The sequence below is a fragment of the Oryctolagus cuniculus genome, chromosome 16 (genome assembly GCF_051225735.1).
Source record: "Oryctolagus cuniculus isolate XC-2025 breed Fujian yellow rabbit chromosome 16, ASM5122573v1, whole genome shotgun sequence".
Lineage (NCBI taxonomy): Eukaryota > Metazoa > Chordata > Mammalia > Lagomorpha > Leporidae > Oryctolagus > Oryctolagus cuniculus.
The window spans coordinates 12,733,106-12,877,284 of record NC_142882.1 but is presented as its reverse complement, the minus strand read 5'-3'; the positions used below and the strand labels follow the sequence as shown (position 1 = coordinate 12,877,284).

General features: G+C 44.4%; 3 protein-coding genes across 3 annotated transcripts in view; 1 reads left to right on the top strand and 2 right to left on the bottom strand.

Moving 5' to 3' along the window:
* Positions 1-39,581: 39,581 nt before the first annotated feature.
* Positions 39,582-40,304, bottom strand: LOC138847810 (methyl-CpG-binding domain protein 3-like 3). The gene has a single exon (XM_070067624.2). The coding sequence runs from the start codon at positions 40,302-40,304 to the stop codon at positions 39,582-39,584; it is 723 nt and encodes a 240-aa protein (XP_069923725.2).
* Positions 40,305-44,316: 4,012 nt separating this feature from the next.
* Positions 44,317-127,051, bottom strand: LOC100351314 (vomeronasal type-2 receptor 116-like). Its single transcript, XM_089315539.1, has 8 exons — positions 126,982-127,051; positions 126,720-126,873; positions 55,310-55,478; positions 53,337-53,544; positions 52,738-52,901; positions 48,416-48,643; positions 47,986-48,109; positions 44,317-45,221 (listed from the first exon to the last, which is right to left on the bottom strand). Exons 1-8 carry the CDS (start codon positions 127,049-127,051, stop codon positions 44,317-44,319), a joined length of 2,022 nt encoding a protein of 673 aa, XP_089171665.1.
* A 16,127-nt stretch (positions 127,052-143,178) lies between these two features.
* The window catches only part of LOC149121492 (vomeronasal type-2 receptor 116-like), a 10,106-nt gene continuing 9,105 nt past the window's right edge, over positions 143,179-144,179 (top strand). Inside the window, exon 1 of the mRNA XM_089315538.1 lies at positions 143,179-143,304. Coding sequence (XP_089171664.1) covers positions 143,179-143,304 — 126 coding nt within the window. The remainder of the gene's footprint in view (positions 143,305-144,179) is intronic.

The window sequence follows — 144,179 nt, the reverse complement described above, 5'->3', positions numbered from 1 at the left end:
AGGTCTCGCCGGTCTCAGCTGACTGAGTCCCATTCTACTGCAGGGTGTGTTGCAGGGTTTGCTTTTCTTGGAGAGCAGAGTAACAGAGAGTGAAGGAGAGAAGGGGAGGTAGAAAATGGTGTCACATTTGCTCTTCCGATTGCTCTCAGTAACTCTTTCTTTGAAATCAATTAAGAAATGTTTCAGAACAGTGTGGTCTATGACCCCAAGAAAGTTCACATGACAAAAAGTAGATGACATTGCCTGTCCCTCGACACCATGGAGTGAAGACCCATGAGATAATACTGTTTGAGGTTGTGGCCATGTTTGGAGTGAACCAGCAGGGGGAGGGCTTCTCCCCAGCCCTCCCCCCTCCCCATCTGTAACCCAGCCTTCCAAATAGATCACTGAATCTGAAGGAAAACATCCTGTGAGTTATTGAGTGAAATGTGAGTGAAGGCAGAAGTATACCAGTGGACACTGGGGAGTCACAATCATTCTCTACTCACCAGGGAGGGCTGGCTTGCAGAATGGAAGGACACAGGTTCTCCCATGGTCACAAGGTTTGCCTGGCTGCCCTCAGTGCGGGATGCGCACACAGCCTGTGGATCCTCGGACAATGCTGCTGGAGCTCTGCCGTCTGGCTCATCTTTCGAGAGGAAGACAGTACACAACCAACTCATCAGGAACTCCACAGCTCCTGGGATAAATGCAGTCACTTTCCCCGGTCACAACCCCATCAGCGGTTAAGTCACAGGCCAAGGGAAAAATCTGGGTGGGAAACATATTTTCTCTATGTACAACAATAGCAGGTATGCAGACACACCAATTTGCATAGGGCATCGGTTTTAATAGGCTACAGGAGAAACTGTGCTGCTGTTGTGGCCCAGGGGAGGGAGCCACCTGTGGAAATGCCCACATCCCATAGAGGCACAGGTTGGAGTCCTGGCTGCTGCCCTTGCAATCCTGCTCCCTGATGCGCCTGGAAAAGCAGTGGGAAGAGCCAGTGGATGCAAGATGGCTCTTTGGGTCTCCCTTTCACACTGTCCCTCCGCCTTTCTCAATCAATACGGAAGGAAGGAAACCAGTAGAAAAGATGGGAAAAGATTGATCTCAACCATTCCATCCTGGGGCCGGGGCTGTGGTGTAGCAGGTCAAGCCACCGCCTGCCGTGTCAGCATCCCAGGGGGATGCTGGTTTGAGTCCTGGCTGCTCCACTGCTGATCCAGCTCTTTGTTAGAGCCTGGGAAGGCCAGAGAGCCTGGCCCAAGTCCTAGGGCCTGTGTACCCATGGGGGAGACCCAGTCGAAGTTCTTGGCTACTGCCTTCGGATCGGCGCAGCTATGGCTTTGCAATTCACTGGGGAGCGAACCGGTGCATGGAAGACTTTTCTCCGTCTCTGCCTCTCCAGCTCCCTCTGTGGAACTCCGACTTTCAAAAACATCAATACAATAAAAATAAAGAAAAGTGTTCTTTTAAAAAATCCATTCCTGTAAAATCACACAAGCCTCATGGGAAAAGATAACCACATCAAGGAGTGAGAGGACCTGTTGACCAGAACTGCATCCCATAGGCAGTTCTTCCTGGATGGGATTTTCATCAGGGAGGGTTCTATTGGATTTTGACTGTCCTGGATAGACAGACTGCCAGCCTATCATTATCCCAATTGACTGGGTTCCGCTCAGCAAGCCCCGCCCCTCACCAGCCCAGCAGGCTTGAAATACCAGGAGGAAGCCAAGGCTACCATTCCTCCCTGGCTCCACCTCTGCCTACCACACCTGGAAGGGTTCCCAGGAGCTCCCTCTGTGCGAGCTCACTCTGCCCATATGAGGCCCCAGGAACATCTCCCTAGCACTCAAGTTGCCTGGGGTACCAGCTGGGGGCTCATCCCTCTGCCTCAGGTGAAGAGAAAGAGCAGGAGCCAACGGGAGATCTGCAGGAAGCAGACATCGCCTGCGGTTGGCACAGACAGACCAGAGAATCTGTACCATGAGCGGCTCCCGGTGCCCAAGGAGTCCCAGTGACTCCTGCCAGGAAGGGACCAGCAGCCCTGTTGCAGACAGCAGGTATGTTGGAGGAGAGTGTCTAGGTGACAGATTGAGTGTGTGTGTGTGGGGGGGGGAGTGAGAGAGAGAGAGAGTGAGAGATAGAGAGAGAGAGAGAGATGCCTTGTAGGTTCCTGTCCCATGTCAGTGTGTGCTGAGGTGAGCACAGTTTCAGGGGTGGGAACATCAGCCCCCTGGGTCCAGTGATGCTCTTTTGTTCAGCCTGTGCTAAAGGATCTGCAGGTGGGAGCCTGATTGCAGAACAGCAGAGCAGACTCCTTTTGAAGCTGAGTGGTTGGTATGGCCCCCACTTGATGTTGTAATATCCACATGGGCCTCGGCAGATCAGAAGTCCCCACCCTCAGGGGAGAAGAGGGATTCGGGCAGCCCCAGCATTGGGCGTTGAATGTGGGGGACTGGGATGGGCTCAGGGCTGCAGGGCTGCAAGGAGTTAGGGGCTTTGTGTAACAGGTCTCGCCAGTCTCAGCTGACTGAGTCCCATTCTCCTGCAGGCCACAAGGGACACAAGGCAACCTCCCCAAACGGCAGAGACTGCAGCAGGGTCCCAGGCCAGGTAAGGCATTTTCTATGCTCTCACCTGACTGCCCCCACTAGGAAAGGCTCCCCCTTCCAAGGCTGACTGGAACGGGGCAGGGACTTTCTCTAGGATGCACAGGGCTGCAGCCACCTCTGCGGTGGGAACAACTATGCCCCTCCACTGGGACTCCTGCAGGACAGCTGCCTCCCCTCAACACACTCCGTGTTCCCCTAGGTGCAGAAGCTGCCCAGGAATGGCAGCCGTGTCCATGCCATGCTGCAGTGGTGCTCAGTGGAAGCTCGAGGGTAAGTTTTGGGGTCCACGTGACTTGTTGGGGTCCAAGGTGTAGGGAAAGTCCATTGGTTGAGCTTGCTGAGGGTGTCAGGACGGTGAGGTTTCTGGGTGGCCATGCAGGGCTGGATTGGGGGCTGGGTTTGCAGTTGGGGCTGTGCCCTGCCCTTTGACCGGCCAGCCACTGCACGACAAGCCCTAACTGCTGGCTTTTCCTCCCCAGGGCCCGTAGAGTGCCAGCGCCCAGATGATCGTGGTGGTCTTGGAAGTGGGAACAGAGCTGCAGCTTTGCCTGGGAGCTGAGGGCCTGGTGCTGGCCCCACAGACAGCCCTGCAGCTCACGCTGGGCCATGTGGTGGTCGTGGTGGTCCCTGAGCATGTCATGACAGCAGAGAGGCTGTGGTTCCCTGGCCAGGCCCGCTGGCTCCTGCTCACAGGTGCTGACTCCACCTGGAAATCAGCATGGAATACGGGTCTGCCATTCCTCAGGGTGCAGACAGGGCAGCTGGTGCTCCCCACGGCCCCCAGCCACCGTCGGCACGCCCAGCCAATGCAGCGCCAGGAGCCTGCTCCTCTGGCCACCCAAACACCCTCTTCCTCACCCCTCGCTACAGCTACAGAGCCGCCGCCCCTCGGGGCTCCTCCCACATGCCCAAGCCTCACCTTGAGAGGCATCCTTGCCAGCTGAGTTCCAGTTGAGTCTCCATGGCCTGGAACCCCTGGCCTGCTCTGCCCTCAGACCTCTGCCTCACTCTCCCTCTCCCAGCCCAGGGCCCGGAGCCCCTCCATTCAAGGCCCGCCCCAGGCCAGGCTGCAAGGTGTGCAGAGGTCTCTTCCATCACTGATGCCCCACACCCCTGGGAGCCCTCAGGCCCCACACAAACTGCAGACAAGCTGATAGCATGACCATGGACACATGCCCCTTCCGGGATTGCCACCTCCCTGACCTCACGCCCCGCTGAATGAGGGGGACACTGTGGGTGTGGGGGGCTGTGGAGAAATGCCGTGGGCTCTCGCCAGACTGTCACCAGCTGGAGATGCTTGGAGGAGAAGTGGAGCTCCGGATTCGCTGGAGTGGGGGTGGGGGAGAGGGTGGGGGTGGAATGCTGCCAGTGACCCTCCCGTTGTGCTGGCTGGGGAAGATGGTGGAAAGGCTCCTAGCACTTGCCTTGTTAGTGGCTGAAAGAAGAGACTCCAAGTTCACTCCACAGTGAGAGAACTCACCAACTGTGACCCGCTGGGAGGATTGTCTCCTCTGCTGTATCTGGATGAGAATTTTGTGCGCTGCCATTGTCTCTGTGGAAAAGCCACCATCAAGAACTGAGACTTACGCAGTCCTTGGACCATGTTCCGCTCCATGAGACAGTTTGCCCATAGACAATCATTCTCCTGTTTATAACTCTTGTGAATCCTATCAACACATTTTGGTATGCAAATGTTCTATGGAGATGTGCTCTCTTTGTGATCTACACCCTGGGTTGAGCATTCAGAAAAAGGGGAGAGAGTCACAACGTGTGATGCCTTAGTTTCTCATGATGCTACTTGGATACTTTGGCTGGAATACAACAGAAAAAATGAGTTGTGTGTGTGTTCTATTTCTTTTCTATCCCAAGCATACATTTCAAAAGGCACCTTGCAGATGACCACAAAAGGATACCTATTGTTTGTAAAGAGTGATTTTATTTCTTTGACAGACATAGAGAGAGGTAGGTGCAGAGAGAGAAAGAGAGTGAGGGGGAGGGAGAGAGGGTGAGAGAGGGTGAGAGGGACAGAGAGAGAGAGATAGAAAATCTTCCATCTGCTGGTCTACTCCCCAATGGCAGGAGCCTTCCTGGGTCTCGCACAGGGATGCCAGGGCCCAAGCATTTGGGCCATCCTGTACTGCATTCCCTGCCCTGGCCATGGCAGAGAGCTGCATCAGAATGGAGCTGCCAGGACTCAAACCGGCGCCCATATGGGAGCCGGCACTGCAGGCAGCGGCTTTGCATGCTATGCCACAGCACCGGCCCCTGGAGGAGTTTGTTTATTTATTTGACAGATAGATTTATAGACACACACACACACACACACACAGAGAGAGAGAGAGAGAGAGTAGACAGACAGAGACAGAGAGAGACAAATAGAAAAGTCCTCCCTCCTTTGGTTCGCTTCCCCAGATGGCTGCTAGGGCTTTAAATGTGCTGAACCGAAGCCAGGAGCCAGGTGGGACGCCTTTTGTTTTTTTTTTTAAAGGTTTATTTCTTTTATCTTAAATGTAGAGTTCCAAAGTGGTAGGTCTTCCATCTGCTGGTTCACTCGCCAGATTGCTGCAATGGTGGGCAAAGCAGAGCGAGGTGAGGTGGAAGACGCAGCCCGCCAGCGGTGGATGGGGTCCCAGCTGCCTCCACCTCCCCTTCTCCTGGGTGAGGCTGCCTCCCACTGGCAACCACTGTCATCCAGAAGGTTGGAGCCAGGTGCACGGGGACCACGGGCAGTTTGTGGGGATGAGAAAGCAAAGCTGTGTGTTGCAGGGTTTGCTTTTCTTGGAGAGCAGAGTAACAGAGAGTGAAGGAGAGAAGGGGAGGTGGAAGATGGTGTCACGCTTGCTCTTCCAATTGCTCTCAGTACCTCTTTCTTTGAAATCAATTAAGAAATGTGTCAGCACAATCTGGTCTATGACCCCAAGAAAGTTCACATGACAAAGAGTAGATGACATTGCCTGTCCCTTGACACCATGGAGTGAAGACCCATGAGATAATACTGTTTGAGGTTGTGGCCATGTTTGGAGTGAACCAGCAGGGGGAGGGCTTCTCCCCAGCCCTCCCCCCACCCCATCTGTAACCCAGCCTTCCAAATAGATCACTGAATCTGAAGGAAAACATCCTGTCAGTTATGGAGAGAAATGTGAGTGAAGGCAGAAGTATACCAGTGGACACTGGGGAGTCACAATCATTCTCTACTCACCAGGGAGGGCTGGCTTGCAGAATGGAAGGACACAGGTTTTCTCTCCCATGGTCACAAGGTTTGCCTGGCTGCCCTCAGTGCGGGATGCACACACAGCCTGTGGATCCTTGGACAATGCTGCTGGAGCTCTGCCGTCTGGCTCATCTTTCGAGAGGAAGACAGTACACAACCAACTCATCAGGAACTCCACAGCTCCCGGGATAAATGCAGTCACTTTCCCCGGTCACAATCCCATCAGCAGTGAAGCCACAGGCCAAGGGAAAAATCTGGGTGGGAAACATATTTTCTCTTTGGAAAACAATAGCAAGTTTGCAGACACACCAATTTGCATAGGGCATCGGTTTTCATAGGCTATAGGAGAAACTGTGCTGCTGTTGTGGCCCAGGGGAGGAAGCCACCTGTGGAAATGCCCACATCCCATAGAGGCACAGGTTGGAGTCCTGGCTGCTGCCCTTGCAATCCTGCTCCCTGATGCGCCTGGAAAAGCAGTGGGAAGAGCCAGTGGATGCAAGATGGCTCTTTGGGTCTCCCTTTCACACTGTCCCTCCGCCTTTCTCAATCAATACAGAAGGAAGGAAACCAGTAGTAAAGATGGGAAAAGACTGATCTCAACCATTCCATCCTGGGGCCGGGGCTGTGGTGTAGCAGGTCAAGCCACCGCCTGCCGTGTCAGCATCCCAGGGGGAAGCTGGTTTGAGTCCTGGCTGCTCCACTGCTGATCCAGCTCTTTGCTAGAGCCTGGGAAGGCCAGAGAGCCTGGCTCAAGTCCTAGGGCCTGTGTACCCATGGGGGAGACCCAGTCGAAGTTCTTGGCTACTGGCTTCAGATCGGCACATCTATGGCTTTGCAATTCACTGGGGAGCGAACCAGTGCATGGAAGACTTTTCTCCGTCTCTGCCTCTCCAGCTCCCTCTGTGGAACTCCGACTTTCAAAAACATCAATACAATAAAAATAAAGAAAAGTGTTCTTTTAAAAAATCCATTCCTGTAAAATCACACAAGCCTCATGGGAAAAGATAACCACATCAAGGAGTGAGAGGACCTGTTGACCAGAACTGCATCCCATAGGCAGTTCTTCCTGGATGGGATTTTCATCAGGGAGGGTTCTATTGGATTTTGACTGTCCTGGATAGACAGACTGCTAGCCTATCATTATCCCGATTGACTGGGTTCCGCTCAGCAAGCCCCGCCCCTCACCAGCCCAGCAGGCTTGAAATACCAGGAGGAAGCCAAGGCTACCATTCCTCCCTGGCTCCACCTCTGCCTCCCACACCTGGATGCGTTCCCAGGAGCTCCCTCTGTCCAAGCTCACTCTGCCCTGCCCGTGTGAGGCCGCAGGAACATCTCCCTAGCACTCAAGTTGCCTGGGGTACCAGCTGGGGGGCTGATCCCTCTGCCTCAGGTGAAGAGAAAGAGCAGAAGCCAACGGGAGATCTGCAGGAAGCAGACATCGCCTGCGGTTGGCACAGACAGACCAGAGAATCTGTACCATGAGCGGCTGCCGGCGCCCAAGGAGTCCCAGTGACTCCTGCCAGGAAGGGACCAGCGGCCCTGTTGGAGACAGCAGGTATGTTGGAGGAGAGTGTCTAGGTGACAGATTGAGTGTGTGTGTGTGTGTGTGTGTGTGTGAGAGAGAGAGAGAGAGAGAGAGAGAGAGTGAGATAGAGAGAGATGCCTCGTAGGTTCCTGTCCCATGTCGGTGTGTGCTGAGGTGAGCACAGTTTCAGGGGTGGGAACATCAGCCCCCTGGGTCCAGTGATGCTCTTTTGTTCAGCCTGTGCTAAAGGATCTGCAGGTGGGAGCCTGATTGCAGAACAGCAGAGCAGACTCCTTTTGAAGCTGAGTGGTTGGTATGGCCCCCAATTGATGTTGTAATATCCACATGGGCCTCGGCAGATCAGAAGTCCCCACCCTCAGGGGAGAAGAGGGATTCGGGCAGCCCCAGCGTTGGGCATTGAATGTGGGGGACTGGGATGGGCTCAGGGCTGCAGGGCTGCAATGAGTTAGGGGCTTTGTGTAACAGGTCTCGCTGGTCTCAGCTGACCGAGTCCCATTCTCCTGCAGGCCACACGGGACACAAGGCAACCTCCCCAAATGGCAGAGACTGCAGCAGGGTCCCAGGCCAGGTAAGGCATTTTCTATGCTCTCACCTGACTGCCCCCACTAGGAAAGGCTCCCCCTTCCAAGGCTGACTGGAACGGGGGAGGGACTTTCTCTAGGATGCCCAGGCCTGCAGCCACCTCCACGCTGGGAGCAACTATGCCCCTCCACTGGGACTCCTGCGGGACAGCCGCCTCCCCTCAACACACTCCGTGTTCCCCTAGGTGCAGAAGCTGCCCAGGAATGGCGGCCGTGTCCATGCCATGCTGTAGCGGTGCCCCGTGGAAGCTCGAGGGTAATTTTGGGGTCCACGTGACTTGTTGGGGTCCAAGGTGTAGGGAAAGTCCATTGGTTGAGCTCGCTGAGGGTGTCAGGACGGTGAGGTTTCTGGGTGGCCATGCAGGGCTGGATTGGGGGCTGGGTTTGCAGTTGGGGCTGTGCCCTGCCCTGTGCCCTGCCAGCCACTGCACGACAAGCCCTAACTGCTGGCTTTTCCTCCCCAGGGCCCGCAGAGTGCCAGCGCCCAGATGATCGTGGTGGTCTTGGAAGCGGGAACAGAGCTGCAGCTTCGCCTGGGAGCTGAGGGCCTGGTGCTGGCCCCACAGACAGCCCTGCAGCTCACGCTGGGCCATGTGGTGGTCGTGGTGGTCCCTGAGCACGTCCTGACAGCAGCAGAGGGGCTCTGGTTCCCTGCCCAGGCCCGCTGGCTCCTGCTCACAGGTGCTGACCCCACCTGGGAGATCAGCATGGAAGACGGGTCTGCCGTTCCCCAGGGAGCAGACAGGGCGGCTGGTGCTCCCCACGGCCCCCAGCCACCGTCGGCACGCCCAGCCAATGCAGCGCCAGGAGCCTGCTCCTCTGGCCACCCAAACACCCTCTTCCTCACCCCTCGCTAGAGCTACAGAGCCGCCGCCCCTCGGGGCTCCTCCCACATGCCCAAGCCTCACCCGGAGAGGCATCCTCTGCCAGCTGAGTTCCAGTTGAGTCTCCATGGCCTGGAACCCCTGGCCTGCTCTGCCCTCAGACCTCTGCCTCCCTCTCCCTCTCCCAGCCCAGGGCCCAGAGCCCCTCCCATCAAGGCCCGCCCCAGGCCAGGCTGCAAGGCGCGCAGAGGTCTCTTCCAACACTGATGCCCCCCACCCCCGGGAGCCCTCAGGCCCCACACAAACTGCAGACAAGCTGACAGCAAGACCATGGACACCTGCCCCTTCTGGGATTGCCGCCTCCCTGACCTCACGCCCCGCTGAACGAGGGGGACACTGTGGGTGTGGGGGGCTGTGGAGAAATGCCGTGGGCTCTCGCCAGACTGTCACCAGCTGGAGATGCTTGGAGGAGAAGTGGAGCTCCGGATTCGCTGGAGCGGGGGTGGTGGAGAGGGTGGGGGTGGGGGAGAGGGTGGGGGTGGAATGCTGCCAGTGACCCTCCCATTGTGCTGGCTGGGGAAGATGGTGGAAAGGCTCCTAGCACTTGCCTTGTTAGTGGCTGAAAGAAGAGACTCCAAGTTCACTCCACAGTGAGAGAACTCACCAACTGTGACCCGCTGGGAGGATTGTCTCCTCTGCTGTATCTGGATGAGAATTTTGTGCGCTGCCATTGTCTCTGTGGAAAAGCCACAATCAAGAACTGAGACTTACGCAGTCCTTGGAACATGTTCCGCTCCATGAGACAGTTTGCCCATAGACAATCATTCTCCTGTTTGTAACTCTTGTGAATCCTATCAACACATTTTGGTATGCAAATGTTCTATGGAGATGTGCTCTCTTTGTGATCTACACCCTGGGTTGAGCATTCAGAAAAAGGGGAGAGAGTCACAACGTGTGATGTCTTAGTTTCTCATGATGCTACTTGGATACTTTGGTTGGAATACAACAGAAAAATGAGTTGTGTGTGTGTTCTATTTCTTTTCTATCCCAAGCATACATTTCAAAAGGCACCTTGCAGATGACCACAAAAGGATACCTGTTGTTTGTAAAGAGTGATTTTATTTCTTTGACAGACATAGAGAGAGGTAGGTGCAGAGAGAGAAAGAGAGTGAGGGGGAGGGAGAGAGGGTGAGAGGGACAGAGAGAGATAGAAAATCTTCCATCTGCTGGTCTACTCCCCAATGGCAGGAGCCTTCCTGGGTCTCGCACAGGGATGCCAGGGCACAAGCATTTGGGCCATCCTGTACTGCATGCCCTGCCCTGGCCATGGCAGAGAGCTGCATCAGAATGGAGCTGCCAGGACTCAAACCGGCGCCCATATGGGAGCCGGCACTGCAGGCGGTGGCTTTGCACGCTATGCCACAGCACCGGCCCCCGGAGGAGTTTGTTTATTTATTTGACAGATAGATTTATAGACACACACACACACACACACACAGAGAGAGAGAGTAGACAGACAGAGACAGAGAGAGACAAATAGAAAAGTCCTCCCTCCTTTGGTTCGCTTCCCCAGATGGCTGCTAGGGCTTTAAATGTGCTGAACCGAAGCCAGGAGCCAGGTGGGACGCCTTTTGTTTTTTTTTTTTAAAGGTTTATTTCTTTTATCTTAAATGTAGAGTTCCAAAGTGGTAGGTCTTCCATCTGCTGGTTCACTCGCCAGATTGCTGCAATGGTGGGCAAAGCAGAGCGAGGTGAGGTGGAAGACGCAGCCCGCCAGCGGTGGATGGGGTCCCAGCTGCCTCCACCTCCCCTTCTCCTGGGTGAGGCTGCCTCCCACTGGGCACCACTGTCATCCAGAAGGTTGGAGCCAGGTGCACGGGGACCATGGGCAGTTTGTGGGGATGAGAAAGCAAAGCTGTGTGTTGCAGGGTTTGCTTTTCTTGGAGAGCAGAGTAACAGAGAGTGAAGGAGAGAAGGGGAGGTGGAAGATGGTGTCACGCTTGCTCTTCCAATTGCTCTCAGTACCTCTTTCTTTGAAATCAATTAAGAAATGTGTCAGCACAATCTGGTCTATGACCCCAAGAAAGTTCACATGACAAAGAGTAGATGACATTGCCTGTCCCTTGACACCATGGAGTGAAGACCCATGAGATAATACTGTTTGAGGTTGTGGCCATGTTTGGAGTGAACCAGCAGGGGGAGGGCTTCTCCCCAGCCCTCCCCCCACCCCATCTGTAACCCAGCCTTCCAAATAGATCACTGAATCTGAAGGAAAACATCCTGTCAGTTATGGAGAGAAATGTGAGTGAAGGCAGAAGTATACCAGTGGACACTGGGGAGTCACAATCATTCTCTACTCACCAGGGAGGGCTGGCTTGCAGAATGGAAGGACACAGGTTTTCTCTCCCATGGTCACAAGGTTTGCCTGGCTGCCCTCAGTGCGGGATGCACACACAGCCTGTGGATCCTTGGACAATGCTGCTGCAGCTCTGCCGTCTGGCTCATCTTTCGAGAGGAAGACAGTACACAACCAACTCATCAGGAACTCCACAGCTCCCGGGATAAATGCAGTCACTTTCCCCGGTCACAATCCCATCAGCAGTGAAGCCACAGGCCAAGGGAAAAATCTGGGTGGGAAACATATTTTCTCTATGGAAAACAATAGCAAGTTTGCAGACACACCAATTTGCATAGGGCATCGGTTTTCATAGGCTACAGGAGAAACTGTGCTGCTGTTGTGGCCCAGGGGAGGAAGCCACCTGTGGAAATGCCCACATCCCATAGAGGCACAGGTTGGAGTCCTGGCTGCTGCCCTTGCAATCCTGCTCCCTGATGCGCCTGGAAAAGCAGTGGGAAGAGCCAGTGGATGCAAGATGGCTCTTTGGGTCTCCCTTTCACACTGTCCCTCCGCCTTTCTCAATCAATACAGAAGGAAGGAAACCAGTAGTAAAGATGGGAAAAGACTGATCTCAACCATTCCATCCTGGGGCCGGGGCTGTGGTGTAGCAGGTCAAGCCACCGCCTGCCGTGTCAGCATCCCAGGGGGAAGCTGGTTTGAGTCCTGGCTGCTCCACTGCTGATCCAGCTCTTTGCTAGAGCCTGGGAAGGCCAGAGAGCCTGGCTCAAGTCCTAGGGCCTGTGTACCCATGGGGGAGACCCAGTCGAAGTTCTTGGCTACTGGCTTCGGATCGGCGCAGCTATGGCTTTGCAATTCACTGGGGAGCGAACCGGTGCATGGAAGACTTTTCTCCGTCTCTGCCTCTCCAGCTCCCTCTGTGGAACTCCGACTTTCAAAAACATCAATACAATAAAAATAAAGAAAAGTGTTCTTTTAAAAAATCCATTCCTGTAAAATCACACAAGCCTCATGGGAAAAGATAACCACATCAAGGAGTGAGAGGACCTGTTGACCAGAACTGCATCCCATAGGCAGTTCTTCCTGGATGGGATTTTCATCAGGGAGGGTTCTATTGGATTTTGACTGTCCTGGATAGACAGACTGCCAGCCTATCATTATCCCGATTGACTGGGTTCCGCTCAGCAAGCCCCGCCCCTCACCAGCCCAGCAGGCTTGAAATACCAGGAGGAAGCCAAGGCTACCATTCCTCCCTGGCTCCACCTCTGCCTCCCACACCTGGATGCGTTCCCAGGAGCTCCCTCTGTCCAAGCTCACTCTGCCCTGCCCGTGTGAGGCCGCAGGAACATCTCCCTAGCACTCAAGTTGCCTGGGGTACCAGCTGGGGGGCTGATCCCTCTGCCTCAGGTGAAGAGAAAGAGCAGAAGCCAACGGGAGATCTGCAGGAAGCAGACATCGCCTGCGGTTGGCACAGACAGACCAGAGAATCTGTACCATGAGCGGCTGCCGGCGCCCAAGGAGTCCCAGTGACTCCTGCCAGGAAGGGACCAGCGGCCCTGTTGGAGACAGCAGGTATGTTGGAGGAGAGTGTCTAGGTGACAGATTGAGTGTGTGTGTGTGTGTGTGTGTGTGTGAGAGAGAGAGAGAGAGAGAGAGAGTGAGATAGAGAGAGATGCCTCGTAGGTTCCTGTCCCATGTCGGTGTGTGCTGAGGTGAGCACAGTTTCAGGGGTGGGAACATCAGCCCCCTGGGTCCAGTGATGCTCTTTTGTTCAGCCTGTGCTAAAGGATCTGCAGGTGGGAGCCTGATTGCAGAACAGCAGAGCAGACTCCTTTTGAAGCTGAGTGGTTGGTATGGCCCCCAATTGATGTTGTAATATCCACATGGACCTCGGCAGATCAGAAGTCCCCACCCTCAGGGGAGAAGAGGGATTCGGGCAGCCCCAGCGTTGGGCATTGAATGTGGGGGACTGGGATGGGCTCAGGGCTGCAGGGCTGCAATGAGTTAGGGGCTTTGTGTAACAGGTCTCGCTGGTCTCAGCTGACCGAGTCCCATTCTCCTGCAGGCCACACGGGACACAAGGCAACCTCCCCAAACGGCAGAGACTGCAGCAGGGTCCCAGGCCAGGTAAGGCATTTTCTATGCTCTCACCTGACTGCCCCCACTAGGAAAGGCTCCCCCTTCCAAGGCTGACTGGAACGGGGGAGGGACTTTCTCTAGGATGCCCAGGCCTGCAGCCACCTCCACGCTGGGAGCAACTATGCCCCTCCACTGGGACTCCTGCGGGACAGCCGCCTCCCCTCAACACACTCCGTGTTCCCCTAGGTGCAGAAGCTGCCCAGGAATGGCGGCCGTGTCCATGCCATGCTGTAGCGGTGCCCCGTGGAAGCTCGAGGGTAAGTTTTGGGGTCCACGTGACTTGTTGGGATCCAAGGTGTAGGGAAAGTCCATTGGTTGAGCTCGCTGAGGGTGTCAGGACGGTGAGGTTTCTGGGTGGCCATGCAGGGCTGGATTGGGGGCTGGGTTTGCAGTTGGGGCTGTGCCCTGCCCTGTGCCCTGCCAGCCACTGCACGACAAGCCCTAACTGCTGGCTTTTCCTCCCCAGGGCCCGCACAGTGCCAGCACCCAGATGATCGTGGTGGTCTTGGAAGTGGGAACAGAGCTGCAGCTTCGCCTGGGAGCTGAGGGCCTGGTGCTGGCCCCACAGACAGCCCTGCAGCTCACGCTGGGCCATGTGGTGGTCGTGGTGGTCCCTGAGCACGTCCTGACAGCAGCAGAGGGGCTCTGGTTCCCTGCCCAGGCCCGCTGGCTCCTGCTCACAGGTGCTGACCCCACCTGGGAGATCAGCATGGAAGACGGGTCTGCCGTTCCCCAGGGAGCAGACAGGGCGGCTGGTGCTCCCCACGGCCCCCAGCCACCGTCGGCACGCCCAGCCAATGCAGCGCCAGGAGCCCGCTCCTCTGGCCACCCAAACACCCTCTTCCTCACCCCTCGCTAGAGCTACAGAGCCGCCGCCCCTCGGGGCTCCTCCCACATGCCCAAGCCTCACCCGGAGAGGCATCCTCTGCCAGCTGAGTTCCAGTTGAGTCTCCATGGCCTGGAACCCCTGGCCTGCTCTGCCCTCAGACCTCTGCCTCCCTCTCCCTCTCCCAGCCCAGGGCCCAGAGCCCCTCCCATCAAGGCCCGCCCCAGGCCAGGCTGCAAGGCGCGCAGACGTCTCTTCCAACACTGATGCCCCCCACCCCCGGGAGCCCTCAGGCCCCACACAAACTGCAGACAAGCTGACAGCAAGACCATGGACACCTGCCCCTTCTGGGATTGCCACCTCCCTGACCTCACGCCCCGCTGAACGAGGGGGACACTGTGGGTGTGGGGGGCTGTGGAGAAATGCCGTGGGCTCTCGCCAGACTGTCACCAGCTGGAGATGCTTGGAGGAGAAGTGGAGCTCCGGATTCGCTGGAGTGGGGGTGGGGGAGAGGGTGGGGGTGGAATGCTGCCAGTGACCCTCCCGTTGTGCTGGCTGGGGAAGATGGTGGAAAGGCTCCTAGCACTTGCCTTGTTAGTGGCTGAAAGAAGAGACTCCAAGTTCACTCCACAGTGAGAGAACTCACCAACTGTGACCCGCTGGGAGGATTGTCTCCTCTGCTGTATCTGGATGAGAATTTTGTGCGCTGCCATTGTCTCTGTGGAAAAGCCACCATCAAGAACTGAGGCTTACGCAGTCCTTGGACCATGTTCCGCTCCATGAGACAGTTTGCCCATAGACAATCATTCTCCTGTTTGTAACTCTTGTGAATCCTATCAACACATTTTGGTATGCAAATGTTCTATGGAGATGTGCTCTCTTTGTGATCTACACCCTGGGTTGAGCATTCAGAAAAAGGGGAGAGAGTCACAACGTGTGATGTCTTAGTTTCTCATGATGCTACTTGGATACTTTGGCTGGAATACAACAGAAAAATGAGTTGTGTGTGTGTTCTATTTCTTTTCTATCCCAAGCATACATTTCAAAAGGCACCTTGCAGATGACCACAGAAGGATACCTATTGTTTGTAAAGAGTGATTTTATTTCTTTGACAGACATAGAGAGAGGTAGGTGCAGAGAGAGAAAGAGAGTGAGGGGGAGGGAGAGAGGGTGAGAGAGGGTGAGAGGGACAGAGAGAGAGAGATAGAAAATCTTCCATCTGCTGGTCTACTCCCCAATGGCAGGAGCCTTCCTGGGTCTCGCACAGGGATGCCAGGGCCCAAGCATTTGGGCCATCCTGTACTGCATTCCCTGCCCTGGCCATGGCAGAGAGCTGCATCAGAATGGAGCTGCCAGGACTCAAACCGGCGCCCATATGGGAGCCGGCACTGCAGGCGGCGGCTTTGCACGCTATGCCACAGCACCGGCCCCCGGAGGAGTTTATTTATTTGACAGATAGATTTATAGACACACACACACACACACACAGAGAGAGAGAGAGAGAGAGAGAGTAGACAGAGACAGAGAGAGACAAATAGAAAAGTCCTCCCTCCTTTGGTTTCTTTCCCCAGATGGCTGCTAGGCCTGGTAATGTGCCGAACCGAAGCCAGGAGCCAGGTGGGATGCCTTTTTTTTTTTTTAAAGATTTAAAAATGAGTTGTGTGTGTTCTATTTATTTTCTTTCCCAAGCATACATTTCAAAAGGCGCTTTGCAGATGACCAAAAAATGATACCTATTGTTTGTAAAGAGTGATTTTATTTTTTTGACAGACATAGAGAAAGGTAGGTGCAGAGAGAGAGAGTGGGGGGAGGAGAAGGAGATAGAGTAGGGAGAGAGAGAGAGTGTGTGATCTTCCATCTGCTGCTCCACTTTCCAATGGCAGGAAATGTTCGGCTACATGAGACAGTTTGCCCATATACAATCATTCTCTTGTTTGTAACTCACGAAATGTATCCATACTCCTTGGTATTCAAATGGTATATGGAGATTTATACTCTTTGTGGTATACACTCTGCCTTTAGATTTCAGAAAAAGGAGAGGCCAGCACTCCGTTCTTAGGCTAATCCTCTGCCTGTGTCACTGGCACCTCGGGTTCTCATCCTGGTTGCTCCTCTTCGTGTCATGCTCTCTGCTGTGTCTCAGAAAGGCAGTGGAGAATGGCCCAAGTCCTTGGGCCCTGCACTCGAATGGTAGACCAGGACAAGCATGTGGCTCCTGTCTTCAGATCAGCCAGACGCACCGGTCGCAGCGTGCCTGCTGCAGAAGCCATTGAAGGGTGAAGCAATGGAAAAAGGTACACCTTTCTCTCTGTCTCTTTCTCTGTCTCTCCTCTCTGCCTGTGAAAAAAAGGACAAATTTATTCACATATTCACTACATGATTTCTTTGTTTCTAATCATGCTACTTGGATTCTTTAGCTTGAATTAAGCAGAAAAATGAGTTGTGTGTGTGTTGTATTTATTTTCTTTCCCAAGCAGACATTTGAAAAGGCAAATTTTTGGCTGGAAGATGTCACCTTTTGACAAAGTCACAGTGAACACACAGGGAGGGACATTCTCAAGGTAGTGGTATCCACCTCCATGAGTTAGAAGTTCGTGGATGGAATTTTGGTGCAACAGATGATGTTGCTGGCTGTGGTGCAGGCATTCCATATAGGCACCGGTTTTAGTCCCGGCTGTTCCACCTCTTGTGCAGCTCCCTGCTACTGTGCCTCAGAAAACAGCACAGGATAGCCCAAGTCCTTGGGCCCCTGCACCCATGAAGGAGACCCAGATGGACTTCCTGGTTTCTGGCTTCAGCCTGGGCCATTTCATCTCTTTGGACATGATCCTGCAGATGGTTGATCTCTTTTTCTCTCTTTGTCTCCATTTCTCTGTAATTAGATTGATGTATTTATTTGTGAGGTTACATCCAGCGTGTGGGAGAGATAGAGAGAAAGATTTTTCCTCTTTCCGGTGGCACACTCTCCAAATTGCCTCAACATATGGAGCTGGGCTGATCTGAAACTAAGAGCCAGAAGCCTCTTCTTGGCCTCCCGCATGAGCAGAGACCCAAGTACTTGGGCCATCTTCCTGTAATTTCCCAGACCATAGCAGAGAGCTGGATCAGAATAGGAGCAGCCGGGACTCGAACCGGCACCCATATGGGATGCCAACCTTGCAGGTGGAGGCTTAGCACGCTACCCTACAGTGTCAGCCCCAATAGTTAAATCTTGAAACAAACAAACAAAAAAGACAGAGAAGCTCACACCCACCCTTCTACCATCTGGCCCACACACTCAGGTACCTAATCCCAAAAAGATGTCCACAACTCCCACATAAGTTCACTTAAGGTCATCTTCATACTCCCTCAGGATTTCTCAATGGCATGAATTTGCCCTTTTACAGTCTTTTCTGGGCTGGATGTTGTGGAGCATGCTTAATATGCACACTCCAATACTGGAGTAACTGAGTTCAAGTTCAGGCTCTACTCCCTGTCCTTGTACCTTGGGAAGCAGCAGGTGTCGGCTCAAGTAGGTGGGTCCCTGCCACCTAGGCAGTAGACCAGGCCTGAGTTCACAGCGCTTGATCTGGCCTAGCCCAACCCCATGATGGCATGCATTTGGGGGATGAAACAGCAAGTGGGATCTTGATCTCTCTCAAATAAATAAAAAATGAATAAGGAAAGCTTTTTTTCCCCAAAAAAACTCTTTCCTTTAAGGACAACCCAAGGAGGTCTGTTTGGACAATTAGGTAGGAGTTCTAATCAGAAACTCACATAATGTGATGTATTTATCTCTACTTCTCTGAGGAGTTCCTACAAATTATGAGTAACATTTTTTGCAGGATCCTTTTTGAAAATCAACTTTTTAGCAGTGTAAACATTCCTAAGCAATTATTTCATGGAAGGAATAATATGGTATAGCTGAAAGTGAATATCACTACTATGAAATATTTTCTGGATAAGAGAGCAAGTCTTCCAACTCACCAGGAAGCACCGAGATTAGCGGATCAAGTGGTCAACATATTCCTTCTGGGGCTGGTGTTTGGGTGTAGCAGTTTAAGCCTCTGCCTGAGACACTGGCAGTCCATATGGGCACTGATTCAAGAACCGGCTGATCCACTTCTTCTAGATTCCCTGCTAATGCACATGGGAAAACAGCAGAAGACAGCCCAAGTGCTGGGGGAGTGAACCAGTAGATGGAAGACCTTTAAATCTGTCAGTCTCTCTCTCTGTAATACTGTCTCTCAGCTGGATAAATCTTTATAAAAAAAAAGCAGGGTTCCTTTTATTTGCACACATGTGGGAAACCCAGGTGAAACTCCTAGCTCTTGGCTTCAGCCTTGCCCAGCCCCAGCTGTTGTGGCCTCTTTGGGAGTGAACCAATGGATGGGAGACCTCTCGTTCTCTATCTCTCTCATTCCCTCTCCTCCTTCCTCATTCTTTCCCTCTATATTCCTCCTACACCTCTCTGTATTATTCTGCCTTTAAAAAAATTAAAAAATAAATCTTCTTAAAGAAACCCAGATAAACATGTCCCTCCTTTCTGGAATTATTAAATCACTCCCGGGAATGTGCCAATATCATCTGCTAGAACATCCAGTTCTGCAAACAAGAAAATTGTCAAAAGAAACTAATGCATGAGATTTCAACATGACCCATGCTTTCCACAAAACTTGGGAACAAATCAGAACCTAAAAGGAGGAAGCTGCATAAACAGGAAGTCTAGAGTCCAACTAGAAATAGTTGCGTGCAGCTGGAGTCTGGCATGGGCCATGACCAAATAAGATGGGGGCGCACTTTTCCATGAGTGTGCATAAAATGTCAGCCTCTTCTTCCTCCTAAGCATCGGGCTCATGTACTCAGTGATTCAGAGAACAGTCACATATCAGAGAAATTGACTATGGAATTGTGGCATGATACAATCCAGACGCTGGGTCAAGAGTAGGGTTCCTGGGGACAGCATGGTGGCATAGTTGGCTAAGCCTCCACCTGTGGTGCCGGCATCCCACATGGGTGCCAGTTCATGTCCTGGCTGCTCCACTTCCAATCTAGCTCTCTGCTCATCACATGGGAAAACAGTGGAAGATGGCCCTAGTGCTCGGGCTCCTGCATCTCCATGGAAGACCTGGAAGAATCTTCTGGCTTCGGATTGGCTCAGCTCTGGCTGTTGTGGCTACCTGGCGAGTTGTCCAGCAGATGGAAGACCTTTAAGTCTGTCTATCTCTCTCTCTCTCTCTGTCTGCAATTCTACCTCTCAGATGAATAAATCTGTAAAAAAAAAAAAAAAGTAGGGTTCCTTTTATTTGGAATGTAAAGACAAGGCCAGCATTGTGACCCTGCACACTAAACTGCAACTTGTGACACTGAAACTATCTATTGGAGTGTTGGCTCAAATGCTAGCTACTCTACTTCCCATCTAGGTTTCTGCTAATGGCTCTGGAAGGTAGTGACATAATGTGATGCGTTTATCTCTACTTCTATGAGGAGTTCCTACAAAGTATGAGTAACATTCTTTGCAAGATTCTTTTTGAAAATCAACTTTTTAGCAGTCTGTCTGTCTTTCTGTGTCTGCAATTCTATCTCTCAGATGAATAAAAATTAAAAAGAAAAGTATGGTTCATTTTATTTGGAATGAAAAGACAAGGCCAGCAATGTGGCCCTGTGCACTAAGCTGCAACTTGTGAAACTGCAACTCTCTATTGGAGTGCTGGCTTGAGTCCCAGCTACTCTACTTTCCATCTAGGTTTCTGCTACTGGCCCTGGAAGGCAGCAAGTAATGTCCCAAGTACCTGAGCCTACACCTTCCCTGTGGGAGACCAGGATGGAGTTTGAGGCTTCTGACATCAGCCTGGCCAAGCCCCGGCCATTGAGGCCATTGGAGGATTGAACCAGCAGATGGAAGACTGTGCTTGCTCTCTCTGTCTCTCCCTGTAAATATGATTTTTTTCAATTAATAAGTAAATAAATAAGGCTCCTAAAGACATCATCTCTGTACATTGTTCAACCCCCCACTACCCATCATATAAGGATTGAATAATATGATGTTTCCTTTTCTTGAGACTTTGCGTATTCATTCATGAAGGATTAACTTTGTGAATATTTTGTATTTTTATAACCATGATGAAATTGTAATTGTAAAAATATAGATGTGGTTATGTTTGCATTTTATTCTTATTTCCTGTATGTATATTTCTACTCATGTTTTGAAGATTTATTTATGTATTTAAAGTCATAGTTACAGAGAGTGGAGAGGCAGAGAGAGAGAGAGAGGTCTTCCCTCAGATGTTTCACTCCCCAATAGGCCACAATTTCCAGAGCTGCGCCGATCCGAAGCCAGGAGCCAGGAGCTTCCTTTGGGTCTCCCATGTGGTTGCAGGGCCCCAAGGACTTGGGCCATCTTCTACTGCTTTCCCAGGCCATAGCAGAGAGCTGGATTGGAAGCACAGCAGCTGGGACTCGAACCAGAGCTCATATGGGATGCCGTGGCTTGAAGCCAGGGTGTTAACCCTTCTGCGCCACAGTGCTGGCCCCTCATTATTTTTAAAAATGTATTTGAAAGAGAAATGATGAGAGGGATGGGGGGGAGCAACAGGAAGAGAGATGGCCACAACAAGCATACCAGGGTGTGGAACAACTCCAAAGCCTGTAACCCAATGCAGCTCTCACACAGGCATGGCATGCACCTAACCATGCAGCTACCACTTTCATCTCTGAAGGTCGCATCAGCAGGAAGCTGGAATTGGGAGTGGAGCTGGTACCAGACCTCAGGCCTTCTATATTGGATACAGACATTCAAAGTGGCTTATTTAAAAAAAAATATTTATTTAGGGGCTGGTGCTGTGGCACAGTGGGTTAACACCCTGGCCTGAAACACCAGCATCCTATATAGGTGCCAGTTCTAATCCCAGCTGCTCCACTTCTGATCCAGCTCTCTGCTATGGCCTGGGATAGCAGTAGAAGATGGCCCAAGTCCTTGGGCCCCTGCACCCACATGGGAAGCCTGGAAGAAGCTCCTGGCTCCTGGCTTCGCATCGGCACAGTTCCGGCCATTGTGGCTAACTGGGGAGTGAACCATCGGATGGAAGACCTCTCTCTCTCTCTCTCTCTCTCTCTCTCTCTGCCTCTCCTCTCTCTGTGTAACTCTGACTTTCAAGTAAAAATAAAGAAATCTTAAAAAATATTTATTTATTTTATTTATAGACACAGTAACAGAGAGGCAGAGAGAGAGAGAGAGATCTTCCTTCTGTCGGTTCCCTCCACAAATGGCTGCAATGGCAGGTGCTGGGCAGATCTGAAGCCAGGAGCCTGAAGATTCTTCCAGGTCTCCTACATGGGTGCAAGGGCCCAAGGGCTTGGGTCATCTTCTACTGCTTTTCCAGGCCATAGCAGAGAGTTGGATCAGAAATGGAGCAGCCAGGACTTGAACCAGTGCCCGTTTGGGATGCCAGCACTGTAGGTGGTGTCTTTACCGGCTACACCACAGCACTGGCACCATCACAGTGGCTTCTAAACTACAGCACCAAAGACTTGTCCTTATTTCTAAAGTTAATGACAATTACTGTGCCAAGGTCCTTAAAAACGTGTGTGAAGAATGGATTGAAAAATCCATGATTTGGGTAAAAATGTTGAAAGGATAGTTTTTTCTTGTTTTCCATGAACATTTTGAATACATCTCATACATTTTTGGGATAAGATGACCAAAAGATGATACCTATTGTTTTAAAGGTTTATTTTATTTATTTGACAGACAGAATTAAATAGAGAGGTAGACACACATAGTTTGCCACAGAGAGAGAGAAAGAGAGAGAGAGAGAGATCATCCATCTGCTGGTCCACTCCTCAATGGCATGTGCTTCCTCCAGGTCTCTCACAGGAGTTTATAGGCTCAAGAACTGAGGCCACCATCTGCTGCATTCCCAGGCCATAGCAGACAGCTGCACCAGAGGGTTAGCCTCCAGGACTTGAACTGGTACCCATATGTGATGCCAGCAGTGCAGGCAGTGAATTTACCCACTATGCCACAGCACTGTCCATGTCACAGTGGCTTCTTAACTGCAGCACCAAAGACTTGTCCCTATTTGTTATTTTTAATTCACAATTTCTCTGCAAAGGTCTTTAAAATGTGAGTGAAGAATGGATTTAAAATACGATGGGTAAAAATGTTGAAAGGCTGGTTTTCTTTATAAATCATATTTTCCATGAACATCTTTAAAACATCTCATACGTTTGTGGGTTAAAATGACCAAAAATATACCTATTGTTTTTAAGGATTTATTTTATTTAATTTAAGAGAGTTACAGAGAGAGGGAGACACAGACACAGAAAGGTCTACCATCTGCTGGTTCATTCCCCAAATGGCCACCTTGGCCAGAGTTGAGCTAATCCAAAGCCAGGAGCCAGGAGCTGCCTCCAGGTCACTCAATGGGTGCAAGGGCAAAAGGAGTTGGGCCATTCTCCACTGCTTTCTTAGGCCATAGCAGAGAGCTGGAGTGAAGTGGAGCAGCTGGGACTTAAATTGGCACCCAATGGGGTGCAGTGCTGCAGTCCAGGGATTTAACACACTGCACCACAGTGCCAGCCCCATAATGGATAAATATTTTTGGTGGTGGATATACTTGTTAGCAGGTTTGGGTCATTGTGTACTGCTCACATGTATGAAAATACTACACATTTGTAGCCAGCATCATGTCAGAGCTTGTTAAACAGCCCTTGTGCAATGCCAGCATCACACATTGGAGCAGGGGTTTGGATTCTGAATGCTCCATTTCCCATCCAGCTTCCTGCTAATGCACCTGGGAAAGCAACGAAAGATGGCCCCAGTGCTTGGACCCTTGCATCCAGGTTGAGGCCCTCTAAGTCCTTTCAATGTAGAGATGGCATCCTGCAGACTTGCTCATTGGCACTGCTAAAATATGCCTTGAAAATTGTGTGTGACAGTGAACACAAGAACCAAAATCCATGAGGGCCAGTGTGGTAGCCCAGCGTACATTGCCACCCACATGGCTGCAGCATTCCAGCTGAGTGTCCTCAGAGCACAGGTTGCTGCACTTCTGATCTAGCTTCCTGCAAACACTCCTGGGAAGGCAGTGGAAGATCACCCAGGTGCTTGTGTCCCCGCCACCTCTGTGGGAGATCCAAATGAAACTCCAGGTTCCTGGCTTCAGTCTGGTCCAGCCTCTAAATATTGCAGCCATTTAGGAAGTGATTCATGTATGTGAAATCTCCCTCTTTCTCTGTCTCTCCTTCTCTCTCGGTGATCTGCATTTCTAAGAGAGAAAAAATAAATACAAAACACATGGACATGATTATTTGCAGTTTTATTCAATCCAAGAAATCCAAGGATTGAGCCCCATAATCCAGATCAAACATAATCCAGATCAAAGTCCTTCCTTCTGAATTCTAAATCCAGGGTGTGTTTCACACATGCAGAAGGACTCCACAAGAAACTTCAGTTCATCATGACTGGAGCATAGGGAGATTACTGATACCATAAACAGGAGAGTCAATTTGTAAAGTCAACAACAGGAGTCACTGTGCACTTACTCCTCATGTAGGATCTCTGTGCTTAATGTGCTGTACATTGAGATTTAATGCTTTAACGAGTACTCAAACAGTATATTTAACTTTGTGTTTCTATGTGGGTGTGAACTGTTGAAATCTTTACTTAATGTATACTAAACTGATCTTCTGTATATATAGAAAAATGAAAATGAATCTTGATATGAATGGAAGGGGAGAGAGAGCGGGAAAGGGGAGGGTTGCTGGTGGGAAGGAAGTTATTGGGGGTGGGGGGTGTGGGATGCCAATGTAGTCCATAAGCTGTACTTTGGAAATCTATATTCATTAAATAAAAGTTAAAAAAATAAAAAATAAAAAATAAAAAAAAAGAAACTTCAGTTCATGTAACACACCAGGTATGAACACAGGTTTCACAAGAGTTACAGGCCCCAGATTAACCTGACAATCCCAAACTGTCCAAATTTACCTTCAATAAATGCAAGATGTGTAAGAACTGACAGTGCTGCTATTTTGATTGTCATCACAGTGACCTGGTATTTACAATTGGAATTGGGTATTACAATGGTGTCACCAAAACTCTCATCCCATTGACAGCTGAGGACACCGGAAATCATTGACACCTGAAATTCATCATTGCCTCTATTTCTCCAGTGCATGAGGCAGATGTGAAAGCACATGGCATTTTTCCACAGCCCACCAAACCCAGAAGGTCCCCCTCATCAACAGGGGGTGAGGTCAGGAAGGGGGCAATCCTGGAAGGGGCAGATATCCATGGTCTTGCTGTCAGCTTGTCTGCAGTTTGTGTGGGGCCTGAGGGCTCCCAGGGCATCAGTGTTGGAAGACATGTCTGTGCCCCTTACAGCCTGGCCTGTGGCAGGCCTTGATGGGAGGGCCTCTGGGCCCTGGGCTGGGAGAGGGAGAGGGAGGCAGAGGTCTGAGGGCAGAGCAGGCCAGGGGTTCCAGGCCATGGAGACTCAACTGGAACTCAGCTGGCAGAGGATGCCTCTCCGGGTGAGGCTTGGGCATGTGGGAGGAGCCCCGAGGGGCGGCAGCTCTGTAGCAAGGGGTGAGGAAGAGGGTGTTTGGGTGGCCAGAGGAGCGGGCTCCTGGGGCTGTATTGGCTGGGAATTTCAAAGATGGCTGTGGGCTGTGGGGAGCACCAGCCACCCTGTCTTCCTGAGGGACACACACAGCGGCTACTCCCTGGGGAACAGCAGACCCGTCTTCCACGCTGATCTCCCAGGTGGGTTCAGCACCTGTGAGCAGGAGCCAGCGGGCCTGGGCAGGGAACCAGAGCCCCTCTGCTGCTGTCAGGACATGCTCAGGGACCACCACGACCACCACATGGCCCAGCGTGAGCTGCAGTGGTCTCTGTGGGGCCAGCACCAGGCCCTCAGCTCCCAGGCAAACCTGCAGCTCTGTTCCTGCTTCCAAGACATAAATGATCATAGAGGGGCTGGCACTCTGTTGGCCCTGGGGAGGAAAATCCAGCAGGTAGGGCTAGTCAAGGAGAGGCTCTCAGGGCACAGGGCAGAGGACAGCCCAAACTGCAACCCTAGCCCGAAACCGAATCTGCATGGCCGCACAGAAACCTCACCATCTTGAAACCCTCAGCAAGCTCAACCTATGGACATTCCCTGGGTGCTTGACCCCAAACAGCTGGGTGGGACCCCAGGACTTACATTCAGTGTTACTTGAGGCAACACTTCACTGTGGACTGAACATGGCCACACCTGTGTAGCTTCTATACCTCTGGGTACACAGAGTATGTTGAGGAGAGGCAGCTGTCCTGCAGGAGACCCAGTGGAGGGGCTGATCTGGGGACTCCTAAACCCAGGACAGCATAGCTGCTCCCAGAGCTGAGGCGGCTCCAGCCCTGGGCATCCTAGAGAAAGTCCCTCTCCTGTTCCAGACAGGCTTGGAAGGGGGAACTTTTCCTAGAGGAGGGATTCAGGAGAGGGCATAGAAAATGCCTTACCTGGCCTGGGACCCTGCTGTAGTCTCTGCCGTTTGGGGAGGTTGCCTTGTGTCCCGTGTGGCCTGCAGGAGAATGGGACTCAGTCAGCTGAGACCAGCGAGACCTGTTATACAAAGCCCCTAACTCATTGCAGCCCTGCAGCCCTGAGCCCATCCCAGTCCCCCACATTCAATGCCCAACGCTGGGGCTGCCCGAATCCCTATTCTCCCCTGAGGGTGGGGACTTCTGATCTGCCGAGGCCCATGTGGATATTACATCAATTGGGGGCCATACCAACCACTCAGCTTCAAAAGGAGTCTGCTCTGCTGTTCTGCAATCTGGGTCCCACCTACAGATCCTTTAGCACAGGCTGAACAAAAGAGCATCACTGGACCCAGGGGGCTGATGTTCCCACCCCTGAAACTGTGCTCACCTCAGCACACAGTGACATGGGACAGGAACCTATGAGGCATCTCTCTCTCTCTCTGCTTATCCACCCCCCAATCACACTCAATCTGTCACATAGACACTCTTCTCCAACATGCCTGCTGTCTCCAACAGGGCTGCTGGTCCCTTCTGGACTGGAGTCACTGGGGCTCCTTGGGCACCAGCAACCACTCATGGTACAGATTGTCTGGTCTGTCTGTGCCAACCCCAGGTATTGTCTGCTTCCTGCAGATGTCCCATTGGCTCCTGCTCCTTCTCTTCACCTGAGTCAGAGGGTTCACTCCATAGCTGGTACCCCAGACAACTTGAGCACTGGGGAGGTTTCCTGTGGCCTTTCACTGGCAGAGTGAGCTCAAAGAGGGTGAGCTCCTGGGAACGCCTCCAGGTGTGGTAGGCAGAGGTAGAACCAGCCGATTTGCCAGGGAGGAATGGTAGCCTTGGCTTCATTCTGGTATTTAAAGCCTGATGGGCTGATGAGAGGTGGGGTTTGCTGAGCAGAACTCAGTCAATTGGGATAATGATAGTCTGGCAGTCTGTCTATCCATGATAGTCAATCAAATATAGCCAGCCCCAGCCCCAGCCCTATGAGAAAATTTCTACTTGGAAAGCTAAGACACTTTAGCAAAAAAAAGAAAAAAAAAAGAAAAACACGCGCGCACACACACACACACACAAAACAAACATCTAAATAAAAGATCTCTGTGAGTGAGATCCCTATTGAAAGAACAGGCCATTAATGAAGGAGATACCTTTCTCTGAAGGGAGGAGAGAACTTCCACTTTGACTATGGCCTTGTGTAAATAAGATTGGAGTTGGTGAAATAAAAAAGCTTCCATATCATTGGCAACTCATGACAAGAGCCTAGGGTGATTACTGATGCCATAAATGGGAGTGTCAATTGTTAAGTCAACAACAGGAGTCACTGTGCACTTACTCTCTATTTAGTATCTCTGTCCTTAATGTGCTGTACATTGTGATTTAATGCCATAACTAGTACTCATACAGTACTTTACACTTTGTGTTTCTGTGTAGGTGCAAACTGTTGAAATCTTCACTTCATATATACTAAATTGATCTTCTGCATATAAAGATAATTGAAAATGAATTTCGGTGAATGGAATGGGAGAATATTTGGGAGATAAGAGGGTTGTGGGTAGGAGAGAAGTTATGGGGAGGGAAAAGCCACTGTAATCCAAAAGCTATACTTTGGAAATTTATATTTATTCAATAAAAGTAAAAGAAAAATCCAATCCAGTAAGAACTCCCTATGGTATGCAATTCTGTTAAACAAGTGCCCTCACTCCTTGATATGATTATATTTTCCATAGCCTTGTCCAATTTTAGAGGAATTTTTTAAAGAGTTATTTATTTATTTGAAAGTCAGGGCTACACAGAGGGAACAGGAGAGGAAGAGATAAATAAAGTTCTTCCATCCATTGGCTCACTCCCATTTGATTGCAAAGGTTGGAGCTGATACGATCTGAATCCAGGAGTCAGGAGCTTATTCAGGATCTCCCACATGGGTGCAGGGGCCCAAGGACTTGGGCAATCCTCCATTTTCTTTTTTAAAAAAATAGTTTATGTATTTATTTAATTTTGACGTAGAGTTACTGACAGTAAGAGGGAGAGACAGAGAGAAAGGTCTTCCATTGCTGGTTCATTCCCCAAATCGCTGCAGTGGCTGAAGCTGTGCTGATCAGAAGTCAGGAGCCAGGAGCTTTTTCTGGGTCTCCCACTTTGGTGTAGGGGCCCAAGCACTTCATCTATATTCTACTACTTTCCCTGGCCTTTTCAGAGAGCTGGAATGGAAGAGGAGCAGCTGGGACACCAACCAGCACCCATATTGGATGCTGGCACCACAGGTGGAGAATTAACCTACCATGCCACAGGGTCAGCCTCTGAAGTATTTTCAAGTGAAGAGATCAGTGACAATTCGTACATTTGAAAGCTGGGTCAAGTTTCACCTCTGTCATTTTGATTGATGCCATTGTTTACAATTCTTCTAGCTCAAGCAGCTGAAGAATAAAATCTTTTTAAGGAATATGTGTTGTGGGGCAGCTAAGGGGAAGTATTCTCTCCTGTCTGATGGGTTCAGAGGTAGGCTGTCCATTGAGGCCCAAGACCAGTTTTTGGGTCTCCTGCCAGGTGCAATCTCTCCTCTGAGGTGAAAAGTGTCTGAAGAAACTGCTGGCAGTTATCCCAATCTCTCAAGAGGAGAGATTAGAACCTGTGGTTTTTCTGAGAAAGAAGGGTTTTGCTGTTGCCAATTATAGAGATCACTAGTGAATAAGGGAATATAGATCATTCAGGGGGTCCTGTCCTCCCTGAATGGGGAGGTAACGACATAAAGGGAAGACTGGAACCTCTGGCAGCTCTGGGTAAAGATAATACCTCATCCCACTCTGTGTGTGCAGAGGACTAATGAGGCCAGTCGTCTCCAGACCCTGTCAACAGAGGACTCACTGAGGTCCTCAGAGTTACTGGTGTTGACAGGCCCTCAGGGGACATTGGAGTGGAAGAGTCAGGGGCACTTATGGTCATAGGCACAATTCCAAACTGGGGAGTGTCTAGGACATCTGAATCCTCTGGCAGACTTGGAATGACTGAAGGGGTGACTTATCCTTCCCTTGGGCCACCAAAACACTCTTTCCTTTTGATGACCTTATCTGTTTCTTTAGGCTGGCTTTTAGCCATGTTGGGGGGGTCTATGAGAAAATCCATCCAGACCCCAATATATGGGGCCTGGGCAGGATGATCTGGCTTCCCCAAAATCACCCATTGAAACTGTAAAACTATAAAGAGATAAGTGGTTCTTCCCAGTGGCCACCCAACATTAAAGATTGGCCACTCCTGCTCACAAAAAAAGGTGGACATTAAGAGCATTTATTTCATATCCAAAAGAGATACAATCGCACACTTTTTGACTTCCTCAAAGTCTTTCAGGAAGAAACCCAATGAGGGGTCAGCTGGAAGAGAAGACCCCTGTCCCATCTCCTAAATGAGTAAAACACTGAGCACACAAGGCACAACAGTGAATGAACAGATAAAGATGACTCCTATACAAATTAGGTTGAACCAAAACCAGAAAACCAAAACCAGAGGTCTGAGATAACGTCTAAAACTCAGACCTGGTTCTGGAAGTAGTGCTGTGTCCAGCCTTCCAACAATCCCTGACAGGTCAACTCACACACCAGAAACCAGAAGAAATCAATAATGATTTCTACTCACCAGGGAGATACCAGACAACTCCTTTGATTTAAATTTAGTGAAGACTCTGAGAAACTGTGCTGAAGTGTCAGAAGTCAGCCCAGGGCTGAGGAACATCTCTCAGGGGCCAAACCTGAACTTTCTCATTGGGCTATGGAAGTACAGGGGAGAAATGTATGTTATTGCTTTTTCAAGCTTTCCTTAGGTATAGTATACAAATTTAGCACATTTCATGCATATATTTTGATGACTTTGGACATTGAACACATCATAATATCAGTACCATAATCAAAGAAGTAGGCATCCATAGGAACCAAAAGTCCCCATAGGCTGGGTGGTAAAAATACCACCTTAAGTGTGAAAATGATCATTTGGATAGAATTAAGTGTTAAAGTGATCATATAAATAGGATCAAGTGTCTGTTAATAATAATAGAATTTAAAAGTAGAGACTGTTCCAACATGGGAAGCAGTCCACACAGCAGACTCATAGAATGATAATCACATTAAGTAGCATTCTGACCTCAGAATCAGCCCTCAAGGCATTCTGGTCTGGCTAAAAAGTCCACAAGAACATATCTGTCATGGAAAGCCAAGACACTTAGAAAAAAAATGTTCTACATGAAGCACCTCGGTGGGTGAAACCCCAGGGGAAAAAAGGGGTCTTCAAAAAATAAGGTACTTTTCTCTGAAGGGAAGAAAGAAATTTTGCTTATGGTCTTCAAAAGTATTCCATAGGGGCTGGCACTGTGGCATAGTGTGCAAAGCCACCACCTGTAGTCCTGGCATCAATATGGGCACCAATTCAAGTCCTGGCTTCTCCATGTCCTATCCAGCTCTCTGTGCACTGAATTTATATCCTGCTACTTTGCCACACTCTTCTATGAGTTCTAAGAGTCTCTTAGTAGAGTTCTTTGGATCCCCTAAATAATCATATCATCTGCAAAGAGGGATAGTTTGACTTCTTTCTTCCCAAGTTGTATCCCTTTAACTTTTTTTCTTGCCTAATAGCTCTGGATAAAACTTCCATTACTATATTGAATAGCAATGGTGAGAGCCGGCATCGCTGTCTGGTGCCAGATCTCAGTGGAAAGGCTTCCAACTTTTCCCCATTCAATATGGTGCTGGCTGGGGGTTTTTCACAAGTTGCCCTGATTGTGTTGAGGAATGCTCCTAATATACCCAATTTGCTTCTAAGATCAATCCCATTCACAATAGATACAAAGACAAACCAATACCTTGGAATAAACTTAACCCAGGATGTCAAAGATCTCTATGATAATTACCTTCAAGAAAGAAATAGAAGAGGATACCAAAAAAATGGAAAAATCTTCCATGCTCATGGATTGGAAGATTCAGTATCATCAAAATGTCCATTCTCCCAAAAGCAATTTATACATTCAACGTGATACCAATCAAAATACAAAGACATTCTTCTCAGATCTGGAAAAAGTGATGCTGAAATTCATATGGAGGCACTGAAGACCTCGAATAGCTAAAGCAATCTTGTGCAAGAAAAACAAAGCTAGAGGCTTCACAATACCAGATTTCAGGACATACTACAGGGCAGTTATAATCAAAACAGCATGGTACTGGTACAGAAACAGATGGATAGACCAATGGAACAGAATTGAAACACCAGAAATCAATCCAAACACCTAGAGCCAACTCATATTTGATCAAGGATCTAAAACCAATTCCTGGAGCAAGGACAGTCTATTCAATAAATGGTGCTGGGAAAACTGGATTTCCACGTGCAGAAGCATGAAGCACGACCCCAAAATTACACCTTACACAAAAATCCACTCAACATGGATTAAAGACCTAAATCTATGACATGACACCATCAAATTTTTAGAGAACATCAGAGAAATCCTCCAAGATACAGGCACAGGCAAAAATTTCTTGGAAAGGACCCCAGAGGCACAGGAAGTCAAAACCAGAATTAACATTTGGGATTGCATCAAATTGAGAAGTTTCTGTACTGCAAAAGAAACAGTCAGGAAAGTGAAGAGGCAGCCAACATAATGGGAAAAATATTTGCAAATTATGCAACTGATAAAGGATTAATAACCAGAATCCACAAAGAGATCAAGAAACTCCACAACAACAAAACAAACAACCCACTTAAGAGATGGACCAAGGACCTCAATAGACATTTTTCAAAAGAGGAAATCCAGGCTGGTGCCGTGGCTCAATAGGCTAATCCTCCACCTGTGGCACCAGCACCCAGGGTTCTAGTCCCAGTCAGGGCACTGGAATCTGTCCCGGTTGCTCCTCTTCCAGTCCAGCTCTCTGCTGTTGCCCGGGAGTGAAGTAGAGTACGGCCCAGCTATTTGGGCCCTGCACCCGCATGGGAGACCAGGAGGAAGCACCTGGATCTTGGCTTCAGGTCAGTGCAGTTCGGCAGACACAGCACACCGGCCACAGTAGCCATTGGGGGTGAACCAATGGAAAAAGGAAGACCTTTCTCTCTGTCTCTCTCTCTCACTGTCCATTCTGCCTGTAAAAAAAAAAAAAAAAAAAAAAAAAAGAGGAAATCCAAATGGCCAACAGACAAACAGACACATGAAAATATGTTCAGGATCACTGGCCATCAGGGAAATGCGAATCAAAACTGCAGTGAGGTTTCACCTCACCCCTGTTACAATAACTTACATACAGAAATCAACTAACAGCAGATGCTAGCAAGGATGTGGGATAAAGGGGCACTAACTCACTGTTGGTGGGAATACAAACTGGTAAAGCCACTATGGAAGTCAATCTGGAGATTCTTCAGAAACCTGAATATAGCCCTACCATATGACCCAGCCATCCCTCTCCTTGGAATTTACCCAAAGTAAAATAAATTGGCAAATAAAGGAGCTGTATGCACCTCAATGTTTATTGCAGCTCAATTCACAATAGCTAAGACATGGAATCAACCTAAATGCCCATCAACAGAAGACTGGAAAATGAAATTATGGGATATGTACCCTATAGAATACTATATAGCAATAAAAAATGAAATCCAGTCATTTGCAACAAAATGGAGAAATCTGGAAAACATCATGCTAAGTGAATAAGTCAGTCCCAAAGGGACAAATATGATATGTTCTCCCTGATTGGTGACAATTAACTGAGCATCTAAAAGGTAAACTGTTGAAGTGAAATGGACACCATGAGAAACAATGACTTTATTAGCCCTTGTCCTGACTGTCGAGGAACAACCTACAATTTTATTCCTTTTAGTATTTTTTTTGTTCTACCTAATACCATTGGTTGAACTCTTTAATTAATACAAAATTATTCTTAGGTGTTTAATTTCACTGAAAAGAGACTCCTATTAAATATAAGAATGTGAATAAGAGAGGTAGGAGATGTACAGTTAGACACATGCTCACTCGGACTTACCCCTAATGGTAAAGCTGAAACATGTCAGGGGATTCCAAGTCAATCCCATCAAGGTGGCATGTTCCAATGCCATGTTACTCATCAAAGTGATCAAAGTTCATAATTGATCATAATGATAGGATTAAGTGTCAAATGGATCACATAATCAAGACTAGTGTCTGCTAATAATAACTGAAAGAATTAAAAAGGAGAGAAAGATCCAACATGGAAAGCAGGATACACAGTAGACTCATAGAATGGCAGATGTCCTAAATGTCATAAATAAGAGTGTCAATTGTTAAATCAACAACAGGGGCCACTGTGTACTTACTCCCCATGTAGGATCTCTGTCCTTAATGTTTTTCCTATGTAAATTTATGGTAAAACTGGTATTAAAATAGTACTTTATACTTTGTATGTCTGTTTCGGTACAATCTGTTGAAATCTTTGCTTAGTGTATATTAAGTTGATCTTCTGTATATAAAGATTGAAAATGAATCTTAATGAAGAATGGGGGGCAGGTGCTGTGGCACAGAGGGTAAACACCCTAGCCTGAAGCACTGGTGTCTCATATGGGCACCTGTTTGAGACCCAGCTGCTCCACTTATGATCCAGCTCTCTGCTAAGGCCTGTGAAAGAAGTAAAAGATGGCCTAAGTCCATAAGCCCCTGCACCTGCATGAGACCTTGAGGAAGCTCCTGCCTCCTGGCTTTGGATTGGCATAGCTCTGGCTGTTGTGGACATTGGAGCATGAACCATCAGATGGAAGACCTCTCTCTCTCTCTCTGCCTCTCCTCTCTCTGTTGTGTAACTCTGACTCACAAATAAGTAAGTCTTTCAAAAAATGAAGAATGAAATGGGAAAAAGATTAGGAGATGGAATGGTTTGCAGGTGGGAGGGTGGTTATGGAGGGAAAATTGCTATAATCCAAAAGTTGTTCTTTTGAAGTTTATATTTATTAAATAAAAGTTTTCCAAAAAAGCTAATGAATAGAGATGGAAGTCGTACAGAAAGAGGCAGTGACCCAAATGCATCTATATAAATACCAAAAGTGTTCCTTCATATATTCTAAAACCTTAGGTATATATGATTTGAATAATTATCATACTATGTTATGCCCTAATTCAAGAGATTATGATTGACACAGTCATCCTTTGTAGATACCATACATATTTGCCTTTGTCACTTTTATTCCATTCAACCCCTCTCTGTGGAGGATCTCAGGTAAGGCCATTATTTCATGCTGTGTTGTCAGAGGGGGCAATCCTAGGGAATTTTTCAAGTGTTTTCCATAACAACAGGGGTTGAATTCCTAATGCATAATTAGTTCCTAAGTAGTGGAACCCTCATACCCCAGATTCAGAATCTTAGTCACCTAGGCCCCCAGAGGTGTCAGTCCAGGGTGAAGGGAATCTAGAATGGGGTAGTAGAGGAGAGTAGTGATGATATCAATTGCAGATTTGAGACTGGTTTGTTAGGGGTGGAGGGAGCTAATTTGTTCCATTGACCTTGTAAGTTTCTCAAGACCATCCTAAAGCAGGCACTTTATGTATACACACATGCACACACACATACATATGTAGAATATCAAGTTATATATATAATGATATATTATTTACATCAAGTATTATATATATAAAATTTAAATGTGAAAGGCAGGGGAGGTAGAGATATGGCTCTTTCATTTGCTGATTCACACCCTAAATACTCAGCCAGGTGTAAGCCAGTCAAGCCAGGTCTCCCTCCATCCTGGTCTCCCACATGGGTGGCAGGAATCCCAGCACTAGGACCACCTGCTTCTGTCTTTCCAGGTACATTAGCAGGAAGCGGGGTCAGAATCAGAGCAGCCGGAACTAAGTATGGGATGCTGTGCCATAACACCAGCCCCTGGGTGCAGGCACTTTAAGAAGCAAGTATGGGGCCAGCGTGGTGCCATAGCAGTTTAAGCCTATCTGTGATGCCAATATCCCATGCAGGTGCCAGTTCAAGACCCAGCTGCCCTACTTCCAATCCAGTTCTCTGCTAGTGCACCTGGGAAGACAGCAGAGGAGGATCCAAGTGCTTGGGACCCTGTACCTGTGTGGGAGAGCCAGAAAAAGCTCCCAGATCCTGGCTTCAGCCTGGCTCAGCCCCAGCTGTTACAGCCATTTGAAGAGTGACCCAGTAGACAGAAGATCTGCCCTGTCTCTGTAACTCTGCCTTTCAAGTAAATGAAAACATTAATCTTAAAAAAATAAAAGCAAGTGCATGTGAATGCCATAAATTGTGGACCATAGTGGATATAGCAGTTTGTTTTCTAGATCCTGCAAGACTAAGCTATTCCTTCAGCTGTTGGAAGTATTATTTGCTAATGGCTTATGTTGCTATCCTCTCTGAGAATTCTTTTAGGCAAAAGGAAAGTTCCTCATCTGAGAATGTGGCCCCTACTCCACTTCCTCTGACTGGTTAATTTGGAGAGGGGAGGATCATCAGATTATGGCTCAGTTCCCTTGTCTCAATTTAGAACCTCCCTGAAGGGCCACCCCACTTCCAGAATTCCCCATAGAATCAACTGTCTTCTATTTTAGTTTATCACAATTCAAGCTTGATTCAATCCTTTATAGAGATTGTGTTCCCAAGAGTTAGTAAGAAAACACTCTACCTCACCTGAGAAGAGATCACAGTATCAGGTGAAGAACCTCAATCAAATGAGAATCTTGCATACATGAAGGAGGACATGCAAGGAGTTGTGGAAGAAGGCTAGCAGAGTTGGCAGGGAGTATTGAAAGCTGAAGAGTTGTGCAGAACTTTCAGAGGTCACAAATGCTGGGAGTTGAAGTTTGGACTCATCCAAAGCGGAATGACCTAGAGGGGAACCTCAATTATAATAAAAATCCTAGAAATGTCCCACTGTGGGACTAAGTAGCATACACTAAGAATAAGGACTATATCTTAGGAGTAAATGCAAAACTGAAAGGGTATTTCCCTAAAAGGTACAAAACCTAAATTTCGTAGTCTGAGGGTGATCTGTTAGTATTAAACTGCCTGTCATAACAAAATTCAGTATTTAGTGGCAGATGACATAGTTAAGACCCTCTGTAACTATTACTACATCCAGCGCACAGACAACAGCTAGACAGGCAAAGCCGCAAGAAGATGTTCTCAATTACAAATATAAAAATCAATAAAAATAGGCCCAGAGAAATTTCAGGTGCTAGAGTTAGACAAGGATAGTGGTTAGAAGTAATGATGAATTTGAAATGACTATGATTAAAATACTAAGGAAAATTGAGAAAATATGGACAAACCATAGAAAATCAAAGACAACCTGAAAGTCCTCAAAGCAACCAAAGAAAAAAGGCAATTTCTATTAAAGGAGCAACAATATTGATGACTTTCAAAAGGACCTATGGAAGTAAGACGACATTGGATGATGATTATGATATTTGACTTTTCAAGGGTTAACGTAGGACAAGGAGACACTGTGACTTCCTAAAAATTTAGAACTGATGAAAATATTCCTCAAAAATGAAGACAAAATGGGTCCCAGTCCCAGGCCTGGCTGTCCCGCCTCTGATCCAGTTGTCTGCTTTGGCCTGGGAAAGCAATAGAAGATGACCCAAGTCCTTGGGCCCCTGCACCCATGTGGGAGACACAGAAGAATCTCCTGGCTGCTGGCTTCAGATTGGCCCAGCTCCGGCCATTGCGGCCATTTGTGGAGTGAACCAGTGGATGGAAGAGCTGTCTTTCTCTTTTTTGAAAAGCTGGAAACACAGAAAAGTGTAACTTCACTAGAAGAAACACTACAGAGATTTCTTCAGGCTGCTGCAGGAAGATGATTTAATGTGGAGATATATAACTCCAGGAATTTAGATAATCAAGACATAAAATGCAAATAAATATAAATGAATACTGACTTTATAAACCCTGTATAGTTTTACAACTTTTATGTACATCTACTTTTTCAAAATAAAATGCTCTTGTAAACCACATTAAACTTCCCCCAAAACCAGAGATGGCAGAAGGCACTTCAGGAGATCCCCAGTCCTTCCCACAAGACTAGAGATTATAATCATCCCAGCAAGTGGCTCATGGTCTAGCCAACAGTGGAGCTGACAGGTTTTTCCATGGGACTACTGAGCTCCTTAAAATTACAGGCCACTAGGCCGGCGCCACGGCTCACTAGGCTAATCCTCTGCCTTGTGGCACTGGCACACTGGGTTCTAGTCCTGGTCGGGGTGCCGGATTCTGTCCCGGTTGTCCAGGCCAGCTTTCTGCTGTGGCCATGGAGTGCAGTGGAGGATGGGCTGAGTACTTGGGTCCTGCACCCCATGGGAGACCAGGAGAAGTACCTGGCTCCTGCCATCGGATCAGCGTGGTGTGGTGGCTGCAGCACGCCAGCCGCAGTGGCCATTGGAGGGTGAACCAACAGCAAAAGGAAGACCTTTCTCTCTCTGTCTCTCTCTCACTGTCCACTCTGCCTGTCAAAAAATAAATCAAAAAAATAAATAAATAACAAAAAAAATTACAGGCCACAGGAGCTCAGATAGCAACTGTCATCCTCATACAAAACAGTGGGTCCAAGCAAAACTTTCATCCTTACAAAACGAGAGTTGATGAGGATCTGAGCCAACACTGTAGTCATATGCAATACTAGAAAGGGGGTAGCATCACAAGAGACTTCCTCAGCTGCCCCTCAACTTTAGAGAATGGAGAGCCCATATCCAGTGGACGACCAAGTCCAGACCAGGTAAGTAGACAAGACCCAGAATGACTGCTGGTCCCCCACAACAAGAGAAAGAATAGAAGCTATTAGAGATCCTTCTGCTTCCATTGGCTAGAGGTAAATGAGGCCCCATGCAATAACTGCCCCTGCCACCTGCCATCTCCCTGAACTGGAGATGATGGGACCTCTGTCATCCCAAGATTTGAAAAATGGAAGGGACCAACATTGTCATAGTGAGTCGAGCTGCTGCCTGTGACATCGGCATCCAACTTGGATGCCAGTTTGAGACCTGGCTGCTCAGCTTCAGATCTGCTCCCTGGTAAGGAGCCTGGGGAAACAGCAGGATATAACTCAGGTGCTTGGGCCCCTGCACTCACATAGGAGACCTGAGAGAAAACAGGATCCAAAGCTTTAGGTCCCCTAATTAACCCCTTATGTCATGGGGGTTTGTTCACATGTTGGAGGTTTCAAGTCATACCCTGTATCACAACTTGATGGAAATCCTGAAAAAGCAACTCCCAATTCCCTACCCAGTAAATGCCACACCACTGTCCCTCAGTGCAGGTCCCAGCTTGCCTCCCTTTGTCCAAGACTAGGTATTAATGTTTCCAGCAGTGACACCTTAGACACCTTTGAGACAATCGAGAGTCTCCACAGGTAGCTCGCCATGGTCTACAACATTTCATATGTTGGGAAACTACCTCTCATGCCATTGTTAAAGTTGGAGCTGATAGAAGCATCTGCCAGCAGCATTCATCACAGATGAGGGGATCCCAGAATGCAAATTCCGCAGGTCTCCCTCAGCATAAGATGACTGCACCCACGGTGAGACTTCCCTTATCCCAAACACAAGGAATAATCAGTCTCAGCAGGCAGCCTCTCCTTGCAGTACAAGTATCCTACATCACTTTCCCCACATTGTAGTGGATGAACAGAGCCCCAATGAACCAAGTATCTCCTTCCCCAGGGGATGTTGTCTCAGAACATGAAAGACGAGAGTGGTTCTCACAAGCCAACAGATAATGCCAAATTTCCCATTATAGGAATGTCAGGAGCCCAGCAACAAATCTCCCCCCAAAACTGAATCATTGAATTGCCTGGACCCAACACAATCCTTTTATCTGCTGTATTCCCCGCTGAATAGCCCCAGAGGAAAGGGTGAGGGGTGCTAGGGAAAGGACTGAAAGTGAAAGAGATGTAAGAGGGGAGTGGAAAAAATAAGTGGGAAAGGAATAATTATGCACAGACACAAAATCTGGGATCTGAGCAAGCAAAATTATTCTCCCAAAATGCATGGAAGCGAATTTGAGCAAGTACTCCCAGTCATATCTAATAGTAGGAACTGCAACAACAAAAGTGATTCCCTGAATGGCCCGTTCCAGATCCTTGCAAAGCTAGCCATGAATAGTAGGGCCCTAAACACATACAGTCAAACCATGTTATCTAGGCCTACTCTACATTGTATAATAATATTTGGTCATTTTTGATTAGCTTGTTTCAGCATGAAACAATCATGTTATAACCTATGTCCTTAATACATTTTTTTTTGCAAAAAAATTCTTGAGGACCTTTATTCTGTAAGTTCTTTTAAGAACTTTTAAGAAGATCCATTGAATGCCACTCGTGTCAACAACTGTGATAATACCAGTTAAAATAGTTTACATTGAGGTTGCTACAGTTACAAAGATTGCATTGAATAGGGCAAAGTTGAGCTTTATGGCTGCTGCCTGTTCTCACCTCTAATTGTTTAAAAAGTCATATATATATATATATATATATATATATAATTTAATTGGAGAGGGGGAGAGAGGGAGATCTTCCATATGCTGACTCACTCTCGAAATGGCCCCCAAGCCCAAGTAGGGCAAGGCTGAACCCAGGAACCAGGAAAGTAATCAGGGTTTTAATCTGACTCAAATGGCCATAACATGAAGAAAATCTCATAGGAGCAGATATCTTACCCTTGAACATTATGTATTGTAAGAAAAAAAATTGTATCAAATACTATATAATCCCTCATGCTATATTATCCATGTAGACTTTGATATTAAAATAAAGAAAAGGCACTGTAAAGAAAAACTGAACTATTGAAAGAGTTCCTTTCTCATGGGAAACCTATCCTGTCATCCATAAAAAGAGGTGCACTCCACAGTTTCAGTCTAAAGAGTTTCATAAAGAACAGTTGGGGATTACAGGATCAGCGAAGAGGGTGGGACTGGCATTACATGGAAAGCTCTTTCTTGGGGGGGGGGGTTCCTTGCCCCCACAGTGCCTGCACCACGTGGCTGCTCCTTCTCTCCAGCTTCTGCCCCGTCAGTCTCCCCTCCCCGCCTTCTCTCCCTCTCTGATGATCTTGTCTGCATTCAGGGCCTCAGCCAGTCTCCTACTCAGCTTCTTCACTTTCCTTGTCTTCCTTTGGATGTCCGTAGGAGTTACCTGCCGGCTGTAGAAAGACCAGGAAACCCCTGGATCTGCGGGTGGAACCATCAAAGTCATCTCCGAGGCTGGCCCAGGGGTGGGCATGGGCGTGGGCCTGGACTGCAGACCCACAGCACCAGCCGGTCCTGGGGCTCTGCTTGGGATTGCCGGTGCTGTCATCTTCCAGGCATTTGCAAAATTCAAACTGGGTAAAGGCTCTCGCTCGCTGCTGCTGGCCCAGAGCCCTGCAGCCACCTGAGTGCACAGACCTGCTGGGGCTTTTCCAGGTTCCCCTCGGCCGGCGGCCCTGGAATGCATTGCCCGAGAGGGCAGTAACTCGAGTAACCGGGCTCTGGAAGGCGCAGCTGGTCTGAGCGGCATTGCGGAGCCTATGCCGGGTCTCGGCTTGGTCTTCATCACATACGCTTCTTGCTTCCTTCGAAAGGTCTCAGGAATCATCGTTCTTCTCAGCCTCCTCTTGAAAAACAAAACCAAACTTGAGCAGAGTGGAAGACACAGACCGCCATCCATGGATGGGGTCCCAGCTGCCTCCACCTCCCCTTCTGGGCGAAACTGCCTTACACTGTACACCGCTGACATCCAGAAGGCTTGGGGCATGAGCGGTTTGTGAGGATGAGAAGGAAAAGCTGTGTGTTTTAGAGTTCGTTTTTATTTGATAGCAGAGTGACAGAGAGTGAATGAGAGAAGGGGAGGACAGAAGAACGTCTCTCACTTGCTCTTACAATTGCTCTCAGTAACTCTTTCTTTGAAATAAATTAAGAAACGTTTCAGAACAATCTGGTCTCTGATCCCAAGAAAGTTCACATAACAAAGAGTAGATGACATTGACTGTCACTCAAAACCATGGAGATAATACTGTTTGAAGTTGTGGCCATGTTTGGAGTGAACCAGCAGATGGAGGGCTTCTCTACCCTCCCACCACCCAGTAACTCAGCTTTCCAAATAAATTAGTAAATCTTAAGAAAAAATTCTGTGAGTTACTCAGAGAAATTTCAGTGAAGGAAAAAGTACACCAGTGTACACTCTGCGTTCACAATACTTCTCTACTCACTAGGGAGGGCTGGCTTGGAGATGAGAACAATACAGGTTTTCCCATGGTCACAAGGTTTGCCTGGCTGCCCTCAGTGTGGGATGTGCACAGCCTGTGGATCCTTGGAAAATGCTGGAACTTTGCCCTCTGGCTCGTCCTTTATAGAGAAAGACAGTGGACAACCAACTCATTGGGAAATCCACGGATCCTGGGAAAAATGCAATGACTTCCACCAGTAGACAATCCCATCAGTGGATAAGCCACAGGCCAAGGGAAAATATATGCGGGAAGCATTTTCTGTATGTAAAAATTAGAAAGTTTCCATATATATAATTTTGCATATGACATTGGTTTTAATAGGCTAAAGTAGAAACTGTGTTGGTACTGTGGCCCAGTGAATTAAGCCACCTCTGGAAATGCCCACATCCCATAGAGGGCCAGGTTGGAGTTCCAACTGGTAGACTTTGAATCCTGCTCCCTGATGGGTCTGAGAAAGCAGTGGAAAGAACCAGCTGATGCAAGATGGCTCTTTGGGTCTGTCTCTCTTGTTCGCGGCCCCTATGCCTTTCTAAATAAATAAGTAAGCAAGTAAATCAGTAAATATGTGAAAAGATTGATTTCAAAAATCAAATCCTGAGGTCGGCATGGTGGTGTAGCTGATAAAGCTGCCACCTGCAGTGTCGGCATCCCACTTGGGCACTAGTTTGACTCCTGGCTGCTCCACTTCCGATCCAGCTCTCTGCTATGGCCTGGGAAAGCAGTGGAAGATGGCCCAAGTCCTTGGGCCCTGCACCCATGTGGGAGACCCAGAAGAAGCTCCTGGCTCATGGCTTTGGATCCATGCAGCTCTGGCCATTGCAGCCAACTGGTGAGTGAACCAGTAGATGGAAGACCTTTCTCTCTCTCTGCCTCTCCTCTCTCTGTGTAATCTGACTTTCAAATACAAGAAATGCTGGTGAGGATGTGGGGAAAAACATACCCCAATGCACTGTTGGTGGGAATGTAAGCTGATAAAGCCGCTATGGAAGACTTTATGGAGGACCAGTTTATACCTGTAACAAGGTGTAAAAAAATGAATGTCCTGCTGTGGGCTGTTGGATAAAATAAATATGGTAGACAGAAAGACAAATAACACAGATTCTCCCTTAAATGTGGTAGCTAGCATTTTTAAAATAGTCACAAGATGAAAATTTAAAATAGCAATTTGATATCCGATAACTTTGGACAGCCCTTGTGTCAATTGTTGAGGAACAGTTTGTTTTTTCATACTATTTGTTGAACTCTTACTTAATATAGAATTAATTTTAGGTGTATAAAGTTAATTGAAAATAAATCTTAGTGTAAATTAAGAATGGGAATAGGAGAGGAAGGAGGAAGAAGAGTAGAAGTGTAGGTGCAAGGACAGGTAGCGTGGGAAAAATCATAACATTCCTAAAGTTGTTTTTATGAAATGTGTCAAGTTTAGATACCTTAAATAAAAGGGGTCTGGGGAAATCTAAGAAAAAATTCATTTTGGTTGTGAAGAAAAATAAAGGAAAGAAATATGTCTGTTTATATCATTTTGGCTGCAAATATAGTATTTTGCCTTACTTTGTTTTAAAACTTTGCTGAACAAATTATTAATAACTACACACTACTACACTATGAATGTTCTATGGCTATTTTAAAATTTGCTGTATGTGAGGGAAGTTGAACATTTTTCATTGGATTATTGTTTATAGCCCCTGCCTATATTCCTGCAGAACTATGGTCTTCTTGCTTGGTACTTGTTGAACGCTTTATTTAGTGGAGCTTTAAGCTTTTGAGTCAAATGCAAACTAAAACTATGCTATCTCAAAAATAACAAAATATTAGGTTGAGCAGAAAAATGAAACAATAAAATTGCAAAAAAGAATGGTAAAAATCTGTGAGATGGAAAATTATACAGTTTGAAAAAGGAATAAGTGATGATGGTGCAATGTGTATGGGTTTGAACCAAGACTCCTAAGCCACATATTGACTGTTGCCACTTGTCAGAATTATTCATAAAATGTGAATTCATAGAAACATATGGAGATGATTGGTTGCATGATATGAGTTTGAAAGTGACTTCTTATTACATAAAGAAATTTTTATAGGGTGATGAAAACCCTTCAATCCACTTAGAGAAGACTACTGCCTGAATGTGTGAACATACTGTGCATAATCTGAATGTTCAATATGAATATGCATGCACTTAAATGCTTTTGACTTGTCCAGTTTAAAATTGGTTCATCTTAGCCGGCGCCGTGGCTCAATAGGCTAATCCTCCACCTTGCGGCGCCGGCACACCGGGTTCTAGTCCCGGTTGGGGCGCCGGATTCTGTCCCGGTTGCCCCTCTTCCAGGCCAGCTCTCTGCTATGGCCAGGGAGTGCAGTGGAGGATGGCCCAGGTGCTTGGGCCCTGCACCCCATGGGAGACCAGGAAAAGCACCTGGCTCCTGGCTCCTGCCAGGATCAGCGCGGTGCGCCGGCTGCAGCGGCGGCCATTGGAGGGTGAACCAACGGCAAAGGAAGACCTTTCTCTCTGTCTCTCTCTCTCACTGTCCACTCTGCCTGTCAAAAAAAAAAAAAAAAAAAATTGGTTCATCTTAGCTATGAGAATTTCACGTTAATCCAAACAGCATTGTGTCCCATATGCAATTGGAAAAAGAAAATTTAAAGCAAAGACAAAAATAAAAAAACAATATATTGGCGGAAGAACATACAGTTACTGATTCAGTGCCATGTGTAAGTGGATATTCCATATATGTGTTATAAAAGCACCACTTCAAAATAGTTCAACAATGAGTATTTATTAAGATATTTTTGGACAACACAGTATCTCAACAGAGGAACACTGCATGACCAATCACCTCCCGTATCTGGGAAAGAAATCTCACTTAAATCACAATGTCAACAAAGAAATGACAAGCACTCAGTAGCCAGGGCAAACAGAATGCAAAGCATGTTTAATTAGATGTCCTCACATATATGAGCACTTACATTGTCTATACACTGATAAATAAATAGAAATTAATTCATCTCAACTATTTCAGTGATAGCCTTTTAATATAAAATAGCATTGTTGTTGTAGCCTTGATGGGCATTTACACCATAATTTATTTTTACTCGATATAAAAATTTTCTCTAAACTCCCATTACTAACTCTGAGAGGGAGAGAAACAGAAGGTTAGTGACAGAGACAGAGAGACCTCCCATTCAATGCCTCACATCTCTACACCCCCTATGCCTGTGCCTGGGATGAGGCTACAACCAACAACAGTCAGTCAGACCCTAGATTTTCATATGGTTGGACAGGACCAAGTTACGTGAAGATTCACCACTGCCTTCCAGGGTCCCCAGGAATCAGAAGTCCAGGTCAGGAGCCAAAGCCAGAGCCAGAAATTGATGCCATGCACTCAGACTGCTAGGCTGTATGTCCAATACATAAATAGTTTTTAAAGGAAAAAAACCAACTTTAGTTCCTTCATTATTTCTGGATTGCTACTTCAGTCTGGATTCATGGTTCTAAACTCTGAATATGTGATAGCAAAACAAGTGGAAAAATTTTAGAATCCTTTAGAACTTGCTTTTATTCTTTAAGCCTTTCAAAGAGTTCATCTCAGGTCTTATGAGAATAACATAGCACTTGGGGACAAAGATGCAGCCCAGGAGCCCCGCACTGGAGGCCAAGATGGAGAAGACCTCCACAGCCACCATGACCTTCCCCTTGGTGCTGTGGTAGACAGGAAGGAAGGTCACCCAGACACTACAGAACACCAGCATGCTGAATGTAAGGAACTTAGCTTCATTGAAAGTGTCAGGCAGATTTCTGGCTAGAAAAGCCACAGTGAAGCTGGCCAGTGCCATGGAACCCAGGTAGCCCAGGACACAGTAGAAGGCAGTGACCGAACCCTTATTGCACACCAGGATGATGTGGCCAGGCTCAGAGTGTGTATCTAACTCAATGAAGGGAGGAGAGATTCCCAGCCAGATGCTACAGAGAATCAGTTGGAGGAGGAAGCAGATGGGAATGACAGAGTTAGAAACTCCTGATATCAACAATCGCCTGACAGTTCTGCCAGGTTTTGTAACCTTGAAGGCCAGAATCACAGTGATGGTCTTGGTCAGCACAGTGGAAACAGCCACTGTGAACACAAGGCCAAATGCTATTTGCTGGAGGAGGCAGGTGGCTGTGTTGGGACGGCCAATGAAGAGTAAGGAGCAGAGGAAGCACAGGAAGAGAGTGATGAGCAGGATGTAGCTGAGGGTCCTGTTATTGGCCTTGACTATGGGAGTGTCTTGGTGCTTCACAAAGACCCAGAGGACCGCAGCTGTGAGGACAGAGAAGCACAGAGCCATGCAGGCCAGAGCCATCCCCAGAGATTCCTCAAAGGCCAAGAACGTCATCAACTTAGGGAGGCAGCGACTTCTATCCTGGTTTGGGTATTCGTGATCTTCACATGGGATGCACTGCTTTGCATCTGAGGAAGGAGAAAAACTGAAGGTTTACTTTGTAGAAATTCTGGATTTCTTCCTGTTGTGGAAAATGGTCAACTGCAATGCTGCTGAGAGCTTGTGATATATAGCAGGGTACACCTGATCAAGTTTCTGCATTGCTGTCCAGGGAGGATGCCCATCTGCAGATTGGAACAAACTCATTCAAACAACACCTTCAGCATATGGGGACTAGGTTGACTTATCCTGTGACACAGTCCTGTTCCCATGGGCATGGATGCTTCCCAGCCTTTCTCTGTTCTATCCCCTAAGTCAGCCTCATGCCACACCCTGTATCTCTGTAGCTCAGACACAGAAATAAACAACCCCAAACTCCTAAGATAACCTTACAGCCATCAGTACTACAGTTATTAGCTTGATATCTGGCAGAACAATCTTTCCTCATTTTATATTTTCATTTCCTTGGGAATCCTTTTGTCAATTTTTAATGGAATCTTAAGGTGCATTTTATTGAATAAACAACATTTGGATTTGAATAGAGGTGTTCTGAAAATAAAGAAATTTGGATGTAATTGATATTTTACCCAGTTATTGATGGAGAAATTAGATATTTTTCAAGTTAGTATATAATATAAATTTCAAAATGAATTAATACATTGCATTCTCAGGGTCATAGCAAGTGCATGATAATTAGTATAATACAATTCTCATCAATTCTCATGTTAATGTGATATTAATAGAAGCAGAAGAGATTCCATTCCATTCACTGGTACAATTTTAAGATGATTTATTCCTCCATTCCACCTCCCTTCCTTTCTTTTTTCTCTTTTCCCTTCTTCTTTCCTTCCTTTTTCTTCCTTCCTTCATTCCTTCCTTTTTTAATTTTTGAAATAGCATATTTTTAATTTACATTAAGTCAAAGTCTTAAAACTCCACTGAATCAAGAGTTCAAAAAGTAAAAAGTAATAAGACTATAGATCAGTGGGAATTGTAGGAAATGGATATAAAAATTACCCAAATAAAAGTGCCTGTTTCACTTATACATGCTAAATGTAAAGAAATCACAGATCATTTATAGCAGTATATCATTCTGAAACTCTGAGAAATTTTTTATTTTGTATTGGAACTTTTCACTCATTCTATGAAATCATAACTTGTTACCCCATTGTTCTTGTGGAAGGTGGGGAACAAATTCAGCTCTGGATACCATGTTTTCTCTATTTATTGAAATAACATTTTCTTGCCAATGCAGCAAGAAATAAGTCATAGAGACAAGTCAATGAATGGGTATATCTCTGTTTCAGTTAAATACAGAAGATGGTATTGGGGTCTAGCTACACTTGTTATGAGGGTTTGATTTAGCTTTTTAGATGACACTTCTTCAACCATACAAGATCCTAATGTAATTTAGAGTCAATCTTCCTGGCATTCTTATCTTGAAGTACCCATTTCTCTTCTTGGGGACACCAGGTGCTCTGGCTTCAATCTTAGATACTTTCTACAGTGTTTGTACATACAAGAAAGTATTGTTGTACAACATGCTTCCAGCATATGTTTTTAAATTCTTTTTATTTGTTATTGAATTTTTGCAAAACCTTTGTGCACAGATTAGCTCTTTGTTCTGTTATCTTCTTCATGGCCAAAACTATTTATTTCCTCTAGGAAATGATTAAAACCAAATGGTTGCTAATGCTAACACAATAGGAATTGAGAAGCCTTTTTGGAGGAAATCAAATCATTACAAGGTCTATTTCCCATATTTTAAAAAAATGGAAGTATTTCTCAGTGAGATATAGCACATTTTTTACATTCTTGGTACATTTTTTTTTTTTTGCAGGCAGAGTGGAGAGTGTGTGAGAGAGAGAGAGATAGAGAGAAAGGTCTTCCTTTTGCCGTTGGTTCACCCTCCAATGGCCGCCACAGCTGGTGCACTGTGGCCGGTGCACCATGCTGATCCAAAGGTAGGAGCCAGGTGCTTCTCCTGGTCTCCCATGGTGTGCAGGGCCCAAGCACTTGGGCCATCCTCCACTGCACTTTTGGGCCATAGCAGAGAGCTGGCCTGGAAGAGGGGCAACCGGGACAGAATATGGCACCCCGACCGGGACTAGAACCCGGTGTGCCGGTGCCGCTAGGTGGAGGATTAGCCTATTGAGCCATGGCACCGACCTGGTACATGTATTTTGATAGGTAATTATTTTTATGTTTGTCTTGTTCAAAAGTTTTTATGAGCATACCAAACTGTATATTTTAGTAGGATGTGATATTCATACTTCACCTTGACTCTTTCCTTTAATAAATTCTATAAATCTAAATGTACCTGTGGTACTAGACATCCTTAATTCCATGGAAAATATTAAAGACAGTGCAGGGAGGAATACAGTATTTCCATGATGACATACAAGCACTAGCTCTGTGCTTATCATGTGTTTGTAAGATGAATTGGTTTCAAGATTTACAGGCACCAATAGAAAGCCTTGATGATTATACATCCTACATTTCTCAGTTGGAAATATAGCAAGTTCCACCTGCAAATCTCAGATGATGACTTATCTAACATGGTGTGATATCTTTTAGAATCAGTGCTACAGTTGACGTTACTAGAATGAGCATCACCAGAGAAGAACTTAAACATAAAGTATCTTTAGTGAGCATAAATGGATATATTGAATGAATGAGTAAATGTGTGCATAGAGAACAATGATGCACTAGGAACTAACTGCAAATCTCTTTGGTTTCTCTTTTGTGGAGAAATAACTAGAACAGTAAAGATATGGATTGGAAATTTTCTACCTGTCTGATTGGCAATTTCTTTCTCTGGACACAAAACACAAGTATAGCAGCAGATAGGTCTTCCTTCCTGTGACATTTTCCTGAATCCTGGACCACAGCTCTGGCTACACACAGATTGAGGGGTCTGAAGAAAAAAGAGAAGCACTGGTCATGGTTTGGTATGTTATCAGCCACCGTGAAGGGTGTCAGTAGATCCCTCCTCACTACATAACACCTTGGCCTTCAATTGAAGGTCACGACTGTATCCCCTCCTCCTGTACCTGTGACTAATACCTAGACATCCATTTCAGCATTCCTACGATTGCCATTTCTGTTTCCCCAACCTATTTCCCATGTATTACAAAAGAACCTGATCACTTCACACTTAACCTCTTCACAATATTATTGGCAGATCTCTCTGTGGGTATCTCGTATCAAAAGAGAATCATACCACTTTGAATGCAACAGGCCATTCTATCATCTCTTCATTGACAAGTAAGCTTTGTTCATGTGGACTCTTGGAGGAAAACTCTCCAATTTTAATAAGCAAGCGAAGACCACTAGGAAAATTCACAACGTTCTGGATATCATAATGTGCCATGTGGTTTCTTGTTTCATGGAAGGATACTTTATCTCCAGCGCTGTTTGTAAATTGGATTTTCCTCAGAAATTGATGGAGCTGGAGGACAGGCATAATTGGAAATAGACAGCACATCCAAATTAGTTGCGGGAAGTCAGATGCTCTAAACAAGCCCTCTTTGTTGTCTTTTGCATTCAGCTTTTCCATTTGGTAGAACATTAATTTTCTTTGGATGCTTAAACATCTCCCGGGTTAAGGTATTCCTCTGCTCCCTCAACAAAACATCAAAGAGTGATTGTCCCCAATCAGAAAAGTTAGTGGTCCAGAGGTTTACTGGAGCACAGACTCTATTGAAGCTTTGGCCATGAAAGATTGGTTGGGGCTTTATGGAAGCTAACTCTACTGTTACCAGTTGGGCAGCACATGGATGGCTACTGAAATAACTTGATAGCTGTTATGAATATTATAGGTGTGTATCTACATAAGTTCTTCATAAGGTTCAAAATATAGTTGATGATTAGTGTATTTTGGTTGGGGAAAAATTAGAGATTAATGCATGATTGTTTCATAAGATATATTTTCCATCAAGAGACTCAAAGCCACTGTAATACCTCAGAAGTCCATATCTATAAGATATGTATATTATGTATATCAGCAATATACATTATACCTTTTAAGGTATACTTATACCTTAACACTGGTTGAACATGACACAACATGGTGTTCTTTCTCTCCTTGGCTTTGGGTCACTTATTGTGATGACTGTGACTATCTTTGACATATCAGATAGTATGGTATGACCAAAGACAAAATTTCAAATCTATGAAAGCTTATTATGCTTTTATAGTATGTGTTAACCTTGAACCTTCTAGATCACAACACATCTGTACTGGGATACAACTAAGTTGTTATTTTTAAACAACTATCACTTAATTGTGTTTTTAATTTTTTAATTTTTATTTAATGAATACATTTTTTTGACAAGCAGAGTAGACAGTGAGAGAGAGAGAGAGAAAGTCTTCCTATCCGTTAATTCACCCCCCAATTGACCGCTATGGCCAGCATGCTGTGCCCCTCCAAAGCCAGGACACCCAGGTGCTTTCTCCTGGTCTCCTATGTGGGTGCAGGGCCCAAGCACTTGGGCCATCCTCCACTGCCTTCCCAGTCCACAGCAGAGAGCTGGACTGGAAGAGGAGCAACTGGGTTAGATCCGGCGCCCCAACTGGGACTAGAACCCAGAGTGCCGGTGTCGCAGGCGGAGGATTAGTCTAGTGAGCCACAGCACCGGCTAATGAGTGCATTTTTACATAGATACGACTTTATGAATATAGTGGTTCTTTCCCCCATAGCCCCCCTCCCCCCCAGCTACCATCCCACCTCCCTTTCCCTCTCCTATCTCCTTCTTCATTATGGTTCATTTTTAGTATGACTTTATAAACAGAGGACCAACACCATGCTAAGCATAGACTTTAACAATTTGCACCCAGGCACACACACAACATATAGAGTACAGTTTAGGGAGAGAATTTGCAGTCAATTCTCATATTAACATTCATTAGGGACAGAGGTCCTACATGGGGAGCAAGTCACAGTGAATACTGTTGTTCCTTTAATAATTAACACTCTTTTTATGATATCAGCGATCATCTGAGGCTCTTACCATGGGTTCCCAAGGTTATGGAAGACTTTTTTTTGACCATAGATTCCATCGGTATTTGGACATGGCCATAAGCAAAGTGGATGTTCTTTCCTCCCTTCAGAGAAAAGTGTCTCCTTCTTTGATGACTCTTTCTGTCCTCTGAGGTCTCACAGAGATCCTCTGTGTAGGATATTTTTTTGTCACAATGTCTTGGCTTTCCATGCCTGAAATGATCTCGCAGGCCTTTTAGCCCAACAAGGAAGCCTTAGGGTTGATTCTGAGGTTAGAGTGTTATTTATAGCAAATGTTATTCTAGGAGTCTGCTGTGTGGACTGCTTCCCATGTTGGTCTTTCCTTCCTTTTTTAATTATATTATTTTCCCAGGTACTTGATGTTACTTATATCATTATATCATCCTTTTTAAACTTAGACTGATCTATCTGTTGCCTTTAACTTTTAATATGACCATTTTAACAGTGAAGATGGCATTTGTACCACCAATTCTTATGGTTTTGGAGCCCCATGACTAGTTCTTAGGCTGTACCATTAGAGCTCAGTCTGTATGACTGTATGCAGAACCAAACTGTTTTACAGTTATAGACTACCTCCTCCATCTCTTATTTCCCCTCTTATTTTTATCTGGGATCTTTTCCCAATTGCCTTAAAATAAATATAACTCTGTGTAACCTAGAGTTATCAGTATGAAGAAGAGAAATGGGAGAGAGATAGAAAACAGAGAAAAAAAAACCAACAGAACAAAACAAAGAGGATATACACGGTAAAAAGTAACAATGGCACTTTTAGAATCAATGTCTTCAAGAGTCCATGACCTAGGCTGGTGCCGTGGTTCACTAGGCTAATCCTCCACCTTGCGGCGCCGACACACCAGGTTCTAGTCCCGGTCGGGGCACTGGATTCTGTCCCGGTTGCCCCTCTTCCAGGCCAGCTCTCTGCTATGGCCAGGGAGTGCAGTGGGGGATGGCCCAAGTGCTTGGGCCCTGCACCCCATGGGAGACCAGGAGAAGCACCTGGCTCCTGCCATCAGATCAGCGTGGTGCGCCGGCTGTAGCACGCCGGCCATGGCAGCCATTGGAGGGTGAACCAATGGCAAAGGAAGACCTTTCTTTCTGTCTCTCTCTTTCACTGTCCACTCTGCCTGTCAAAAAAAAAAAAAAAAAAGACTCAAAGATTCCATGACCTGATTGTCAAGGGACAGTTTACCAGTTAATTCTTAAATAATGTAGAGGACAAAATTTACAAATAATTTATTAATTATATCTATGGAAGCCTTCTTGAAAAATTAATTTCCTTTCCCAAGGTTTGACTCTAATACTGTAGTTTATAAAACATACTTCTAATGCTTAAATACAATTTGATTATTAAGTAAATGTTCTGATGCTAATTTTTACAAATATTTTACTTTTTCTAGACATCACCCTTATTTAATATATCCTACAAATTTATGAGCGTATTTGTCCTTTGCACATGCAAACAGAATTTTCTAAATACATTCTATATGTGGGGAATGGATTCATGTAAGCCAGGGTTAAACCCAGAAATATTCAGCTGACTGAGCAGGCAAATCCTGTGCTCATGTGCATCCTCAGTAGTCTCATATGTAAGAAATGGGACTACAGTCCATGCTCCCTGATTGCTGCAGAGTTTGTAAGGGCAGTTGGTCTAACATGCTTCATTTCCCATCCATTTCCTATCATGTTTAGGATATTATGTGAAATCCATTTCTGTTTTCACAAAAAGTATCTTATCTCATCCAGGGCTTAGGCCACAGGTTATGCAGGATTATAAATCAAATTAAACTGCTGTCAGATTTGAACGATATTTGCAACAAAATACATGGAACTGAAGATCACTATGCTGAGTGAAGTACTCCAGGCCCAGAAAGGCAAATATCATATGTTTTTCTGATTTGTGGAAGTTAATATACAGAGTATAAACATTGTGACAGTATCCTAGCATTTAGTATGTTGTTTCACTGAAGCATACGGTGTATATGACATATACCCTTATCTTCCTGTACTAGCAACATTGTCATCAATCACTCTCCTTGTGATATTAATATCCTTATTCCAAGAAAAAACTGTAGATATGGATATATATAAAATATGTACCTTTGATGTACATGTGGCAGGATGTCAAAATTGTTAAATTTTACAAATGAAAAATTTATAGAAATGAAAAATAATTTATCAATACGTCTTTTTTGGCTTTGTATAAATTCCAAGGAATATTATGGCATGACAACTTTTTATCTGTCAAATTTTCTCACGTATTGCAGCATTTCAGCCTACATTACAAACTTTTCTGATACCATTTCTGTTCAGAAAGTAACCATTCAAAATCCATAGAGATTGAAATTTCCAGCCAAAGCCAACAATCACAGATATACCAATAACCAATGGAAAGAACCCAACTTCTGATGTACCTAATCTCTCTGACCTTGAGAAGATAGCAGGGTCATGATGCTGTATCTCAATACAACATCTCTAGATTCCATCAGGTGGCAACTTTCTGTTCTGTTTTAGGGGAGGTTTACCTGCCAGGGAAGAATCATAGGTTGTATTGCTTCTCCTGGAGATCCCATTTCTACTTTCTCCAAAATCATTTTATGGAGGACGTGGGCCACTGTGTAGACAGCATTGTAGACTAAATAGCTGGAGTCAGATATGGTCAGCAAGTCAATATGTCCTGGAAGAAACTCTAAGGAGGTATTTGGTGGGCAGCTTCCAATATGTCCACAAAATGATCCTTCAAGTGAGCAGTGCAGATGGAAAAGCCATAATTTACTGAAATAAAAGTCTTCTGGGTAGTGGGAAGGGTTTGCCATCTTGACAAAATGTTTGAGGCCAGGGATTTCTTCCTTGTGGGGTGAAAATGAGAAGCCTCCGTGCAAAGAATGCAACATGTGGTTTGTCTCAGACATAACAAGATCCCACTTTGATGTCATGATCCACATTTTCCCGATGGTTACAAAGGACTGCACTGAAATGTCCACACTGATGAGACCTCTTACATCACCATAGAGTATATGCACATTTGCAGATGAAACTCTGATGCTACTCATGAAAGTGAGATCACCATACCCATACAACTTCTTTGTGACAGGGAGCTTAACTGTAAAGGCCACACAGATACCTTTCTTGAGCATCTCTGCTTCAAAATACTGAAGGAACTGCTCTCCTTTCATGTCATCAGACACAAAGAGCACCACCCAAGTCCAGCCAAAATGCAGCAACAAGTAGATCATTCCATGGCCCAAAGAGCTGTCACTGGTTGCCATCTGATAGAGTGAGGGAAACTGATCTTTATCATTTAGCATGGGATCAAAAGGGCCATAGGTGAGCTGAAAGCAAAGAAAAACATGATCAAACTTTTGTAGGATTTGTGTTATCTCTCTTGGAAGTGAGTGAAAAGAATTTCTCCCCAAGGTCAACTTTAAATAGGTTACTATTGTGTGAAAAGAAAGAGTGCAGTAGAGATGAAAAATCTTGCTACTCTGGCCACAGAGAAGACCATGCTTCGCATGCCCATTGCTTTAGGTGAATAAATGTGACTCCTCCTTCATAGCTTTAAAGAAAATCTGTCAGTTTCTGTATGCTCTTCATGTCCTGCAGTGGGGCCTGAGGAAGAAGGAACTTTGGATGTTGCTTCACCCATCCTTGCCCAGGGTGACTGGTGGAGTAGAGCCACCTCCTCCAGCAGCCACCATTGTAGATAACTCTGAGACAGAAATCTCTACTGTGTTGATCTCTTGGTATTTGGAGTGCATTGATTACCACAGGAAACCTGCATTGTCTCCAAGAATATAATCACCAACCTTTTTTAATTTGGGGCAAAATATTTTTTCCAATCCAGAATCCTCTGCTCACCATATGGCCTATGTTTGACAGGCACATGTTCTGATTGTTGCTTGTATAGTGGGTCCCTGGGGAAGTATTTTTGAGATACTGACACAGACCTGGGGAGGCAGTGATAATGACTCAACTCACTGGGTCATGGCATTCATGTGGAATGACTTCCTGGTTCTACACATGTGCAATGGTAGACTAAGCCCAACACCATGTCAGACATTTGGTAAGCAAATCAGCTGAGTTGTTTATAATAGAGCTCCTTGTCTGCCTGGCTACTTCCCTGTCTCCCAAAGATTGGAATAAACCCATGTCCACAGTTCTGATATGCACAGTTGTAGATGGCATGGCCACTGGGAATCCTGAGAAAAATCAACCTGTGTGCTTGTGACTAATTAGCATTGGGAACATGATCGGTTGAGCTCCAGTGTAGCAAGATGTGAGTCTCAACACTCCATGGTGGAGCCAGCATAGTGGCACTGTGTGTTAGCCTACCAATGATGATACCAGCATCCCACTTCTAAGTGCCAGTTCAAGTCCTGGATAATCTGCTTTTGATCTACTTGCCTGCTGTTGTACTGGAGGAGTCAGCAATGTATAACAAAAGTACTAGGCCCCTTTCTACCATGTGGTATAACAGGAGGGAAATCCTGGCTGCTGGCTGCTGGCTGGCTCAGATCTAGCTGTTGTGGGCATCTGGGGAGTGACCCTGTGGTTAAGAGATCCACTCCAATGCCATGTGTATGTGTATGTGTATGTGTATGTGACTTTCCATCTTTCTCCATTGCTTTGCCTTTTAGATAAACAAATATAGAAGTCTTTAAAAAAATATTTTTCACTGTCTGTTACCCTCATTGTTTTCCCAAAGGGGACCCAGATGCATTCCCTATATCCAACTGTCCTAGGTCTCTGGATGCCACCTGAGATGGTGCTGTCCTTGGATGGGGAACATCTGTGTGCTGTGGACATTATGAAGTGTAGAGGTGAGACTATTAGACAGCCTATGCTTCCAGCAGGTGGGAGATGGTTACACAGGCCCTAGACAGGAATCTTAAGAAGGCTGTCAACAGGCCCTGCTATTTCCCTTTCTCCCTTCTCCTTCCCCTGTTAATAATCTCACATCCTTAGGAAATCCATGGGATCTCTCCTATACCATGGTGTGGTATGTATACTCGGCTGCCCCATTTCCATTTTTCAGAGGTGAGAGAATGGTGTTGGAGGAAATTTAACTATTGCCCTCCAGATTCACAGCTCATTTACCTGTGGGTTTTTGTAGAGCTCCAAAAGCGTTCCAAACTCAACAGACAATGCTGATGTAGTTCCAGCAATGACAGCAACGTGTCTCCCTTGTGTATGGCAGGTGTAGTTAGGGAAAGGCACATTAATCCCAATCAACCAATATACTATGCTCAGTAAGGTGTACTGTTCACTGGCAAAGGCATTGAAGAATTTGAAACCAAGGGTCAGGTTGGGGAGGAGCTGGGAGTCCTTATTGATCTCCTGGATGGCAAAGCGGAAGGCCAGCACATATTGGTAGTTCTTCCACAGCCACCTAAAGAGAGGGGCAGCATCCGGGAGAGGGTGAGACCATGGAATTCAGAGCAACAACACAGCCACACCCTGAAGCAGCAGTGGTCAGACTCAGGCTTCCACTCAGTTGTGCCTCAGCTTTGGAAAAAGAAGGAGATGCGAATGAGGTTTCAAGGGCTCTAGAAGATTGTAGAATGGCCCTTGGACTCCTCTGAAGCAAACTGTGCCCATGATCACACTCACCTTCATGAACCCTTCAGGAAAGCTTCAATGCATCCCAACCTAAGGACAACACCCAGGAGCAAGCATTTCTGTTTCCAGTAATTTCTGGAGTAGGCTGAATGCCACCTGACTCATCAGTTGTTTAAAGTTTTAGAACATTCTCCTCGGCCAGGTCCATCTGAGCCATTTGTCCCTGGTCCTTGCTTTAATTTCCTATTCTAATGTTTTGCTTTGCTCAAATCAGATTTAACATTTTGTTTTCCTTGAAATGTAAACATTTTTCTCCTGAACTCAGATAATTTAGGATGTTTCCTTAGTTTCCATTTTTTTCTCTATTGAATTCATATTTTTCATTTCATATTTTACACTTGTATGTTCAATCCTTTTTTCTATATATCTTCTTAAAAACTTGTTACTAATACAAAGATATATGATTGTATATATTCCAGATACAGTCCTAAGAAGATAACCACACTTCCCTCCTTCAATTCTTCCTCCTTCCTTTCTCTTTTTTCTATTCATCTTTGCTATAACATAATTTCAATTTACTCTATAATCACAGCATATATCTTGAGTGAAAATAGTTTCTTAGAATTTAAGAGCTCTCACATTTCATGTGTATGAGAAATTGGATGGTCTATTTTCTCACTATGGGTTTCTTTTTTTCTTCTTCCCTTGGAATTCTGTTGAACTTTTATAACTTATTACATTTCTTCCAGAATTTGAATGCTAAGAATATTCATACCTGTTAATAAGTTGCATGGGACTTAATATATTCATCCAATCATTCCTTTAGTTGCTTTGCACTGAATATTATGTTTCTGTGTTGGGCTTAACTAATAGTTTGTCATTTCTTCATTTCCTCAATATTATAATACATATTCAAAAAGTTTCTAATTGGCAGTGCTTTATTTTTGCTGATTGCCAATTATTGGGTCACACAGTGTTGTACATGTTGTTCTTATATGTGGAGTTTGAAATTGAATTTTGTCTTATTGATAAGTCAGCATTCTATACACACTTAATCTGAGGAGATTTTCAGATCACATAGAGGAGTTCTTAAAATTGAGGTTGACCTGGCACAGAATTTATGCTAGTGGCATGTGTCCATAGCTTAAATTTATTTGTTTGAATTACAAAATAAATTCATTGAATAAACATTTTCTGTTAATCTTTTGGCCTTAGTAGAATAATTTTTCACTGTGAAGAGCACACTGCATTCACCTTGGGTTATTTATAACACTTGCTGTCAGCTGAAAGTTGACTAGCTTAATTCTTTTTTGCTGAAGGCAAAGTTGTCAGTTGTTAATTTCAGGACCTGGCATGCTGAGTTACTATTTTGAGTAAACAGGAATGTCTGACACCAAGGCAGACTTAGATATTATGATATTTTGGGTGCCAGCACTGTGGCATAGCAGGTAAAGCTGCCACTTGCAATGCCAGCATCCCATAGGGGCACTGATTCAAGTCCTGGCCGCTCCACTTCTGATCCAGCTCTCTGCTATAGCCTGGGAAAGCAATAGAAGATGGCCTAAATCTTTGGCTCCTGCTCCCATGTGGGAAGATCGGAAAGAAGCTCCTTGCTCCTGGCTTCAGCTGGGTGCAGCTCCGGCCATTGTGGCCAATTGGGGAGTGAAACAGTGGATGGAAGACCTCTCTCACTGTCTGCCTCTCCTCTCTCTGAGTAACTCTGACTCTCAAATAAATAAAATTAATCTTAAAAAAGATATTTTGAGAAATGTATACTAAATGTTGCTGCAAGCCACAACATGAATAAAACAGGAAACATGGTGCACTCCAATTTGTCAGTCACAAAAGACCACAAAGGATATGAATCAACTCACATGAGGGGGCCGTAATAGGCTGACCCTCAGAGACACAAGACAGAGGGGTGGTACGCAGTAGGGGAGAAGGAATGAAGGATGTGGAGACATTGAAAAGGAGTTAGGGATTTGTGAGCAGGTGATAAACATCTAGATGTTTATCAACAATGATTTGGTAACTCTTTTAAAAATCTTGATAAAGGACTTTATCTCATTATTTAATGATGTACCCCCAGCATCTCAGAGAAATATGCAGTTTATTAAATAAAACTGATCATTAGAGTATTACAGCCACACAAAATTAATGCCAAATCAAAGGCCAAATATTGGGTAAACAAATGTGGGATATGCACATAAAATAACTCCTGTCAGGCAAATAACAACATAACTTCCATCAGCTTTAAGGAAGTTCAATCACAGTATTGAAGCTGGAGCTTGAAGTCAAACTTCACAAAAAATTAATCATCTGAGCCCATATTAACTAAAGGAGATTGAAGCAAATGCAATTTTAGAGTGTGGCAAGCACATGAGGGCTAAAGGTCTGCACAAATTAGGGTGGCCAGACACTTTTCTACCTGGGGAAGAGAAGGCAGAGAGCAAAGCCTGGCCTCCAGTTTGTGGCATGGGCTGACCTTTCACCCTGAGATCATGAACAAGGCAGCTCCTCACTGTCTCCCATACAGAGTCCCTGAGATGAGAGATTAATTCACCTTTAGAAAATCACATCCTATCTCCCTAAATCTGACAGAGTACAAACAATCAGTAGCTGCCACATAACCAGAAGATTCACATGCATAAAGTGTTTACCATAAATATCCCATTAGGCATTTTCGCTAATAATATAGAAATTAAAAATGCACAAAGAAATTTAATGAAACATTGAGAAGGGACAGAACACTGTGAAGGCACCAACTAGGAGAGACTACATGTTTTAACACTGTGCCTCAGAGGTCGCCAGCCCATTAGCAGTTGCCCATAGTGCATGGCAACCTGCTGAGTTGATAAGCATTAAATTCCAAAAGTGCTGATAAGAACAGACATGCTCCATTTAAACCAACATCTCTCTGCCTCACTCTCTTCTGAACACATGAGCATGTGGTTCTCTGCAGTGAGTCAGAAGCACACTCCACTGTCACCACCAACAAGGGTGCAGAGACAGGATGTCTTGTTTCTAATCCTCTTCAGGCATCCACGTTAACAGTTACTAAAACACATGCTGCACAGGTGTGTCAAGCCCAGAATTAATGCAGTTTCTGTGTGGTTCCTGGAGAAAAACCTTCAGGATCCAAGTGAAAGTCTTGGGGAAGATAAATCCCTTTAATCTTGCTACATTCAGGGACTCAAGCCTGCAGTCTGAAGGGGCTCAGTTAATGATGTGCGGTGGGACAAAGTCTGTTTATGGTGGCACATCTTAGATATACATGGATTCACTATTGGGTACAATAGTGACAATGCTCTTTTCAGCACTGGAAATCAGAGTGACCCCTTAATCTTAACACTGACCACAGACCAGGGTCTCAGTGCCTCAGGACACCTGTGCCCACTCCATGCATGCAGGTAGGATTGGAGTCCCCACATTCTGCCTCATTCCAAGATGCTGAGGGCTGTATTTGAGAGATCTAAGCCAATGGAGTGGGCAGATAATCATTGATGTCACTTCTCTGTCCCTGAAGGACCAAGAAGCAAATAGAAAAATGAACAGCAAGGCATGGAAGGTACAAGAATGGAGTGAACCTGCAACTTCCTTTATTGGCATTTTGGCACTTTCTTCATACCTTCTAGCATTCTCAGAAAGGATTAAACACAGTAGTAACACACACTCACATTCAATGGTAGCCACACTTAATGCATACACACAATCTTGAAGTTACCAAGATACAACAGTTTTATACTGGGGACGATGTAAAAAAGACATCTGGACCTTTTTGCTTTCTGGTTCTGGGTAGTAGAGAGGGAAAAAACCACCCAGGATCAGGTCTCCATCTTGTTTGATACTTGGCTTAAGGTAATTATTGCATTCCCTGTGGGTCATGCCCTGTGAAGTGTGTATAGTGTGCAGGAGTAGGCACAGAACACTCACAGACAACATCTTGCCAGGGTTTTCACAATTCAGAGACGAAGCCCAAAATGTCAGCTGAGATTAAGGAACAAGGAGCTGGCAGGTGTTGGCAGGCTCAATCCCCTGCAGAGAACTGCTCTCTGTGCAGGGCACTGCTGAATCCTAGTATTGCTGTCTGCCAGTCTAGTGAGTCAGAAAGGGACACAACTGGAAACTACAGGGAGTCATTTCTAAAGAAGTCCATGCAGTGAGACATTAGTGTCCATGTGATCAGCACAGCACTGGCAGCTCAGCCTTTTCTTTGCTTCACTGTGTCCCATACAGAAACTCAAGGAATCACCCTGCCCTGGGGCTCTGCACCTGTTACCCTCCATTCTAGGGGAAAACACGTTGGAAAAACATGTTTTGGACTCTCATTCCTCTCCTCCTTGTATGATTTCATCATGGTCCAACAAGGCACTGGGGACCACCTAATGATTGGACAGTGCACAAAGGGCTAAGTGTTACTCCAGGGGACTTCTTGGTGTGTTTGGCAAGTTTAGAAAGAGTTGCTGCTAGGATCAACAAAACGTCCAGTTGCATCATTCCACATATGAGTTGGAAAGAAGTCAAGGGCTGATGTCTATCATTGATGACTCTGTGCTCCCCACCCAGTCTCTTCATTGCTGTGTCTAATATCATTCTCAAGTTTGCAAAACTCTGCTGAGAACATTGGCTTCGTGATTAAGAATGAGCAGGCATATTCAGAAAAGGGTACCAATTCTCTCACCATGTATAGCCCTCCACACAATTAATCCAGTTACCCACTTCCCTGAGGTTCTCCCCATTTAACAAGCCTTTAGCATTGGTATGGTTTCCATGTGACAAGTGAAAGGAATTCTGTTCTGTATCAAACATGGATTTCTAAGGCTGTCTATTTTCTCTCACTTTTTACAGGAAACATTCTCAACCAGATTCCTCTACCTTTTTAATTAATAATCTCCTTACCTGTTTAATTGTTAACTTTAAATCATCTAGATTTATGGATCTGAGTGAATGTGTTGATAGCTGTACACATTGTGGATGCATTCATCTGGCTCTTTGCCATGTGTTTTACCCCACATCCTCTTCATTTTTTTAGGTTGACCACATTAAAGTCAAGTGCCTCAGCATTTTTGCAAGTAAACTGCATGCTGTTCCCAGGCTCCCCATGATGTGCAACACATCACTTGAACTCGTTGGTCTTGTCTAAATGAAATTTTATTCCTCTAACTTCTCCTGAGCATTGAAACTCCCAGCCTTGGTAACCTTTGTTCTTTTCTACTTCTGTGAAAAAGACATGGGGATTTTGACAGGATTTGCACTAAGTTATTATATGCCTTTTGATATTATGTATATTTGAAGACTATTAATACTTATAATACACAATATCATATTTCTTTGCATTTATTTGTGTGTATATCCATTTATCTTATGAAGATTTTAGTTTGTATATCTTTCACTTCCTTGCTTAAATTTATTGAGTTTAGTTTCCCCATCATGATCATGCTCTTCAAGGTTGTACCCCTTACCTATGATATATCTTGTAGCAACCAATTACACTAATTCACAAATAAGCCTCCATTCTACAAGACTCACACACCAACTTAAAAAGAAAGGAGAAAAGTACTTAATAAATGCATGAAGAATTAGAAATTGAAGAAATAACATGTCATAGAACAGAAGACACATGGTTGACAGTTTCATCAGATCAGGAAGAAAAAGGGGTCAGGTAGGTAGTGGGTAAGAATGTGATTTTTTTTTGTGGAATTCTAGAGGAATCTTTGAATGGTAGGTAGCAACAGTGGTGGGGAAGGGGCCTACTTCCAAGGGCCACCATGTAACTGAGAGATGAAGGGTCTAGAATTTGTGGAGGTGGAAAGATGAGCCTCATGCCTCCTGGACTTCATCCAACATCTCTCTAACATGGCAATGATTCAGGCAACAGGTATGCCTGATAATGTTTTTAGCAAGCTGTCATCCTTGTCTGAGCTGGAGCTTTAAATTCTATATAAAATATTCTAATGATAGCATATTGTAGGCATAATACTTGGGGTAACTACTCAAAAATATATAGGCCAACAGAGAAATGAATGGTATCACATTGTTCACATGAACACATATAGTCACATGGACATGGTTCATGTTTAATCCATTTCTAGGATTCCGAATTTGGGGTGTGAGGGTTCCACTACTTAGGAACTAACTATGCATTAGGAATTCAACCTCTGTTGTTATGGAAAACACTTGAAAAATTCCCTAGGATTGTCCCACTATGAAAACACAATATGAAATAATGGCCATTGGCTAAGATCCTCCATAAAGAGGCAGTTGAAATTTGAATGGAATAAAAGGGACAAAGGCAAATATGTATAGTCTCTACAAGGATGAATGTGTCAATCATAATCTCTTGAATTTTAGTGTACCATAATATGATAATTATTCTGATTGTATATACCTAACATTTTAGAATATATAAAGGAACACATTTGGTATTTATATATATGCTTTGGGTTGCCATCTCTTTCTGTACCACTTCCATCTCTATTCATTAGCTTTTTTTCCTGGAAAACTTTTATTTAATAAATGTAAATTTCAAAAGTACAACTTTTGGATTATAGCAGTTCCCCCCCCTTAACCACCCTCCCACCTGCAAACCGTCCATCTCCTACTCCTTTTCCCATCCCATTCTTCATTTTTTTGAAAGATTTATTTATTTATTTGAGAGTCAGAGTTACACAGAGAGAGGAGAGAGAGAGAGGAGAGAGGGAGAAAGAGAGAAAGAGAGAAAGAGAGAGAGAGAGGTCTTGCATCCGATGGTTCACTCTCCAATGGCTGCAATGGCCAGAGCTATGCCGATCCGAAGCCAGGAGCCAGGAGCATCCTCCACGTCTCGCACATGGGTGCAGGAGCCCATGGACTTGGGCAATCTTCTACTGCTTTCCCAGTCCATAGCAGAGAGCTGGATCGGAAGTGAGGCAGCTGGGTCTTGAACAGGTGCCCATATGGGATGCCGGTGCTTCAGGCCAGGGCGTTAAACCTCTGTGCCACAGCACCCCCCCAATTCTACATTGAGATTCAATTTCAATTATCTTCATATACAGAAGATCAACTTAGTATATATTAAGCAGAGATTTCAACAGATTGCACCTACATAGACACACAAAGTATAAAGTACTATGTGAATACTAGTTTTACCATTAATTTGTTTAACAAAAACATTAAGGACAAAGATTTTTTATAATTTTTAAAAAATTTTTAAATTTATTTTTTATTTATTAAATACATATTTCCAAAGTACAGTTAGTGGAATACAATGGCTTCCCCCCCCCATAATTTCCCTCCCAATCACACCCCTCCCATCTCCCGCTCCCTATCCCATACCATTAACATCATGATTCATTTTCAATTATCTTTATATACAGAAGATCGATTTAGTATAAAGTAAAGATTTCATCGGTTTGCACCCACACAGAAACACAAAGTGTAAAATACTGTTTCAGTACTAGTTATAGCATTACTTCACATTGGACAACACACTAAGGACAGATCCCACATGAGAAGTAAGTACACAGTGACTCCTGTTGTTGACTTAACAATTTGACACTCGTGTTTATGGCATCAGTAATCTCCCTAGGCTTAGTCATGAATTGCCAAGGCTATGGAAGCCTTTTGAGTTTGCTGACTTCGATCTTATTCAGACAGGGTCATAGTCAAAGTGGAAGTTCTCTCCTCCCTTCAGAGAAAGGTACCTCCTTCTCTGATGGCCCCATTCTTTCCACTGGGATATCACTCAAAGAGATCATTCATTCAGGTCTTTTTTTTCCAGGGTGTCTTGACTTTCCATGCCTAAAATACTCTCATGGGCTCTTCAGCCAGATCTGACTGCCTTAAGGGCTGATTCTGAGGCCAGAGTGCTGTTTAGGACATCAGCCATTCTATGAGTCTGCTGTGTATCCCTCTTCCCATGATGGATTGTTCTCTCCCTTTTTGATTCTATCAGTTAGTATTAGCAGACACTAGTCTTGTTTGTGTGATCCCTTAACTCTTAGACCTATCAGTGTGATCAATTGTGAACTGAAATTGATCACATGGACTAGTGAGGTGGCATTGGTACATGCCACCTTGATGGGATTGTATTGGAATCCTCTGGCACGATTATAACTCCACCATTTGGGGAAAGTCCGATTGAGCATGTCCCAAATTGTACATCTCCTCCCTCTCTTATTCCCACTGTTATATTTAACAGGGATCAGTTTTCAGTTAAAATTTAAACACATAAGAATAATTGTGTGTTAATTACAGAGTTCAACCAATAGTACTAGAACAAAAAAATACTAAAATGGATAAAGTATTACATTGTACATCAACAGTCAGGACAAGAGCTGATCAAATCACTGTTTCTCATAGTGAAGGACAGAGATCTTACATGGGGAGTAAACGCACAGTGACTCCCGTTGTTGATTTAACAATTGACACTCTTATTTATGACGTTAGTAATCACCCAAGGCTCTTCTCATGAGCTGCAAGAATATGGAAGCCTCTTGAGTTCACAGATTCCAATCTTATTTAGACAAGGCCATAATCAAAGTGGAAGTTCTCTCCTCCCTTCAGAGAAAGGTACCTCCTTCTTTGATGGCCCCATTCTTTCCACTGTGATCTCACTCAAAGAGATCTTTCATTTAGGTCTTTTTTTTGGCACAGTATCTTGGCTTTCCATGCCTGAAATACACTCATGGGCTTTTTAGCCAGATCAGAATGCCTTAAGTGCCAATTCTGAGGCCAGAGTTCTATTTAGGACATTTGCCATTCTATGAGTCTGCTATGTATCCCACTTACCATGTTGGATCATTCTCTCCTTTTTAATTCTATCAGTTATTATGAGCAGACACTACTCTTGTTTATCTGATCCCTTTGACACTTAAACCTATCATTATGATTAATTGTGAACCGAAACTGATCACTTTGACTAGTGAGATGGCATTAGTACATGTCACCTTGATGGGATCGAATTGGAATCCCCTGGCATGTTTCTAGCTCTACCATTAGGGGTAAGTCCATGTGAGCATGTGCCACACTGTACATCTCCTCCTTCTCTTATTCCCACACTTATATTTAACAGGGATCACTTTTCAATTAAATTTAAATGCCTAAGAACAATTTTGTGTTAATTAAAGCGTTCAACCAATGGTATTAAGTAGAAAAAAATTCTAAAATAAATAAAATAGTAAGTTGTTCTTTGACTTTCAGGACAAGGGCTGATCAAGTCATTGTTCCTCATAGTGTCTATTTCACTTCAACAGGTTTCCTTTTAGGTGCTCAGTTAGTTGTCACTGATCAGGGAGAACATATGATATTTGTCCCTTTGGGTCTGGCTTATTTCACTCAGTATGATGTTTTCCAGATTCCTCCATTCTGTTGCAAATAACCAGATTTCATTTCTTTTTTTACTGCTGTATAGTATTCTATGGAGTACATATCCCATAATTTCCTTATCCAGTCTCCTGTTGATGGGCATTTAGGTTGATTCCAGGTTTTAGCTATTGTGATTTGAGCTGCAAAAAACATTGAGGTGCAGACATCTCTTTTATTTGCCAATTTAATTTCCTTTGGGTAAATTCCAAAAAGTGCGATAGCTGGGTCATATGGTAGGGCTGTATTCAGGTTTCTGAGGATTCTCCAAATTGTGTTTCATAGTGAGTTTCCCAGTTTGCATTCCCACTAACAGTTGGTTAGTGTGCCTTTTTCCCCACATCCTAACCAGCATCTGTTGTTAGTTGATTTCTGTATGTGAGCCATTCTAACCGAGGTGAGGTGAAACCTCATTGTGGTTTTGATTTGCATTTCCCTGATTGCTAGTGATCCTGAACATATTTTCATGTGTCTGTTGACCATTTGGATTTCTTCTTTTGAAAAATGTCTATTGAGGTCCTTGGTCCTTCTCTTAAGTGGGATGTTTGTTTTGTTGTTGTGGAGGTTTTTTTTTAATCTCTTTGTAGATTCTGGTTATTAATACTTTATCAGTTGCATAATTTGCAAATATTGTTCCCATTCTGTTGTTGCCTCTTCACTTTCCTGTTTCTTTTGCAGTACAGAGACTTCTCAATTTGATGTAATCACAACTATTAATTCTGGCTTTGACTGCCTGTGCCTCTAATATTTTTCCAAGAAATTTTTCCTTGTGCCTATATCTTGCAGGGTTTTTCTGATGTTCTCTAATGATTTGATGGTGTTGGGTCATAGATTCAGATCTTTAATCCATGTTGAGTGGATTTTTGTGTAAGGTGTAAGGTGTAAGGTAGGTGTCTTGCTTCATGCCGCTGTATATGGAAATCCAGTTTTCCCAGCACCATTTATTGAATAGACTGTCCTTGCTCCAGGAATTGGTTTTAGATCCTTGATCAAATATAAGTTGGCTGTAGATGTTTGGATTGATTTCTGGTGTTTCTATTCTGTTCCATTGGTCTATCCATCTGTTTCTGTCCCAGTATCATGCTGTTTTGATAACAACTGCCCTGTAGTATGTCATGAAATCTGGTATTGTGATGCCTCTGGCTTTGTTTTTGTTGTGCAAGATTGCTTTAGCTATTCAAGTTCTCCTGTGATTCCATAAGAATTTCAGCATCAAATTTTCCAGATCTGAGAAGAATGTCTTCGGTATTTTGTTTGGTATTGCATTGAATGTATAAATTGCTTTTGGGAGAATGGACATTTTGATGATATTGATTATTCCAATCTATGTACATGGAATATTATTATATTTTTTGGTATCCTCTTCTATTTCTTTCTTTAAGGTTTTGTATTCTCATCATAAAGATCTTTGACATCCTTGGTTGAGTTTATTCCAAGGTTTTTGATTGTTTTTGTAGCTCTTGTGAATAGGATTTATCTTAGAAGTTCTTTCTCAGCTGTGGCATTGCCTGTGTATACAAAGGTTGTTGATTTTTGTACATTGATTTCAATCCTGCTACTTTGCCAAACTCTTCTATGAGTTCCAAGAGTCTCTTAGTAGAGTTCTTTGGATCCCCTAAATAAAGAATCATATCATCTGCAAAGAGGGATAGTTTGAGTTCTTCCTTCCCAATTTGTATCCCTTTAATTTCTTTTTCTTGCCTAATGGCTTTGGCTGAAACTTTGAGTACTATATTGAATAGCAGTGGTGAGAGTGGGCATCCCTGTCTGGTACCAGATCTCAGTGGAAATGTTTCCAACTTTTCCCCATTCAATAGGATGTTGGCCATGGGTTTTTCATAAATTGCTTTGATTGTATTGAGGAATGTTCCTTCCATAGCCATTTTGCTTAGAGTTTTCATCATGAAAGGGTGTTGTATTTTATCAAATGCTTTCTCTGCATCTATTGAGATAATCATATGGTTTTTCTTCTGCAGTTTGAAAATGTGGTGTATCACATTGATTTATTTGCAAATTTGACCCATCCCAGCATATCAGTGCAGAGAAAGAAATAAAAGCCATGGGAAATTATTGTTAAACTTTACTGAGCTGAAATTTTTTTTATTTTCTTTTTTTAACTTTTATTTAGTAAATGTAAATTTCCAAAGTACAGTTTATGGATTACAATGGCTTTCCCCCCATAACTTCCCTCCCACTCACACCCCTCCTATCTCCTGCTCCCTATCTAATTCCATTCACATCAAGATTCATTTTCAATCATCTTTATATACAGAAGATCAATTTAGTATATATTAAGTAAAGATTTCATCAGTTTGCACCCACACAGAAACACAAAGTGTAAAATACTGTTTCAGTACTAGTTATAGCATTACTTCACATTGGACAACACACTAAGGACAGATCCCACATGAGAAGTAAGTACACAGTGACTCCTGTTGTTGACTTAACAATTTGACACTCGTGTTTATGGCATCAGTAATCTCCCTAGGCTTAGTCATGAATTGCCAAGGCTATGGAAGCCTTTTGAGTTTGCTGACTTCGATCTTATTCAGACAGGGTCATAGTCAAAGTGGAAGTTCTCTCCTCCCTTCAGAGAAAGGTACCTCCTTCTCTGATGGCCCCATTCTTTCCACTGGGATATCACTCAAAGAGATCATTCATTCAGGTCTTTTTTTTTTCCAGGGTGTCTTGGCTTTCCATGCCTAAAATACTCTCATGGGCTCTTCAGCCAGCTCCAAATGCCTTAAGGGCTGATTCTGAGGCCAGAGTGCTGTTTAGGACATCAGCCATTCTATGAGTCTGCTGTGTATCCCTCTTCTTATGATGGATCGTTCTCTCCCTTTTTGATTCTATCAGTTAGTATTAGCAGCACTAGTCTTGTTTGTGTGATCCCTTAACTCTTAGACCTATCAGTGTGATCAATTGTGAGCTGAAATTGATCACTTGGACTAGTGAGGTGGCATTGGTACATGCCACCTTGATGGGATTGTATTGGAATCCCCTGGCATGTTTCTAATTCCAGCATTTGGGAAAAGTCTGATTGAGCATGTCCCAAATTGTACATCTCCTTCCTCTCTTATTGCCACTGTTATATTTAACAGGGATCACTTTTCAGTTAAAATTTAAACACCTAAGAATAATTGTGTGTTAATTAAGAGTTCAACCAATAGTACTAGAACAAAAAAATACTAAAATGGATAAAGTATTACATTGTACATCAACAGTCAGGACAAGGGCTGATCAAGTCACTGTTTCTCATAGTGTCCATTTCACTTCAACAGGTTTCCCCTTTTGTTCTCAGTCAGTTGTCGCTGATCAGGGAGAACATATGATATTTGTCCCTCTCAGACTGGCTTATTTCACTCAGCATGATGTTTTCCAGATTCCTCCGTTTTGTTGCAAATGACTGGGTTTCATTGTTTTTTTACTGCTGTGTAGTATTCTATAGAGTACATGTCCCATAATTTCTTTATCCAGTCTACTGTTGATGGGCATTTGGGTCTTAGCTATTGTGAATTGAGCTGCAATAAGCATTAAGGTGCAGACAGCTTTTTTGTTTGCCAATTTAATTTACTTTGGGTAAATTCCAAGGAGTGGTATGGCTGGGTTGTATGGTAGGGTTATATTCAGGTTTCTGAGGAATCTCCAGACTGACTTCCATAGTGGCTTAACCAGTTTGCATTCCCACCAACAGTGGGTTAGTGTCCCTTTTCCCCCACATCCTCTCCAGCCTCTATTGTTGGTAGATTTCTGAATTCGAGCCATTCTAACTGGGGTGAGGTGAAACCTCATTGTGGTTTTGATTTGCATTTCCCTGATTGCTAGTGATCTTGAACATTTTTTCATGTGCCTGTTGGCCATTTGGATTTCCTCTTTTGAAAAATGTCTATTGAGGTCCTTGGCCCATCTCTTAAGTGGGTTTTTTGTTTTGATGTTGTGGAGTTTCTTGATTTCTTTGTAGATTCTTGTTATCAACCCTTTATCTGTTGCATAGTTTGCAAATATTTTTTCCCATTTTGTTAGTTGCCTCTTCACTTTCCTGACTGTTTCTTCTGAAGTACCAAAACTTCTCAATTTGATTCAATCTCAAATGTTAATTTCATCTCTGACTACCTGTGCTTCTGGGGTCTTCTCCAAGAAGTCTTTGCCGGTACCTATATCTTTCAGGGTTTCTCCAATGTTCTCTAATAATCTGATGGTGCCTGGTCATAGATTTAAGTCTTTAATCCATGTTGAGTGGATTTTTGTGTAACGTGAAAGTAGGGGTCTTGCTTCATGCTTCTGCATGTGGAAATCCAGTTTTCCCAACACCATTTATTGAATAGACTGTCATTACTCCAGGGATTGGTTTTAGATCCGTGATCAAATATGAGTTGGCTGTGGATGTTTGAATTGATTTCTGGTGTTTCTATTCTGTTCCATTGGTCTATCCATCTGTTTATATACCAGTACCATGCCTCCGGCTTTGCTTTTGTTGCACAAGATTACTTTAGCTATTTGAGGTCTCCTGTGTCTCCATATGAATTTCAGCATCATTTTTTCCAGATCTGAGAAGAATGTCTTTCATAAATTGCTTGGATTATATTGAGGAATGTTCCTTCTGTACCCAATTTGCTTAGAGTTTTCATCATGAAAGGGTGTTGAATTTTATCGAATGCTTTCTCTGCATCAATTGAGATAATCATATGGTTTTTCTTTTGCAGTCTGTTAATGTGGTGTATCACATTGATTGTTTTGCGTACATTGAACCATCCCTGCATACCAGGGATAAATCCCACTTGGTCTGTGTGGATGATCTTTCTAATGTGTTGTTGCATTCTATTGGCCAGAATATTTTGAGGATTTTTGCATCAATGTTCATCAGGGATATTGGTCTGTAATTCTCTTTCAATGCTGCATGTTTTTCCGGCTTAGAAATTATGGTGATGCTGGCTTCATAGAAAGAATTTGGGAGGATTCCCTCTTTTTTGATTGTTCTGAATAGTTAGAGAAAAATTGGAATTAGATTTTCTTTAAATGTCTGGTAGAATACAGCTGTGAATCCATCTGGTCCTGGGCTTTTCTTTGTTGGGAGGGCCTTTATTACTGTTTCAATTTCTGTCTCAGTTATGGGTCTGTTTAGGTTTTCTATGTCTTCCTGGTTCAATTTTGGTAGATTGCAAGTGTCCAGGAATCTATCCATTTCTGATAGATTTTCCTGTTTGCTGGCGTACAGGTCCTTGTAGTAATTTCTGATGATTCTTTTTATTTCTGTGGCGTTTTGTTGTTACATATCCTTTTTCATCTCTGATTTTATTGATTTGGGTCTTTTCTTTTTTTAGTTAGTAGGGCCAATGGGGTGTCAATTTTGGTTATTTTTTCAAAAAAAGCTTCTTGTTTTGATGATTTTTTGTAATGTTTTTTTGGATTCAATCCTGTTGATTTCTTCTCTGATTTTAATTATTTATCTTCTCCTACTAGATTTGGGTGTGGTTTGCTGCAGATTTTCTATATCCTTGAGATGCATTGAAAGCTCATCTATTTGGTAACTTTCCAATTTCTTGATGTAGGCACCTATTGATATAAAATTTCTTCTCAACACTGCTTTTGCTGTGTCCCATAAGTTTTGGTATGTTGTGTTGTTATCATCATTTGCTTCCAGAAATTTTTTGAATTCTCTTTTGATTACTTCTAGGACCCATTGTTAATTCAGGAGCATGTTGTTCAGTCTCCATGTGTTTGCATATGCTCTAGGGATTCCTGAGTTGCCAATTTCCAACTTCATTCCTTTATGGTCTGAGAAGCTGCATGGTATGATTCTAATTCTTTTGAATTTGCTGAGACTTGATTTATGGCCTACTATGTGGTCAGTCCTAGAGAAGGTTCCATGTACTGCTGAGAAGAATGCAAATTCTTTATGTGTAGGATGAAAAATCTGTAGATATCTGTTAGATTCATTTGGGATATAGTGTCATTTAAATCTACTGTCTCCTTGTTGATCTTCTGTCCTGTTGATCTGTCTATTTCTGAGAGTGGAGTATGGATGTCCCCCAATACTATTGTATTGGGGTCTAAGTCTCCATTTAAGTCCATTAACAAATCTTTTAAATAAACTGGTGCCATGTAATTAGGTGCATATACATTGATAATCGTTATATCTTCCTGTTGAATTGATCCCTTAATGATTATATAGTGTCCCTCCTTGTCTCTTTTAACAGTTTTTGTGTTAAAGTTTATTTTGCCTAATATTAAGATGGTTATGCCCTCTCTTTTTTCATTTCTGTTGGCATGGTATATCTTTTTCCAACCTTTCACTTTCAGTGTGCATGCATCTTTGTTGGAAAGAAGTGTTTCTTGTAAGCAGCAAATAGATGAGTTTTGTACCTTAAACCATTCAGCCAATCGGTGTCTTTTAACTGGACAGTTCAGGCCATTAACGTTCATTGTAACTATTGATAAGTAGTAACTTTGCCCTGCCATTTTCCCAAAGATATTTTCTAACATAAGCTTTGAATTCCCTGTGATCTTTTGCTGTGAGGTTTCCTTCCTTTACCTTCTTCATATTGATGTCTGTGTTTCTGTGTGTAACACATATTTAAGCATCTTTTGCAGTGCTGGACGAGTGGCGACAAATTCTTCCAATTTCTGTTTGCTATGAAAGGTCTTTATTTCACCTTCATTCACAAATGAGAGCTTTGCAGGATATAATATTCTGGGCTGGCAGTTTTTCTCTCTTAGTACCTGGGCTATGTCTCGCTATTCCCTCTAGCCTGTAGGGTTTCTGATGAGAAGTCTGCTGTGAATCTAATTGGAGATCCTCAGAGTAATCTGATGTTTCTCTCTTGCACAATTTATGATCTTTTCTTTATGTTTCACTGTGGTGAGTTTGATTACAACCTGTCGTGGTGAGGATCTCTTTTGGTCATGTTTATTGGGGGTTCTATGAGCTTCCTGTACTAGGATGTCTCTGTCCTTCTCCAAACCCGGAAAGTTCTATGCAAGTATCTCACTAAAAAGGCCTTCTAATCCTTTCTCTCTCTCCATGCCTTCAGGAACTCCTAGAACCAAATTTTGGGGTTTTTAATAGTATCCTGTAGATTCCCCACAATATTTTTTAGATTTCTAATTTCCTCTTCTTTTCTTTGGTTAGACTATAAACTTTCCTGTGCTCTTTCTTCTAAGTCTGATATTCTCTCTTCTGTTTCACTGATTGTTTTTAAGGCTTTCTAATGTGTTTGTCATTTGATTTATTGAGTTCTTCATTTCATTTTGATTTCTCCTCACTATCAAAATTTCCTGTTCTACAAGTTTCTGCATTTCATTTTGATTCCTCCTTAAAATTTCATTTTCTTGAATGAGATTTTCTATCCTGTCCAGTAAGGATTTCTGTAGCTCAAGCATTTGTTTTTGAAAACTTCTAATTTTTCCTATCATAAATTTTTTGAAATCCATATCTTGCATTTCTTCTATCTCATCACCTTCATAATCTTGGTTTGGGATGTCTTGTTCATTTGGGAGTTCCATAATGTCTTCCTTGTTCTTGTTTCCTCAGTTGCTGCATTTGTTGCTTGGCATTGTGAAGATATTTTTTGGATTCTTCCCTCACTGTGGTGTTTTTTTCTTGTTATACTGTGACTGTATTAAGTGGACTGTTTGCTTTTGATGGAGCCTTAGAGGCTTGAGATGGGTGTGGTCTGAGAGCTCTGTTTGGTTCCTCAGGGATAAGGGTGTGCCAAAGGTGACACTCCCAGGTTAGGCATGGTAAATCTCTCTCTCTCTCTCTCTCTCTCTCTCTCTCTCTCTTTCTTTTTTTTTGATTCAGAAGGGAAGTAATTCTGCAGAGCTGAGCAGAATTGAAGGTCGTTAGCAGGTGAATGATATACCCACAGGAGCCCGAGATCAGAAGCTCTTTCCCAAGGGCTACACAGGGAATCTGTGCTGCCCTAAGTGTGGGCTCAAATTCTCCTGCAGCCTCCCACTGGGTTGCCAAGGTTACCAAATTGTAGTGTCTCTGGAGAGTACTCATGTCAATTCTGTGAGTTCTCTTCCCCACCATCTCTTTTTTCACAGTCTCATTTCATTAGCACCACACATTCACTAGGTCCTAATCTCCTGTTATTTCACCCCCTCCCTGAGTCAGGTTTTTTTGCTTGGCTGGGGGCGGGTGCAGTCCTGAGGTCCAGCCGCTTATGACATATGTCCAAAATGGCACCTGCTCTTTGTCTTGCTCGTCTTTGAGAGGTGAGTGGAGAGAGAGAAACTCGTGTCCATACCGGTCACTTTTTTTTTTCCTCTCTCTTCTAGTTAGCCTGGTGAACTTTTCCCCACAGGGTTTCAAGCCTCATTCCCTCTAGTCTCCTGTTTCCACTTTCCCGCCAGTGTCTCAGGCTATTGAGGTTCGGCTCACCTTGCATTCCAGTGCTGGTGCATTGATTCTGCCACTGGTGTCCCGAGCCGTGGGCTCCCGTGCCCTCCACGCAGGCCCACCATGAATCACTAGTTCCAGAAGAGTTTCCTCTGCTGTTTCTTCCCCTACTCTTCCTTGAACCTGCAGTATCTCCACTTTTATTAAACTGTCTCTTCACAGACTATCAGTGTGCTCCCTTCCTATTCCACCATCCTGTTGCTCTCCCCGAGGTGAAAATTTTACACAAATAAACTACATATACACAGCATCACAACTTTATAAGTTTAGAACTACCAGGGGCAGCTAGAAATGTACAAGCAGATTTGGGAAAATGTGTATTAAGAAAAACTGTGCTTGGATATAATTCATTTAATTGAATTCAACTGATATTTCATTCTATTTTGTTAAACTTTAAAAAAATTATTTGAAAATCAGAGTTACTGTGTGAGAAAGAATCAGAGAGAGAGACAGATCTTGTATCTGCTGATTCACTCACCAATGGCTGCAAAGACCTGGACTAGGGCAGGCCAAGTCAGGATGCAGGAGCTTCAATGATGTCTCCAATGTGACTGCAGGGGCCCAAGCACTGGGACCCTCATCTGCTGCTTTCCCAGGCACATTAGCAGAAAGTTGAATTGGCAGTAGAGCAGCTGAGATTTGAACCAGTACTCACAGTGATGCAGGGAACTGTGGAAAGTGGCTTCACCTGCTGCACCACAAGGTCAGCCAAAATTTTGTTAAATTAAAAAAAAATTATTGCTATAAAAGAACAGATTTCATGTATTCCATTGATAGAATTCTAAGAAGATAACCATCCTTTCTTCCTTTGCTTTCTCAATCTCCCATGCTTCCTTTCCATTTTCCTTTTAATTTTTGCAATAACATCATTTGAATTTGCTTTAAATTTTAGGTTTAATACCCCACAAATCATAATGTTCCACAAGTGAAATGTAGAAAGATCACTGCACCACAGGAATTTAAGCTAGGGCCATAAAAACAAATCAATTTCTGAGATGCCAGTTTTATTTTATACATTATGGGTTTTTCTTCCATTCTATATTATGCAGTACATATCACCAAAAATCTTATATGATATTTTCTTTATGGAATGGGTATATTTCATTATGCATAATGGTATCCAGCTGAATCTATTATTTTGCCAAAGAGAGGATTTCATTCTTTTTTGGGGAATGGGTTAAACTTTTTATTTTATTTTATTTTTTATTTTTATTTTTTTTTGACAGGCAGAGTGGACAGTGAGAGAGAGAGACAGAGAGAAAGGTCTTCCTTTGCTGTTGGTTCTCCCTCCAATGGCTGCCGTGGCCAGTGCACTGCAGCCGGCACACCACGCTGATCTGAAGGCAGAAGCCAGGTGCTTCTCCTGGTCTCCCATGGGGTTCAGGGCCCAAGCATTTGGGCCATCCTCCACTGCACTCCTGGGCCACAGCAGAGAGCTGGCCTGGAAGAGGGGCAACCGGGACAGAATCTGGCACCCCGACCGGGAATAGAACCCAGTGTGCTGGCGCCGCAAGGCAGAGGATTAGCCTAGTGAGCCGTGACGCCGGTCCTGGGTTAAACTTTTAAAAGTGCACATGAATGTACTACCGTGTGGAACCATCACAACAATCAAGATATTTCACATATAAAGCCACATTGTTCTCATATGGAAGAGCTAAGATGAGCTTTCCTAAACCTCTGACTAATTATTCATGGTCAGCCACCCTGTGGAACACATTCTGTGATTTTTCTGTTTGGATTCAGATGCTCTCTATCATTTTAATAGGAGAGAGGCAGAATTCCCCACACTTGAACCCATGATATGATGTTCATTCAGACAAACATCAGCCTAAACCAAATAGACTCCCTGAGGATAGAGAGGAGTGAAAAGAAGGATTTCTCAGTGCGTGTGCACTCACAACTTGAATCTGAATGTTCTCCCTCTTTCCAATTGTGCCTGCCCTCCAGCTTCATCCACTTCTGAGGAAAATTCAATTTACCAACAGTGCTGGGGAGGACGTTTCCTTCCATGAAATGAGACACCGTATGGCACACTATGATATCCACAACATTGTGAATTTTCCTGCTGGATTTCGGTTGCTGATCAAAATCTGGGGGTTTTCCTCTGAGAATGCATATGGGCATGATTTGGTCCTCAATGAAGAGATGATAGAATGGCCTGTAGCATTCATGGAGGTGTGGATCCATGGGAATGTTGCATACATACAGAGCGTCTGAATAGCATCTGAGAGGATATTATGTGTGAGATTTTAAATAAGCATTCAACTCTCATTTCACATCTTGGCTTAGAAGATATGGTGTTGCTTATACATATATGAGCCAGTGTGTATTAGAAGTGCACATTTGTACTAGTATTATTGTTTTTACTTTGGGCATATTTATGTATCCTGAGGTTGAGTGACTAGAAAGAGCAATGTTAAGGAATAGAGATAGAGATCAATACATAGACATAAAATTACTAAAGACACGTCTACACAAATTCTAAAATTTTATTTCAACTTTTTTATTTATATAAGGTGAAAAAACTTCGTGTATTAGATATATATGTATAAGCATGGTGATATTTTAATCTTTTGGTGAGAGTCGTAATTATGTTTGCTGCAGTATGAACACAAGTAAATTATGAGTTGACTATTTGAAGAAACCATCCCCATTTTCCTTTTTTATTGTGTTTGCCAATTAGTTCAGTTTTTCTTCTGAATTTTATCATCATTGTGCTGTTGAAATACCCCAGACAATTTTGTGGGTGATTTTTATAACTAGTGTGTGTTATACCACAAATACAATGGCAGTATCAGGAATTTATTCGCTCCCTGGGTCTAGAAGTCCAGAAGTAGATCAATGCACAATCCATAGTTTATAATATTTGCTCATCTTTTCTTTATAGGCTTGTCTTTTTCTGAGTCGTTACAATCAGAAGTGTACATAGTCATCATTTTTTTTGGAATATTTTTTCTGGCATGTAAAATCTTCTCAATTAAGGAATGAGGCATGTAAAACAGTCTCAGACATACACATTCTGAGAATAATTTTACCACATAAAAAGCCAAACTAAAAGATTTCAGAGGAAGCAATTCAATAAAGAGACAAATGTCCAGAAGCATAGACCTGATGATGATCAAAATTAAACCCATCAGGTGCCCTCATAATATTTGATAGGCCGTTGTCAAACTTGGATTAAGCATCATAGAAACTTGAATTTGATGTTTGGATAAAATTGACAAGACACAGACTGGTGAGGTTATAGTGATGACCTTGGGATGAAGAGGCAAATAGTGACATCATATCACAGTGCCTAATGTCGTGCATAGCAATGACCATCACTTCTCTTTCCCCTACAGATGCCTCAGTCTTTGTGTAGCCAGAGGTGTGGTCCAGGATTCAGGAAAATTCACAGGAAGGAAAATATACCTGCTGCTATACTTGTGTTGTTTGTCCAGAGAGACATTTCCAATCATACAGGTAGAAAACATTTGACTTACCTGTGAGAACTCCAGCCTATGAACTATTTCTTGATAAAAAGGAAACCAAGAATATTTGCAATGGGATCAGAGTGCCCTATTGTCTCATGCACACCTCCACTCACTCTTTCCATACCCTTGTTGTATGCTCACTATCACCATCTCATTATGTATAAGCTGTTGTCTTGCAGTGCTCAAACTCTCAAGCTCAGCTCTGACACTGATTCTATCTGGTGTCCTTCTTTCCCATCCAGTGCAGGATGAGACCTTCTCAATCTGTGATCTAAGGTCTAAACAAGAAATATAATATTTGTGTTTCCTAATGCTCCATTTGGATATCTAGAAGGCTTAAAATCAAAACTTTTTTATACATAACTGACGAGAAGGGAGCTGCTTCATATGAATTGTGATGGGAGTATTATATGACTTTCTGTGCTACATCCTTGACATTGTGCATGCTGTTCACTACACATAATGAATGCCACCACTTGTCTTTTATGTATATGCTAGAAGAAGAGAAAAAACAAGGTGAAATATAGAGACACAGCATCCTAAAAATGATGCAACTTGCTAACTCCAAAACCATTTGCAAAATGCAAATATTTAAGCAATGTTAGGTATCAAATAAAATATCAGAGCCAATTGTTTTGAGAAATGTAAAAATGTACTAAGTCTCATTGGTAAATAGTTCCACTGTTCAATGTAGAATAAACATCTTTATAATAATTTGAATTCTTCAAAAAGGATGTTTTAATTCACATAATCTTAGCTTTATAAATATTTTTATTTCAGTATCTTCAAACAAGCTATATATAGTTTCCAGTATAAAGAAGATAACAGGCTGGCACCGTGGCTCACTAGGCTAATCCTCCACCTGCGACACCAGCATACCAGGTTCTAGTCCTGGTTGGGGTGTGGATTCTGTCCCAGTCGCTCCTCTGCTAGTCCAGCTCTCTGCTGTGGCCCAGGGAGGCAGTGGAGGATGGCCCAGGTCCTTGGGCCCTGCACCTGCATGGGAGACAAGGAGAAGCACCTGGCTCCTGTCTTTAGATTGACACAGCACGCCAGCCACAGTGGCCACTTGGGGAGTGAACCAATGGAAAAAGGAAGACCTTTCTCTCTGTCTCTCTCTCACTGTCTAATTCTGCCTGTCAAAAAAAAGATAACAGAAAAATGACTTCAAGTTTCTGTGAAAATACTCAACATGCAGTAAGTTAGTGAAAGAAAGAAAACTAAAGTATCATGTACCCATTGTACAATGTACACTTGCCTATGTGTTCCTGGGGTATCTTTGAGACAGGTGCTGAAAGCACCTACATTCTATGAAAAGTAAAGGGAACACATTGAAAAGAATTGAAAGAGAGAATTCCTCTAAATTTTTGCAAATATTTATATTTCTTTTTTTTACAAAACATCTTTATTTATTTGTCTGAATATCAGCATTACAGATAGAGGGAGAGCATAATAGAGAGGGAGAGAAGATACAGAGAAAATCTTCCATCAGGTAGATTCACTCTCCAGATAGCTGCAATGGCCAGTTCTGGGCCAGGCGAAAGCCAGAAACCAGGAGCTTCTTCCAGGTCTTGCACAGGACCCAAATTTGAGCCTTTCTCTGCTGGTTTCCTAGGCACATTGGCATGGAGATGGTTTGGATGTAGATCTGCCATGACATGAACAGGCACCTGTTCAGATGCCATCATTGCAGGCAACTCCAGTCCTGAAGCTTGTATTCTTGCATGAGCACTAAGGATAAAAACTGAATAGGACTCTTACTACAAGTGTAGCCATACTAATAACATTTTCTTGCTTTTTAAAAATGATTTATTCATTTAATTTAAAAATCAGAGATACAGAGAATGAGAAAGAGAGAGAGAGAGAGAGAGAGAGAGAGAGAGAGAGAGAGAGAGAAATATTCAATCCAATTACTCAGGCCCCAGATAGAAACAATGGCCCAGGCTGGATGAGGCAGAATCCAGGAACCAGGAGTCTCATCTGGGTCTCCCACATAGGTGTGGGGGTCCCCAGTGCTTGGGCCATCTTCTGCTGTTCTTTCTAGGCAATTAGCAGGGACCTGTATTGGGAAGTGATCAACTGGAACACAAAACAATGTCCATAAGAGATGCCGGCATCGTTGGTGGTGGCTTTGCCAGAATACTGGCCCTATTTTTGTTTGTTTGACATTTGATTGAAAGAGACATATTCACCAACTGGCCCGTTCTTAATGACTTCTTTCATGCTGTAGCAGCAGAAGTGCATTATTTCAAGTGAGACAATGTGGTGTCCAATGTGGTGTTCACAAGAGCTAAAATGGAGAACAAGCCATGCTTTCAGGTTAACAAGAGTGCCTAGTTGTTTTTCAGTAACATGATGAAAATACCACTTACTACCATATACCCTCATAAAGACAAACAGCTACAATTCTATTCAACCACATTATCACAACAGTTATATGGAAATACTGACAAGACGAGTCCATGTAGGAATTAGAGTAGAGAAAAATGTATGGCACTCCCAGGAATGACACATGATTTATATAGGTCATCTCCATTTGAGGATAAGTGAGAAAAACCTTAACACTGATGACCCCAGAAAAATATTCTAACCCATGTGAACCAAAGGCTTCTCCTGAGAAAGCCACTGGGGACTGTAGAGAAGAGGGCTTGGAAGAATCCAAGCCCATATGAATTACAGGAAATTCACCATGTTATAGAAATTAAAACATTGAAAAAAAGTCTGAGCGACAGGATGAGACCACAGAGCCCCACGTGCAAAGGAGCTTCTTTGAACCAGTTTCTCCTATGGGAGTCAAGCATTGTCCCTGGGTCAGGAGTGCAGAAATATCCTTTAGTGTTTCTTGGTATATATCAGAGCAGGATGGACTCACCATGACTTTGAAAAAGGGACCCTTTTCCTGAACAGGGAAAAGGAGCAAATTGTGAAATGGAAATGTGAATCTTGCTTTTCCCCACAGATGCAGAACAATGCATCCCCAGTGCAGATCACGAGTACCCAAACCTGGAGAGAAACCACTGTCTCCCCAAACTGGTGACCTTCTTAGGCTTTGAGGAATTTCTGGGTATGGCTCTGGCCTGCATGGCTCTGTGCTTCTCTGTCCTCACAGCTGCCGTCCTCTGGGTCTTTGTGAAGCACCAAGACACTCCCATCATCAAGGCCAATAACAGGACCCTCAGCTACATCCTTCTCATCACCCTCCTCCTGTGCTTCCTCTGCTCCTTACTCTTCATTAGCCATCCCAACACAGCCACCTGCCTCCTTCAGCAAATAGCATTTGGCCTTGTGTTCACAGTGACTGTTTCCACTGTGCTGGCCAAGACCATCACTGTGATTCTGGCCTTCAAAGCTCTGAAACCTGGAAGAACAATGAGGCGATTGCTGGTAATAGGAGCTTCTAACTTCATCATTCCCATCTGCTCCTTGATCCAACTGGCTCTCTGTGGCATCTGGTTGGGAAGTTCTCCTCCCTTTATTGACACAGATGCATACTCTGAGCCTGGCCACATCATCCTGGTGTGCAATAAGGGCTCGGCCACTGCCTTCTACTGTGTCCTGGGATACCTGGGTTCCTTGGCCCTGGCCAGCTTTACTGTGGCTTTCCTAGCCAGGAATCTGCCTGACACATTCAATGAAGCCAAGTTCCTGACATTCAGCATGCTGGTGTTCTGCAGCGTCTGGGTGACCTTCCTGCCTGTCTACCACGGCACCAAGGGGAAGGTCATGGTGGCCGTGGATGTCTTCTCCATCTTGGTCTCCAGTGCAGGGCTCCTGGGCTGCATCTTTACCCCCAAATGCTATGTTATTCTCATAAAACCTGATAAAAATTCTTTGAAAGTTTTGAAGAATCAGAGCAGTTTTAGGAGACCCTAAATTATTTTTCTCAAATTTTCTTCACATTTCTACCTTTGTAAGCAAAATCCAAGATGAAGTAGCCTTTCAACTTTGTCAGATAAGCAAAACTAAAAGCCATTGTTGGTTAGGCATTTGGCCTTGCAATTAAGATGATCTTGCATCCCATAATAGTATCTGGGTTACTAATTTGGTTCTGACTCCTGACCCCAGTCCCCCCCCCAAAAAAAAAAAACCCATTGAGTGAGTGGTAACAACTCAAGCTATTGGATCCTTGTCAGTTATTTTTTTTCCTGGCTCCTTGCTCTGTCTTCAATCCAGGCTCAGCCACTGCAGGCATTGTGAGGTGAAGCACTGAAAGGTTTGTCTCTCAACCATCTCTCCCTTTCTCACAGTTTTTCTCTCTTCCTCTCAAAAAATACAAGGCAGTCTAGAAATATTTTCATATATCTGATATGATTTGGATAAATTGAAAATGTAATGCCATGTTAAAGAAGCTAGATCTAAGAGGTCTCATATTACCTCATTCCAATGCCAGGAACTGTCCAGAGTAGGCAAACACATAGCAACTAAAGAGATGAATGGTTGCATGAACCACGTTCATGCAAGTTTGCAAGTGGCTGCTTAGTGGACAAAGGCTTTGATTATGGGATGATGCAAAAGGCTTCAATCTACACAGACATGATAATTGTACAACCCTGTGAATATACTTTATAAAAAGTCGATGTAGAATTTGAGTGTAAAAGTACTGTAACACCACATCCTTGTACATTACTTCAGTGGTTCCCACAGGGTATGTGAATTTCACCGGAGTAATAGCATCATTGTCTCCTGGAATATGAACACTAAGCAAAGGCAAAAAGAGAAAGCAGTCAAATGATGGAGGACACAATTACAGAATAATGCCTATAATCATGGAATCTACCGATAGTTGTGATAAAGATATGCTGTCCAAATAACAAGACAGTAATTATTGACTAAGATGTTTGTGAACAATACAGTGTCCAAAGTGAAGAATGCTCAAGGATTAGTTGACTCTTGTGTTTGGGAAATAAATTCCACTAAATTATACCAACAAAAGGATAAATTCAAAACCTCCAGGAAAGCAAGATAAAGCAGGTATAACTGAGACATGTTTTCAAATATAAACATTCATAGCATCTAAACTGATAAACAAAAAGGAAATTAATTAGTATGCATATTTTCAGGGATAACCCTACCATATAAAATGACATTGCTATTTATAAGTTGATGGTCTGCTGTGTTTCAGTTTCTTTCATTATTTTTATAGCTGTAAAACATTCAATCTTATGGATCTGCCATATCCAACTTATTGAATCATTCACAGGTGATGATTTGTGTTGTTTCCACACTTCCAGTGTTATGAACAGATTATCCTGACTATTCTTTTAAAAATATATGTTTGGGGCGGCGCCGCGGCTCACTAGGCTAATCATCCGCCTTGCGGCGCAGGCACACCGGGTTCTAGTCCCTGTCGGGGTGCCAGATTCTGTCCTGGTTGCCCCTCTTCCAGGCCAGGATCGGTGCGGTGTGCTGGCTGCAGTGCGCCAGCTGCGGCGGCCATTGGAGGGTGAACCAACGGCAAAGGAAGACCTTTCTCTTTGCCTCTCTCTCTCACTGTCCACTCTGCCTGTCAAAAAAATAATAAAAAAAAATATATGTTTGGGTATGTACCTCCAACTGATTGAGTGCACAGGATATTTCAAATGGTTCTGAGGAAAATGCAGTGAATATAAATGTTTATTTTAGTGAAAACTTTTAGTTTTTATTTATTCATGTTTTAAGTGAGTTTCTAAAACTTAAAACAACTAAAAAAACACTCCCCAAAAGAAGTGACTTCTAAGTGAAAAGTTTTTGAAAATAATGAAGATACTGAAGAAACAAAACTCTCTGTTATCCAAACATAACACATACATAAACATAATTGAGTTTTAAAATTCTAGGCCAATATAACTTATAAGTGTGTAACCATTACAGTAGTATTCTATGTGATATGAATTTTCATGACATTTCTTATGTTTTGCTATTTTCTTAAATATCCATTTCATAATTCATTTATTTATTTTATATTAAATATTTAAATAATGTTTCCTAAAAGTAGGTAATTATGTTCTTTAGATGAAGAATGATGAGGCCGGCACTGCGGCACAATGGGTTGATCCTGTGCCTGCTGTGCTGGCATCCCATATGGGTGCTGGTTCTAGTCCCAGCTTCTCCTCTTCCAATCCAGCTCTCAGCTATGGCCTGGGAAAGCAGTGGAGGATGGCTCAAGTCCTTGGCCCCTGCACCTGTGTGGGAGACCAGAAGAGGCTCTGTCTCCTGGCTTTGGATAGGCACAGCTCCAGCCATTGCGACCATTTGGGGAGTGAACCAATGGACGGAAGACCTTTCTCTCTGTCTCTCCCTCTCACTGTTTGTAACTCTATCTCTAAAATCAATAAATAAAAAACTTTCAAAAAATAATACAGAATGATGATAAAATACTGAAGCGATTTAAAGTCTTTGCTAATGAGTACACCCATCCCAGATTCTTTCACACTCACTGTTTGTAACTCCATCTCCAAAATAAATAAATAAAAATCTTTCAAAAAATAATTCAGAATGATGATAAAATACCGAAGCAATTTAAAGCCTTTGCTAATGAGTACACCCATCCCAGATTCTTCCACACATATCACTGCCAAACACAGAACATAGCTCTGGAGGATTCTGAGCTAGAAATTGATTTTAATTCCAAGGTAACTCAGGTCATGCTTTGGTAACACATGAACCCCAAAGTTGTAAGACATCAATGCAGTAAAGATTTATATTAGTCTCAGAGTAAATATACAACAGTGGTTGCTGAGAGAGGGGGCTGTGCTCCCCAGAGACATGGAGATAAAATGAGGGAAAGACCACTGTCCTGATGATGCTGCATCCAATGTTCATGCTTTCCTCACTTGGAATTTCAAGCATAGAGCCTCTGGGTATCTTGCCTATTTTCATTCCTTCTGTGAACAAAAAACACTCCTTAAAGCAATGTGCATGTGAAATGTCATCTTCTCTATGTTCAGAATGACAGAGTGCAGCATGGGGATGACCTCATCCACAACCATGCCCCACGTTGCTGCCATGGTCCACACCTTCCCCACATGAAGAAGTGTTTTTCCACAATGTGTACATTAACAAGACTCTACATCACTGTGTAGCATGTGCACATTTGCAGAGGAAACTCTTATTCTCCTCTTGAAAGCAATATCACTGGATACTGAGGATGCCTTTTCTTCCTGAATTATAGCTGGATTTGTGTGGATTTTACTATTACATTATCTGAACCCACACTTATATTTATTAACTCATGGGACAAATAGATTAAATTAGTTGAAGAGATTAAAGTCTAGGAAAAAGGCAAATAACTGTATGTAAAAAAAATCTCAGAGAGTTTATTTCAGCATCTAATTTCATTTTTTACTTGTAGTTAGAGTTCTTGAAGTAGTCTGTGTTCTTATTTACAGTTAGTAACTTGGAATAATTTACAGTGAATTTGTCAAAGGGTCTCAAAGATGTATGCCTAATATGCCTTTATTAGGCATCATAAGCCCAGAAGATAAGGTTTAGCTCAGAATATGAGTAGTTACAATATTTTGTGGAGATTTGGAAGCTTCCTTTTTGGTCACACACTGATCCTTAATTTCAAAGGAAAATCACAGTCTCATAAAATAGTCCAAGGGTAGAGATGGAAGATAACATAAGTAGTATGTATACATATGTTTAGATTTATAGAATGTGAACGTTTTGTAACTTTGGGCCTACCAGATAACACAAGGTGTCTTTAAGGAGAAATTGTGAATTCTGAAACATCTATGTTTCTCACACGTGTCACCAGCAAGTGTCTTTCAATTGTGCAGCTTTCTATCAGCAGCTGAGAGAATATTAGGAACAAAGCTAATACATGTGTTAGGAGCAAATTAAGAAGAAACAAGCACACACACACACAACACACACACAAACACAGATGCTATATATATTCCTGTATACATTCTGAAAGGCTTAATTATATATGGTGAGCATCTTTACTGTATTTTGATGTACTGCAAAGACAATTAGATTACACAAAGTGATGTAAAAGGGTAAGTGTATGGATAAACTACTGCCCTTCTCTGGATGTACATACTATTTCCAATTTATGAAGCCTATTTCTCCATGAGAGTACTACAGGACTGGGAGAGATGTTAGACACAGCCATGAAGAGACTTCCTGGAGGTACACATAGGGTCATCAGTGGTGAAGATGACCTTTCACCTTCTTGATGAAGGATTTTGTGACATGATGAAATTGAATTTTTTTTACCTCCAAACTAATTATTTCTACAATTGCCAAATCCCTCAAAACAGTTGACTGACCTAACAACTCTTGGCCCCTGTGCACGCAGATTTACAGAGCTCTGTCCTGGCAATGCCCTAGGGAGGAATGAGAGTCCAAAGCATGTTTTTCCAAAACTGTTTTTCCTCCTAATGGAGAGTGGCAGGTGCTTGGCCTCAGGGCAGGATGATGCCATGAGTTCCCGGATGGGACAGAAATGATGCAATGGACATATATAGAAACCAGAGCTGATCTAATCACATTAAGTCAAGGCCTCAGCCCTGTGACTCTCTTTGAAATGTCTTCCTTGTGATTCTAGCTGTGTCTCTGTGTGACTCAATAGACTAGCACACACAGTCCACAGGTTGAGAACATACAGCTACTGGGATCAGCTGTGCCCTACACAGAGCTCTATTCTCCCTGCAGGGAGCTGAGATAGCAGATATAATCCAGACCATTTTCACCTAACATCAACAGGGATTTGGGCCTTTAACTTTATGGTGGGTTGACTTGACATGCTGTTTTCTATGATGGTTCTCAACCTACTCCTGAATTTTTCATACAGTTCGCAGGAAATACCTCCCAGGAATTGTTATATTTCCATGAAGCCAAGTGTCTTCAGAGATGGAGACCTGGTACTGGGTGGGTTTTTCCCTCTTTACTTTCTGGAACCAGAATCAGAGATGGACTGGAAGAGGAGCAATTTAAAATTAAATCAATGAATTAAATACAGTTTAGAGCTTCAAGAACAGATAAACCAAGACAGAGGGAAAAAAAAAAAAAACTGCTGTTCTTGAGAATAGATTTTTGGAATAATACAGTCTGGTAAAAATAATGAAAAGGCCAGTGTGATATATGGCATATCAATAAGTAAACAAATATTTGTTGTTACAGGAATAATTGAAGGAAAAGGCTATGGAGAACTTCCTGAATGCAATAATAACTGAAAGCTTCTTAGTTCTTGATAGAGATATGAACATTGAGATAACGGACGTTCAACCCTTTACAGACTCAACCAATAAAGATGTTCCATAAGGAATGTTGCAGTCAAATTGTCAAAAGTTAATAATAGTGGGCCGGTGCTGTGGCACAGTGGGGTAAATCCCTGGCCTGAAGCTCTGGAATCCCAAATTGGTGCTGATTGTTGTCCCAGCTGCTCCTCTTCCGATTCAGCTCCCTGCTGGGAAAGCAGTAGAAGATGGCCCAAGTGCTTGGGTCCTGCACCCATGTGGGAGACCTGGAATAAGCTCCTGGATCCTGGCTTTGGATCAGCACAGCCTCGGCCATTGAAGCCATTTGGGGAGTGAACCAACAGAAGGAAGACCTTTCTCCCTGTCTCTTCCTCTCACTGTCTTTAACTCTACCTCTCAAATAAGTAAATAAAATCTTTTTTTTAAAAAAAATAAACTATACCCAAGCCTACATTATCCATAAAAAACTCACTTCACAGGTTAAGATACACATTCACTGAGAGTAAAGGGTTGCAAAAGATATTAGATACAAATAGAGAGAAAAAATGATCAGGAGTAGATGTACTCATATCAGGTAAAAACAGATTTCAATCCAGAAATTAAAAAGAGACAAAGAAGATTATATATTAATAAGAGAATTCATTTAGAAAGAAGACATAACTATATATATATATATACATATATAATACAAAACCCCAAATATATAAAGCAAATATTATTATAAATAAATGGAGAGATAGATTGCAATACAATAATAGTGATGCACTTCAATATCTCACTGTCATTAATGGACACATTGTCTATGCAGAAACTCCACAAAGGTATATAAGAGAGCCAAACCATGGAGCAAATGAACAACACAGGCATTGACAGAACATTTTAATTAAAAACCACAAGAATACACATTCTCCTCATTAGCACACCAAGCAATGTCCAGGATAAATCATATATTGGGTGACAATCAGGTCTCAGAATTTACATATTCAACATTTTCTTCATTTACTCATTGTTACTATTATGGATTGTGCTTCAATAAACAGAGTTCATGTATCTCTTTCATAGGCTGACTAAGCTAGACACAGAAAGAGAAATACCACATATTCTCTCATATGTGAAAGTTAATATGTGTAGAGTATAAAAAAATGTATGTATGTCATATTGTTTGGTGTATAAAAGTTATAAATATTGTCTTCACTAAATTATAACATCAATATAATATATCCTTATTTCCTCAGTTTATGATCATTGTCATGAGTCCTGCATCATGTCATATTAATATACTGGTTTTTATAAATATAGTATGTGTACATATATAATATCTACATATGAAAGGAATTTGGCAAACTGTTAAGATTTATTAAATCTAAAAATCAACTATAGTTTCTAAAAATTCCTTGAAACAAAAAATGAAAACACAGCATGTGAAGTGTATTTATCTATTCTACCAAAAGTAGAATTAAGAAATTTCAGAAATAAATGCATACACTAAAATACAGAAATATTTCAGATAAAACAGTATAACAATGCATTTTCAAGGACTTAAAAAAGCAAGAACAAATGAAACTCCAAATTAGAAGGAGGTGAGAAATGAAAGGGATCTGAACAAACATAAATAAAATTGAAATTAAAAAATGCAAAAGATCAACAAAACAAAAAACTGGTACTATGTACAGATAAACAAAATAGACAAAACTTTACTCAGGACAACAAAGAAAAAAGAAGAAAAACTTGAATAAAATTAGGGATGAAAGTGGAAACATCATAACTGAAATCACAGAAACACAGAGAACCATAAGAAACTACTACAAACCACTGTATGTAAGCAAAATAGAAAACTTTGCAGAAATGGAAAGGAACCTAGATACATGCAACTTGTCAAAATTACATCAAGAAGATATATAGGTAGCTGGCATGGTGGTGTAGTGGGTAAGGCCACCGCCTGCAGTGCCAGCATCCCATATGGGCACTGGTTTTAGTCCTGGCTGCTCCACTTCTGATCCAGCTCTCTGCTATGGCCTGGGAAAGCAGTGGAAGATGGCCCAAGTCCTTGGGCCCCTGCACCCATGTGGGAGACCCAGAAGAAGCTCCTATCCCTGGCTTTGGATTGACACAGCCATCTGAGGAGTGAACCAACAGATGAAAGTCCTCTCTGTCTCTCTCTGCCTCTACCTCTGCCTCTCTATAACTCTGCCTTTCAAATAAATAATTTTTTTTAAAGAAAGAAGATATATAAAACCTAACCTAATAACACTAAAGCAGTAATGAAATATCCCATCGAAGAAAAATCCAGGGCCCAGTGGCTTCAAAACTGAATTCTACAGAAATAACTCTGATTCTTCTCTAACTGTTTCAAAATATTGAAAAGGATGGAACTCTACCAGCATCACTCAGATACCAAAATGAAACACAGACACAACAGAAAAAAAAAAAAAACAACTGATCAATATACTTAAAAAAACACAAGTGCAAAAATTCCCAAAAAATGTTAGCAAGGTGAATTCAACACTACAACAAAATACCATACATTGTGATGAAGTGAGATTTAACCCAGGAATGCCAACTGGGTTTAACATTTACAAATCACATATTGTAGTAAATCACATCAACAGAATGAAGGAAAAAAAAGAGATGATCATCTCAATGGATGCAGAATTTTTTTTTGACAGGCAGAGTTAGACAGTGAGAGAGAGAGAGAGAGAGAGAGAGAAAGAGACAGAGAGAAAGGTCTTCCTTCCATTGGTTCACTCACAAATTGGCCTCCACAGACAGTGTGCTGTGCCAATCCAAAGCCAGGAACCAGGTGCTTCCTCCTGGTCTCCCATGTGGGTGCAGGGCCCAAGAAAGATAGTTTAATAAAAGTGGAGATAGTGAAGTCTTAGAGAAGAGTTAGGGGAAAAAACAACTGCAGAGGAAACCCTTCCAGAATTAGAGGGACATGGTAGATCTACGTGGAGGACATGGGCGCCCACGGCTCAGGAGCCCAGCTGCCGAGAATCTTCTCCTCCGCACCAGCACTGGAAAGAGAGGTGAGGCAAAACCACAGTAGCCCGAGACACTGGCAGAAAAGTAGCAGGAAGAGCCTAGAGGGAATGAGGCTTGAATCCCCATGGGGGAAAGTACACCAGCCTAACTAGAGGAAAGAAAAAAGTAAAAGGGATGGTACGGACATGATTCTCTCTCTCCACACACCTTACAAAGGTGTGCAAGACAATAGAGCAGGCACCATTTTGGACATACATATCATCTGCACCAACTCAGGGCTGCACCCACCCTCAAGCAAGCAGAAAAACCTAACTCAGGTTGGGAGTAATAACAGGAGACTAAGACTTAGTGAATGTGTGGAGCTTATGAACTGGGACTGTGGAAAAAAAAATTGAGAGTGTGTGGGAGAACTCACAGTGTGGCTGAGATGTGAGTAGTCTCATGTTGCTGTGGATTTGTTCTGAGAGGAGGAGCGTGGTGGGTTCAGGAGGTGCGGAGTCACCACACAGACCCCGGGAGTCTGGTGAAAGCAGGCCAGAGGTGAGCAGCCTGCAGACTTGTTTATTTCAGTTGGTAGAGCAGCCAAGGCAGCCAAAGCAGCCAATCCAGTCAAGGGGTGGTTTATGCCCTAACCAATCACAGACTGTTCCAGGCAGGCTCTGTTGCCATGTGGTTTCCAGAGCCATCCAATCAAAGCCTGCTGCCAGGCAGGCTCCATTGCCAGGTGGGTTTTTAAGCAATTCCTGAGTAACTGATACTCACTTCCCAGCAGCCATCTTGGCATGGCCTTCTCATTCCACCACAGTCTCGTTGGGAGAAGCCACAAACTCGAGTGGCCTTGGCTACCTGGTGAGAGACATTGCAGGGGAATCTGAGCTTACACTGAGGACTGAACAGATCCTTTGTGTGGTCCTTGGGACAGAGCAGACGAAGATTATACCCACTGTGACTAGTGCTCAGGCACTGATTGCCATCGAGGAGAAGAGCTCAGCTGAGTGGAATTACTTCCCTTCTGGATAAGAGAGAGAGAGAGTTACCACTCCAAACCTGGGTGTGTCTCCTTTGGCACAGCCTTAACCCTGAAGAACTGTATAGAGCTCTCTGGCCACACCCACCACAAACCTCTGGAGATTCACCAAAAGCAGACAGTCCACTTAATCTAGAGTCATAGTATAATGAGAAAAGCCACCACAGAAAAAAAGAAGAAGAAACCAAAGAATATCTCCACAATGCCAAAAAACAAACTGAGGAAACAAGAACAAGGAAGACTTCATGACACTCCAATACAAGATTATGGAGACGATAAGATCAAAGAAATACAAGATATGGAATTCAAAAAATTTATGATAAGAACATTTAGAAGTTTTCAAAAACAAATGCATGAACTACAGAAATCCATACAGGACAGGACAGAAAATCTCTCTCATGAAAATGAAATCATAAGGAGGAATCAAAATGAAATGAGGAATTTAGTAGAACATGAAATTGAGATATTGAAGAGAAACCAAAATGAAATGAAGAATTCAATAGACCAAATAAACAACACATTTGAGAGCCTTAGAAACAGAATCAGTGAGGCAGGAGAGAGAATATCGGACTTAGAAGACAGAGCACAGGAAAGTATACAGTCAAACTAGAGAAAAGAAGAGGAAATTTAGGAATCAAAAAATATTGTTGGGAATCTACAGGATACTATTAAAAAACCCAACATTTGAGTTCTAAGAGTTCCTGAAGGCATGGAGGGAGAGAAAGGTTCAGGAGGCCTTTTTAGTGAGATACCAGCAGAAAACTTCCTGGGTTTGGAGAAGGAAAGAGACATCCAAGTACAGGAAGCACATAGAACCCCCAATAAACCTGAGCAAAGGAAATCCTCATCAGGACACATTGTAATCAAACTCACCACAGTGAAACATAAAGAAAAGATTCTAAAATGTGCAATAGAGAAACGTCAGATTACTCTCAGAGGATCTCCAATTAGACTCACGCAGACTTCTCATCAGAAACCCTACAGGCTAAGAGGGAATGGCGAGACATAGCCCAGGTGCTCAGAGAAAAACTGATTTCACAGAATATTATATTCTGCAAAGCTCTCATTGGTGAGTGAAGGTGAAATAAAGACCTTTCAGAGCAAACAGAAATTGAAAGAATTTGTCAACACACATCCATCCCTGCAAAAGATGCTTAAAGATGTGTTACACACAGAAACACAGCCATCAGTATGAAAGAAGGTGAAGGAAGAAAACCTCACAGTAAAAGATCACAAGAAGTTCAAAGCATATATTAGAAATATCTTTGGCAAATGGCAGGGCAAAGTCACTACTTATCAAGAGTCACATTGAATGTAAATGGCCTCAACTCTCCAATTAAAAGACACAGGCTGGCTGAATGGATTAAGGAACAAAACCCATCTATTTGCTGCCTACAAGAAACACATCTTTCCAACAAAGATGCATGCAGACTGAAAGTGAAAGGTTGGAAAAAGGTATGCCATGCCAACAGAAACCAAAAAAGAGCTGGCGTAGCCATCTTAATATCAGACAAAATAAACTTTAACACAAAAACTGTTAAGAGAGACAAAGAGGGGCACTATTTAATGACTAAGGGATCAATTCAACAGGAAGATGTAACTATTATAAATGTATATGCACCTAAGTACAGGGCACCGGTTTATTTAAAAGATATGGTAAGGAACTTAAAGGTAGACTTAGACTCCAATACAATAGAATTGGGGGATTTCAATACTCCGCATTCAGCAATAGATAGATCAACCAGACAGATGATCAACAAAGAAACAGCATATTTAATCGACACTATAGACCAAATGGACCTAACAGATATCTACAGAACTTTTCATTCTACACCTAAGGAATATACATTCTTCTCAGGAGTACATAGAACCTACTCTAGGATTGACCACATACTAGGCTATAAAGCAAGTCTCAGCAAATTCAAAAGAATTAGAATCATACCATGAAGCTTCTCAGACCACAGTGGAATGAATCTGGAAATTAGCAATCCTGAGAGCATATGCAAACACATGGAGACTGAACAACATGCTCCTGAATGAACACTGGGTCACAGAAGAAATCAAAAGAGAAATCAAAAAGTAAATGAAGATAACAACACAACATATCAAAAGGTGGTCCAAGTACTTGGGACCCCCAACCCATGTGGGACACTCAAATGAAGCTCCTGGTTCCTGGCTTCTGCCTGGCCCAGCCAGTGCCATTGATTTCATTGGGGGCATGAGCAATTACATTCATACTTCTCTCTCTCTCTCTCTCTCTCTCTCTCTCTCTCTCTCTCTATCTCTCTCTCTCCCCTCTGTTCTCTGAATCTCTGATTTTCAAATAAAATAAATAAATATTTTTTTAAAAGCAAGAAAATGGTATTAGTAGGGCTACACTTGCAGTAAGAGTCCTACTCAGTTTTTATCCTTGGTGTTCATGCAAGAATACAAGCTTCAGGGAATGAAGTTGTGATGTAGGATGTAAAGCCACAGCCTGGGATGATGGCATCCCATACAGGCACCAGTTCATGTCCTGGCTGCTCCTCTTCCAAACCAACTCCATGCCAATGTGCCTGAGAAACCATCATAGGAAGGCCAAATACTTGGGCCTCTGCGATGCCTGGAAGCAGCTCCTGGTTTCTGGCTTTGTCCAGGCCCAGTTCGAGCCATTGCAGTTATCTTAGGAGTGAATCTACCTGATGGAAGATCTTCTCTTTCACTTCTCTCTCTCTCTCTCTGTTAGGCTCTCCCTCTCTCTGTAACTGACATTCAAACAGAGAAATAAACATATTTTAGAGAGAGAGAGAGAGAATATAAGCATCTGTAAATATTTGAAGAATTCTCTCTTACAATGCTTTTCAACGTGCACCCTTTACTTTTTATAGAATGTAGGTGCTTCTGGCACCCATATCAGAGATGCACTGGACACACATAGGCAAGTGTACATTGTACAATGGGTCAATGCATGGTACTTTAGTTTTCTATATTTCACTAACTTACTGCATGTTGAATATTTTAACAAAACTTGAAGTCATTTTTGTTATCTTCCTCATAAAGGAAACTATATAGACCTTATTTGAAGATACTGCAATAAAAATATTTCTAGAGCTAAGATTATGGAAATTAAATATACTTTTGGAAGAATTCAAATTATTATAAACATATTTATTCTGCATTGAACAGTGGAACTATTTATCATTGAGACTTAGTACATTTTTACATTTCTCAAAATGATTGGCTTTGATATTTAACATTGCTTAAATGTTGACCTTTTTCAATGGTTTTGGGGGTTACCAAGTTGTATCATTTTTAGGATTTTGTGTCTCTACATTTCACATTGATTTTCCTCTTCTTCTAGTATATACATCCAAAGGACAAAGTGGTGGCCTTCGTTATGTGTACTGCACACCATGCACAGTGTCAAAGATGTAGCACAGAAAATAACACAGTATTCCTATCACAATTCATGTGAAGTAGCGCCCTGTTCATCAGTTGTGTATGGAAAAGTTTTGATTTCAAGCCCTTTAGATCCAAAGTGAGCCTTAACAAATACAAATATTATATTTCTTGTTTAGACATTAGGTCTCAGAGAAGGACACCAGATAGAATCAGTGTCAGAGTTGAGCTAGAGAGGATGAGCACCGTCAGACAACAGCTTATACATAATGAGATGGTGATAGTGAGCATACAACAAGGGTTTGGAAAGAGTGAGTGAAGGTGTGCATGGAGAACAATAGGGCACTCTGATCCCAATGCAAATATTCTTGGTTTCCTTTTTATCAAGAGATAGTTCAGAGGCTGGATTCTCATAGGTCAGTTCTAGGGTTTTTACCTGTATGATTGGAAATGTCTCTCTCTGGACAAATAACACAAGTATAGCAGCAGACAGGTCTTCCTTCCTGTGCCATTTTCCTGAATCCTGGCCCACACCTCTGGCTACACAAAGACCGAGGAGACTGCAGAGAAAAGAGAATGATGATGATTGCTTTGCACGACATTAGGCACTGTGATAGGATGACTATTTGCCTCATCACCCCCAAGGACATCACTGTGTCCTTCCCAATCTCATTCTGTATCTCCTTGATTTTACCTAGGCATCCAATTTGGAGTTTCTATGATGCTCATTAGAGGTTTTTCATCTGTGTAACAAATAATATGAGGGTACCTGATCACTTAAATTTCATTCATCTCCAGATATATGCTTCCGAACATTTCTCTCTTTATTGAATTGTTTCCTCTGAAATCTTTGCCGTTCAGTTTATTATTTGATAATTATTTTGAGAATGTGTATGCCTGAGACTATTTCACATGTGTCTTTCATTAATTGAGCAGATTTTACATGCCAGAAAAATAATATCCAAAAATCAGAATGACTAGGTACACTTCTGAGTAAGCAGATTGATTCTACAATCTCTGGAGCCTGGAGGCAGAACAAGATCTTTGATTGCTTCATTGGTCAATTTGCCAAATATTTAAGTTGAAGATAACACCAATGGTAAAGTTTCTATCCAGAAGATTGAAAAGCATGGATTCTTAACAAAAACATATTAAGTAATTTCATTTCATCTACAAGGATGCTGGACAGTTGAGGGAGTGGGGACAAGAATTTTATAAACCTTTAATGCTATCATAATAAGAATTTTGTTTTGTAGTAGTAATATTCTTAATTAGCACATGAAGAATATAAGGTTTGATGTAATAAATAGATAGAAGGCAAAGTCAGGATTTATAGCTCCTACCTGTCTGTAAACATTTCTCATACTCCTTCTAAGTCTACAGTGACCATGTAATTGACATTCCAAGCTGGTACACTTTTGACAACAAGATGGGATGACATTAATGAATACTCAAGGATTATTTGCATAAATTGGCTGTATGAAGCAAACCAGAATGTGTGATCATTTTAGATAAAAAAAATCTGTCTCACATGTAGACATCCAGTGATTTCATGATTTGTACTATAACCATGCATAGCATGTTTAGTTTGGCACATGAGAGGTACTCGGTAAGTTATTTGATGAATACCCGATATTTTGTTCAGTATATTCTAAAATTCATTAAGTTTAGGTTTTCCAAGTTGTGAGATATAAATCATGTGAAATAAGTTATGTAAGTTAAAAAAACTGAATAGAATTTTGATAACAAAGAAAAACATATATTCCTAATTTTATATCAATAATAAGTAAACACAAGCATCTGGATAGCAAATGTAGACCTAGCTATTAAGTTATTATGAGAAGGGGGATGATAGTGTGGCGTACCTGGTAAAGCCACCTCCTACAGTGCTGTCTTCCCATATGGGTGCCAGTTCGGGTCCTGGCTTCTCTACTTCCAATTCAGCTCTCTGTTATGCCTGGGAAAGCAATAGAAAATGGCCCAAGTCCTTGGGCCTCTGCACCTGTGTAGGAGACCCTGAGGAGGATGCTGGCTCCTGGCTTCAGGTTGGCACAGCTCTGGCCATTGCAGCCAACTGGGGAATGAACCAACGGATGGAAGACCTCTCTCTCTCTCTCTCTCTTTCTCTCTCTCTCTGCCTCTCCTTCTCTCTGTGTGTAACTCTGACTTTCAAATAAATAAATAAATCTTTAAAAATATTATGAGAAAATTATGCTACAGGTTGATACAAGCCATTAAATGGAAAAGACTTGAAAACATTGTGCAGTGAAAGGTGCCAATCAACAGATGATAACAAAGGCTATGAATCAGTTTATATGCAGTCTCCACAACAAGCAGACCCATAGAGACACAAGGTGAACTGGGGGTGTGCTGGGCAGGAGGAAGGCCTGAGTATGGGGACACACTGACAATGGGTGTGGGGATTTGTGAGGGTAATGGAAATCTGTGGGTTTATCAGCAAGAATTTGTCAAGAAGTACCACAAGCTTTATAAAGAAATATACCTCATGATCCAAGAATTTGCCCCAATTATTTCAGTCAGAGAAATATACAAATAAAATGATCATTAATATATTACATCGAGAAGCAAGAAATGAGTGATATTCCAAATATTCAATATTGGGTAAACAAGTATGAGTTATGCATATAAAATGACACTTGGTGGCCATAATACAATGTCCATCAGTTAGGGGGAAATACTTTCATGGCATATTGCATCATGTGGAAGTCTAATGACACACAGAATTGGCAGTCTGTGCCCATATAGGACTTTTCTACATCTAGGCACAGTAACTCCTGAGACATGAGATGGACACACATGATGACTGACTCTCTTCTGCATAGAATGGAGATGGACATTGTTTGCCAGTTGAACAGTAGGTAGAATGCAATGTATGGGGGGACAGGCTCTATTTCAGGTGGTGGATCTCAGACAATAATAGCTTCTACATGAGGCATATTTGTTAGCAATGACACCCAGGGTGAGTGCCTTAGACCTAACACTGACCTCAGGCCATTCTCTATTCCATGGGTTTTGTCTGTGGCAGACAATGGTGGGGGCGAGGATGGGGGCTGGAGTTCCACTAGTCCACTCATTTCAAGATTCTCAGAGGCTGATTAGGATATCAGATTAATAGAGTGGATATAAAATATGTCCATCTCTCTCTCCTCTCTTCTAGAGGAGTGGAGAGCAAAATAAAATGGAAAGGGAAGGTTGTGAAAGGCAAAAGAAAGGAAGGAACTCCAGAGTTCTTTGATCTGCATTCCTGCAACTTCTGTGTACATTTTTTAGAATTCTCAAGCAGATTAACCAATACAAGCACACACTCACTTGCAGTCTGAACCACAATTGACACATAACTCAATGTTGAACTTACCAATTAACTGACATTTTATACTTTGGCCCTGATAAAAAAGGTAACCAGGCCATGTCTGTTTCTGGTTCCAGGATGTAAAGGGTGGAAAACCCACCCAATAGCAAGTCTCCATCTTTGTAGACACTCATGAAATTATAACAGATCAAGGGAGGGATGTCTTGTGAACTGCATATAGGATTCAGGAGTAGTTTGAGAAAAATCACAGAAAACATGCCAAGTCCACCCAACATAAAGTTAAAAGCCCAAGTCTCTACTGATATTAGGAAAAAACAGACTGGATTATGTCTGCTATCTCAGCTCCCTACAGGGGGGATATCTCTGTGTAGGGCAAAGCTGGTCCCAGTATTGCTGTATGCTCTCAACAAGTAGACAGTGTGTGCTAATCTACTGAGTCACACAGAGACACAGCTAGAATCACTAGGAAGACATTTCAAAGGAAGTCACAGGGTTGAGGCCTTGCCTTAATGTCCCTGTGATCAGATCAGCTGATCTGATTTTCATTGCTTCACTTCTGCCCTATCCAGGAACTGTAGGCATCACCTTGTCCTGAGGCTATGCATCTGCCACTCTCTATGAGCATAAAAACAGCTTTGGAAAAACATGATTTGGACTCTCATTCCTCCCTAGGGCATTGCTGGAAAAGAACTCTGTAACCTGCGTGCACAGAGGCAAGGGTCATTACATCAGTAGATGTAATGGGAATTTGGGATTTGGCAATTGTAGAAAGAATTAGTGTTCGAATTAAAAAAAAAAACACATCCAGTTTCATCATTTCACATGATCCTTCATCGAGAAGGTGAAAGGTCACATTCACGACTGATGACCCTATGTGTACCCTAGGAAGTCTCTTCATGGCTTTGTCTAATATCTCTCTCAGGCCTACAGAACTTTAATGGAGAAATGGGCTTCATGATTTGCCAATGTGTAAGCATATCCAGAGAAGGGCAGAAGTTCATCCCCCTACTGACACATCCACAAAATTAATACTTTTACTCAACTTCTTGTGTAATCTGCTTGATTTTGAAGTATATCAAAATACAGCAAAGATTCTCACCATATATGACTAAATGATTTAGAATGTATAAAGAAATATATGTAGCATCTGTGTATGTGTGTGTGTGTTTGTGCTTCTGTTTTCTTAAGTTGCTTCTTTCTCCATGTATTAACTTTGCTCCTACCGTTCTCTCAGCTGCTGATACAAACTTGCACATATGAAAGACAGTGGCTGAGGACATGTGTGAGGAACATCATATTTTATGCATATATGTGAAATGAGAATTCAATGCATATTTAAAATTTCACATATCATCTCCTCCCACCTCTCTCTGTTTCTAATTCTTCTCATAGAATGACACATCCCTGAATGCAGGAGGCCATTCTATCATCTGTGCATTGATGACCAAGACTTATTCATGTACACTCTTGGCAGGGGAACTCTCCAATTTTAGCCAACAACCCAAGACCCAGAGGAAAATACACACACTCTGGATATCACAGTGTGTCATACAGTGCCTGAATCATGGAAGAATATGTTATCCCCAGCACTGTTTGCAAATTTGCTTTTCCTTGGAAGTTGCTGAAGCTGTAGGACAGGCATAATTGGAAAGAGAGAGAGCACTCAAATGAGAGGTGGGAGGTGCATGTGTACTCAGTAGTCCTTATTTTTCCTCAACCTCCCTATCCTAAAGGTTTCATTTTGGTAGAAGCTTAGTCTTTTGTTTTTGGTGGCCACCATCTCATGAGTTTAAATGATGAGAAATTGATTGTCCATGCATCCTTTCAACAAATTGGGAATTGCTTTAACTCAATCAAGAAAAGTCTATGAAGTAGTTGCAAGGGTGATTATGGTATGGACTGTTCTGGAACCCATCCCACGGAGGTTTTGTTGCAACTTTATGTTAGCTAATTATAGTACTTCAATAACATAAGCAAAACATGGATGGAGATGTTTGTATGATTTTTGGGTAGGTTGCACTACTGTGTACATACAGGATTAAGTTTTTTAAAATAATTCTATTTAAGTTAAAAAAATGAAATTCAAGTTGTGTTTTTGTTCCACAATTAGAAATCCATCATAGATTTTTCAGAATTCACAATTTCTGTTTATAGGCACCTTGTATTACTTGGTAGACCCAAACTTACAAAAAATGTATAAATGCAATTCTATGTATACATATTACTCAGGTTTTCTTCTGTCTCTACCATTGGACTATTTTGTGAGAATGTGATTTCTTTTGGTATTATAAGTTCAGGGTATGACCAAAAAGAAAACTTCCAAATCTTCCCATTGTTTTGAAATTATCTATAGTGTTAGCTAACCCTTGTCTTCTGGGTCACAAGATGCTTAATATAGCGTATATCAGGAATATATTGTTGGAACCTTTTGACAAATTCACTTCTTTTTTTTAACTTTTATTTAATGAATATAAATTTCCAAAGTACGATTTATGGATTACAATGGCTTCCCCCACATACCGTCCCTCCCACCCACTACCCTCCCCTTTCCCACTCCCTCTCCCCTTCCATTCACATCAAGATTCATTTTTTATTATCTTAATATACAGAAGATCAGCTTAGTATACATTAAGTAAGGATTTCAACAGTTTGCTCTCACACAGAAACATAAAGTGAAAAATAATAGATGATTTTTTTTTAAATGAAGATGAAATCAGATCAGACCTATTGTCATGTTTAATCCCAGTGAGAGTCAAGTTGGGAGTTGATAATTTCTTTTTTTTTTTTTTTACAGAGGATCAGTTTAGTATACATTAAGTAAAGATTTCAACAGTTTGCACCCCCATAGAAACACAAAGTGAAATATATTGTTTGAGTACTCGTTATAGCATTAAATCTCAATACACAGCACATTAAGGACAGAGATCCTACATGAGGAGTAAGTGCACAGTGACTCCTGTTGTTGACTTTACCAATTGACACTCCTGTCTATGGCATCAGTAGTCTCCCTATGCTCCAGTCATGAGTTTCCAAGGCTATGGAAGCCCTCTGAGTTCTCCGATTCTTATCTTGTTTAGACAAGGTCATAGTCAAAGTGGAGGTTCTCTCCTCCCTTCAGAGAAAGGTACCTCCTTCTTTGAAGACCTGTTCTTTCCACTGGGATCTCACTCACAGAGATCTTTTGCCAGAGTGTCTTGGCTTTCCATGCCTGAAATACTCTCATGGGCTTTTCAGCCAGATCCGAATGCCTTTAGGGCTGATTCTGAGGCCAGAGTGCTATTTAGGACATCTGCCATTCTATGAGTCTGCTGAGTATCTCATTTCCCATGTTGGATCACTCTCCCCTTTATTTATTCTATCAGTTAGTATTAGCAGTTACTAGACTTGTTTATGTGCTCCCTTTGACTCTTAGTCCTTTTTAAGATTTACTTATTTTTTGAAAGAGTTACACAGAGAGGAGAGGCAGAGAGAGAGAGAGAGAGAGAGAGAGAGAGAGAGAGAGAGAGGTCTTTCATCCGATGGTTCACTACCCAGTTGGCTGCAACGGCTGGAGCTGTGCCGATCTGAAGCCAGGAGCTTCTTCTGGGTCTCCCACACAGGTGCAGGGGCCCAAGGACCTGGGCCATCTTCCACTGCTTTCCCAGGCCACAGCAGAGAGCTGGATGGGAAGTGGAGCAGCCACATCTCAAACTGGCACCCATATGGGATGCTGGTGCTGCAGGCCAGGGCATTAACCCACTGCACCACAGTCCAGCCCCATAATTCATTCTTTTCTAAGGATTCTTTGGTACACAGAGCATTTCAATCAATATTACTATACATAAAAAGAGAAATTAGATGGTGAAAGAAACTTTCCAGGATAATTTTTACATATGGTTATTTGCCTTTTCCCCAGATTTTAATTCCTCCAACTAATTTAATTAATGTGTTTGTCCCATGTACATGGATATACAAGGTCTTAAATATATTCTACATGTAAGCTATGGTATCAAATAACAAAGGGATACATTTCTCTTTTTTTTTTTAGAAAACTTTCGTTACTTCATATAGTATATTCACAGTTTCAAAATGGCAGTGTTTCATTTTTAATATAAGGTACTTTTCTATTTTGTCACACTGTATTGTATATATTATCCTGCCACATGAATCTAAAATTTTTCCTGTGGTATAAACATATAAACAAGTGTTCCTTTTCCATACACACCTGAACCAAATTGGATTTCTGATCACAGAGAGGACTCGCTTGTGGGACACTAAACATATCTGGTGCAAAAATTATGCTGTGGATCCATTGAGTAATTGAGTGATAAGAGTGGTGAATTAAATTATTTAAAATCATTTTGCTTTACCAGTGCCATATCACTATTCAAAGTGATCAGTTTCAGTTCACAATTGATCATAATGATAGGATTAAGAGTCAAAGGGATCACATAACTAAGACTAGTGTCTGATAATATTACTGATAGAATTAAAAAGACTAGAATGAACCAACATGGGAAGCGGGATACATAGCAGACTCATAAAAATGTCAGATGTCCTAAACAGCACTCTGGCCTCAGAATCAGCCCTTAAGGCATTTGGATCTGGCTGAAGAGCACATGAGAGTATTTTAGGCATGGAAAGCCAAGACACTCTGGCAAAAAGCAAACAAACAAACAAAAAAAACCCACAAAAAATAAAAAAAAAAAACCCACATGGAAGATCTCAGCGAGTGAGATCACAGTGGAAATAATGAGCCATCAAACCCCCATCTCCTCCCCCTGAAGGGAGGAGAGAACTTCCACTTTGACTATGACCTTGTGTAAATAAGATCAGAGTTGGCGAACTCAAAAGGCTTCCATAGCCTTGGCAATGCACGACAAGAGCCTAGGGTGATTACTGAGACTATAATCTAGAGTGTCAATTGTTAAGTCAACAACAGGAGTCACTGTGCACTTACTCCCCATTTAGAATCTCTGTCCTTAATGTGTTGTCCAATGTGAATTAATGCTATAACTAGTACTCAAACAGTAGTTTACACTTTGTGTTTCTGTGTGGGAGCAAACTGTTGAAATCTTTACTTAATATGTACTAAATTGATCTTCTGTATATAAAGATAATCAAAAATGCATCTTTTTTAAAACTTTTATTTAATAAATATAAATTTCCAAAGTACAGCTTATGGATTACAATGGCTCCCCCCCCCATAACTTCTCCCACCGGCAACCCTCCCATCTCCCGCTCCCTCTCCCATTCCATATGCATCAAGATTCATTTTCAATTATCTTTATATACAGAAAAGCAGTTTAGTATATATTAAGTAAAGATTTCAACTGTTTGCACCCACACAGAAACACAAATTGTAAAATACTGTTTGAGTACTAGTTATAGCATTATATCTCAATGTACAGCACACTAAGGACAGAGATCCCACATGAGGAGTAAGTGCTCAGTGACTCCTGTTGTTGACTTAACAAATTGACACTCTTGTTTATGGCGCAGTAAAATGAATCTTGATGTGAATGGAATGGGACAGGGAGTGGGAGACGGGAGGGTTGTGGGTGGGAGGGAAGTTATGAGGGGTGAATGCCACTGTAATCCAAAAGTTGTACATGGAAATTTATATTTATTAAATAAAAATTAAAAAATAAAATCATTTTACCCTAGTGATATACTTTGCCATTATGATGGGTATATTTGTTCACCCCTGGGTTATTTATAGCACTGATAATCAGCTGAATATTGAGTACCTTAATATTTTTCCAAAATATGAAGCTGTCATCTATTAAGTTCTGTACTGTGCACAAAGTTGGAAGAAAAATCAAAGACTCAAGAACAAATACTTGTAAAATTCCCACCTTATTATAAGCAACCAAAAATATACTAATACAAAAAGTCCATGTATATGTTCTGAAAAAAGTATACTTCTCACTGATACAGTACAACATGGGTAAAAAGTGAAAATATTGGGCAGTGAAAGAAGCTCATCCCAAAGGCTGACAAAGTGAAATAGAGGTTCTTGTCTTCCGATAAGAAATTAATTTCAGATATAAGATGGAGGAATGATAAGCAAGGCAGCAAGGTTGAATGAGGTAGTGCATGCATCAGAATACCTAGGCACCTTTCCAGACACATCTGCGCATTGTTAGTAGTGGTCCTGGGTCTCAAAATTCATCCATGCCAAGACCCTGGAGTTGGATCAGGGGATGTGCTTATGGGGTGAGCCCAAAAATCTTGATGCCTGTCTTCTACCTCTCAAAGGCTGGGGAGCAAACACAAAATTCTATGGAAGGCAGACCAAGGGTGAGGACCTCTGCTTTCATTCATCTGCCTTTCTGCCATACATTTGTCAGATTTGCCAATAGGGACAGAATACACAAAGGCACAAAGATACACTCACCTGCAGTCACAATGATACTTAACACATACACACAACCTTGAACTTACCAAGATGAGGACACTGTATTTTCTGGTTTGAACATTAGAGTCTGGTTGTATCTCTATTGGTAGACTTTCTGTGTAGACATTTATCCTCAGATAAATTTGGTAGCTGCAGACTGACATATTCAGTGAAGTGTGCAAGAGTTGGAGTTGCAGGCAAAGAAAATACAGAGATGATGACATGTCAAGATCTCCTCAGCATAGAGTTAGAGACCAGAGTGTCAGCTGAAATGGGGAGAACATGGGGTAGATACTGTCTGCAGGGCCAGCCCTCTGCAGGGAGAACTAGTCTCTGTGTAGGGCACAGCCAATCCCAGGATTGCTGTGTCCACAGCCTACAGAATGCATGTCACAGTCTGGTGATCCAGACAAGGACACAGCTCGAAGCCAAAGGGAGAGATTTCTAAGTCAGTCACAGTGCTGAGACCTCGCCTATGTGTCTCTGTGGTCAGAGCAGGTCAGAATTCTGTGTCCTTTTATTGCTATATCCCTCTCCATCCCAGGAAGTCAGGGAAACCCCCAGCCCTGATGCTCTGCACTGTGACTGGGAAATAATTGTAAAGGATGTGTGGAGGTTAACATCCGTGCATTGTCTCTCCTGATGCCAGGATTTGAATTGTCCTTGTGCATGGTTCTGACTTTTCTTCACCAGGATGTGTGAAGGGCTGACTGTACCCAAGGTCCAAGGGTTCTATTCCTCTCCTATTGAGCTTACCTGAGTATTGGAGCCTCCTACCTGCCAATATCCTAAGTTATGATTGTCAACGGGCTTTCTCTGGGTCAACAGTTTCTGAGCACAGGACCTTTTATTGGAAAAGGGCTTGAACTGAGAGATTTGGAGAGGATTTGCTTTTTAAAGACCCGGATATATGACAAGACGGCCTTTTGGGGACCACATGACAGGATAAGTGGGTGAAATGGGAGGCAACTCTGGAAGACAGCACGGCATTATGAGCATGGTGTGGTCAGAACAAGACTTGCCCTGACCATCTCATGGTGTGCAGGAAGGATATCTACTCTCATCCCTGTCCTTGAGAAAAAGTAAACACTGATTTAGATGTTATCGAGAGCATACTCATGCCTGGGCACAAGTGGTAGCCAGTCTCAACAGAGGTGAGCCTTCCCACAGTGAGCTGGGGACACACAGGATACAGGAAGTCAAGTAGGCTGTAAGCCCAGGCCATGGCCATCCATATCCCTGAGCCACATCTCTATTTAAAATATATGTTCGTTTTACTTTAGACGTTACATAGAGAATTCTAAAAGTATGCTTCCCTCTGTTTCTATAAATTGACATCTAAAAATGATTTAGATAAGCAGGTTATCTTAATAGACTTTAATCAATTAAGAACAATGGAAGTTTTATTCAATTGTTTTAGTATTTGTGTAACTGTAAAAGATTCTGGGATGAGTGTACTCACTAGCAAAGCAATTAAACCACTAGAGAATATTATCATTGTTCAATATTATTAATGACTAATTTTAGAAAATATTTTTAAAAAGCAATATAAAATGGTTTATGAAATAGACACTTAAGATAATAGTCATTAAAAAGCAATCCATTAAGTAATGTCATGTAAAATTCATATCACATAAAATACTACTATACTGGTTAAATATTATAACTTATATTTGACTAGAAATTTAACACTGAAAAAATTTATATTTAAATATTTTGCATATTTGGATAGCAGAGAGTTTTGTTTATTCAGTATCCTCATTATTTCCATCATATCCACATGGGTCTTCCCAGATCAGAAGTCCCCACCCTGAGGGGAACAGAGGGATTCGGGCAGCCCCAGTGTTGGGCATTGAATCTGGGGGACTGGGATGTGCTAGGGCTGCAGGGCTGCAATGAGTTAGGGGCTTTGTGTAACAGGTCTCTCCGGTCCCAGCTGACTGAGTCCCATTCTCCTGCAGGCCACACGGGACACAAGGCAACCTCCCCAAACGGCAGAGACTGCAGCAGGGTCCCAGGCCAGGTAAGGCATTTTCTATGCTCTCACCTGACTGCCCCCACTAGGAAAGGCTCCCCCTTCCAAGGCTGACTGGAACGGGGGAGGGACTTTCTCTAGGATGCCCAGGCCTGCAGCCACCTCCGCGCTGGGAGCAACTATGCCCCTCCACTGGGACTCCTGCGGGACAGCCGCCTCCCCTCAACACACTCCGTGTTCCCCTAGGTGCAGAAGCTGCCCAGGAATGGCGGCCGTGTCCATGCCATGCTGTAGCGGTGCCCCGTGGAAGCTCGAGGGTAAGTTTTGGGGTCCACGTGACTTGTTGGGATCCAAGGTGTAGGGAAAGTCCATTGGTTGAGCTCGCTGAGGGTGTCAGGACGGTGAGGTTTCTGGGTGGCCATGCAGGGCTGGATTGGGGGCTGGGTTTGCAGTTGGGGCTGTGCCCTGCCCTGTGCCCTGCCAGCCACTGCACGACAAGCCCTAACTGCTGGCTTTTCCTCCCCAGGGCCCGCAGAGTGCCAGCACCCAGATGATCGTGGTGGTCTTGGAAGCGGGAACAGAGCTGCAGCTTCGCCTGGGAGCTGAGGGCCTGGTGCTGGCCCCACAGACAGCCCTGCAGCTCACGCTGGGCCATGTGGTGGTCGTGGTGGTCCCTGAGCACGTCCTGACAGCAGCAGAGGGGCTCTGGTTCCCTGCCCAGGCCCGCTGGCTCCTGCTCACAGGTGCTGACCCCACCTGGGAGATCAGCATGGAAGACGGGTCTGCCGTTCCCCAGGGAGCAGACAGGGCGGCTGGTGCTCCCCACGGCCCCCAGCCACCGTCGGCACGCCCAGCCAATGCAGCGCCAGGAGCCCGCTCCTCTGGCTACCCAAACACCCTCTTCCTCACCCCTCGCTACAGCTACAGAGCCGCCGCCCCTCGGGGCTCCTCCCACATGCCCAAGCCTCACCCGGAGAGGCATCCTCTGCCAGCTGAGTTCCACTTGAGTCTCCATGGCCTGGAACCCCTGGCCTGCTCTGCCCTCAGACCTCTGCCTCCCTCTCCCTCTCCCAGCCCAGGGCCCAGAGCCCCTCCCATCAAGGCCCGCCCCAGGCCAGGCTGCAAGGCACAAAGACATCTCTTCCAACACTGATGCCCCCCACCCCCGGGAGCCCTCAGGCCCCACACAAACTGCAGACAAGCTGACAGCAAGACCATGGACACCTGCCCCTTCTGGGATTGCCACCTCCCTGAATTCACACCCCGCTGAACGAGGGGGACACTGTGGGTGTGGGGGGCTGTGGAGAAATGCCGTGGGCTCTCGCCAGACTGTCACCAGCTGGAGATGCTTGGAGGAGAAGTGGAGCTCCGGATTTGCTGGAGTGCGGGTGGGGGAGAGGGTGGGGGTGGAATGCTGCCAGTGACCCTCCCGTTGTGCTGGCTGGGGAAGATGGTGGAAAGGCTCCTAGCACTTGCCTTGTTAGTGGCTGAAAGAAGAGACTCCAAGTTCACTCCACAGTGAGAGAACTCACCAACTGTGACCCGCTGGGAGGATTGTCTCCTCTGCTGTATCTGGATGAGAATTTTGTGCGCTGCCATTGTCTCTGTGGAAAAGCCACCATCAAGAACTGAGACTTACGCAGTCCTTGGAACATGTTCTGCTCCATGAGACAGTTTGCCCATAGACAATCATTCTCCTGTTTGTAACTCTTCTGAATCCTATCAACACATTTTGGTATGCAAATGTTCTATGGAGATGTGCTCTCTTTGTGATCTACACCCTGGGTTGAGCATTCAGAAAAAGGGGAGAGAGTCACAACGTGTGATGCCTTAGTTTCTCATGATGCTACTTGGATACTTTGGCTGGAATACAACAGAAAAATGAGTTGTGTGTGTGTTCTATTTCTTTTCTATCCCAAGCATACATTTCAAAAGGCACCTTGCAGATGACCAAAAAAGGATACCTCTTGTTTGTAAAGAGTGATTTTATTTCTTTTACAGACATAGAGAGAGGTAGATGCATAGAAGGAGAGTGAGGGGGATAGAGAGAGGGTGCCAGAGGGTGAGAGGATGAGAGAGAGAGAGAGAGAGAGAGAGAGAGAAAATCTTCCATCTGCTGGTCTACTCCCCAATGGCAGGAGCCTTCCTGGGTCTCACACAGGGATGCCAGGGCCCAAGCATTTGGGCCAAGCTGTACTGCATTCCCTGCCCTGGCCATGGCAGAGAGCTGCATCAGAATGGAGCTGCCAGGACTCAAACCGGCGCCCATATGGGAGCCGGCACTGCAGGCGGCAGCTTTGCACGCTATGCCACAGCACCGGCCCCCGGAGGAGTTTGTTTATTTATTTGACAGATAGATTTATAGACACACACACACACACACAGAGAGAGAGAGAGAGAGAGAGAGAGAGAGAGAGTAGACAGACAGAGACAGAGAGAGACAAATAGAAAAGTCCTCCCTCCTTTGGTTCGCTTCCCCAGATGGCTGCTAGGGCTGGTAATGTGCCGAACCGAAGCCAGGAGCCAGGTGGGACGCCTTTTTTTTTTTTTTTAAAGATGTATTTCTTTTATCTTAAATGTAGAGTTCCAAAGTGGTAGGTCTTCCATCTGCTGGTTCACTCGCCAGATTGCTGCAATGGTGGGCAAAGCAGAGCGAGGTGAGGTGGAAGACACAGCCCGCCAGCGGTGGATGGGGTCCCAGCTGCCTCCACCTCCCCTTCTCCTGGGTGAGGCTGCCTCCCACTGGGCACCACTGTCATCCAGAAGGTTGGAGCCAGGTGCACGGGGACCACGGGCAGTTTGTGGGGATGAGAAAGCAAAGCTGTGTGTTGCAGGGTTTGCTTTTCTTGGAGAGCAGAGTAACAGAGAGTGAAGGAGAGAAGGGGAGGTGGAAGATGGTGTCATGCTTGCTCTTCCAATTGCTCTCAGTAACTCTTTCTTTGAAATCAATTAAGAAATGTGTCAGCACAATCTGGTCTATGACCCCAAGAAAGTTCACATGACAAAGAGTAGATGACATTGCCTGTCCCTCGACACCATGGAGTGAAGACCCATGAGATAATACTGTTTGAGGTTGTGGCCATGTTTGGGTGAACCAGCAGGGGGAGGGCTTCTCCCCAGCCCTCCCCCCACCCCATCTGTAACCCAGCCTTCCAAATAGATCACTGAATCTGAAGGAAAACATCCTGTCAGTTATGGAGAGAAATGTGAGTGAAGGCAGAAGTATACCAGTGGACACTGGGGAGTCACAATCATTCTCTACTCACCAGGGAGGGCTGGCTTGCAGAATGGAAGGACACAGGTTCTCTCTCCCATGCTCACAAGGTTTGCCTGGCTGCCCTCAGTGCGGGATGCGCACACAGCCTGTGGATCCTTGGACAATGCTGCTGCAGCTCTGCCGTCTGGCTCATCTTTCGAGAGGAAGACAGTACACAACCAACTCATCAGGAACTCCACAGCTCCCAGGAAAAATGCAGTCACTTTCCCCGGTCACAATCCCATCAGCGGTGAAGCCACAGGCCAAGGGAAAAATCTGGGTGGGAAACATATTTTCTCTATGGAAAACAATAGCAAGTTTGCAGACACACCAATTTGCATAGGGCATCCGTTTTACTAGGCTACAGGAGAAACTGTGCTGCTGTTGTGGCCCAGGGGAGGAAGCCACCTGTGGAAATGCCCACATCCCATAGAGGCACAGGTTGGAGTCCTGGCTGCTGCCCTTGCAATCCTGCTCCCTGATGCGCCTGGAAAAGCAGTGGGAAGAGCCAGTGGATGCAAGATGGCTCTTTGGGTCTCCCTTTCACACTGTCCCTCCGCCTTTCTCAATCAATACAGAAGGAAGGAAACCAGTAGTAAAGATGGGAAAAGACTGATCTCAACCATTCCATCCTGGGGCCGGGGCTGTGGTGTAGCAGGTCAAGCCACCGCCTGCCATGTCAGCATCCCAGGGGGAAGCTGGTTTGAGTCCTGGCTGCTCCACTGCTGATCCAGCTCTTTGCTAGAGCCTGGGAAGGCCAGAGAGCATGGCCCAAGTCCTAGGGCCTGTGTACCCACGGGGGAGACCCAGTCGAAGTTCTTGGCTACTGGCTGCGGATCGGCGCAGCTATGGCTTTGCAATTCACTGGGGAGCAAACCGGTGCATGGAAGACTTTTCTCCGTCTCTGCCTCTCCAGCTCCCTCTGTGGAACTCCGACTTTCAAAAACATAAATACAATAAAAATAAATAAAAGTGTTCTTTTAAAAAATCCATTCCTGTAAAATCACACAAGCCTCATGGGAAAAGATAACCACATCAAGGAGTGAGAGGACCTGTTGACCAGAACTGCATCCCATAGGCAGTTCTTCCTGGATGGGATTTTCATCAGGGAGGGTTCTATTGGATTTTGACTGTCCTGGATAGACAGACTGCCAGCCTATCATTATCCCGATTGACTGGGTTCCGCTCAGCAAGCCCCGCCCCTCACCAGCCCAGCAGGCTTGAAATACCAGGAGGAAGCCAAGGCTACCATTCCTCCCTGGCTCCACCTCTGCCTCCCACACCTGGATGCGTTCCCAGGAGCTCCCTCTGTCCCAGCTCATTCTGCCATGCCCATGTGAGGCCGCAGGAACATCTCCCTAGCACTCAAGTTGCCTGGGGTACCAGCTGGGGGGCTGATCCCTCTGCCTCAGGTGAAGAGAAAGAGCAGGAGCCAACGGGAGATCTGCAGGAAGCAGACATCGCCTGCGGTTGGCACAGACAGACCAGAGAATCTGTACCATGAGTGGCTGCCGGCGCCCAAGGAATCCTAGTGACTCCTGCCAGGACGGGACCAGAGGCCCTGGTGGAGACAGCAGGTATGTTGGAGGAGATTGTCTAGGTGACAGATTGAGTGTGTGTGTGTGTGTGTGAGAGAGAGAGAGAGAGAGAGAGAGAGAGAGATAGAGAGAGATGCCTCGTAGGTTCCTGTCCCATGTCGGTGTGTGCTGAGGTGAGCACAGTTTCAGGGGTGGGAACATCAGCCCCCTGGGTCCAGTGATGCTCTTTTGTTCAGCCTGTGCTAAAGGATCTGCAGGTGGGAGCCTGATTGCAGAACAGCAGAGCAGACTCCTTTTTAAGCTGAGTGGTTGGTATGGCCCCCAATTGATGTTGTAATATCCACATGGGCCTTGGCAGATCAGAAGTGCCCACCCTCAGTTTAGAAGAGGGATTCGGGCAGCCCCAGCGTTGGGCATTGAATGTGGGGGACTGGGATGGGCTCAGGGCTGCAGGGCTGCAATGAGTTAGGGGCTTTGTGTAACAGGTCTCGCTGGTCTCAGCTGACCGAGTCCCATTCTCCTGCAGGCCACACGGGACACAAGGCAACCTCCCCAAACGGCAGAGACTGCAGCAGGGTCCCAGGCCAGGTAAGGCATTTTCTATGCTCTCACCTGACTGCCCCCACTAGGAAAGGCTCCCCCTTCCAAGGCTGACTGGAACGGGGGAGGGACTTTCTCTAGGATGCCCAGGCCTGCAGCCACCTCCGCGCTGGGAGCAACTATGCCCCTCCACTGGGACTCCTGCGGGACAGCCGCCTCCCCTCAACACACTCCGTGTTCCCCTAGGTGCAGAAGCTGCCCAGGAATGGCGGCCGTGTCCATGCCATGCTGTAGCGGTGCCCCGTGGAAGCTCGAGGGTAAGTTTTGGGGTCCACGTGACTTGTTGGGATCCAAGGTGTAGGGAAAGTCCATTGGTTGAGCTCGCTGAGGGTGTCAGGACGGTGAGGTTTCTGGGTGGCCATGCAGGGCTGGATTGGGGGCTGGGTTTGCAGTTGGGGCTGTGCCCTGCCCTGTGCCCTGCCAGCCACTGCACGACAAGCCCTAACTGCTGACTTTTCCTCCCCAGGGCCCGCAGAGTGCCAGCGCCCAGATGATCGTGGTGGTCTTGGAAGCGGGAACAGAGCTGCAGCTTCGCCTGGGAGCTGAGGGCCTGGTGCTGGCCCCACAGACAGCCCTGCAGCTCACGCTGGGCCATGTGGTGGTCGTGGTGGTCCCTGAGCACGTCCTGACAGCAGCAGAGGGGCTCTGGTTCCCTGCCCAGGCCCGCTGGCTCCTGCTCACAGGTGCTGACCCCACCTGGGAGATCAGCATGGAAGACGGGTCTGCCGTTCCCCAGGGAGCAGACAGGGCGGCTGGTGCTCCCCACGGCCCCCAGCCACCGTCGGCACGCCCAGCCAATGCAGCGCCAGGAGCCCGCTCCTCTGGCCACCCAAACACCCTCTTCCTCACCCCTCGCTACAGCTACAGAGCCGCCGCCCCTCGGGGCTCCTCCCACATGCCCAAGCCTCACCCGGAGAGGCATCCTCTGCCAGCTGAGTTCCACTTGAGTCTCCATGGCCTGGAACCCCTGGCCTGCTCTGCCCTCAGACCTCTGCCTCCCTCTCCCTCTCCCAGCCCAGGGCCCAGAGCCCCTCCCATCAAGGCCCGCCCCAGGCCAGGCTGCAAGGCCCGCAGACTTCTCTTCCAACACTGATGCCCCCCACCCCCGGGAGCCCTCAGGCCCCACACAAACTGCAGACAAGCTGACAGCAAGACCATGGACACCTGCCCCTTCTGGGATTGCCGCCTCCCTGACCTCACGCCCCGCTGAACGAGGGGGACACTGTGGGTGTGGGGGGCTGTGGAGAAATGCCGTGGGCTCTCGCCAGACTGTCACCAGCTGGAGAAGCTTGGAGGAGAAGTGGAGCTCCGGATTCGCTGGAGTGGGGGTGGGGGTGGAATGCTGCCAGCGACCCTCCCATTGTGCTGGCTGGGGAAGATGGTGGAAAGGCTCCTAGCACTTGCCTTGGTAGTGGCTGAAAGAAGAGACTCCAAGTTCACTCCACAGTGAGAGAACTCACCAACTGTGACCCGCTGGGAGGATTGTCTCCTCTGCTGTATCTGGATGAGAATTTTGTGCGCTGCCATTGTCTCTGTGGAAAAGCCACCATCAAGAACTGAGACTTACGCAGTCCTTGGAACATGTTCCGCTCCATGAGACAGTTTGCCCATAGACAATCATTCTCCTGTTTGTAACTCTTCTGAATCCTATCAACACATTTTGGTATGCAAATGTTCTATGGAGATGAGCTCTCTTTGTGATCTACACCCTGGGTTGAGCATTCAGAAAAAGGGGAGAGAGTCACAACGTGTGATGCCTTAGTTTCTCATGATGCTACTTGGATACTTTGGCTGGAATACAACAGAAAAATGAGTTGTGTGTGTGTTCTATTTCTTTTCTATCCCAAGCATACATTTCAAAAGGCACCTTGCAGATGACCAAAAAAGGATACCTCTTGTTTGTAAAGAGTGATTTTATTTCTTTGACAGACATAGAGAGAGGTAGGTGCAGAGAGAGAAAGAGAGTGAGGGGGAGGGAGAGAGGGTGAGAGAGGGTGAGAGGGACAGAGAGAGAGAGATAGAAAATCTTCCATCTGCTGGTCTACTCCCCAATGGCAGGAGCCTTCCTGGGTCTCGCACAGGGATGCCAGGGCCCAAGCATTTGGGCCATCCTGTACTGCATTCCCTGCCCTGGCCATGGCAGAGAGCTGCATCAGAATGGAGCTGCCAGGACTCAAACCGGCGCCCATATGGGAGCCGGCACTGCAGGCGGCGGCTTTGCACGCTATGCCACAGCACCGGCCCCCGGAGGAGTTTGTTTATTTATTTGACAGATAGATTTATAGACACACACACACACACACACAGAGAGAGAGAGAGAGAGAGAGAGTAGACAGACAGAGACAGAGAGAGACAAATAGAAAAGTCCTCCCTCCTTTGGTTCGCTTCCCCAGATGGCTGCTAGGGCTGGTAATGTGCCGAACCGAAGCCAGGAGCCAGGTGGGACGCCTTTTTTTTTTTTTTTTTAAAGATGTATTTCTTTTATCTTAAATGTAGAGTTCCAAAGTGGTAGGTCTTCCATCTGCTGGTTCACTCGCCAGATTGCTGCAATGGTGGGCAAAGCAGAGCGAGGTGTGGTGGAAGACGCAGCCCGCCAGCGGTGGATGGGGTCCCAGCTGCCTCCACCTCCCCTTCTCCTGGGTGAGGCTGCCTCCCACTGGGCACCACTGTCATCCAGAAGGTTGGAGCCAGGTGCACGGGGACCACGGGCAGTTTGTGGGGATGAGAAAGCAAAGCTGTGTGTTGCAGGGTTTGCTTTTCTTGGAGAGCAGAGTAACAGAGAGTGAAGGAGAGAAGGGGAGGTGGAAGATGGTGTCACGCTTGCTCTTCCAATTGCTCTCAGTAACTCTTTCTTTGAAATCAATTAAGAAATGTGTCAGCACAATCTGGTCTATGACCCCAAGAAAGTTCACATGACAAAGAGTAGATGACATTGCCTGTCCCTCGACACCATGGAGTGAAGACCCATGAGATAATACTGTTTGAGGTTGTGGCCATGTTTGGGTGAACCAGCAGGGGGAGGGCTTCTCCCCAGCTCTCCCCCCACCCCATCTGTAACCCAGCCTTCCAAATAGATCACTGAATCTGAAGGAAAACATCCTGTCAGTTATGGAGAGAAATGTGAGTGAAGGCAGAAGTATACCAGTGGACACTGGGGAGTCACAATCATTCTCTACTCACCAGGGAGGGCTGGCTTGCAGAATGGAAGGACACAGGTTCTCTCTCCCATGCTCACAAGGTTTGCCTGGCTGCCCTCAGTGCGGGATGCGCACACAGCCTGTGGATCCTTGGACAATGCTGCAGCTCTGCCATCTGGCTCATCTTTCGAGAGGAAGACAGTACACAACCAACTCATCAGGAACTCCACAGCTCCCAGGAAAAATGCAGTCACTTTCCCCGGTCACAATCCCATCAGCAGTGAAGCCACAGGCCAAGGGAAAAATCTGGGTGGGAAACATATTTTCTCTATGGAAATCAATAGCAAGTTTGCAGACACACCAATTTGCATAGGGCATCCGTTTTACTAGGCTACAGGAGAAACTGTGCTGCTGTTGTGGCCCAGGGGAGGAAGCCACCTGTGGAAATGCCCACATCCCATAGAGGCACAGGTTGGAGTCCTGGCTGCTGCCCTTGCAATCCTGCTCCCTGATGCGCCTGGAAAAGCAGTGGGAAGAGCCAGTGGATGCAAGATGGCTCTTTGGGTCTCCCTTTCACACTGTCCCTCCGCCTTTCTCAATCAATACAGAAGGAAGGAAACCAGTAGTAAAGATGGGAAAAGACTGATCTCAACCATTCCATCCTGGGGCCGGGGCTGTGGTGTAGCAGGTCAAGCCACCGCCTGCCGTGTCAGCATCCCAGGGGGAAGCTGGTTTGAGTCCTGGCTGCTCCACTGCTGATCCAGCTCTTTGCTAGAGCCTGGGAAGGCCAGAGAGCATGGCCCAAGTCCTAGGGCCTGTGTACCCACGGGGGAGACCCAGTCGAAGTTCTTGGCTACTGGCTTCGGATCGGCGCAGCTATGGCTTTGCAATTCACTGGGGAGCGAACCGGTGCATGGAAGACTTTTCTCCGTCTCTGCCTCTCCAGCTCCCTCTGTGGAACTCTGACTTTCAAAAACATAAATACAATAAAAATAAATAAAAGTGTTCTTTTAAAAAATCCATTCCTGTAAAATCACACAAGCCTCATGGGAAAAGATAACCACATCAAGGAGTGAGAGGACCTGTTGACCAGAACTGCATCCCATAGGCAGTTCTTCCTGGATGGGATTTTCATCAGGGAGGGTTCTATTGGATTTTGACTGTTCTGGATAGACAGACTGCCAGCCTATCATTATCCCGATTGACTGGGTTCCGCTCAGCAAGCCCCGCCCCTCACCAGCCCAGCAGGCTTGAAATACCAGGAGGAAGCCAAGGCTACCATTCCTCCCTGGCTCCACCTCTGCCTCCCACACCTGGATGCGTTCCCAGGAGCTCCCTCTGTCCCAGCTCATTCTGCCATGCCCATGTGAGGCCGCAGGAACATCTCCCTAGCACTCAAGTTGCCTGGGGTACCAGCTGGGGGGCTGATCCCTCTGCCTCAGGTGAAGAGAAAGAGCAGGAGCCAACGGGAGATCTGCAGGAAGCAGACATCGCCTGCGGTTGGCACAGACAGACCAGAGAATCTGTACCATGAGTGGCTGCCGGCGCCCAAGGAATCCTAGTGACTCCTGCCAGGACGGGACCAGAGGCCCTGGTGGAGACAGCAGGTATGTTGGAGGAGATTGTCTAGGTGACAGATTGAGTGTGTGTGTGTGTGTGTGTGTGAGAGAGAGAGAGAGAGAGAGAGAGAGAGAGAGAGAGAGAGAGAGATGCCTCGTAGGTTCCTGTCCCATGTCGGTGTGTGCTGAGGTGAGCACAGTTTCAGGGGTGGGAACATCAGCCCCCTGGGTCCAGTGATGCTCTTTTGTTCAGCCTGTGCTAAAGGATCTGCAGGTGGGAGCCTGATTGCAGAACAGCAGAGCAGACTCCTTTTTAAGCTGAGTGGTTGGTATGGCCCCCAATTGATGTTGTAATATCCACATGGGCCTTGGCAGATCAGAAGTGCCCACCCTCAGGGGAGAAGGGGGATTCGGGCAGCCCCAGCGTTGGGCATTGAATGTGGGGGACTGGGATGGGCTCAGGGCTGCAGGGCTGCAATGAGTTAGGGGCTTTGTGTAACAGGTCTCGCTGGTCTCAGCTGACCGAGTCCCATTCTCCTGCAGGCCACACGGGACACAAGGCAACCTCCCCAAACGGCAGAGACTGCAGCAGGGTCCCAGGCCAGGTAAGGCATTTTCTATGCTCTCACCTGACTGCCCCCACTAGGAAAGGCTCCCCCTTCCAAGGCTGACTGGAACGGGGGAGGGACTTTCTCTAGGATGCCCAGGCCTGCAGCCACCTCCGCGCTGGGAGCAACTATGCCCCTCCACTGGGACTCCTGCGGGACAGCCGCCTCCCCTCAACACACTCCGTGTTCCCCTAGGTGCAGAAGCTGCCCAGGAATGGCGGCCGTGTCCATGCCATGCTGTAGCGGTGCCCCGTGGAAGCTCGAGGGTAAGTTTTGGGGTCCACGTGACTTGTTGGGATCCAAGGTGTAGGGAAAGTCCATTGGTTGAGCTCGCTGAGGGTGTCAGGACGGTGAGGTTTCTGGGTGGCCATGCAGGGCTGGATTGGGGTCTGGGTTTGCAGTTGGGGCTGTGCCCTGCCCTGTGCCCTGCCAGCCACTGCACGACAAGCCCTAACTGCTGGCTTTTCCTCCCCAGGGCCCGCAGAGAGCCAGCGCCCAGATGATCGTGGTGGTCTTGGAAGCGGGAACAGAGCTGCAGCTTCGCCTGGGAGCTGAGGGCCTGGTGCTGGCCCCACAGACAGCCCTGCAGCTCACGCTGGGCCATGTGGTGGTCGTGGTGGTCCCTGAGCACGTCCTGACAGCAGCAGAGGGGCTCTGGTTCCCTGCCCAGGCCCGCTGGCTCCTGCTCACAGGTGCTGACCCCACCTGGGAGATCAGCATGGAAGACGGGTCTGCCGTTCCCCAGGGAGCAGACAGGGCAGCTGGTGCTCCCCATGGCCCCCAGCCACCGTCGGCACGCCCAGCCAATGCAGCGCCAGGAGCCCGCTCCTCTGGCCACCCAAACACCCTCTTCCTCACCCCTCGCTACAGCTACAGAGCCGCCGCCCCTCGGGGCTCCTCCCACATGCCCAAGCCTCACCCGGAGAGGCATCCTCTGCCAGCTGAGTTCCACTTGAGTCTCCATGGCCTGGAACCCCTGGCCTGCTCTGCCCTCAGACCTCTGCCTCCCTCTCCCTCTCCCAGCCCAGGGCCCAGAGCCCCTCCCATCAAGGCCCGCCCCAGGCCAGGCTGCAAGGCCCGCAGACGTCTCTTCCAACACTGATGCCCCCCACCCCCGGGAGCCCTCAGGCCCCACACAAACTGCAGACAAGCTGACAGCAAGACCATGGACACCTGCCCCTTCTGGGATTGCCACCTCCCTGACCTCACGCCCCGCTGAACGAGGGGGACACTGTGGGTGTGGGGGGCTGTGGAGAAATGCCGTGGGCTCTCGCCAGACTGTCACCAGCTGGAGAAGCTTGGAGGAGAAGTGGAGCTCCGGATTCGCTGGAGTGGGGGTGGGGGTGGAATGCTGCCAGCGACCCTCCCGTTGTGCTGGCTGGGGAAGATGGTGGAAAGGCTCCTAGCACTTGCCTTGGTAGTGGCTGAAAGAAGAGACTCCAAGTTCACTCCACAGTGAGAGAACTCACCAACTGTGACCCGCTGGGAGGATTGTCTCCTCTGCTGTATCTGGATGAGAATTTTGTGCGCTGCCATTGTCTCTGTGGAAAAGCCACCATCAAGAACTGAGACTTACGCAGTCCTTGGAACATGTTCCGCTCCATGAGACAGTTTGCCCATAGACAATCATTCTCCTGTTTGTAACTCTTCTGAATCCTATCAACACATTTTGGTATGCAAATGTTCTATGGAGATGTGCTCTCTTTGTGATCTACACCCTGGGTTGAGCATTCAGAAAAAGGGGAGAGAGTCACAACGTGTGATGCCTTAGTTTCTCATGATGCTACTTGGATACTTTGGCTGGAATACAACAGAAAAATGAGTTGTGTGTGTGTTCTATTTCTTTTCTATCCCAAGCATACATTTCAAAAGGCACCTTGCAGATGACCAAAAAAGGATACCTCTTGTTTGTAAAGAGTGATTTTATTTCTTTGACAGACATAGAGAGAGGTAGGTGCAGAGAGAGAAAGAGAGTGAGGGGGAGGGAGAGAGGGTGAGAGAGGGTGAGAGGGACAGAGAGAGAGAGATAGAAAATCTTCCATCTGCTGGTCTACTCCCCAATGGCAGGAGCCTTCCTGGGTCTCGCACAGGGATGCCAGGGCCCAAGCATTTGGGCCATCCTGTACTGCATTCCCTGCCCTGGCCATGGCAGAGAGCTGCATCAGAATGGAGCTGCCAGGACTCAAACCGGTGCCCATATGGGAGCCGGCACTGCAGGCGGCGGCTTTGCACGCTATGCCACAGCACCGGCCCCCGGAGGAGTTTGTTTATTTATTTGACAGATAGATTGATAGACACACACACACACACACACACACAGAGAGAGAGAGAGAGAGAGAGAGAGAGAGTAGACAGAGACAGAGAGAGACAAATAGAAAAGTCCTCCCTCCTTTGGTTCGCTTCCCCAGATGGCTGCTAGGGCTGGTAATGTGCCGAACCAAAGCCAGGATCCAGGTGGGATGCCTTTTTTTTTTTAAAAAAGATTTAAAAATGAGTTGTGTGTGTTCTATTTATTTTCTTTCCCAAGCATACATTTTGAAAGGCACCTTGCAGATGACCAAAAAATGATACCTATTGTTTGTAAAGAGTGATTTTATTTATTTGACAGACATAGAGAGAGGTAGGTGCAGAGAGAGAGAGTAGGGGGTGGAGAAGGAGAGAGAGTAGGGAGAGAGAGAGAGTGTGTGATCTTCCATCTGCTGCTCCACTTTCCAATGGCAGGAAATGTTCCGCTACATGAGACAGTTTGCCCATATACAATCATTCTCTTGTTTGTAACTCACGAAATGTATCCATACTCCTTGGTATTCAAATGGTATATGGAGATTCATACTCTTTGTGGTATATACTCTGCCTTTAGAATTCAGAAAAAGGAGAGGCCAGCACTCCATTCTATAGGCTAATCCTCTGCCTGTGTCACTGGCACCTCGGGTTCTCATCCTGGTTGCTCCTCTTCCTGTCATGCTCTCTGCTGTGTCTCAGAAAGGCAGTGGAGGATGGCCCAAGTCCTTGGGCCCTGCACTCGAATGGTAGACCAGGACAAGCATGTGGCTCCTGGCTTCAGATCAGCCAGATGTACTGGCCGCAGCGTGCCTGCTGCAGAAGCCATTGAAGGGTGAAGCAATGGAAAAAGGTACACCTTTCTCTCTGTCTCTTTCTCTGTCTCTCCTCTCTGCCTGTGAAAAAAAGGACAAATTTATTCACATATTCACTACATGATTTCTTTGTTTCTAATCATGCTACTTGGATTCTTTGGCTTGAATTAAGCAGAAAAATGAGTTGTGTGTGTGTTGTATTTATTTTCTTTCCCAAGCAGACATTTGAAAAGGCAAATTGTTGGCTGGAAGATGTCACCTTTTGACAAAGTCACTGTGAACACACAGGGAGGGACATTCTCAAGGTAGTGGTGTCCACCTCCATGAGTTAGAAGTTCGTGGATGGAATTTTGGTGCAACAGATGATGTTGCTGGCTGTGGTGCAGGCATTCCATATAGGCACCGGTTTTAGTCCCGGCTGTTCCACCTCTTGTGCAGCTCCCTGCTACTGTGCCTCAGAAAACAGCACAGGATAGCCCAAGTCCTTGGGCCCCTGCACCCATGAAGGAGACCCAGATGGACTTCCTGGTTTCTGGCTTCAGCCTGGGCCATTTCATCTCTTTGGACATGACCCTGCAGATGGTTGATCTCTTTTTCTCTCTTTGTCTCCATTTCTCTGTAATTAGATTGATGTATTTATTTGTGAGGTTACATCCAGCGTGTGGGAGAGATAGAGAGAAAGATTTTTCCTCTTTCCAGTGGCACACTCTCCAAATTGCCTCAACATATGGAGCTGGGCTGATCTGAAACTAAGAGCCAGAAGCCTCTTCTTGGCCTCCTGCCTGAGCAGAGACCCAAGTACTTGGGCCATCTTCCTGTAATTTCCCAGACCATAGCAGAGAGCTGGATCAGAATAGGAGCAGCCGGGACTCGAACCGGCACCCATATGGGATGCCGACCTTGCAGGTGGAGGCTTAGCGCACTACCCTACAGTGTCAGCCCCAATAGTTAAATCTTGAAACAAACAAACAAAAAAGACAGAGAAGCTCACACCCACCCTTCTACCATCTGGCCCACATCCTCAGGTACCTAATCCCAAAAAGATGTCCACAACTCCCACATAAGTTCACTTAAGGTCATCTTCATACTCCCTCAGGATTTCTCAATGGCATGAATTTGCCCTTTTACAGTCTTTTCTGGGCTGGATGTTGTGGAGCATGCTTAATATGCACACTCCAATACTGGAGTAACTGAGTTCAAGTTCAGGCTCTACTCCCTGTCCTTGTACCTTGGGAAGCAGCAGGTGTCGGCTCAAGTAGGTGGGTCCCTGCCACCTAGGCAGTAGACCAGGCCTGAGTTCACAGCGCTTGATCTGGCCTAGCCCAACCCCATGATGGCATGCATTTGGGGGATGAAACAGCAAGTGGGATCTTGATCTCTCTCAAATAAATAAAAAATGAATAAGGAAAGCTTTTTTCCCCAAAAAAACTCTTTCCTTTAAGGACAACCCAAGGAGGTCTGTTTGGACAATTAGGTAGGAGTTCTAATCAGAAACTCACATAATGTGATGTATTTATCTCTACTTCTCTGAGGAGTTCCTACAAATTATGAGTAACATTTTTTGCAAGATTCTTTTTGAAAATCAACTTTTTAGCAGTGTAAACATTCCTAAGCAATTATTTCATGGAAGGAATAATATGGTATAGCTTAAAGTGAATATCACTACTATGAAATATTTTCTGGATAAGAGAGCAAGTCTTCCAACTCACCAGAAAGCACCGAGATTAGCAGATCAAGTGGTCAACATATTCCTTCTGGGGCTGGTGTTTGGGTGTAGCCTCTGCCTGAGACACTGGCAGTCCATATGGGCACTGATTCAAGAACCGGCTGATCCACTTCTTCTAGATTCCCTGCTAATGCACCTGGGAAAACAGCAGAAGACAGCCCAAGTGCTGGGGGAGTGAACCAGTAGATGGAAGACCTTTAAATCTGTCAGTTTCTCTCTCTGTAATACTGCCTCTCAGCTGGATAAATCTTTATAAAAAAAAAAAGCAGGGTTCCTTTTATTTGCACACATGTGGGAAACCCAGGTGAAACTCCTAGCTCTTGGCTTCAGTCTTGCCCAGCCCCAGCTGTTGTGGCCTCTTTGGGAGTGAACCAATGGATGGGAGACCTCTCGTTCTCTATCTCTCTCATTCCCTCTCCTCCTTCCTCATTCTTTCCCTCTATATTCCTCCTACACCTCTCTGTGTTATTCTGCCTTTAAAAAATTAAAAAATAAATCTTCTTAAAGAAACCCAGATAAACATGTCCCTCCTTTCTGGAATTATTAAATCAGTCCCAGGAATGTGCCAATATCATCTGCTAGAACATCCAGTTCTGCAAACAAGAAAATTGTCAAAAGAAACTAATGCATGAGATTTCAACATGACCCATGCTTTCCACAAAACTTAGGAACAAATCAGAACCTAAAAGGAGGAAGCTGCATAAACAGGAAGTCTAGAGTCCAACTAGAAATAGTTGCGTGCAGCTGGAGTCTGGCATGGGCCATGACCAAATAAGATGGGGGCGCACTTTTCCATGAGTGTGCATAAAATGTCAGCCTCTTCTTCCTCCTAAGCATCGGGCTCATGTACTCAGTGATTCAGAGAACAGTCACATATCAGAGAAATTGACTATGGAATTGTGGCATGATACAATCCAGACGCTGGGTCAAGAGTAGGGTTCCTGGGGACAGCATGGTGGCATAGTTGGCTAAGCCTCCACCTGTGGTGCTGGCATCCCGCATGGGTGCCAGTTCATGTCCTGGCTGCTCCACTTCCAATCTAGCTCTCTGCTCATCACATGGGAAAACAGTGGAAGATGGCCCTAGTGCTCGGGCTCCTGCATCTCCATGGAAGACCTGGAAGAATCTTCTGGCTTCGGATTGGCTCAGCTCTGGCTGTTGTGGCTACCTGGCGAGTTGTCCAGCAGATGGAAGACCTTTAAGTCTGTCTATCTCTCTCTCTCTCTCTGTCTGCAATTCTACCTCTCAGATGAATAAATCTGTAAAAAAAAAAAAGTAGGGTTCCTTTCATTTGGAATGTAAAGACAAGGCCAGCATTGTGACCCTGCACACTAAGCTGCAACTTGTGACACTGAAACTATCTATTGGAGTGCTGGCTCAAATCCTAGCTACTCTACTTCCCATCTAGGTTTCTGCTAATGGCTCTGGAAGGTAGTGACATAATGTGATGCGTTTATCTCTACTTCTATGAGGAGTTCCTACAAATTATGAGTAACATTCTTTGCAAGATTCTTTTTGAAAATCAACTTTTTAGCAGTCTGTCTGTCTTTCTGTGTCTGCAATTCTATCTCTCAGATGAATAAAAATTAAAAAGAAAAGTATGGTTCATTTTATTTGGAATGAAAAGACAAGGCCAGCAATGTGGCCCTGTGCACTAAGCTGCAACTTGTGAAACTGCAACTCTCTATTGGAGTGCTGGCTTGAGTCCCAGCTACTCTACTTTCCATCTAGGTTTCTGCTACTGGCCCTGGAAGGCAGCAAGTAATGTCCCAAGTACCTGAGCCTACACCTTCCCTGTGGGAGACCAGGATGGAGTTTGAGGCTTCTGACATCAGCCTGGCCAAGCCCCGGCCATTGAGGCCATTGGAGGATTGAACCAGCAGATGGAAGATTGTGCTTGCTCTCTCTGTCTCTCCCTGTAAATATGATTTTTTTCAATTAATAAGTAAATAAATAAGGCTCCTAAAGACATCATCTCTGTACATTGTTCAACCCCCCACTACCCATCATATAAGGAGTGAATAATATGATGTTTCCTTTTCTTGAGACTTTGCGTATTCATTCATGAAGGATTAACTTTGTGAATATTCTGTATTTTTATAACCATGATGAAATTGTAATTGTAAAAATATAGATGTGGTTATGTTTGCATTTTATTCTTATTTCCTGTATGTATATTTCTACTCATGTTTTGAAGATTTATTTATGTATTTAAAGTCATAGTTACAGAGAGTGGAGAGGCAGAGAGAGAGAGAGAGGTCTTCCCTCAGATGTTTCACTCCCCAATAGGCCACAATTTCCAGAGCTGCGCCGATCCGAAGCCAGGAGCCAGGAGCTTCCTTTGGGTCTCCCATGTGGTTGCAGGGCCCCAAGGACTTGGGCCATCTTCTACTGCTTTCCCAGGCCATAGCAGAGAGCTGGATTGGAAGCACAGCAGCTGGGACTCGAACCAGAGCTCATATGGGATGCCGTGGCTTGAAGCCAGGGTGTTAACCCTTCTGCGCCACAGTGCTGGCCCCTCATTATTTTTAAAAATGTATTTGAAAGAGAAATGATGAGAGGGATGGGGGGGAGCAACAGGAAGAGAGATGGTCACAAGCATACCAGGGTGTGGACCAACTCCAAAGCCTGTAACCCAATGCAGCTCTCACACAGGCATGGCATGCACCTAACCATGCAGCTACCACTTTCATCTCTGAAGGTCGCATCAGCAGGAAGCTGGAATTGGGAGCAGAGCTGGTACCAGACCTCAGGCCTTCTATATTGGATACAGACATTCAAAGTGGCTTATTTTAAAAAAAAATTTATTTAGGGGCTGGTGCTGTGGCACAGTGGGTTAACACCTTGGCCTGAAACACCAGCATCCTATATAGGTGCCAGTTCTAATCCCAGCTGCTCCACTTCTGATCCAGCTCTCTGCTATGGCCTGGGATAGCAGTAGAAGATGGCCCAAGTCCTTGGGCCCCTGCACCCACATGGGAAGCCTGGAAGAAGCTCCTGGCTCCTGGCTTCGCATCGGCACAGTTCCGGCCATTGTGGCTAACTGGGTGTGAACCATCTGATGGAAGACCTCTCTCTCTCTCTCTCTCTCTCTCTCTCTGCCTCTCCTCTCTCTGTGTAACTCTGACTTTCAAGTAAAAATAAAGAAATCTTAAAAAAATATTTATTTATTTTATTTATAGACACAGTAACAGAGAGGCAGAGAGAGAGAGAGATCTTCCTTCTGTCGGTTCCCTCCACAAATGGCTGCAATGGCAGGTGCTGGGCAGATCTGAAGCCAGGAGCCTGAAGATTCTTCCAGGTCTACAGATTCTACATGGGTGCAAGGGCCCAAGGGCTTGGGTCATCTTCTACTGCTTTTCCAGGCCATAGCAGAGAGTTGAATCAGAAATGGAGCAGCCAGGACTTGAACCAGTGCCTGTTTGGGATGCCAGCACTGTAGGTGGTGTCTTTACCGGCTACACCACAGCACTGGCACCATCACAGTGGCTTCTAAACTACAGCACCAAAGACTTGTCCTTATTTCTAAAGTTAATGACAATTACTGTGCCAAGGTCCTTAAAAACGTGTGTGAAGAATGGATTGAAAAATCCATGATTCGGGTAAAAATGTTGAAAGGATAGTTTTTTCTTGTTTTCCATGAACATTTTGAATACATCTCATACATTTTTGGGATAAGATGACCAAAAGATGATACCTATTGTTTTAAAGGTTTATTTTATTTATTTGACAGACAGAATTAAATAGAGAGGTAGACACACATAGTTTGCCAGAGAGAGAGAGAAAGAGAGAGAGAGAGAGAGAGAGAGAGAGAGAGATCGTCCATCTGCTGGTTCACTCCCCAATGGCATGTGCTTCCTCCAGGTCTCTCACAGGAGTTTATAGGCTCAAGAACTGAGGCCACCATCTGCTGCATTCCCAGGCCATAGCAGACAGCTGCACCAGAAGGTTAGCCTCCAGGACTTGAACTGGTACCCATATGTGATGCCAGCAGTGCAGGCAGTGAATTTACCCACTATGCCACAGCACTGTCCATGTCACAGTGGCTTCTTAACTGCAGCACCAAAGACTTGTCCCTATTTGTTATTTTTAATTGACAATTTCTCTGCAAAGGTCTTTAAAATGTGAGTGAAGAATGGATTTAAAATACGATGGGTAAAAATGTTGAAAGGCTGGTTTTCTTTATAAATCATATTTTCCATGAACATCTTTAAAACATCTCATACGTTTGTGGGTTAAAATGACCAAAAATATACCTATTGTTTTTAAGGATTTATTTTATTTAATTTAAAAGAGTTACAGAGAGAGGGAGACACAGACACAGAAAGGTCTACCATCTGCTGGTTCATTCCCCAAATGGCCACCTTGGCCAGAGTTGAGCTAATCCAAAGCCAGGAGCCAGGAGCTGCCTCCAGGTCACTCAATGGGTGCAAGGGCAAAAGGAGTTGGGCCATTCTCCACTGCTTTCTTAGGCCATAGCAGAGAGCTGGAGTGAAGTGGAGCAGCTGGGACTTAAATCGGCACCCAATGGGGTGCAGTGCTGCAGTCCAGGGATTTAACACACTGCACCACAGTGCCAGCCCCATAATGGATAAATATTTTTGGTGATGGATATACTGGTTAGCAGGTTTGGGTCATTGTGCACTGCTCACATGTATGAAAATACTACACATTTGTAGCCAGCATCATGTCAGAGCTTGTTAAACAGCCCTTGTGCAATGCCAGCATCACACATTGGAGCAGAGGTTTGCATTCTGAATGCTCCATTTCCCATCCAGCTTCCTGCTAATGCACCTGGGAAAGCAACAAAAGATGGCCGCAGTGCTTGGACCCTTGCGTCCAGGTTGAGGCCCTCTAAGTCCTTTCAATGTAGAGATGGCATCCTGCAGACTTGCTCATTGTCACTGCTAAAATATGCCTTGAAAATTGTGACAGTGAACACAAGAACCAAAATCCATGAGGGCCAGTGTGGTGGCCCAGCGTACATTGCCACCCACATGGCTGCAGCATTCCAGCTGAGTGTCCTCAGAGCACAGGTTGCTGCACTTCTGATCTAGCTTCCTGCAAACACTCCTGGGAAGACAGTGGAAGAACACCCAGGTGCTTATGTCCCCGCCACCTCTGTGGGAGATCCAAATGAAACTCCAGGTTCCTGGCTTCAGTCTGGTCCAGCCTCTAAATATTGCAGCCATTTAGGAAGTGATTCATGTATGTGAAATCTCCCTCTTTCTCTGTCTCTCCTTCTCTCTCTGTGATCTGCATTTCTAAGAGAGAAAAAATAAATACAAAACACATGGAAATGATTATTTGTAGTTTTATTCAATCCAAGAAATCCAAGGATTGAGCCCCATAATCCAGATCAAACATAATCCAGATCAAAGTCCTTCCTTCTGAATTCTAAATCCAGGGTGTGTTTCACACATGCAGAAGGACTCCACAAGAAACTTCAGTTCATCATGACTGGAGCACAGGGAGATTACTGATACCATAAACAGGAGAGTCAATTTGTAAAGTCAACAACAGGAGTCACTGTGCACTTACTCCTCATGTAGGATCTCTGTGCTTAATGTGCTGTACATTGAGATTTAACGCTTTAATGAGTACTCAAACAGTATATTTAACTTTGTGTTTCTATGTGGGTGTGAACTGTTGAAATCTTTACTTAATGTATACTAAACTGATCTTCTGTATATATAGAAAAATGAAAATGAATCTTGATATGAATGGAAGGGGAGAGAGAGCGGGAAAGGGGAGGGTTGCGGGTGGGAAGGAAGTCATCGGGGGTGGGGGGTGGGGGATGCCAATGTAGTCCATAAGCTGTACTTTGGAAATCTATATTCATTAAATAAAAGTTAAAAAAATAAAAAATTAAAAATAAAAAAAGAAACTTCAGTTCATGTAACACACCAGGTATGAACACAGTTTTCACAAGAGTTACAGGCCCCAGATTAACCTGACAATCCCAAACTGTCCAAATTCACCTTCAATAAATGCAAGATGTGTAAGAACTGACAGTGCTGCTATTTTGATTGTCATCACAGTGACCTGGTATTCACAATTGGAATTGGGTAACAATGGTGTCACCAAAACTCTCATCCCATTGACAGCTGAGGACACCGGAAATCATTGACACCTGAAATTCATCATTGCCTCTATTTCTCCAGTGCATGAGGCAGATGTGAGAGCACATGGCATTTCTCAACAGCCCCCCACACCCAGAAGGTCCCCCTCATCAACAGGGGGTGAGGTCAGGAGGGGGCAATCCTGGAAGGGGCAGGTGTCCATGGTCTTGCTGTCAGCTTGTCTGCAGTTTGTGTGGGGCCTGAGGGCTCCCGGAGGTGGGGGGCATCAGTGTTGGAAGACATGTCTGTGCCCCTTGCAGCCTGGCCTGCAGAAGGCCTTGATGGGAGGGGCTCTGGGCCCTGGGCTGGGAGAGGGAGAGGGAGGCAGAGGTCTGAGGGCAGAGCAGGCCAGGGGTTCCAGGCCATGGAGACTCAACTGGAACTCAGCTGGCAGAGGATGCCTCTCTGAGTGAGGCTTGGGCATGTGGGAGGAGCCCCGAGGGGCGGCGGCTCTGTAGCTGTAGCGAGGGGTGAGGAAGAGGGTGTTTGGGTGGCCAGAGGAGCAAGCTCCTGGGGCTGTATTGGCTGGGAATTTCAAAGATGGCTGGGGGCTGTGGGGAGCACCAGCCACCCTGTCTGCCTGAGGGACACACACAGCAGCTACTCCCTGAGGAACGGCAGACCCGTCTTCCATGCTGATCTCCCAGGTGGGGTCAGCACCTGTGAGCAGGAGCCAGCAGGCCTGGCCAGGGAACCAGAGCCCCTCTGCTGCTGTCAGGACATGCTCAGGGACCACCACGACCACCACATGGCCCAGCGTGAGCTGCAGTGGTCTCTGTGGGGCCAGAACCAGGCCCTCAGCTCCCAGGCAAACCTGCAGCTCTGTTCCTGCTTCCAAGACATAAATGATCATAGAGGGGCTGGCACTCTGTTGGCCCTGGGGAGGAAAACCCAGCAGGTAGGGCTAGTCAAGGAGAGGCTCTCAGGGCACAGGGCAGAGGACAGCCCAAACTGCAACCCTAGCCCGAAACCGAATCTGCATGGCTGCACAGAAACCTCACCATCTTGAAACTCTCAGCAAGCTCAACCTATGGACATTCCCTGGGTGCTTGAGCCCAAACAGCTGGGTGGGACCCCAGGACTTACATTCAGTGTTACTTGAGGCAACACTTCACTGTGGACTGAACATGGTCACACCTTTGTAGCTTCTATACCTCTGGGTACACAGAGTTTGTTGAGGAGAGGCAGCTGTCCTTCAGGAGACCCAGTGGAGGGGCTGATTTGGGGACTCCTAAACCCAGGACAGCATAGCTGCTCCCAGAGCTGAGGTGGCTCCAGCCCTGGGCATCCTAGAGACAGTCCCTCTCCTGTTCCAGTCAGGCTTGGAAGGGGAAACCTTTCCTAGAGGAGGGATTCAGGAGAGGGCATAGAAAATGCCTTACCTGGCCTGGGACGCTGCTGCAGTCTCTGCCGTTTGGGGAGGTTGCCTTGTGTCCCGTATGGCCTGCAGGAGAATGGAATTTAGTCAGCTGAGACCAGCGAGACCTGTTACACAAAGCCCCTACCTCATTACAGCCCTGCAGCCCTGAGCCCATCCCAGTCCCCCAGATTCAACGCCCAACGCTGGGGCTGCCCGAATCCCCCTTCTCCCCTGAGGGTGGGGACTTCTGATCTGCCGAGGCCCATGTGGATATTACAACATCAATTGGGGGCCATACCGACCACTCAGCTTAAAAAGGAGTCTGCTCTGCTGTTCTGCAATCTGGGTCCCACCTGCAGATCCTTTAGCACAGGCTGAACAAAAGAGCATCACTGGACCCAGGGGGCTGATGTTCCCACCCCTGAAACTGTGCTCACCTCAGCACACACCGACATGGGACAGGAACCTATGAGGCATCTCTCTCTCTCTCTCTGCTTATTCACCCCCCAAACACACTCAATCTGTCACATAGACACTCTCCTCCAACATACCTGCTGTCTCCAACAGGGCTGCTGGTCCCTTCTGGACTGGAGTCACTGGGGCTCCTTGGGCACCAGCAGCCACTCATGGTACAGATTCTCTGGTCTGTCTGTGCCAACCCCAGGTATTGTCTGCTTCCTGCAGATGTCCCATTGGCTCCTGCTCCTTCTCTTCACCTGAGTCAGAGGGTTCACTCCATAGCTGGTACCCCAGACAACTTGAGCACTGGGGAGGTTTCCTGTGGCCTTTCACTGGCAGAGTGAGCTCAAAGACAGTGAGCTCCTGGGAACGCCTCCAGGTGTGGTAGACAGAGGTAGAGCCAGCCGATTTGCCAGGGAGGAATGGTAGCCTTGGCTTCATTCTGGTATTTAAAGCCTGATGGGCTGATGAGAGGTGGGGTTTGCTGAGCAGAACTCAGTCAATTGGGATAATGATAGTCTGGCAGTCTGTCTATCCATGACAGTCAATCAAATATAGCCAGCCCCAGCCCCAGCCCCATGAGAAAATTTCTACATGGAAAGCTAAGACACTTTAGAAAAAAAAAAAAAACACCCAACAAACAAACAAACAACCATCTAAATAAAAGATCTCCGTGAGTGAGATCCCTGTTGAAAGAACAGGCCATTAATGAAGGAGATACCTTTCTCTGAAGGGAGGAGAGAACTTCCACTTTGACTATGACCTTGTGTAAATAAGATTGGAGTTGGTGAAATCAAAAAGCTTCCATATCATTGGCAACTCATGACAAGAGCCAAGGGTGATTACTGATGCCATAAATGGGAGTGTCAATTGTTAAGTCAACAACTGGAGTCACTGTGCACTTACTCTCTATGTAGTATCTCTGTCCTTAATGTGCTGTACATTGTGATTTAATGCTATAACTAGTACTCATACAGTACTTTACACTTCGTGTTTCTGTGTAGGTGCAAACTGTTGAAATCTTTACTTCATATATACTAAATTGATATTCTGCATATAAAGATAATTGAAAATGAATTTTGGTGAATGGAATGGGAGAATATTTGGGAGATAAGAGGGTTGTGGGTAGGAGAGGAGTTATGGGGAGGGAAAATCCACTGTAATCCAAAAGCTACACTTTGGAAATTTATATTTATTCAATAAAAGTAAAAGAAAAATCCAATCCAGTAAGAACTCCCTATGGTATGCAATTCTGTTAAACAAGTACCCTCACTGCTTGATATGATTATATTTTCCATAGCCTTGTCCAATTTTAGAGGAATTTTTTAAAGAGTTATTTATTTATTTGAAAGTCAGGGCTACACAGAGGGAACTGGAGAGGAAGAGATAAATAAAGTTCTTCCATCCATTGGTTCACTCCCATTTGATTGCAAAGGCTGGAGCTGATCTGATCTGAATCCAGGAGTCAGGAGCTTATTCAGGATCTCCCACATGGGTGCAGGGGCCCAAGGACTTGGGCAATCCTCCATTTTCTTTTTTAAAAAAATAGTTTATGTATTTATTTAACTTTGACATAGAGTTACAGACAGTAAGAGGGAGAGACAGAGAGAAAGGTCTTCCATTGCTGGTTCATTCCCCAAATGGCTGCAGTGGCTGAAGCTGTGCTGATCAGAAGTCAGGAGCCAGGAGCTTTTTCTGGGTCTCCCACTTTGGTGTAGGGGCCCAAGCACTTCATCTATATTCTACTACTTTCCCTGGCCTTTTCAGAGAGCTGGAATGGAAGAGGATCAGCTGGGACACCAACCAGCACCCATATTGGATGCTGGCACCACAGGTGGAGAATTAACCTACCATGCCACAGGGTCAGCCTCTGAAGTATTTTCAAGTGAAGAGATCAGTGACAATTCGTACATTTGAAAGCTCGGTCAAGTTTCACCTCTGTCATTTTGATTGATGCCATTGTTTACAATTCTTCTAGCTCACGCAGCTGAAGAATAAAATCTTTTTAAGGAATATGTGTTGTGGGGCAGCTAAGGGGAAGTATGCTCTCCTGTCTGATGGGTTCAGAGGTAGGCTGTCCATTGAGGCCCAAGACCAGTTTTTGGGTCTCCTGCCAGATACAATCTCTCCTCTGAGGTGAAAAGTGTCTGAAGAAGCTGCTGGCAGTTATCCCAATCTCTCAAGAGGAGAGATTAGAACCTGTGGTTTTTCTGAGAAAGAAGGGTTTTGCTGTTGCCAATTAAAGAGATCACTAGTGAATAAGGGAATATAGATAATGCAGGGGGTCCTGCCCTCCCTGAATGGGGAGGTAACATGACATAAAGGGAAGACTGGAACCTCTGGCAGCTCTGGGTAAAGATAATACCTCATCCCACTCTGTGTGTGCAGAGGACTAATGAGGCCAGTCATCTCCAGACCCTGTCAACAGAGGACTCACTGAGGTCCTCAGAGTTACTGGTGTTGACAGGCCCTCAGGGGACATTGGAGTGGAAGAGTCAGGGGCACTTATAGTCATAGGCATAATTCCAAACTGGGGAGTGTCTAGGACATCTGAATCCTCTGGAAGACTTGGAATGACTGAAGGGGGTGACTTATCCTTCCCTTGGGCCACCAAAACACTCTTTCCTTTTGATGACCTTATCTGTTTCTTTAGGTTGGTTTTTAGCCATGTTGGGGGGCGTCTATGAGAAAATCCATCCAGACCCCAATATACGGGGCCTGGGCAGGATGATCTGGCTTCCCAAAAATCACCCATTGAAACTGTAAAACTATAAAGAGGTAAGTGGTTCTTTCCGGTGGCCACCCAACATTACAGATTGGCCACTCCTGCTCACAAAAAAGGTGGACATTAAGAGCATTTATTTAATATCCAAAAGATACAATCGCACACTTTTTGACTTCCTCAAAGTCTTTCAGGAAGAAACCCAATGAGGGATCAGCTGGAAGAGAAGATCCCTGTCCCATCTCCTAAATGAGTAAAACACTGAGCACACAAGGCACAACAGTGAATGAACAGATAAAGATGAATCCTATACAAATTAGGTTGAACCAAAACCAGAAAACCAAAACCAGAGGTCTGAGATGACGTCTAAAACTCAGACCTGGTTCTGGAAGTAGTGCTGTGTCCAGCCTTCCAACAATCCCTGATAGGTCAACTCACAGACCAGAAACCAGAAGAAATCAATAATGATTTCTACTCACCAGGGAGATACCAGACAATTCCTTTGATTTAAATTTAGTGAAGACTCTGAGAAACTGTGCTGAAGTGTCAGAAGTCAGCCCAGGGCTGAGGAACATCTCTCAGGGGCCAACCCTGAACTTCCTCATTGGGCTATGGGAGTACAGGGGAGAAATGTATGTTATTGCTTTTTCAAGCTTTCCTTAGGTATAGTATACAAATTTAGCACATTACATGCATATATTTTGATGACTTTGGACATTGAACACATCATAATATCAGTACCATAATGAAAGAAGTAGGCATCCATAGGAACCAAAAATCCCCATAGGCTGGGTGGTAAAAATACCACCTTAAGTGTGAAAATGATCATTTGGATAGAATTAAGTGTTAAAGTGATCATATAAATAGGATCAAGTGTCTGTTAATAATAATAGAATTTAAAAGTAGAGACTGTTCCAACATGGGAAGCAGTCCACACAGCAGACTCATTAAATTATAATCACATTAAGCAGCACTCTGACCTCAGAATCAGCCCTCAAGGCATTCTGGTCTGGCTAAAAAGTCCACAAGAACATATCTGTCATGGAAAGCCAAGACACTTCGAAAAAATATGTCCTACATGAAGCACCTCGGTGTGTGAAACCCCAGGGGAAAAAAGGGGTCTTCAAAAAATAAGGTACTTTTCTCTGAAGGGAAGAAAGAAATTTTGCTTATGGTCTTCAAAAGTATTCCATAGGGCCAGCACTGTAGCATAGTGTGCAAAGCCACCACCTGTAGTCCTGGCATCAATATGGGCACCAATTCAAGTCCTGGCTTCTCCATGTCCTATCCAGCTCTCTGTGCACTGAATTTATATCCTGCTACTTTGCCACACTCTTCTATGAGTTCTAAGAGTCTCTTAGTAGAGTTCTTTGGATCCCCTAAATAATCATATCATCTGCAAAGAGGGATAGTTTGACTTCTTTCTTCCCAAGTTGTATCCCTTTAACTTTTTTTTTCTTGCCTAATAGCTCTGGCTAAAACTTCCATTACTATATTGAATAGCAATGGTGAGAGCCGGCATCGCTGTCTGGTGCCAGATCTCAGTGGAAAGGCTTCCAACTTTTCCCCATTCAATATGGTGCTGGCTGGGGGTTTTTCACAAGTTGCCCTGATTGTGTTGAGGAATGCTCCTAATATACCCAATTTGCTTCTAAGATCAATCCCATTCACAATAGATACAAAGACAAACCAATACCTTGGAATAAACTTAACCCAGGATGTCAAAGATCTCTATGATAATTACCTTCAAGAAAGAAATAGAAGAGGATACCAAAAAAATGGAAAAATCTTCCATGATCATGGATTGGAAGAATCAACATCATCAAAATGTCCATTCTCCCAAAAGCAATTTATACATTCAATGCGATACCAATCAAAATGCAAAGACATTCTTCTCAGATCTGGAAAAAGTGATGCTGAAATTCATATGGAGGCACCGAAGACCTTGAATAGCTAAAGCAATCTTGTGCAAGAAAAACAAAGCTAGAGGCTTCACAATACCAGATTTCAGGACATATTACAGGGCAGTTATAATCAAAACATGGTACTGGTACAGAAACAGAGGGATAGACCAATGGAACAGAATTGAAACACCAGAAATCAATCCAAACACCTAGAGCCAACTCATATTTGATCAAGGATCTAAAACCAATTCCTGGAGCAAGGACAGTCTATTCAATAAATGGTGCTGGGAAAACTGCATTTCCACGTGCAGAAGCATGAAGCATGACCCCAAAATTACACCTTACACAAAAATCCACTCAACATGGATTAAAGACCTAAATCTATGACATGACACCATCAAATTTTTAGAGAACATCAGAGAAATCCTCCAAGATACAGGCACAGGCAAAAATTTCTTGGAAAGGACCCCAGAGGCACAGGAAGTCAAAGCCAGAATTAACATTTGGGATTGCATCAAATTGAGAAGTTTCTGTACTGCAAAAGAAACAGTCAGGAAAGTGAAGAGGCAGCCAACATAATGGGAAAAAATATTTGCAAATTATGCAACTGATAAAGGATTAATAACCAGAATCCACAAAGAGATCAAGAAACTCCACAACAACAAAACAAACAACCCACTTAAGAGATGGCCCAACGACCTCAATAGACATTTTTCAAAAGAGGAAATCCGGGCTGGTGCCGTGGCTCAATAGGCTAATCCTCCACCTGTGGCACCAGCACCCAGGGTTCTAGTCCCAGTCAGGGCACTGGAATCTGTCCCGGTTGCTCCTCTTCCAGTCCAGCTCTCTGCTGTTGCCCGGGAGTGAAGTAGAGTATGGCCCAGCTATTTGGGCCCTGCACCCGCATGGGAGACCAGGAGGATGCACCTGGCTCCTGGCTTCAGGTCAGTGCAGTGCGGCGGCCACAGCACACTGGCCACAGTACCCATTGGGGGTGAACCAACGGAAAAAGGAAGACCTTTCTCTCTCTGTCTCTTTCTCTCACTGTCCACTCTGCCTGTAAAAAAAAAAAAAAAAAAAAAAAGAGGAAATCCAAATGGCCAACAGACACATGAAAAATGTTCAGGATCACTGGCCATCAGTGAAATGCGAATCAAAACGACAGTGAGGCTTCACCTCACCCCTGTTACAATAACTTACATACAGAAATCAACTAACAGCAGATGCTGGCAAGGATGTGGGATAAAGGGGCACTAACTCACTGTTGGTGGGAATACAAACTGGTAAAGCCACTATGGAAGTCAATCTGGAGATTCTTCACAAACCTGAATATAGCCCTACCATATGACCCAGCCATCCCTCTCCTTGGAATTTACCCAAAATAAAATAAATTGGCAAATAAAGGAGCTGTCTGCACCTCAATGTTTATTGCAGCTCAATTCACAATAGCTAAGACATGGAATGAACCTAAATGCCCATCAACAGAAGACTGGAAAATGAAATTATGGGATATGTACCCTATAGAATACTATATAGCAATAAAAAATGAAATCCAGTCATTTGCAAAAAAATGGAGAAATCTGGAAAACATCATGCTAAGTGAATAAGTCAGTCCCAAACGGACAAATATGATATGTTCTCCCTGATTGGTGACAATTAATTGAGCACCTAAAAGGTAAACTGTTGAAGTGAAATGGACACCATGAGAAACAATGACTTTATTAGCCCTTGTCCTGACTGTTGAGGAACAACCTACTATTTTATTCCTTTTAATATTTTTTTTGTTCTACCTAATACCATTGGTTGAACTCTTTAATTAATACAAAATTATTCTTAGGTGTTTAATTTCACTGAAAATAGACTCCTGTTAAATATAAGAATGTGAATAAGAGAGGTAGGAGATGTACAGTTAGACACATGCTCACTCGGACATACCGCTAATGGTAAAGCTGAAACATGTCAGGGGATTCCAAGTCAATCCCATCAAGGTGGCATGTTCCAATGCCATGTTACTCATCAAAGTGATCAAAGTTCATAATTGATCATAATGATAGGATTAAGTGTCAAATGGATCACATAAACAAGACTAGTGTCTGCTAATAATAACTGAAAGAATTAAAAAGGAGAGAAAGATCCAACATGGAAAGCAGGATACACAGTAGACTCATAGAATGGCAGATGTCATAAATGTCATAAATAAGAGTGTCAATTGTTAAATCAACAACAGGGGCCACTGTGTACTTACTCCCCATGTAGGATCTCTGTCCTTAATGTTTTTCCTATGTAAATATATGGTAAAACTGGTATTAAAATGTACTTTATACTTTGTATGTCTGTTTCGGTACAATCTGTTGAAATCTTTGCTTAGTGTATATTAAGTTGATCTTCTGTATATAAAGATTGAAAATGAATCTTAATGAAGAATGGGGGGCAGGTGCTGTGGCACAGAGGGTAAACACCCTAGCCTGAAGCACTGGTGTCTCATATGGGCACCTGTTTGAGACCCAGCTGCTCCACTTATGATCCAGCTCTCTGCTAAGGCCTGTGAAAGAAGTAAAAGATGGCCTAAGTCCATAAGCCCCTGCACCTGCATGAGACCTTGAGGAAGCTCCTGCCTCCTGGCTTTGGATTGGCATAGCTCTGGCTGTTGTGGACATTGGAGCATGAACCATCAGATGGAAGACCTCTCTCTCTCTCTCTGCCTCTCCTCTCTCTGTTGTGTAACTCTGACTCACAAATAAGTAAGTCTTTCAAAAAATGAAGAATGAAATGGGAAAAAGATTAGGAGATGGAATGGTTTGCAGGTGGGAGGGTGGTTATGGAGGGAAAATTGCTATAATCCAAAAGTTGTTCTTTTGAAGTTTATATTTATTAAATAAAAGTTTTCCAAAAAAGCTAATGAATAGAGATGGAAGTCGTACAGAAAGAGGCAGTGACCCAAATGCATCTATATAAATACCAAAAGTGTTCCTTCATATATTCTAAAACCTTAGGTATATATGATTTGAATAATTATCATACTATGGTACACCCTAATTCAAGAGATTATGATTGACACAGTCATCCTTTGTAGATACCATACATATTTGCCTTTGTCACTTTTATTCCATTCAACCCCTCTCTGTGGAGGATCTCAGGCAAGGCCATTATTTCATGCTGTGTTGCCAGAGTGGGACAATCCTAGGGAATTTTTCAAGTGTTTTCCATAACAACAGGGGTTGAATTCCTAATGCATAGTTAGTTCCTAAGTAGTGGAACCCTCATACCCCAGATTCAGAATCTTAGAAATGGTTTAAACATGAACCATGTACATGTGACTATATGTGTTCATGTCAACAATGTGATATCATTCATTTCTCTGTTGGCCTATATATTTTTGAGTAGTTACCCCAAGTATTGTGCCTACAATATGCTATCATTAGAATATTTTATATAGAATTTAAAGTTCCAGCTCAGATAAGGATGACAGCTTGCTAAAAATATTATTATCCATACATGTTCCCTGAATCATTGCCATGTTAGAGAGATGTTGGATGAAGTCCAGGAAGCATAAGGCTCAGCTGTCAACCTCCACAAATTCTAGACCCTCCATCTCTCAATTACATGGTGGCCCTTGGAAGTCAGGCCCCTTCCCCACCACTACTGCTACCGTTCTATCAAAGATTCCTCTAGAATTCTATAAAAAATCACATTCTTACCCACTACCTACATGACCCCTTTTTTTCCTGATCTAATGAAATTGTCAAGCATTGGTCTTCTGTTTTATGATATGTTATTTATTCAATTTCTAATTCTTCCTGCACTAAGTACTCTTCACATTTCTTTTTAGGTTGGTGTGTGAGTCTTGTAGAATGGAGGCCTATATGTGAATGAGTGTAATTGGTTGCTACCAGATTTCTCATAGGTAATTGGTACAACCTTGAAGGGCATGATCATGATGGGGAAACTAAACTCAATAAATTTAAGCAAGGAAGTAGAAGATATACAAACTAAGATCTTCATAAGATAAACGGATGTGCACACAAATAAATGCAAAGAAATATGGTATTCATGTATTATAAGTATTAATAGCCTTAAAATATACATAATATGAAAAGGCATATAATAACTTAGTTCAAATCATGTCAAAATCCCCATGTCATTTTTCACAGAAGTAGAAAAGAACAAAGGTTACCAAGGCTGGGAGTTTCAATGCTCAGAAGTTAGAAAAATAAAATTTCATTTAGACAAGACCAATGAGTTCAAGTGATGTGTTGCGCATCATGGGGAGCCTGGGAACAGCATGCAGTTTACTTGCAAAATGTCTGAGGCAGTTGACTTTAATGTGGTTAACCCAAAAAATTGAAGATGATGAGAGGATGTGAGGTAAATACATGGCAAAGAGCTGGATGAACTGATTCACAATGTGCACAGATATCAACTCATTCACTTGGAACCATAAGTCTAGACGATTTAAAGTTAACAATTAAAAACAGGTAAGAAGATTATTAATTAAAAAGGTAGAGGAAACAGCACTCTAGCCTCAGAATCAGCCCTTAAGGCACACAGATCTGGCTGAAAAGCCCATGAGAGTATTACAGGCATGGAAAGCCAAAACACTCTGGCAAACAAACAAACAAACAAACAAAAAAAAAAACAAACAAACAAACCTACATGAAAGATCTCTGCGAGTGAGATCCCAGTGAAAAGAACAGGTCATCAAAGAAGGAGGTACCTTTCTCTGAAGGGAGGAGAGAACCTCCACTTTGACTACGACCTTGTCTAAATATGATCAGAGTTGGAGAACTCAAAAGGCTTCCATAGCCTTGGCGACTCATGACTGGAGCATAGGGAGATTACTGATGCCATAGACAGGAGTGTCAATTGGTAAAGTCAACAACAGGAGTCACTGTGCACTTACCCCTCATGTGGGATCTCTGTCCTTAATGTGCTGTACATTGTGATTTAATGCTATAACTAGTACTCAAACAGTATTTTCACTTTGTGTTTCTATGTGGGTGCAAACTGTTGAAATCTTTACTTAATATATGCTAAATTGATCTTCTGGATATAAAGAGAATTGAAAATGTATCTTGATGTGAATGGAAGCAGGGAGAGAGAGGGAAAGGGGTGGTTTGGGGGTGGGAGGGAAGTTATGGGGGGAAGCCATTGTAATCATAAGCTGTACTTTGGAAATTCATATTCATTAAATAAAAGTTTAAAAAAAGGTAGAGGAATATTGTTTAGAATGTTTCCTGTAAAAAGTGAGAGAAAATAGCCTGAGAAATCCATGTTTGATACAGAACAGAATTCCTTTCACTTGTCACATGGAAACCATACCAATGCTAAAGGCTTGTTAAATGGGGAGAACCTCAGGGAGGTGGGTAACTGGATAAATTGTGTGGAGGGGTATACATGGTGAAAGAATTGGTCCCCTTTTCTGAATATGCCCGTTCATTCTTAATCATGAAGCCAATGTTCCCAGCAGCGTTCTGTAGACTTGAGATTGATGTTAGATACAGCAATGAAGAGACTGGGTGGGGAGCACAGAGTCATCAATGATAGACATCAGCCCTTGACTTCTTTCCAACTCATATGTGGAATTATGCAACTAGATATTTTGTTGATCCTAGCATCGACTCTTTCTAAACTTGCCAAACACACCAAGAAGTCCCCTGGAGTAACACTTAACACTTTGTACACAGTCCAATCATTCAGTGGTCCCCAGTGCTTTGTTGGACCATGATGAAATCATACAAGGAGGAGAGGAAAGAGAGTCCAAAACATGTTTTTCCAACATGTTTTCCCCAATAATGGAGGGTGACAGGTGCAGGGCCCCAGGGCTGGGTGATCCCTTGAGTTACTGTGTGGGACACAGTGAAGCAATGAAAAGGCTGAGCTGCAAGTGCTGTGCTGATCACATGGACACCAAGGGCAATGTCTCACTGCATGGACTTCCTTAGAAATAACTCCCTGTAGTTGCTAGTTGTGCCCCTTTCTGATTCACTAGACTTGAAGACAGCGATACTGGGATTCGGCAGTGCCCTGCACAGAGAGCAATTCTCTGCAGGGGATTGAGCCTGCTGACACCTGCCAGCTCCTTGTTCCCTAACCTCAGCTGATGTTCTGGGCTTCATCTCTGCATTGTGAAAACACTGGCAAGATGTTGTCTGTGAGCCTTCTGTGCCTACTCCTGCATACTATACACACTTTACAGGGCATGACTCACAGGGAATGCCATCATTACCTTAAGCCAAGTATCAACCAAGACGGAGACCTGATCTTGGGTGGCTTTTTCCCTCTCTACTATCCAGAAACAGAAACTGAAAAGGTCCAGATATCTTTTTTACATCGTCCCCAGTATAAAACTGTTGTTTCGTGGTAAGTTCAAGATTGTGCATATGTGTTAAGTCTGGTTATTCTTGAATGTGAGTGTATGTTACTATGTCTGTGTTTAATACTTTCTGAGAATGCTGGAAGGTATGCAGAAAGTGGCATAAATGCCAATAAAGAAAGGCATAGGTTCCCTCCACTCTTGTTCCTTCCACACATTCCTGTTCATTTTTCCATTTGTTTCTTAGTCTTTCAGGGACAGAGCAGTGACATCAATAGAAATGTGCCCACTCCATGTAGCCCTGGACATCTTGGGATGAGTCAAAATGTGGGGACTCCAGATCCCATCCCACCTGCATGCATGGAGTGGGCACAGGTGTCCTGAGACACTGAGACCCTGGTCTGGGGTCAGCGTTAGGATTAAGAGGTCATTCTGAGTGTCAGTGCTGACAAGAGCATTGTTGAAATGCACTTGATAGTGAATCAATGTGTGTCTGAGATGTGCCACCATAAACAGACTGTGACAGACTGTGTCTCACCACATGTCAATAACTTAGCCCCAACAGACTGCAGGCATTAAGTCTCTGAAAGTCACAAGGAGAAAGGGGTTTGTCTTCCCCAATTCTTTCGCTTGGATCCTGATGGTTCTCCAGGAATCACACAGAAAATTCTGGGCTTGACGTACCTGTGCAGCATGTGTTTTAGTAACTTTTAACATGGATGTCTGAAGAGGATTAGAAACAAACATCCTGTCTCTGCACCCTTGTTGATGGTGACAGTGGAGTGTATTTCTGACTCACTGCAGAGAACCACATGCTCATGTGTTCAGAAGAGGGTGAGGCAGAGAGCTGTTGGTTTAAATGGTGTGTGTCTGGCTTTTCCATGCTTTTTGGAATTCAAAGCTTATCCACTCAGCAGATTGCCATGCAGTGTGGGCAACTGATAATGGGCCTGGCAACCTCTGAGGCACAGTGTTACCATGTAATCTCTCATCTCAGGGACACTGGGAGACAGTGAGGACCTGTCTTGTTCATGATCTCAGGGTGAGGTCAGCCCACGCCAAAAAGAGGAGGACAGGCTTTGCCCTGCCTTCTGTTCCCCAGGTAGAAAAGTGTCTGGTCACCCTTGTTTGTGCAGACATGCCAGCCTTCATGTGCTTGTCACACTCTAAAATAAAATTATGTATGCTTTAGTCTCCTTTAGTTAATATGGGCCAGATGATTAATTCTTTGCGGACTTTGGCTTCAAGCTCCAGCTTCAATACAATGACTGAACTCCCTTAAAGCTGATGGAAGATGTGTTGTTATTTGCATAAAAGGAGTTATTTTATGTGCAGATCCCACACTTGTTTACCCAGTGTTTGGCCTTTAATTTGGCATTCATTTTGTGTGACTGTATGTAATACTCTAATGATCAATTTCATTTAATAAGCTGCATATTTCTCTGAGATGATTGGGGTACATCATTGAATAATGAGATAAAGTCTTTTATCAAGATTTTTAAAAGAGTTACCAACTCATTGCTGATAAACCTGTTAATGTTCATCACCCACTCACAAATCCCCATAGTCCTTTTCAGTGTCTCTACATTTTTCATTCTTTCTCTCCTAGTCCATACCACCCATCTGTCTTGTGTGTCTGAAGATCAGTCTGTTATAGCCCCTCCATGTGAACTGATTCATACCCCTTGTGGTCTTTTGTGACTAACATCTTGCAGTGCACCATGTTTTCCTATTTTATCCATGTTGTGGCTTGCAACAGCATTTAGTATACTTTTCTCAAAATATCTTAATATCTAGGTCTGCTTTGGTGTCAGACACTCCTGTTTACTTAAAATAATAACTCTGCATGCCAGGTTCTGTACTTAACAACTCACAACTTTGCATTCAGGAAAAAAAAAGAATTAAGCTAGTCAACTTTCAGCTGATAGCACATGCTGTAAATAACCCAGGGTGAATGCAGTATGCCCTTCACAATGAAAAATTCTATTACTAAGACTAAATGTGTAAAAGAAAAAAAAGTTTATTCAATGGTTTGAATTTATTATTCAAATAAATAAATTTAAGCTATGGACACATGACAGTAGCATGATTTCTGTGCCAGGTTGACTTCATTTTTAACAAGTAAGTCCTCGACATATCTGAAAATCTCCTTGGATTAAGTGTGTCTAGAATACTGACTTTTACCTGGAGGACAAAATTAAATTTTAAACTCCACATATAAGAACAACATGCACAACACTGTCTGACCCAATAAATACTGTTCAGCTAAAAATAAAGCACTGTCAATTAGAAACTTTTTGAATGTGTTTATAATATTGAGGATAAGGATAAATGACAAACTCTTAATTAAGCCCAAAACAGAAACATAATATCCAATGCAAAGTAACTAAAGGAATGATTGGATGAATATATTGAGTCCCAGGTAACTTATTAACATGTATGACTTTTCTTAGCTTTCAAATTATGGAAGCAATGTAATAAGTTATAAAAGTTCAAAAGAATTCCAAGGGAAGAAGAAAAAAGAAATCCATAGTGAGGAAATAGACCATCTACTCTCTCATAAAATGTGAGAGTTCCTAAATTCTCAGAAATCCTATTTTCACTTAAGATATATGTTGTGATTATAGAGTAAATTGAGATTATGTTATATCAAAGATTAAATGAAAAAAGAGAAAGGAAGGAGGGATAATTGAGGGAGGGACATATGGTTATCCTCTTAGAATATCTATGAAATATATGAAATCTTTGTATTAATAACAATTTTAAGAACATATATAGAAAACAGGAGGCAACATGCAAGTGTAAAATATGAAATGACAAATGTGAATTCAATAAAGAAAAAATAAATGGAAACTAAGCAATCATCAGCCATTATCTGACAGATTTCAGGAGTCAAATGTTTACATTCAAGGAAAACAAAATGTTAAATCTGATTTGAGCAAAGCAAAATATTAGAGTAGAAAATTAAAGTGAGGACTAGGGAAAAACAGCTCAGGTGGCCCTGAGAATGTTCTAAAATTTTGGACAACAGATGAGTCAGGTGGTATTCAGGCTACTCCAGAAATTACTGAAAACAGAAATGCTTGCTCCTGGGTGTTGTCCTTAGGTTGAACACATCAAAGATTCCCTAGAGGGTTCATGAAGGTGAGAGTGATCATAGACATGGTTTGCTTCAGAGGAGTCCAAGGACCTTGCCAGGATCTTCTAGAGCCCTTGGAACCTCCCTCACACCTCCTCCATGTGCAAGAGCTGTGGCACAACTGAGTGGAAGCCTGAGTCTGACTATTGCTGCTTCAGGGCATGGCTGTGTTGTTGCTCTGAATTCCATGCTCTGAACCTTCTCCCTGATGCTGCCCCTCTTTTTAGGTGGCTGTGGAAGAACTACCAATACGTGCTGGCCTTCCGCTTTGCCATCCAGGAGATCAATAAGGACCCCCAGCTACTCCCCAACCTGACCCTGGGTTTCAAATTCTTCAATGCCTTTGCCAGTGAACAGTATACCTTATTGAGCTTAGTGTATTGGTTGGCTGGGATGAATCTGGCTTTTCCTAACTACAGCTGCCATAAACAAGGAAGACATGTTGCCATCATTGCTGGAACCACATCAGCATTGTCCATTGAATTTGGAACACTTTTGGAGCTCTACAAAACCCCACAGGTAAATGAGTTGTGAATTTGGAGAACAATAGTTGAATCTCCTCCAACACCATTCTCTCACCTCTGAAAAATGGAAATGGGGCAGCCGAGTGTACATATTCCACCATGGTATAGGAGAGATCCCATGGATTTTTCAGGGACATGAGATTATTAACAGGGGAAGGATAAGGAATAAAGGCAAATAGCAGGGTATGTTGACCATATTCCTTTTTTTTTTTTAACAGGCAGAGTGGACAGTGAGAGAGACAGAGAGAAAGGTCTTCCTTTGCCGTTGGTTCACCCTCCAATGGCTGCTGCAGCCAGTGCACTGCGGCCGGCGCACCGCACTGATCTGATGGCAGGAGCAAGGTGCTTATCCTGGTCTCCCATGGGGTGCAGGGCCCAAGCACTTGGGCCATCCTCCACTGCACTCCCTGGCCACAGCAGAGAGCTAGCCTGGAAGAGGGGCAACTGGGACAGAATCTGGTGCCCCAACCGGGACTAGAACCCAGTGTGCTGGTGCTGCAAGGTGGAGGATTAGCCTAGTGAGCCGCGGCGCCGGCTGACCATATTCTTAATATTCCTGTCTAGGGCCTGTGTAACCATCTCCCACCTGCTGGAAGCATTGACTATCTAATAGTCTCACCTCTATGCCTCATAAAAAATGTCCACAGCACATAGACATGCCCCATCCTAGGACAGCACTGTCTCAGGTGGCACCCAGAGATCTAGGACTAATGGATATGGGGATCTACCTCTTGGTTCTCTTTGGGAAAACACTGAGTGTAACAGTGAAAAATTATTTTTAAAAAGACTTCTATATTTGTTTATCTAAATGGCAAAGCAATGGAGAAAGAAGGAAAGGCACATACACATACACACAGAGGTGGGGTGGAT

Excerpts from the sequence above, each read along its gene's own strand:
- LOC138847810 (XM_070067624.2), bottom strand. The coding sequence starts at position 40,304 with ATGCCCCAAGCCTTCTGGATGTCAGCGGTGTACAGTGTAAGGCAGTTT.
- LOC100351314 (XM_089315539.1), bottom strand. The coding sequence starts at position 127,051 with ATGGACACCTGCCCCTTCCAGGATTGCCCCCTCCTGACCTCACCCCCT. Across the intron at positions 53,545-55,309 it reads AGCTCTACAAAAACCCACAG|CTCACCTATGGCCCTTTTGA; the intron begins GTAAATGAGCTG and ends CTTTGCTTTCAG. Across the intron at positions 48,110-48,415 it reads GGCCTGTTGCATTCAAAGTG|ACCCCTCAATCTGTGTGTAG; the intron begins GTATGATTCTCT and ends TTTTTTCTTCAG.